General features: G+C 39.2%; 1 protein-coding gene across 3 annotated transcripts; it reads right to left on the bottom strand.

Moving 5' to 3' along the window:
• Positions 1-27,627: 27,627 nt before the first annotated feature.
• Positions 27,628-90,383, bottom strand: LOC137284386 (protein sidekick-1-like). 3 transcript variants are annotated; one of them, XM_067816169.1, is made up of 34 exons: positions 89,744-90,383; positions 64,376-64,645; positions 63,816-64,112; positions 61,003-61,114; positions 58,373-58,596; positions 57,759-57,909; positions 57,346-57,473; positions 56,135-56,251; positions 54,695-54,862; positions 53,902-54,195; positions 53,305-53,445; positions 52,743-52,931; positions 51,800-52,423; positions 51,008-51,106; positions 49,746-49,937; positions 48,615-48,985; positions 48,095-48,335; positions 47,593-47,708; positions 46,871-47,057; positions 46,139-46,426; positions 45,715-45,913; positions 45,298-45,401; positions 44,777-44,847; positions 43,118-43,343; positions 41,557-41,672; positions 40,177-40,357; positions 39,679-39,816; positions 39,345-39,503; positions 38,451-38,576; positions 37,885-38,058; positions 34,741-34,872; positions 34,178-34,322; positions 32,028-32,157; positions 27,628-31,754 (listed from the first exon to the last, which is right to left on the bottom strand). In XM_067816169.1, the coding sequence occupies exons 1-34, from the start codon at positions 89,862-89,864 to the stop codon at positions 31,479-31,481; spliced, it is 6,507 nt and encodes a 2,168-aa protein (XP_067672270.1). In that variant the 5' UTR covers positions 89,865-90,383; the 3' UTR covers positions 27,628-31,478. The 3 variants fall into 3 exon arrangements, with proteins under 3 accessions (XP_067672270.1, XP_067672271.1, XP_067672272.1); XM_067816170.1 differs by lacking the exon at positions 43,118-43,343 and adding an exon at positions 44,216-44,432 and having other exon boundaries at positions 89,744-90,323; XM_067816171.1 differs by lacking the exons at positions 27,628-31,754; positions 32,028-32,157; positions 34,178-34,322; positions 34,741-34,872 and adding an exon at positions 37,023-37,142.
• Between the last annotated feature and the right edge of the window lie 53,796 nt (positions 90,384-144,179).

Here is a 144,179-nt window from a genome sequence, read left to right as displayed (position 1 = left end):
AACATTTTGACGATTGGGCATTCAAGATATACATGGTAAATATGCTCGCTAGCTGAGCCACATGATGTACATAGGTCATTGTCTACCAATTTCATTCTTAGTACCTCTCGCTTAGTGTAACTGGCTCTGTGTAAAAATGTATATTGAAAATCTAAAAGTTTCGTGTCTTTCGTGGATTGTCTATAGTATGAAAATATGCTTTTCCAATTCAGCGACTCACTAAGTTCCCCGTTCCATTTGAGACACACGTTCGGGATGTTATAGTCAGATATGAGATCATCGTAAAATATCCTTGAGCCTTTTCTAGGTTTGATCAAATCGTTCCAAGGAGAACACATAGATAACTTCAATATATTCAAATTGTTTGTTGTTCATATCACGTCTTTCCATTGTTTGGATATACTAAAGATAACACGATTAAAGTCAAGCACAGTACCCTTGATGCCAGAATTTCTTTTAAGTTCTACAAAAGTTAGAAAGCAGTGGTCATTACAAATATCTTTAATATAAACTACTCCACATTTAATCCAGTTATCAATGATCAAGCTTGACTGGTTACACTGGTGATTTAGCCATGGTGGTTGCATGAGTATTTCGTTAAGATCGTTTTTATTACACGCATATCTATGCCAAGCATCAAGAGAGTCTTACCAAAATGGATTTTATACTTTACAGTGTGTAGAAATATTGGCTCCGAGGAGAGAAGGTTTTGCAAAGGGAACACAGTTCTTAGAATTAGAGATGTATCTCTTCAAGCATGAAAGTTTTAACGAATCGACAAAGGTTTTCACATCGACCATTCTAAGACCACCTTCTTCGTACGTTCTCACTAAATTTGTTCGTTTTATTTTGTCAGTTTTGTCATTCCATATAAACTTGAAAAACAATCTGTCCATTTCAGTGATAAATGTTTTGGGGGGATTAGGGAGAGATGAGAAGATGTGGCCCATCGTGGATAAAGCTAAAGTTTTTACGACGGATATTTTTCCAATAAACGTTAAATTACGTCTTCTCCAATTACATAAAATTCATTTTATATGTTCAAGTCTCTTCTTTGTATTGATTACCCATGGGTTTTCTAAATGAGCATTTAATTTGATTCCCAATACGTCAAAGTTCCCGTTATGCCAATCTAGCTTATAATCGTGAGATAAAACTATTTGACTACCTGCCATTGCACCTATCCATACCGCTTTCGTTTTGTCTATATCTATTTTCAAACCTGACATTTTGTAAAAAGAGAGCAAAGTTTTCATAGCTTCATTAAGAGAACTTTCGGATCCGTCCAAAAACAATTCAGTGTCGCCTGCGTATTGACCAATAGTATGTTCGATGTCGTTTAACACAATTCGTTTTATTTTGTTGTTGTCTCTGATCATTATTCCTTTCTGCTACCAATAAGAATAAATATGGAAATATGGGATCACCCTGTCTACATCCTCTTTCGTTATCGAAAAACTCTGATAAATGACCATTTTGTATCATACACGAGGATGCATTAGAAATCAGTATGTTAACCCATTTTTTGAATGTTGCGTCCAAACCCGAACTTATCCAGGACCATCTTAATGAATGTTTTTGACACGGTGTCGAACGCTTTTTCAAAATCAATTAAAATGAGTAAACCTTTTATGTTTTGCCTTTTAGTTTCAAACAAAATGTCATAGAGAAGTCTGATATTTTCCGAAATACATCTTCCAGGAATGAATCCAGTTTGATTTTCGTCTATGAGAACACTCAATGTTTTTTTTAATCCTGTTTGTTATACAAGTACTTATAACTTTATACAATGCATTTAGGAGAGAAATGGGTCGCCAATTCTTCAGAAACCTTCTATCTTTGCCTGGTTTAGGGATACATGTAATTACACCTCTATTCATTGTGATAGTCATAGAATTATGATTGAAAGTATCGGTGGATCCAAATTTTGAGATGTTTCCAGAAAAAATTAAAGCATTCGATAGGGAATCCATCTAAACCTGGACTTTTGTTATTTTTCATTGATTTAATAGCATGCGAAAGTTCATCAAGACTAATGTCACACTCTAACTCGTTTGACTGTTCTTTAGTTAGAGATGGAGTGGTAATAGTTTCGAATACAGCTTTAATGTCGTCGTCTATATCACAATTTGATTCATACAGATTTTCATAAAATCGTTTTTGTTCCGCTATTATTTCTCGTCCATCTGCTATTTCTTCACCATTATCAAATAATGAGAGAGTTAATAAGTTTGTTTGTATAGTTCCTATTTTCTAAATGACAAAAATAGCTTGTAGGTTCATCCCCTTCTTCATACCACTGGATTCTATTTCTAATTTGATTCTTCTTCTTTTAGTTTTTCCAATTCATTTTTACTTTTGGATAAATTAGCAAGAACCGTTTCGTTAACGTTTTGGAAGTTTCGTTTTCTATTTGACTTATGTTTTCCTCTAGTTCTTTTTGTCTTGTAGTTCCACTTTTCTTAAGATATGAAGAATATGAAATGGATTTTCCTCTAACTTTCATGAAAAATGTCTCCAGAAATAGAGTGTCAGTTATAGTTAAACATAAGTGTTCATCTTTAATTTCGTTTAATTCATCGTTTGAATACGTAGGGTCTGAGTATTCACGTTTGGTTTCATTAAGTAAGTCGGTTACTAGAGTTATATACTCCTCTCGTCTCAACAATGATGTGTTAAACTTCCAATAACTGCGATCCTTTTGCTTACTTTTTTGTGTAGATAAAGATAGAGTTACGGCAGAATGGTCACTTTTATAATGTATAATGTGTATATTACAATTTATGTTAAAGAGGTCTTCGGATACTTTGAAGAAATCTAATCTAGCTTGTTGGCGAGGATACTTTTTCCACCATGTATACTTTTTTTATTTTGGGATTTTGTACTCTCGTAGCATCTATTAAGGTTAAGTTTTCAATTTGGTTCAAGACAGTCTTATGAGCCTGTGGGTTATTGATGTGTTTATAGGTTTCAAGGTCTCTCTAGGGGTCCAGGACTAGATTCCAATATGCGCATACTACAATTGGATCATTTCCCATGTTTACAGTCTTGTCAAATAAAGATATATAAAAGGAAGGACTATCAGAGTTAGGTCCATACAGATTTGTAAGTGTTAATCTTAGGTCATCGACAGTTACATCTAAAATTATGTAATTTCCATTTTCGTCTACAGCTACATTGTGTATTTTATATTCGAAGTTATTGTTTAGAAGAATGGCTACACCTCTTGAATTTGACTTATATGGAGCAATGACACAATCTAATCCCCATTCATTTCTCATTGTGTTCTCACGCTCTACGGAAATGTGTATCTCTTGTAAACATATAATAGAGAATTTCTTTTTTCTGTATAAACTCATGATTTCTTTATGTTTACCTTTTTCGGCTAGGCCCCTGCAGTTGGCTGAAACTATGCTAATATTGCTACTTGTATCCATTGTTGACTAATCTTAAGTAGTCATTGCTTGACTGAACCGAAATGGTGTTTCTGCATCCATGTGAAAGTGTTTTTGATTTTTTAATAACGAAGGGTAAATAAAATAAGAACAAAGAAAATTCCGTGGTTGCCATGAGCGTTAGATAGTTAGAGGGCTCTGCCTCCCCTACGGTTAAAATAAGAACTAAGCAGTGAAAGAGTTTTAGTTCCACGCCGCAACCTCATGGCGGGGAGATTCCAGGAATGGGCGCTACACGCAAAACCCACGCTGCGGACTGAACCCAGGCCTTTGGCCTACGTAAACCTAAATCGGGTTATTGCCTTGGAAAATCAGTGTAATGTTACCTTCGTTTAAAAGTTACCAACAGTTTCTTAGTGTATCGCATAAGTATTTTCTCACATTTGAGAAGTCAAAATAAACACAACCACGAGCGTCAATGACATACACAACAGACATGATTCTCGAGCTCTCGTTAGTGCCGCGCACTGAGTGAACCCGACAAAATGCCAGAGGCCCGTAAATTCTAAAAATAGCTCATAGGGCATGGCGTACAACTAAAGTAATCCATGTCATATAAACCTAAATGAAGTTCAAACGTTATCTTTATGCTAGAGTTAAAATACAAAAAATGGTATCTATTTTATAAAAAATAAAGTACAGAAATTATTCTTCAGGAACGTATTCTCGTTGCATAGCATGACTTATGAGTATTGCAACAGAAACGTGTTTACACTCTTTTGCTCTGGGTAAATCAGTGTTATAATGCATAAGAACTAAAGTAAGTTTTTAAAAGTTACTTACAGTTTGCGAATCCTTGATATGTCCCATAAATATATTCCAGTATCTAATGATCAAAACGAACACCATCACGCGCTTCAAAGTCGCACGCAAAGGACACGATTCTCGTGCTCTCGTTAGTGCCGCGCACTCAGTGAACCCGACACAGCCAGAGGCGCGTTGATTCTAAAAATAGCCCATAGGGCTTGGAGTACAGCTGGTTAAAGATATTTTTGGAAAGTAAATCATATATTGCAAAAATGCAGTTTGTGAATAGAGATGTTAGCTTTAAATTTATAGAGAAATACGAAATTGTCCTTGTTACCGATAAGGATAGTTCATTTTGGAAGAAAGTATGCTTCCAGTTTGTATTAACAAACTAACAGTAAAAGGCAAATAGTATCCTCCAGAATGTCAACAAAAACATGGGCTAATTGACACTGATGATCTATGAATTGTCATATCTGGTCCATGAAGATCCAGCTTCTCGGGGTCACGGGTCTCCAGAACAACTTCGGTGGACACAACTCTGACTCGTGTCCAGACACCAGTGTCTTGGCGAAGAGAGGCAGCTTGACAACTCAGAATCGCACGTTCTTTTACGAGAAGGGTGGCAGATCAGTCTGAATACTTATGTCGAACTTTCTAAAGACTAATCTGGCGTCATAGACTGCGTCACGGTCAGGTATATATGTAAAAGCAGCAATAATACTCCTGGTAGGGTTTATGTTGTGCTTCCTCTGGTGCTCAGACACTGGGAGTCGATGCACAGTTTTGAAAAACACATCAAATGCTCGTTGCTCAGTAAAGTTCAGTTTTTCAACCATGAACTCTCGCAGTACTCTCTCAGTGTTCTCTTGAGGGGATTCCGGTATGCCATAAAACAGGAGGTTTTGTTTTCTGTCATGAATATATCTCTAAGGATGTGCTGACGCTCAAGTTGCACTCGCTCCTCTACACTTCACGTAACTCGGTACGAAGATTTTGCAACTCCGTGTCATGTTTCGCTAGATAAAATTCGATTGTACTTACTTCATTTTTCATGTCCTGAAGTTCGCTTTTGACGGAGTCGATTGAATCTTGCAGCTCTTGTTTCGTCGCTTTTATGAGGTCAGCTATTCTCTTTTCAGATGCAAGTATAATACCCTCCGCTCCGGAGATGGTGCGTGTGACACGTTGTGTGTCGGCCAAGTCGGTTTAAAATAACCAAAATGAACGATCCAGTTGTTGATAAATGTTTCTGTCATCTTGATTTAGCACTGTATTTGCCACTTACATAGGTTTGGAGCCGTGAAGAAGTGTCCTCATTTGGCGATTAGATGGATTTTCCCCATGGAGTGGCGAGAGCCGGTGAGGCACGTCAAGCTCGTACCATGAGCAACCGGAAGTTTGTCCAACATTGCTATCTTTGTACATGTTTCTTTGTATATCTTTGCTATCTTTCTCCCAGCTATGCTCTGATTCAGCATTCACCTGACGCAGGACCAAAAATTAGCACTGAAATGTCGTATACAGAATAAAAAGATTAATGTTCGCCCAACTTCTAAATGCCCTTCTCGAACTTCATGTCACACTAATTTGCAGTCACTGATGATTAGCACAAATGGATTTGCAACAATAATGAAGCATGAATAAATAGATCGAAATAGATACGCGTAAACACGTAAGACACCAACCCAAAACAATGATAACCAAACTGTTTCAGTACCATAACCATATTATTTAAATCGGGAAGGTACATCGGATTGTGCAGGCCTTCACGGAACCAAATACTGTTTATTCCAAATACATGTCATGTTTACGATGCCGAATCTTGTTATGGCACAATGTCAATAAAACATTCAAATGCTAAACTATTTTCAATTCACTGAAGTTATACACACAGCATATTTTGACCGAAGACAGCCAATCTTTTGCACTGATATTTTCGGTTAATAACGACTTCTGTTTACTGATTCACATTCACACCAGGAACATATATAAAGCATGCTTCCCAACTATATTTGCATGTATATATATATCTCGGGAATTGATATCCGGTTTCATCATTAATGGCACTGACATGATGGAGGAAGTGCGCATGCTCACTACCAATTATGTAGCTTCAGAACACAAACGTTGACTAAATGCGGACCCAATATTATTGGGTTTAAAAGGCAAAATAGATTTAGTAATAGAACAGATTGCAGACATGAAATGACGACACTGGGTCCTACTTATAAGAAAGCGCCAGCAACAAGCTGGACTACCTCTACGCCAGTTACAGGGGCGGTCGGGTAGCCTAGTGAATAAAGCGTTGATTCGTCACGGAGAAGACCTAACTTCGGTTCCCCGAATGGATCCACTTTGTCGCACGTACAAATACAAGTAGAACGTGTCAAAAACAAAGAAAGAAAGAGAAACAGGGCAGTGTTTTGGATCATAATATGCCTCATCGCCGCTCTGTTGCTATCGGTTGTCCCTTTCTTGTCTCGTGTTATCGCTCTCTCGCTCTCGCTCGATAGTTTCTATGTCATTCATCGATCGCTGAACTGTCAGAATGGACACTTAATCTCTACATTTTTAAACAGATTAAGCATGCATTATATATGAATGTGATATAATGATACAACCAGTGTGATGAGTGATTGAACTAGTGCTGCTGATAAAGCATGACAAATCCTTTAAAAAGTCCCCTGTAAAGGCAGGTATGGGGGATCATCAATTTTCTACACATGTGGCATTCACATTATACATGCATCTCAATAAAAAAAAAACATCATCGGGAGATCATCAGCCCCCTAGTCATAAATTCTGAACAGCTCCTAAATTTTAAACATTCTTTGACTTCATGAGGTGTACTAATGCTTTGGGGTGAAAACAATTAGATTGCTGTATGTATAGTATTGTATATATGAAGATTTGGCACGTACATACCAAATGTTTAGAAGCCACACAATTGTAGGGGCGTTTCTTTTCAGTTTCTTGCTGTGTCATCCACATGGTATTGACATTTAGGCATGTAGAACATGGCCTTTGAGACCGATGTAAACAATTTGGTTCAGATGCGTGAAAAACAACAACCACGTCTAACGAATCAATTGACCTCCCCAGAGGTCGCTGGGGCTTTAGAACGCAAGCACACAAACATTGCTGGACAGGAAAACGCATCAACATTACAAGTTGAATCAAAAGGCGAGTATGCCGGCACTCAATGTAGCAACACGAGCATGCCACGGATAAGCTTAATACTGGACGATCTGTTGCTGTAGTTTCATTAGCCTTGGGCTATGGTTGTCATATTGGGTTTCTTTGTTCTGACAAAACCTGCAAGCTTTTATTTCAGAAACTGAAACAAGCTTTATACCGTAATCGGTAATTATGTGTTTGATGTTATATATGTATAAGTATATTTTATTGTATAGAATATTTTACTAACATTGGGTGTTTACGTGTGTATTTAGTCAATAATCTTTAGTAAATATATTCTAGTTAATAGTTTCTCATAACCCTTAATGGGTAGCTCACCTTATCTTGTATTTGCTGATTGTTTTGTTATCATCTACCTGTGAGGTCAGACTGTCTGTGTGTCTGTCAAATAACACCCATACCGGGGTCCCCGAGATTTGTCACCGCTACCTATCAGAGGTGGGTCTGTGTTCGGGGATAGGTTCGACCAGAGACGATGAAAGAGTGTGGTCAACAGTTATTGACTTCATATGTTTATCAATGTGAGTTCGTGTCGTGGGTCATGGAACATCATACATCATTTTCCAATGACTATAAAAAAGAAATCCGAAATCCACCCTTCATGTGTAATGTTACCTCGGTGATGGCAGGAAATTAGGCCTACGCATAGTCTACTTTCATTGCAAAACTCATTATAAACTAGTGCCTTTAAGTTCTTTAATTAGGTAGTGTATATTGCTACCATGCCATGAAAGAATAAGGCACTTCTCTGCAAACTACCTAGTTGACTTCCTTTCAAAGAATCAACACAAGAACATGTACAAAACGTTTAAGCCTAAAGCTGCACCAAGAAAGACTATTTTCTACCACGATCGAATTAAAGCCCGTTACTTACAATGAACATTTCCACATTCCTTTGGCAGTTTAAATGCTAATTTTATTATGCGATCAAACACATGCATATGGTCTTATCAACAGAAGTGAAACCAAATACCATGTTTTAATACTTAAGTGGAAATGTTCTCCATGTGCCACGAAAATTGATGACTCAGTTGACGAAAGCTATGTTTGTAAATGATCTCATTTCAGAACACGGAAACAGTTCACAAACACATTTACCTTTTAACTAGTGATCAAACGTAACAAATGTACTTAGGATTGCAGTTTTAGTAATGGAGCAGATCATTTTTGCGGGTTGAAACCAATCCTGCATTCGAACCCACACTCTCAGTGTTGAGCTCGTAATCGCCAGCACACAGAGCCCTTGTGTACTACTCTGAAATGTGTAAATTGGTACAATGCCCGTGATGAAAGCTATCATGAATACCCAATGTCTTCTTAAAAGTTGTCAAATGAACTGATTCTATACTGGGCTGCAAATTGTAATCCTAGGAATAACAGTCGCTGAATTCGCAAACATTCGGTAACAGTGCATCAAGTTGTGAAAAGCTTCAATAATTGTTAAAGCAAAAAAACTAATTTTAAGGTCGCTTTGAACAGAATGTTAGCAGTTCACGGCGAGTCAGATTGCAGCAAGAGGAATCCTTCAAGATCCGGGAAACATGGTCAAGATCTGGGAAACATGGCCGAATCCGCGTGGCCTTGTGGGTCAGTTCCGCCAGTTCCGCCATGCAAAGACGGAAGGCAGCAAAATACGTCGGCATTGAATAATGATTCCCTCTCTTCAGATCTGCTGACCTATATATGTCAGGGCTATTCAAGGGATGGTTCGTCAAATACTAGCTAAATGCTACTCGTTCGGTCAAGTTCTTTGTCACGCTGGTTTCGTAATCTTACCCATTTTCTTATCTTACAAATGTAAACCCTAATTTTGAAGTTGTTCTTGCTTCATCAATTTACAAGATTGCATCATCCGCAGGAGGAAAATAAGAAATATATGAAATTATTGATAGATGCGGTAATGCCATTGTCCTTGACATCGCTGAAGGACAAAGACAAAATTTTAAACGATCAATACTTCGAAATGACAAAATCAAGCAATAAGGATCATCGTTATTTATTAAACATTGTGCTAACCATGGCAACGTCAATGGAATTCTATCATATCAGGAACTTGTTTGCACCAAGTGTATACATAACAAACTGATGTAAATTCTGCGCTAGGGGAAGAGGCGGGAGCAGTTTGTAGATGGTATAGAGGTGGCCATTGTAAACAACAACCGTTATGGTTTGATGCAGAGTGCTGTCAACTTATACAAGATTATTTTATCTGCGAAATCTGGAGTTAGAAAGATATGCAAAACTAAACAATACATATGAACCAAAAATTAGATGAAGCTGCAAATATGAGTGACTGTAAAGGGTTCTGTGTGATTATTAAGAATTATCTAACAAGTAACGAGATATATTTCAGCGATATCCTGAATCCATCATCTGTCGTAAATGCATTTGATAAATCTGTTCATGACGTTTTGGATTCACATTTCTGTCAACATGGTAAGGATATGACGTTTACTGACCAGCTTTTATCAGGCGAAATCACTGAATATGAAAACAAACAAGCATTAAATTATTTAAAAAGGAGTAAAGTAGCAGGTTAGTATCTCAAAGATATCACTATTTTTATCTTAATCCTTTTCTTAAGAAACATTTTAGTAGAAGTTTAGATATTGGTGTTTTCCTTGACTCCTGGAAAACAGGAACATTTATTTCTCTACATAAATCGGGAAACATATCTGATCCACGTAACTGTCGAGGTTTTTCTCTCTTGATCGTGGCTGACGAAGTGCTTCTTACTGTGATCGAAAAACATATCACTACACAATTTTAATGTTAAGTATCTTAGAAACAAAAATGTGCATGATAAAAATAATAGTTTATGTAATTTTAGTACTGAAGGCTGTGTTGAGGATGAATTTCGTGTACCTGCTAAGATCTCAACTGTGTACAAGGATGAACAACAAATGAAAAACGTGTTAAACTCAAGAAATATCTAGATAATATTATCTGTTCACTATTCCTAATATGATTTTTGAAATTATACCTTTATATATAAATTGTTAGGAGAGTTTTTTCTGTAATTTGTATTGTCATTGATTACGTGATAGTTAGCTTTGGGTTATAATGTTTAGAGTTTTGAGTGTGGATTGTTGGTCACATTTCATATCATGTATGTTCAATGGCAATAGGTTTTTTTAAGCGGCAGGCCTTCTTGATAGCGCTCCAGTTACCTCTCCTTGGCAATCAATGATTACTTCCTGAAGATTCTGAGTGGGTGACGATATGGAGAAGGTTTTACTGGAATTTTTTCGACTGTGTGTTGTATATTTAAATACTGGTTGTGGTCGCAATTGCTGGAGCTGGGTGCCTCTGCCTATCAACGACTCTCTGCCAGCAGCATCATCTGCAGTCAAGATTCAAGACTGACACCCTGAGCCTGACTGGAAACAAAGTCCATTTAGTATATCAGGTCTAAATGTAATACCAAGATTCTTGTGAGTTAATATTTGATATTTGTTACCCATTACCTCAGTCTTGTTACTCAAACGCAAATGTGTATTGTGTTTCATTGTAACTTGGTCATTGTTTGCTCGATATATTATTGAATATTTTAGACTTGTCTGTGTCATATTTTGCTGGTTCAGATGGGATTTCTTATATGTCACGGCATTTTATTAACTTTAACACTGTGTATATTTGCATTTCCGTTTGACTGTGCAATGTAAAAATGTAACAACACAACTGTACTATAGGTCATATAGCCTGAAATATTGAATAAACGCCTCTCTGTCGTAACATCAATGGACATTCGACATTATTGTTAGCATGGACAACAGGGACACACTGGGCCACTGATCCAAAAGTAGTAACTAACGATCATATGAAGTCTAAATTACAATTAGCATCGTGTAATGAGGATCTTATTATAAATCACTGTGGTACAGTGGTGAAAACATAAGCACTTCCTGCCCCGTCAGAAACACATAAAATGCAAGGCAACTGTTCACTTTCAAATGAAAAGAAACAAATGTGATACACGTTAATTAGGAAAGGACTAATTCGGAAAGATCCTCCCCATATATGTCTTAAGAATAATAAACTTTGATCGCATGTTTGTAAAGACCATGGGCGAGTGTACCTCTCTAGCAGTGAAATGAAGACATTGAAGGCTTGAGCTGTCTGGGTACTGCTCACCATTTATTGGAGCACAAGTACTTTTCATACAGTCTTACACTCAGGCTTTAGTCATTCACATTCTTTGTGCATTAATTTGAAACAGAAGTATCGGTTTCACTCTGTTTTGGGAAAATAGGGGAAGGGAACTGGCAAACCAGTCCTGAAAACAGTACAAGACTATTGATATACCCGAATATTCAATTAAACATCTTAACAAATTTCCCCTTTTTATATTTATTACTCGCCCGTGGAAGATACCTCATTGTAAACCAAAAACCAGTGTTGTGTAATCTGATTGGTTGAAAAACGTGATCAAATAGGATTTGATTCCCGGTAATTGCAAGACTATTCGTATTGACATGTAGAAACATCGCAAACAATTGTTTTGTTGCGTCATACACAGTGGTGACGTCATTCAAATCATATTGTGACGTAAAGTCAGAATGACGTCAGAAATGAGCAGCTCCAGATGCTACCATGGGAACCAGTTGAAACCGCTAGTTGATGACACTTCACCGCTGTACACGTACTCGACGTAAAGGAGTACAGACAATAAAACCCTTTGGTTTACTTTTTTGTTTACATTGTCGATACACATCATGATGTGTTGGCCAATTTCCGGATGTTATTGTGTATTTGAAGCCCGGAAATACATTTGGAATATGGAACACATGATGTTTGTCTCCTGAGTGTAATATTTTTGCGGCAATATTACACTAGTGTAATACCGCTAGATGTATGACGTCATAAGGATTCAGAGTTATGACGTCACGATGCTAATGACGCTGCCACAGTGGTACTGGACCTTGTTTGACGCGAGGAAAACTGGGAGTCCTCACACTGTAGCCGCAGTTTCTATCAATTTGTGTTGGAAGTAATAAACAGAATACTAAACTCGCTTCCGTGAAATACCATTTTCATTAAACCCGTGACAGATTTTGAATCAAACTTGCTTTCGCTCGTTTGATACCAAATCATTCACTCGTTTAACAAAAATGGTATTACACGGACGGTCGTTTAGTATCCTCTATTTATCAGCCCTGACAGAAATTCTGCATATCGAGAGTTCACATAGCGACATGAAGAAGAAATGTTTTGTTTCTGTGACATATATTCCAACACAATTGGTTACTTGCTAAATCTGGAACTTATTTTCATTTAAACAGTCCATGTCTTCACTGGTCTGGTCGACTGCTTTTCCAGTCATTTCTTGAATTGTCAACGGATGTTTACTGTATGGATAGCTCGTCAGATTTAGTTCTTAAGCAGACTATCATCTCTGTGGCGGACAATTTCACCTCATGCCATAAACCTGTTTAATTGATGCCTTGATATCTAAGTTGTGTTAGGGTCAGCTTTCAGTTATGAACCCAACTGTAGGATTTATGAACTTCAGGTTCAAAGCTAATTATACTATTCAAAAAAGAAACGCATAGCTGAAAATTGTTATCAATTTACACACGTAAGGTTCAGTAATACGGGGCAGTCATGAAAAACAACTGAATGAACATTAACTGCCCAATGCTACAAGAAACTGTACGACAAGTGTTCCAAGGTCAAGGTCGCAGAGAGAGTATCTTGTGTGGCCACCATCAGCATCAATGGTTGCTTGGCATCGGCGTCCCATAGACTGGACCAGATTCAGGATGAAGTACCTGAGAATGAGTTGGTACCCTTCCCTCAAGGCCACAGACAGAGCAGGTAACGTCTGTGGCTGAGGGTCATGCAGTCGCACACGACGATCCAATTCGTCCGACAAATGTTCAGCAGGGTTCAGATCCGGTGATCGTGAGGTCCAGTCAAGAACCTGAACGTTGTTCTGGGCAAGTATGTTCTGGTTATTCTTGCTGTATGCGTCCGAGTGTTATCATACTGAAAAATGACGTTCTGGTGGTTCATGAAAGGAAGGACATGAGGCCTGATGATTTCATCACGGTAACGCCGAGCTGTCAAATTGCCCTGGACCTGAATGAGATGTGTCCCGCCACTGTATGACACATCCACCATCAAATCTCTCCACTTCCTGTACACAATTTGCAGCGTAGCGTTCGTTACGACGTCGCTCTTCCGTCGGTACCTCGCAGCATATAAAGTGACTCATTACTGAAGATAACAGTTCGCCACCTTTGCAATGGCCATGGGAGATGTTGACGACACCACTGTCTGCGTTGTGTGTAAGGAGAGGTCCTCGCAAAGGTCTTCTGGAACGAATACAAGCTTCACGTAAGCGGTTCCCCACAGTCTGATCAGAAGAGTCGATGTTGTGGAGAATGCTGTGGTGAACCTGTTCCGCCAATGTTGAACCGAATAAACCTGTCCTGAGCGGGCGCGGTCACACGGGGTCGACCTGACGGGTCGATAACGTGTTGATCCTTGCTGCTGGTATCGATGCCAAAGTCTTGCTATGGTACTCTGTAACACATTCAGTTGCCTTGCAATCGTAGACTGAGACTCCCCAGCCTCCAAATGACCGATCGTATTGTTGCGCTGAGCCTCAGTAAATCTAAGCATGACTTTAACACCAAATTCAATATTGTCAACTGGCTGAACCAGGTTTTTTTTTATCAGAACCACTGGGTTACAAGACCAACAAATTGGAGACGAGCTATATATAACTACAGGTGTTAAGGTAAGTGGATAGGCAATTCTTAATTGTCGACACTGTTGAAACCTGCATGTCCAAGTGTTAGCCCACGATCGACGTTAGTGCAAGACGTCGTTGGTGTCAAGAAAACCAGCGTTGATACAATTGTCCTCTGTTTTCGAATGAACCACCGTTCAGTCGGATCTTCTTCACAGGCGCCACAGAGTGTTGCGTGGACGTAATGAACGTTGACATGCCATTGACGTTAAACAGAAGGAGAGTTTTGAGGGTGGTGTAGGATGGGATCACTGTAACTGGCAAAATACTTAACATGCTATATACGGACGTGTCACAGCCGTGATAACATCCCGGTGGTCATTAATGCCACATGAACGTTATATATGATATCAAGTCTTTATAGAACATCCCTTACGTCTTTTAATAGCTTATGAAAAGGATTGTGTGAATAACCTACACGACACATGCGTCTCATGTAATCACGTAAAAATGTTGTGGAATAGACGTTACTTCTTCACGTAATTATATCTTAGCTTTGTAATTCCCGCTCTTACTTTATCTAGATGTATTTCTATAAAATATTCACGATATGTAAATGTGTGTCCATAGTAACGTGTAAGTACGATGATTACAAACAGATAATGTCTGTGAATTACCTGTGCCTGTAGATCAGGGAAATTCAACAAGGTGTTACGGTTAAACATTTGCCGTGACGAAAGGTGTGGCAAAATCCCCTCAGAACTAAGAAATTATAACACTGAAAAGTTTTATGTTTTCAGTGATACTTTATAATGAGCAAAAAAAGTAAAACATATACAGATTCACAAGAGAGGTTTCATATACAATACAACTGAGTCTGTTCTAAAGTAACGGGTCACAAGTATAATGTCAACTCACCGAAAACTTGGTGGGAGAGTGAGAAACAGTTATGCAGACACAGCGAGCGGTCATAACCCTAAAGAACTTCCTTAAAGACCTGCAGCCAAGCTGCTAAAATTACTGAACATTTACTGACCCATAATAAGTATCATTCAAAACACGAAACGTTGTGACCCAATTATAAATTATTACTTAATTAATAATACAATGTACAGAAAATACATTCTCGTAACAAAAGTAAACTCAACGACGTCAACATCTACTGATACCTACCAAAAGGTGACACAAAAAGTATACCCTCACCACAGGATGTATTTTGATTCCATCCTCATGTATTCAGAGAATACTGATCGCCTCCAACGTCTTGTTCCAGTGAACTCCTAATTACCTTGAAAAATGAAGTTTCGCAGAAATCTGTGAATGTTTCCTTTTTGTTAAATAACCTCCGTTGATACATCACGGCTATCATGTTTCAGTGAAAAGTAGGAAACTGCAAGGGGTTTTAGAATACTTTGTCTTTTCAATCTCCCAAAGCGGCTTTCTTGTCATTTTCTGTTCATAAATAGTTTCTGCGACGACATCTAAGGAGCACTTTGTCACAATATGGAGTTTTGTTTTCTTATTAAAAAGTCATGACAAAACATGGAGAAAGGGTTGAGGAGAACAAATTCTTAGTGTTAAAATCTTAAAATAATAGTTTACGCAAGATCACAGGGAAATGGCCAAGCGTCTGTCTGGATTAACAGCTACTAGCATAAGAAATATCTACATATTGCCAGCGGGGATTAGGTAAAACGTAAAAAAAGTACTCAAAGTATGTTATGACATCCAAATAATACGTATGAAGTCTTAGGTCAGTCATTCACGGGCATATGTAACTCTGTGATCCATTTTCTTCAGTGTCTTTGTTATGTGAGTTCAAAGCCGTTTCGCATTTGTTATGCCGATGCCTGGTAATGCTTGTCAGCAAGCGTAATGACGCATTGTTGCTTTATCAGCAACTCTGTACTTTGAGTTTCTCTCTATAACCACCGTCTATGACGAAAACAATGGCATTATTGTTTGGTCACACGAACCAAACAAAAGAACCCGTGATATCAACAGACATCAAAGAATTCTTATTAATTCAACTTGTTTTACGTGTTGTGATATATGTGCTGTCAATACATAAATAGCATCCCTACACTGCAAACAGAAAATTGGTAACCACGTACTAAATCAGACACATTGCGTGATCGAATGTTTTGACTCTCTCATATCACCAACTAAGTCTGGGCATCGTGGATACTGGCATCCAGTGCATCTAAATGGAAGGTGTAGCTGTCAATTTGTCCTTGCTGTATAGGGAATAATTGGAAGGTTTATCACATGCTTCTTACGTGGAATCCGTTTTTGTCCAAATCTCTCTTTCATCTTGCCCAATGGCGTTGTGCAACTCTTCAAGGTCTCTTCAAGGTCTCCTTCATAACTGCCCTGGCATATGGATAAATAACAATGATTTGTGACTATGCAACACTCAGGCATGATTAATTGTGATATTTTACCAGAAACGGGTTCACTTACAATGTTATTGTTTGCATGCTGGCATCAAACAGATATAACCTGACGGGATAAAGGAAAGAAGGGTCTTAGAACATCTATATAATGAATCCCTTCATCAGCTTAAAAGAAACTGGGTGTGATTGTCTAACTGTTGTAATAGGATTGTAACGGAGATGTTCCCTGAAATACCTTTATGAGGCTTCTTGAGACCTTGGCATCGTTCATTTGAATTAAGATATATGTTATTGACTGTCAAAGCGTAATGTCAGCTTCCGCATGAATAACTTTCGTTTTGTCCTTTTCTGACCTTTTCTTTGACGTTAATTGGAGTAAATATGCAGGACATCAGGAGTTTCGAAGTCTCCTTCTCACTTCTTCTCACTTTTTGTGTGATCACCACTAACGGAACCAGATGGAAAAACGTATATAGATGTAGAGAGAATGGACAGCATGGGTAATTTGCTACTGTGTGTGTGGTGGCGGGTCATATTGGAACAGCTGGTAAAGAAATATCAAGGACAGTAGGTGCAGTTCTTTTGGCAGCCACTGTGTATCGTGTTGTGATGAATGTAATACATGGACTTACACTAGGTAACATTGTATGACACGGTCTGTAACACGAATATTTTCCCCGAGGCCAGGCACAAAGACTCAAAAGACATCACTGAAAAGAGAGTTCTTAGTATGGAATCCTAGGTCAATACTTATTGAGTTTCTGACATACAAAGTCAAAGCTTGTTGAGTTTCTGATATACTCAGGTCAATACTTGTTGAGTTTCTGACAAAGGTCAATACATATTGGGCTTCAGACACACAAAGGTCAATACCTGTTGATCTTCTGACATACAAAGGTCAGGTTAATTTATGAGTTATTTGCTATATCTTTATTCCTTCCTTTAAAACAAATCTTTCAATCTCCAAGTACGAATAAAAGTGAACAATAAGATTCGTACAGCTGATGTACATGTATAAGTTCCATATCCACAGAAGCACATTCAAAGTTTTTAGGAGTGTTGTCATTGTGTATTTCCGTAGCTTGGAGGCCGCAAGTTTTATACAACGTCAAAGTATGTTTATACATTCTTTGCTATTAAAAGGTTGCCTATCCCTAAAACTTGGTTTTCTTTCATCCAGAACATAATTATCACTCAGATAATAACCAATAACGGTTGCCTTTTTCTGGTGTTTTAAACCGAATGGTTCACATGGTCGGTGTGTCTATAGCTGTGATGCACAGAATGTATATAAACTACTAAAATAACACACGGACGGATATAACGAACTGATTTGTGCCTCGGCCCCTCTCTGTATCATGTAGTCGAAATGCGCACGGCGGGGAAAACAAGAAATGGGTTTCACATATTTCACTCGAATCGAACCCTGGCCTTCGGCGTGAGGAGCGAACGTTGTAACCACGACTCTACCCCATCGCCCCATTTATACAAGCAACATTACCATTACCTTTGTAAAACATGATGTGTTGACTGATATCAACATCAAAACAACGTCATCAACTCCACCAGCACTCATTTGACCTGACTGCGAGGATCACAACTGTGCCGCCACTGTAACTGGTCCTATCGTGCGTTACACTGCCTGACAGAGATGTATGTGATAGTTCTACAACTTGACAAAGCCTGGCCTTCGCTCCACAATCATCAATACATGAGTTCGTAACAATCGAGAGTATTACTAATCTGTTCAAGCCACAGTAATCAATCCTAGCGAGAAGCACTGCATATTCGTAATTTTTTTTTAAACTAAGGATCTATTTCTGGAGGGTGAGAAGAGAATCTGATTCTCAAAGCAGCATGATGTGTAGACTGAGTCAGTCAGTTGCAGCCGTTGACGAATTATCCCTTGAACTGACCTGACACATTCCCTGAAATTGGCTTAAACCAGACGCTGAGCCTAAAGGTCAGCTTTGGAGAATGAAGACTCATTACACGACAGTGGGCATGATACTGACTTGAGCCAGCAATCCAGATTACTTCAGTTTGACACTGCAGAGCGTAATGGTGAACATGATACCACAACAAATTGACTATTTGTTTTTCGGTTCATTTACATAAAGTAAAGAAGATGAGGAAGAAAATATTTTTCGGTGACATTGTTAGCCATACTGATTACGCTGTGCAGTATACGTGAAAGTGTGTCGGTGTATGGAGGCGAGTGTAGATAGGAATACGCCTAGGAATGGGTGTATAAAATGGTGCACGGTCTAAACATGACGTGTTGTGTCTTCGTTTTGAAAGCGAGTGAATTGTCAGTCTCCCGTGGATGTTAACATGGTGACAGAAGTTTGAACTTTCGTTCACAGGGATCAGCAAAAATAACTGTGGGTTATTTTTGGTACATGCTAGAGAGAAAGACGTTATTAACAAAGAATTTTCCTGTGCCGACTATGGTGGAGGTGGCGGACGAGAGGGAAGCTCTCATGACTTTTGTGACTGATTACATAGGCTATTGCACTGTGCAACAGTGGTACTGGCCTAAACGTAACTATACACATGGCGGTGAATCTCAAGATGCCAAAGCACAAAGGGTAAACACTCCCACGTGTATCGCCACACGTCGTGGAATGCAGAAACTAATTAACAACATGTTAAACTTGAGTGACGAGGATCTGGAAAAACCATGTCCAGTCATCAAAGCATTAAGTACTTTTGTGCGAGTGTCAATGTTCAGACAGAAAGAATAAAACGTGGCAGGATGTATCAATTTGAGGGGGAAAGCATAAGTTCATAGGAATCTGGAGTGAGAGAGAGTATGGTGAGTTTGAGGATCAGGCAATTAGAGACAGGTTCATTGCGAGACTGAATGATGAATCACTGCAAGCAAAGTGTTACAAACGGCCATAGAGACACAGATGATGACAGTGTGTTAATGAGAACGGTATCTTAGATAGCAAAGAACTATGAATCATCAATGGACACTAAGAAATTAATGAGGTTCGCGCATAGAGATTAGTAACATGTAAACTGGACAAATTCAAAATCTGAGAAATCTGGTGGCGGCTTTCCAGGGCACTCGAACAGGGAAAGTTCCAAAAGCCTCTACATTCCTGTAGAGTGCGTATACTGCGGTTGTCCCCCTCACTCAAGAGATAAATGCAGGGCTCATATTCATCAGTACATCAGTATGACAAAGGTCATATTGCAATGAAATGTCTCTCACGATCAAGGGTGGTACATGCAGTCAATGAAGATAACCAAAGTGAGTCTTATGTATGACACTGACTTGTCTACTTGTTGTAGAACATTCCATAAGCACCGTCACTGGTCAGAAGGTAGAAAAGTTATTTGCAGAAGTAAAACTGTCTTCACAGGGAGGCCCTTATAGCTGAAAAAAACTTCAACTGGACTTGTAGTGGAATAGTGATGAGATTTATGTCATCTTCCGAATATGTGTGCAAATGGGTGCAGATGTTCAATTGACTTACATGTTAAAAGTTACATTTTCAGTGTTTCAAGGAATAGTGAATTTAAATCTTCAGAGTTGTTTCGTGAAATCGAGGAGTTACAAGGACTTTAACGGCACTCGTGTATATTTTCGGCAGTTAGAATATTTATTATTTTTCTTTGAAAAAGGAGCATGTTAACCATACCAATTAATCTTTGCACTATAGGTGAAAGTGTGTTGGCGTATGGAGCCGGATGTAGCTAGGAATGCCGGGGTGTATTAAATGGCGCACGGTCCAAACATGACGTGTTGTGTCTTCGTTGTGAAAGCGAGTAAATAGTTCACCTCCCGTGGGTGTTAACAGTATCTGTGGTTTGTTTTCGGTTTTGAATTTCTTCATGTGTTTGTTTGTTTTTCGTGGCACATGGTTCAAGAACTTAGTGTTCAGATTGCAAGAGCTTCTCTTTCTTGCACATACCTGCTACTACGGGTGTCTATTGAAAGGGAACAAATATTGCAATAGTGACACTCTACTAATGCGATAGTGACAGTCTATTGCGACCAACTATAGGGACACAATGATAGTAGTTTTCGTCTCCCTGAACTGTCTCATTTTAAGTCATTTCCCTAAGGAATGCATACTATAAATACTGAAACACACGATAAAGTATTTTCAGTCTTACTAACTGACAGGAACATGAATCCCAGGTCAAGTTAACACTCATGATCGTCTAAGGGTCAGGGGCGGATAAATCTAAATCAAAGTGAACAAATCTAGTACTTCCCGTAGACCCGTGAAGGTTCCGGAGTAGAACAGGCCTTCAGCAACCCATGCTTGCCATAAAAGGCGGCTATGCTTGTCGTAAGAGGCGACTAACGGGATCGGGTAGTCAGGCGCGCTGACTTGGTTGACACGTCATCAGTTCCCAATTCCGCAGATCGATGCTCATGTTGTTGATCATTGGATTGTCAGGTCCTGACTCTATTATTTACAGACCGCCGTCATATAGCTGGAATACTGCTGAGTGCGGTGTAAAACTAAACTCAATCATTTACTCACTTCCCGCATTTTGCACTGCGCATTTTATCATCGGACGTCAGTTACACACATGGCCTCAGACCACAATCATTTTATTTCTTTGCCATCTACAGTGACATGTCATTTCACCATAATTAATATAGTTCATAGGCTGTTCTCCTGCTACATGCTGACCAACCTGCCTCTTGCCACTTAACCAGCAAAATATCACCCTTGGTTGACCAGCTTCATTTTGTTGTATCCACTGTCAACAATGGTCACCGAAGGTTTCGAACCGATACACGCTAAACACCCTTGAACCTGGGGTCACATCATGGTAGGCTACTGTCAGTACCATATGCAGACTGGGGGCCAAACAATTGTCAATAAAGTACAACGTCTGATCTTTCATTTAAGTTATATCACTAGTCATTCAGGAAACATTAGCGCAGGCAGAACAGTCCTTTAAACAGGGCACCATTTTCCTTCCGGATCATGGTAAAGGTTGGTCCAAGGCCACATACTGTCAATGCATCGATAGTATTTCGTCTCTGCATCGATTAATTGCTAACAAGTTCATTCAATCGATAGTTTGAAGCATCGTTACAGCCTTACAAAATACGTATACAGTCTCACAATCGACTAAGTGTACATGCAAAATATGAACAGGTGTTAGACACGGGTACCTGCCTCCTTGTCCACTCTCTCTTGCACACTCAGTCGTCTGATACAAAATAAGACCTACCTGGAATATCGGTTAGATAGCATGCTTGATTATGCCTTCTTGTGATCCGTTTTGCTTGCGATAAATCTTTGATGATGGATAAATTATATAGCTTCCCATCATTTGTGCATGAAAGGGCGTCAGTGATCTGTGATGCTGGTCTTTTTTGTTTTCAGTATTCTTTGGTAGCCATCGTATATGTTTCAAAATATGTAATATGTATTAGTTATATACGATATGTCTGTATCAAGAGCATTCTATTGTCGAACAAATTGTGGTTCAATGTAGGATTGTACTAGAACTGAACTGTCATTCTTTAAGAGTTAAATCGTTTGAAATGTAAAGGTAATAGAAGCGGTATTTACTCGTGCTTGTAATTAACAACTAAACAACAAAAACAATACAGACTTATACAGAACGCTTTCTGAGATAGGTCTTACAAATCCTAACAGACTATAAGCGTGTCTTCAGTGGTCTGGAAGGTGGATGTCATTGGCACGTCAGTGATAAAGAACATCCGGACTTGACTGTTGAAAGGAACTGACGTGAAACCTATGTGAATATCACTGAGAATTAGTGATGAAAACACAAGAGATCATTCTTATCATTTAAAGCGTATAAGATACTTAACACATACATGTTATATTTGAGCACATTTTCTCAAGTACAAATTCTAGTACTATGTTGTTTGCTAGTGACTCTGAGAGTGTGTGTTCGAATCACGGATGGTGCTCAACCCTGCAAAAGAGAAAGTGTAATCCTCCCTAAAATATGTGTTACATCTTACCACTTACTAAATGACATTGTGTATTCAATTAAGAAAAAAGTGTCTGATTTTGTTGTTTGATGTTTTCGTTGTACACATCTCAGTAACAACTGAACCGTTCAAGTGTACCAACTCTGGTATGGTCTTGGCAACTAATGACATCCGCCTTCTGTCTTCGGGCGTCTTGGTCGTGCTTACACCACGTGGATAAATAAGTCGTAGCATCCCTCTTAAACCCAGGAACCACGTAGGAGGACTAGAGCATCATCGCGTAAATGACTTGTCAGTGATATTCATAAAAGATCAACAGCATCGTGAAAGCTGGAGAATCCAGGTTTTAGTTCTTCTTAAGCTGTATGTCAAGTTTCATCAGCAAAGTGATCACTCTTAGTTATCAGAATCATGTCTTCATAAACTTCACAAAAGAACACAAAATGTAATTCATCTTAAAGGATAATGGACATTTAATAACTTTCCTTAGGGAAATCTTCCTCTTCCTCTTCCTCTATCAAGAGCATGGTAACAAAGCCCACTTGTTAACACCAGGAACCACATGTGAGAAGTTCAGAAGCATCTCAGAGAGGTTGTTAACTAGGCTAGTAATATTGATCTCAGAGTAGATTGATAACAGTTTGCCGTGATTAGAAAGATTACAGTATTCCGAGATTAATAAGAAGATGGGGTTGGTATGCCGAGGGATTAGTCTGTTGGGATATTTCATTGATCCGATCACGATACTTTAAGGAGTCGGGGCTGATATCAAATGGTTTCAGTCGCTTTGAACCAGATAGAACACAAACATTTGTTCTCAGAGATAGTTTCCACAAGTAAGAGTGTATGTGTCCTGATGGCATAGCTTCTGGCTTATAGTCATACTCAGGTGTTCCTATGTCACCTGATGGTCAACCACAGGATTGTTTCTCCTCCATACCTGAACAATTGTACAATACACACAGACTATCTCTGCATGATTGCATCAATTGTAATAACTTCTTTTAGGTCTGAAAAGAGTCTTCAGATATTGCTTTAGCCAAGTAAATTTTGTATCAGAAACTGAATTTGAATTGTCCTGATTAATAAGGGCAGTTCCTCTGAGTAAGATATTATCCTGGTTGAAAATATCACACACGAATTTCACTCCAGAAAATAAGGCATAAATGCTTGCGCAGTGCTAAGGTTTAACCATATATCACAACTGGAAATGTTCGGACAAATCGGTGATATGGAGAGCCAATACATAACCAACAAAGAGAAACAAGAGTACGCTCGCACATTCAACCCAATAGAGACGGCATGATACCTGCCCATGGTAGTTTTAGTTTGTTGCTTGGGAATAATTGGATGGTTTGTCAGACCGGTTCTTCAAAGGAATCATGTGTTGTCAAGTGCTACTTTCGACCCCACCTACCTGCTTTCAGTAACTGATCCTTAACTCTCAAATCTATCCATTCCGTGATGCCAGAACTGACATGGTGACCGTGGATCGTGGTTATGAAAAAAAGATGTATACTCGTCAGTGCTTTGGAGTAAGTGAGTGAGTGAGTATAGTTTCACGCTGCATTGGGGGTAATATTCCAGCAATATCAGGGCGAGTAAATGAATGCAAACATTTCCGTTCATTCTGTTTGTGCTTGTCAGAAAAATATATTTGTATGCCGGAACAGTTTGGGCACATATCTTATCTTTAAGATCACAGTTGCTCCTGAGTAATTGCAAACCATTCTGTAATCGATTTCCATTGTGAGAACGTTTACGTAGGTGTGTAGGGTACTGTTATTAGGATTTTGCTCTTTGACTTGACATTTTAACATTTTAATGCAGATCCACAGGAAGTCCACTGCTCACAGATAATATATTGTGATTCTTGACCCACGAGAAGATGTTACTCGGTCTTATCTGTTATTCATACTGATGATGAAAGATGATCAGTGAGATTCCGTATAAATATTTAGGAGGAGCAACTTCTCTGTAATGTTTGACCCAAATCACAGATTCAGTATAAATATTCAATAGAGGTGCCTTATATATTTAGTCCTAGGCCAGATGCTAGAAAAGTCCCTATCTTTTAGGATCTTTAAGCAGCAGTAGATGCCTTATTCAGTAATTGGTATGACACCTCCCACCCTCCAAAAATTCTTGTTGATGTGGAACTAGCTACAGGAGGTAGCAGGTTACTAAAAACTAACTGGGTTCAGTCCACTGTTGAAACAGTGTCCACATGTTCATAAACAAACTGCTTGGGAATTGATCACATTGTCTAATGTGTGGTGACAAGCACTGGTGTTCAACATGGTCAAGATATGCAGTATGGTTGATAAGGCTGGGTGTGTCATATTGCCTGATTTTCATGATATCTCTACATTTGGCCCAGGAGTATATTGGACTGAGTCTGTAATTTTGGACAAACATTACAGGAAAGGTACTCCTCCTAAATATACTCTTTTAAAAAATATCCGTTCTGTTTTTGGTGTTTACCTACTGAGTGCATATAGCCGATTCAAACATGACATCGCTCATTACTTTACAAATTTACAAAACATAATTATCCAGAGAGTGTTTGGTAAAACACAGACGGCGCAGTCCAGGGATTAGGATTGTTGTAGATGGTACGGTTGTGATGTTTGAACGAAGATGTCTCAACAGAATGCAGCGATCTTGGGCGGCGGTGGTAACTCTAGGTCGACCTGACCTGTCATTAACACTCTCAGTATTGTTGCATCGAGTCCACAGGTGAGAGATGGTCTGTCGGACACGTTGAAGTGCCTTGCCACCTCATACTGCGTTCTTGTAAACGTGCCTTCTGCCAGTCTTTTCATTCCCTTGTCGTCTATAGTGGCTTAAAGCAATACATGTGGAGTCCCATTGATGTGGCTTTGTAAAGCCTATAGTAATAGGCTCCAGCTCAAGGTGACCCACAATTTCACAATTTCCCGATGCACGTGCATTTCATGTAGGGTACGTTTTAGCGATTCACTACAAACGTGAATGTAACGTTGCGTTTTTGCTTTACATTTCCTTGTACAAACGTTTTTGTCCACGGCAACCATTCCACCACATGGATTGATTTGAGTCACACATTTTATTCTATGATTAAATTGGTTTCCCATTTACAGTTCTTTTTTGGAAGAGTTTATTTATACTGAATCCGTGATTTGGGTCAAAGAAGGTACACCTAAATATTTATACTGAATCTCTTTTTCCATCAATATGAATAACAGATAAGAGTAAGCAGCATTTTCTTGCAGATCAAAGGGGACACAGTACACTCACCGAGGGCAGGGGAAACTCGGAATGTCAACTATACATATTCAGTCATTATGGTATAAAGATGTATAAATGCAGAGAAAATGGAAAATAAACATATCACCGGTTATATTACCCCCAGCGTTACATTCTTAAACAAAACACCATTCCTCCTTTCATTCCCCAGTGCTCAGAAGAAATCTATATCGAGACTGGCACGAAAGGGTGGACAGTGTTGACTCGGTTTCTGGTGAGAGAGATAAAACGAAACGATGTCCCCAATTCAATCCACTTCGTTTTACACCTATATTGACTTAGGTTTGTACAACTGTCGATAGTTAATAAACATGGCTTGTCTGCACTTTTCCACAATCTCACTGATATCAAAATAATTTCGCAGAACATTTTCACTCTTAGCACTAACGGCGGAGGGTAGACTGGCGGTTAAAGCGTTCGCTCGTCACACCGAAGACCTTGATCTGATCCGCCACATAGGCACAATGTGTGAAGCCCACTTCTTGTTTTCCCCGTCGAGATATTGATGGAACATAACTAAAAGCGGCGGAAAACTAAATTCACTCATTCTTGGCACTTTTATAATGTATATAACGTAGAATCCAGGATACAGTAAAATATTACAGATGCTACGAGTTCTTTTTCCACTGCGGGTCTTTACATTGGCACTAGTTTCCAACGTGGAAACGAGACTGTTTCAGAGTAATTATCTCTCTTACTATATCTAGCTCAAGACATTCTACTTCAGTCGAGCTGAGCTGACTATGAATGACTGTGCGTCGAGTCAATCGTGCCCGTTCTGACATGTTCCCCCAATCCGAGCTCCCATCAGCATGATTTCATTCGTTCAACTGGCATGTCATTGTCTGTTTGTTGTTTAAAGCGGCACCAAGTAATATTCAAACGGCTGTAAATAATCGAATCTGGACCAGATAATTAATAGAAAACCTTCAAGATGTTCAGAGTAGAGACGTTTTAACAGCATACTTGACAGGCCTCAATTGAAAAATGTAATTGGATTACGCCCTTCATCCGGACGGACCTATTTCAGTGAGTGACTTTGATTTACCCCTGCTGTGAATAGCATTTCAAGACTGCTTGATGCAAGGGGAAAGCGAGAACTGATGCCGATATTTACGACTTCGGCTGAACCCAAGAGTATGACAAGGCTAAATATCAGACGGAACCGGAATTGAAAGCTACGACCCCACATTTCTGGTCCATCAAGTGTTGAAATTGGCGCTGGGGATTGTGATGCCTTTGACGAATGGGTTACACAGTCGATCTGTTTAATTGGCAATAAGGTTTGACCTTATGCCACCATATGGTGAGCACCGCTGTAACGTTAATCAGGAACGTTAACGTTTGACAATGTGATATCTGCTTTCATGGCAGGCTGAACCTTGTGCCTTCGTCAGGAATGTTTGAGGTTGTGATACCATAAGCAGATTAGTTCAATGACGGACACGTGAAGATCCGCTTTAGGATTGATCTTCAGTAAGCATGCTTGTCGTAAGAAGCGACTGACGGAATCAGATGGTCCGACTCTGTCATCCTATGCTAACTGCGTACATCCAGGATCATGATGATGATCGTTGGATTGTCAATCAATTATTTACAGACCGCCGTCATATGGTTGAAATAGTGCTGAGAGCAGCATAAAACTCATTCCTAACTCACTCACATGCTCCTTTAATGGTAAACATGGACATAGTGTACCACAGCCAGTCGTCAATAGTAACATTTGAGGCTGTGATATCATATGTTGATTCCTTCCATAGTATACATGGACACAGTGTACCACAGCAAATCGTCAATAGTAACATTTGAGGCTGTGATACCAAATGTTGATTCCTTCCATAGTATACATGGACACAGTGTACCACAGACAATTACGTAATAAGAAGGAACATGACAGTGTATTGATCTTTTATTTATTTATATGAAAAACAGCTCATGCATTGTTCCATTCTCTCAAGCACATTTTTCACAACCACCAGTTTTCAATATTACATACAAAAGGTAATGCAAACAAAACACTACTATGGGTTATTCTAGACAAAAAAAAATGATATTCTCAATGAAAACATATCTGCCTCCAATCCCTACAATGTTCTGACTACTCTATATTAATACTCCTAGGCTGTTGTATTTCAAAGGAAGCTTTGCCCTGGGAATGGAATGCTGATTTGTTTTGTGGAATCATATTTGAAACTTTTCTTGAAACAGACTCGAATGGACAGTTGTACAGTGATCATCATATTGCACTAATTAGGAACATGTAATTACTTGCTAATGACATATTTATGAAGACATTTTCACTATTACAATACATAAATGGCTATGGGTATTTGGCATTACCAAATTTCATTTTACTGCATTGCTTTTTATATGAGAAAGTAGCATTTAACAATACACCATCTCATAGAAGTATATCACACATCATGGATTATTGTTTAAGTATGGTGTGCACGTTTACAAAATATCATACAATTAAAATCTGTTTAAGAAATATACTGGATAAGAAAAATGCCATGTAGCCATGCTGATACAAACATAAGTATGTCCTAGAATAGGCATAAAGAACCAGTCAAAAGGTCTTTATTAATTACATATTACTAAAAGTTAATAAGATAAAACATATTCACTAACTTTTTTTAAGGTATGGCCCAAATATAAAAAGTGTTTCCAAAACATAAAAGTGTACAGTATCAATGCTATATGAAGAGTTCCTTGTGCACAACCATATCTTGGAAATGCTGAGTGAGTTAAAGGTAATGCTGCATCAAAACTGTTTCAGGTAAACAGAAACATGAAAAGATGAGTTGGGAACATTTTACACATATACAATATATCTGCCATTTTAGTTCTGTAACACATCGGAACCATACCAGACTGTTAACAAGCATCTTCATTTGAAGGAGAAAAAGACAATATAATGATAAGGATCATTAAAGGTACATTTACATTTGAGAAAGACATCAATTACGAAATTCTAATAGAAAGAAGAGAAATAGAAAAACACCAGATAAATATATCTAAAACATGCTCAGTTGAGCATGTCATTCACTCAAGTTCATATTTCATGACTGACTTCAACTGATACAAGTCTATTCATTTCATCTAATTTGTCAAGTACGCATCTGACACCAGGAATGAAACCTGATCGTTCTGTTTGACAAGCACCCTAACCACTGTGCAACCACACAGCAACTCATGATAACTGTTATCATGTCAATCACATCACACTATCTGACCATCCACACCTACTGTCTTATGTACAGGGTTTATTTATTGTAAAAATATTGCTTCGCATGGAGCATAAAAATATTACAGTTTCTATCATGTCTCTGCAACTGTCAATAAATCAATGACACAACATACATTATCACAAATAAAACAAAGTCATGAGAAAATTAAATAATTGTAATAACTTGCTGTTCAAGCAAGATGGATGGATATGAACAGTGAGAAGGAAAAACATACTCACTATAACTATTCCTTAGCAATGTGAATTAAAATGTATCCATAATAGTCTTGGTAGGCAATTGTTAAAAATTGTTCACTTCTCTTTTCTGAATAAACTGCATCTTAAAAATGATAACATTTAGCAATCTTTCAATACTGAACATCATTCTTGCGTGTCAAAAACATTTGGCATCACAGAGAACTAAGGCCTGTATTTATTGCTTGGTGTACACATTAACTGAAGATGATCACTTAAAAGAATTGTTGACTGATTACTGGTTAAATCATTACTATTTAACTTATTGGATCATTTTGTAGAGGTTTTAATGACGGAAATAACATGATACGTCTTTCAAACTAACTTTAAACAACTGTTAACAATAATCCTATACACAATTCTCCATATCATAACTTAAAAGTTTCCTAATTAAATGGGTTTAATGCCACCTACTTGTTTGTATCACGGTGTGTCCAATTAATTGTGGAGGAACACCTTAAGTGATGAATGTCTCAGACACTTAGCATTAAGTTTCTGACAAACTGAGTAACAATCAGAGACCTATGATTCAAACCCCCAATCACAGGTTTCTGGCAACAGGTCACACTAAACGTGTTCAGGGAAACATTTTCCAATGAATGTTTAATCTCAGTGAGGTAACAACGACCATTTCACATTGGGAAATGAACCAACAACCCCTGTGAACTGCAAATCAAGAACAATCAAGGAACGCATGAGTTAATGCAATACCATAACTATTCTCACTGTATGTACCACTATAGGTGTATCTGTGGTTATATTTGAGCAAAACACCATATCAGTCTTATCTAACTAGAATTGGACCCTGATAGCATGTAGGTCAAAGGGAGACTACTCAGAGAAATATTGCTACTGCAGGGTCATTTCTGGGTATCCCTAACTAATCATAGATAAGTTCCATTAGAATTAAATCTCATAATGATTACAGATTAATTTCATCTTGCAGACATGTAAAACTACATTATACATCACTTAATACAAATATCTGGCTTACATGAGGATCATCTTTGAGGGTAATATTCTGATATTCAAATTCACACAATGGGATACCCAAGAATAACCTCTCCTCCACCTGCACTGAGACACTTGCTTCATTCTCTCATAGTATCACAGGCTGACTTGATACAAATCTTATGAATGTTGTGAGATCTAAAATGTTTAACATTGGTATTCTAAAATTAGCAATCTTAATCAAACTGCCATTGCCTTAAACCTATGGCAACCGCTGTTCTATGTGCAATATGCATAAGTAAAAGCAACAATGGTATGAAAAAAGTAAAATCACAACCTTGATGAGTGACTCAATGGTTATTTACAAATGAATGAATTAGATGTCATGTAGTCATAGTCCTGGGAACATGCATGTATGACTGTTCAGGACACACACATCATATGCTGTATCCTAGCAACACATCGCCCAGAAACTGTTTCCTGGCAACTTCCATGGTCCTACACTTGCGCCATGAATTGGTCTGAATGATGATATCCACTGAATGGGTATACACAATGGCTAGATATTTACAGGAGGCACAGATGGTTCCTTTATCTTGAATGGATTTGCATACATTTGTGAGAGTAAGTATCCACATGGCACACAACATATACTCAAACAAATGCAGTAGGATTGTGATGTCTACAGTGTCAGATTTTGTCCCTACACAAAGATCTGAGGTCATATTCACACATACTTGTTTACTACGTTGCAGTTTGGTCTGCTATCTAAAACATGGTCTATTCTTCACCTTCTTCATTGTGTCCATGTTTTTTCTTAGCTATCTTACATCTTCCTCAAAACAGTGTCCATGTATCTTCTGAGATCTTCTTGCATTTTTTTAAAGAGTCATTTGTGATGTCTCAGAATCTCTTGACAATGTTTACAAGTGTTCAGTCCTCTTCTATTCTGTCTTCATCAAGAGCACCATGGTCTCATATATAAATAAAAACTCATTCACTTTTGATCATTTTTTGCCATTTGCTAGAAGGATTCAATTCCTAGAGAATCAATTCTAATGACTTCTTGTTCACTATGTTCTCCTAAACAACTGTCATATCTTGTGACACAACCACACATGACTGAAAACTTCATCAATCCACTGAAGTGTGTACTTGACAGCCATAGCACAAACACAGACTGATGAACATTAACAACACCTTCTCAGTAGCATGGCTCCTCAGCACATTATTTAGGACTGGCTTTCATCATTTGGCTTTGTGAAGCACACATCTACATATGTACACAAGTGTTTGATTAGATATGTTTTCGTCATACGAATGAGGAGAATCCTGTGACAGGAGCACGAGACCCAGCACGATTGCTGAGTAGGTCTCTGTCTCTGAGAACATGTCCACCTTGTAAACTGATGCCATAATGGCTGCTCTCTGCTTCACTGTCAGTATATGCATATGCATTGGAATTGGTAGGGTATTTCCAGGACTGCCGCACATCATTGTTGATGTAATGGGCACCAGCAAAGGGCGGAGGAGGGGGAGAAGATGGACTCTTCTCACTGTCATCAAATTCACTGTCATCATCCGATGGCTTGAAAGGGAACACAGATTTTATCATTTCAAAACTACAGAATAATGTCTACAATTGACTCCTTTTTACCCACCAAAAGAATAAACCCAACAGACAGCCTGCAAATTCACATTTTCCAAAACTTCAAAACTGCAGTCACCAGGAAAATAGTAATGAGTTCTAAATTATAAAAAGTACTTACTGTAATTTATTTGTGTCAGTGCTACTTTCAAGTAATGTGTCATGTCTTCAGAAACAGAATCCCTATCTAAATCTAGGTAACAAAATACTCACTTCATCAGAATCGTCAAAGTCAGATGGCTTTTCTGTGATGCTGCTGCAATCATCATCTGGAAGAGGAGCCTTGGCAACTGCATCATCATCAGAGTATGTCACACTGGCAGGGCTAGGCCGTGGAGGAGATCTGGAACAGTTGGACCTCAGTGCAATATCATCCAGAGTGGTTCTTGGATTGACTTTAGTTTATAACAGCTGAGAATTGACCATAGGTTATATCAGCTGAGAACTGACCATGGTTTATACCAGCTGAGAACTGACCGTAATTTATACCAGTTGAGAATTGACCATAGTTTATACCAGCTGAGAATTGACCATGGTTTATACCAGCTGAGAATTAACCATAAGTTATAGCAGTTGAGGAATGACTATAGTCTGAGAACTGATCATAAATTATACCAGCTAAGAACAGACTATGGTTGACTCATTTTTCGGGCACATGCCAACACACACATTGCAGCATAAAAAGTTCCAAAAGACAGGAACATTTCTAGTAACGCATGTGACCATCTCCGGCATTAAGACATGTATTATGATCACAATTATAATATTTTTTATTTTGGGGACGTTTCTTTTGTATGCGAGTGTATTTCAGGAATATCCCAGTGTGTCAGCTTAAAGGTCACATGCAACCAAAAAATCAAACATAATTAAAACACATTTATCACTTATTCATGACATATAATATACATTGCTGCTTTTAAAAAAACAAACACAATTATAAGCGTACAATCGCGGTTCAAAAGTGCAATATTTTGTACTTGGGCTTACTTCTCCCGAAACGAAGCCCTCGGGAGACCGAACCCAGTCATAGCTGGTGGATATGCATTCAAGTGTAACGACGGCTTCCGATTGGCTGGTTCATTTGCTGATATGCTGAGGGTTCATTGTGTGTACAGAAAGATGATCTGTTTGATGGGCATTTTAGAAGTATAGCCAGTCACAAGAAAGTAAGATTCTTTATGGATAATAACTTCTTTTTGTGTACTTGATGCGTCGTTTCAGTATGGATTCATATACTGTTGTCAAACAAAATCATATACACGAAAAGAAGTCGTTATCTATGAAGAAAGTATACAGAGATGTTGGGTTTGGAAAATACATGTTCTCTGAATTAGCGCTCGATCCAATCAAAAATCATGTCAGTAGAGATGGTAACCTACTGCGTTGCTGGAATCTGTCATTCGTTCAAGTACAAAACAGGACTTGAAACTGACAAAGTTTGCACCAGTTTCCGTCAGATCCAGTCATCCGAAAAAAATGAATGTAGTTTGTTTGCAACCCACAGACAAAAACATGTCATGTGTATCACACGTGCCTAATTACATAATGTGGCAGACACGGGACCCGGGTGCACGAGTCTTAAATCAACTTATTTTCTTTATGTCGTATAATCTGATAGGTGTTAAGTTTAAATTGCACGTGGTCAATGATTGAAGCTGTGTATTGCATGTTGTCTTTAGCAGACAGGCAGACAGACATATAGATGTGAATAAACCAGACACTGAGCTTTCTCAGTGACAGAGACTGCTTACCACAATCAACAAGTTGTTTTACGTAACGAGTAGATTAATTACTTGTTTGTGTACACTACCAAGATTTGACTACTGCTCACAACCTCAGACGCTGGGCATGAATACTGTTTCAAGCTCCGCGAACCTATTCACTGCGCATGCGTTATGGACGCAGCGCAGCACAGCAGCTGAAACCAGTTTTTCCCCCAGCGCTGGGGGGAATTTAGTGAAACGTTTGAACTCAGATTTCGCGGGCTTTTTTTTCATCGCGTTTTTTTTCATTTTTATAGGTTGAATTGGCATTTTTTATGATTTGTTTCGGTAAGTGCATACCGAAAGGTACCAGAATCTGCAAAGTTGTTTTTTACGTTGCATGTGACCTTTAATAATTGGGAAAAAAGTTAGATAATTCCAACCTTGGTTAAAAACCAAAGCTCAGGGACAAACCTAGGAACATTTCCAGGGCGAACATGATTCGATGCCTGCACAGATTATGGCACAGCTAAGAAGGGGCACAACTCTGTCACATGTGAATGCAAATTATCTTCCAAGGAGGTATACCTGTTTAAATGTCAATATTTCACCGTCAAAATTATCAAGTGGCAGCTATGGACATCAGGTCTTCACTCTCACCTTGCATAGATATTCTTTGCAGAGCCATTTCTGAGGTGCATGCTGCGCCGTGACTGAGCTAGTTCCATGGAGGGGAAGCCTCCATCTTCAGGCTCTGCTGGCTCGGACATCACAGTGGTTGAGGTAGCAGAGCGCTTCATCTTGTCTGGAGACAGGTCAGACATGTTGTAACATTACCATCAAAAGTCTGATGGATATGTGACTAAAGTATTTCTGGTATATTTCTAATCAGATATACATTATACACATAAGAAAACTAGGATTAGAATCTATCACGCAAAGAAAATATATACCACTATACTCATCCGACCATTTTAGAGGCTTGCTGAAGGCCTATTCTAACCCAGACCTTCACAGGTCTATAAACGAAAGAGGATGTCAATGTAATAGAAGTAAACTAATTGTCTACACCAGAAAATAACAATGTACAGACCGAAACAGAATGTCAACGACATAAACTAGCAGTAAAATTATGTGAACGGATCACTTAAAAACAGCCCTGAAAAAAGACAGAATCATGTCAAGATCTAAACAGATTTGTATCCCTATGCAATCTTCTATACCTTTGGTGTTCTTCCTCCGTCCGATGAGGCAAAGCAGGGAGATGATGATGAGGATGACAATGACCCCAGTGAGGGCAATGATGACCAGGAACCACCACTCGGAGTGGAAGGGTTTGCCTACTGCTGCTACAGCTGGGAACAAACAGCATCAAGTCATGGTCATTAGACAACGTTAGTCCATGTACAGCCTGTTTTATGGCATGGATTAGGTACAATAGTTAATTACAGCTGTCACACAAACACAGCAAAGGTGTGCATACATATATCATGGTTTACTGTGGAACAAGACATGTTTTCTTATAGCATTTGTGTTGGTGTCCTGTCATTCAAAAGAGAAAATAATGTAGTGATAGTTTATCTGATTAAAAAGGGCTTCAAATAACTATCACAAAATTTTATTTCCAACTTTGTTTAAATATTTCAAAGTGAACCAAATCACTTAAGTGTCTCATCACATCAGACTTCTACAGCTATGACAGAGGGTGTGCAAGAGCTACCTAACCAACAAATGTGCATGAAAAGAAAGAGATCGTGCAAACTATATTAGACGCACACATAATAATACTGCATACATCTTGTGCAACATTATGTCAAGCAAATCATATCATTATGACCGCAGCTCCAGATACATGTTTTGTCATTAATGACTTGTATTTTCTATATGAAGAGGAGCCAATGATATAGTGGTTTACATTACAGAAGTGCAGTGAAAATGATGGTAAGGAATCTACTCTCAAATGAACTCTTCAAAATTTTTGAACATAGAGACTACAATTCTACCTTGAAGTTACAACTTCAAGCCATGCATTCTTCATTGCTTAAAACAATGATACCAAAACAAAAGATTCATTTACCAGTGCCAGTCTAAGTTAAGTTTCAATTAAACAAACTTATATGACAGACAATCGTATACAAATTTTATGTAACTGCCTGTCACATGTAATCCTAACTAGTTGTCATTCAGTCAGATTATCTGGTTCTGGCCTTGAATGTCAAGCCCCATCCCACCCAGAAACAGCCCATAATGACTGGTAATCTAATGTCAGTGGACTATGATGCTTCCATGCAAATCTTTAGTCGTGTTACAGCAGCTTTTCTTTATGCATTTAGGAATGTTATGAGCGTATATAAGTCAGCAGGCATACATATATTATCAACTGGTTTGCAAATTCATTCATTCATTCATTCATTCATTCATTTGCCTTTCACTTTGTGAACCTCCATTAAGGGGGGGCATTTCTGTATGAATTTGTGAAATTGATGTCCCTCACACTATGAAGGTACACACCTCAACGGATATTTAGTGCCATTGAGTACATGTGTTTGTTTACATTGACACTTATACAACAACTATCTGTAATGCAGACTTAAATGATCAAAAAGGACATGTACATGAGCATATGTAGAATCATCTTTCTCTACCAGAAAATAATTTGTTCTTAGATATAAATTAATACAGTACCATAAACACAGGCGATAGTGCATTGGGAACTAAATCAGAAGGTCCAGAGTGCACTGTAATACATTTACATCAAAGGCAAGACTTCAAAATGTCTGACACGATAGGTCAAATGCCTGACCTCTCATCCAATGAAAAAGCTGTGTATCATGTAATCTTTACATTAAATATTAAAAGACTACATACATGCAGGTTTTTAAAAATACACTATACAACTGAATTCAGTGTGCCTGGAAGAAGTGAGTATAAAATTATCAATTTTCAATTTTTTTCCAAAAGAGATATTCATAGCAGTTATTCAATTAAACAGACTGTTAACCTTACTTTTTTTCTAGAATACTGATAGACACTGAAACGTTTTACATCCAAACTCAATTATGACAGAACCATGCAGAAACTAAGGTATTCTCACACTGTGCAGGAGGGATGGAAGGTTTTCTCAGTGCAAGGTCACCTCTTGAACATTACATAACACATGTAAACTTATCTCAAAATATCACCTCCTATGATAACCTATAAGTAATTTTAATGCCCAAACAGCTATATTAGAGCTATACATGTGCACCAAGCAGTGATCTATTCTGTTCAGAATGGCCACAGGAAGACAAGCAAGGTGTACTGGGAAGGTGTCCTGGATGGTCCCAGGGAACCATGTATAAAATACCTTACTTAGAGTTTTAGCTGTATTACTTTCACAAGGATCTGCATCACAACAACATGCAAGCCAAACATCTAAAGCACTGAAGACATTTTAACAAGGTCTTGGAGCCAACCTACTGTTTCTACCTTGAAGTAATGCATGAGTTACAGTTCCACAGTGAAGAAATCCTTCTTTCATCACTAATATGCATACACACACATCAATACCAAACAGAATCACAGAAAAAGGATGGAAAAAGAAAGAAGAGTTGCTAATACTGGTAGAAAAACTCACAACTCTGAGCTGGAAATGAAACAAATTCTCAAAATCAGTTGCTGAATGGGTATGTGGAATGTGAGTGTGGGATAAACTGATGAATGACACAAATTGGGAACAAAGGTTTCTGTCAGCTGTATACTGTAACAAAACTGAGTGAGTTAAGTAATATTTCATTAACATAAACAGATATCAGTATAATGCGATGCTTCCAAAGATGTTAAACCAAAATGGTACCGACAGACATCAGGTACAAAATCTGCATCAATGTACGCTTTCTTACTTTGGTGTTTAGCTTTACCTTGAATGTTGATATGAAATCTGAATCAATGTCAGTTAAATAACAACTGAAACTCCACAAATGATGTGTGGTTTTATGCCACTTTTAGCAATATTCCAGCAATATCACCAGAAATGGATTTCACACATTGTACCGATGTGGGGAATCAAACCTGGGTCTCTGGCATGATGAAGCGAGCGTTTTAACCACTAGCAAACCCCACCGCCCCCTCTACAAATGAATATTGACAGAAATATTAAATGTTGTTTAAACATATGGCAGTTATCTGACCCTGGACAATCACAACAGCAGTTCACAGCAATACTCATCAGACAGGACGCATAAAGAATACACGAAACTATCCTGTCCTTTAATTACCCAAATGGGACATATATACTGAAATGGGGAACTATTTAACCTTGGAATTCCCACAGGGAGAACAGCAAAGTGTACTCATCTCAGCAAAATCAAACAGGTCCTTTGACTTACCTGGGCCAGGGGTACGCCTTAGGGCAGAAGGTGCACTTGGGGGGCTTATTCCATTGGAGTTGATTGCGATGACACGGAATGTGTATTCGGTGTTGGGGGTGAGGTTCTGGAAGCTCACTAAGGCGGTAGGTTCTCTGGAGTTCTTCTGCATGATTGTACGGTACTTCTCATTACCTTCAAACAAGATCATAAATATATATACTGCTATAAACAAGCTTGGGGTTTTCTTATTAAGCCATAGGTCAGATATTGAGTAATGTCAGATATTACAAGGGCACAGACATTCATGTATCTGTGTCTGTGTGTGGACAGAAAAAAGGATCATAGACAACCCTATATATACCTTACCTTCTTGTCCACACTATCAGTTAGAGCAATTAAGTCCTGTCCCACAATTAACCACATTACTTTTCAAAATACTAGCATTTGCATTTGTATCGAACATACTTAATCTAATTTAGTACACTATGCACCATGGTCATGAACATAACTGCTTCAATGTCTTGCAGTTTAAACATGTAGAGGTAATCCATCATAGGTACATCCATCTTGCAATCAGTACCAACCGTCTGCTTTGGCCTGAATCATGTATCCATATATAGGCGTGTTGCCTTCAGCCCCATTAACCCAAGCAAGGATGACAGATTTTTCTCTCTCCTCCAAAGTGGGGGCACTTGGGGATGCAGGGGAGCCTGGAGGAAAGAGGTAAGCATGGTTAATCTGCAAAATATAGTACATCACACAAGCCCATGACTGGTCCTTGTTGTCAGTCTCCACAGTCAATCAACCCTAACACACACTATTTACACTGTGCATTCTAAGGTCCTTTAGCCAAACATGTACATGTGGATTGTTTGTTCACAGACGGATCTGTGTTTCAACACAAGAACCATCTCTCCTTGCACTGGTATTGAACATTAACTGGCTAAGGAGTCTGACATACCTATCCCTACTTTGTCTAAAGGTGATACACTTTAAGGTACAGCTACTCTACACCTTGCAATAATAATAGTAGTCCATTTATCATTAGCACTACTCCATGCACAATGCATGCTCCAATCGCCCAAACAATCTGATCTTTATTACCCCAATTAACCCAAGCTGCCTGTTAGGAGCTAGAAGGTTAGTGGGTACATGACTTATTCCATCGGGTACCCATTTTCTGCTAGGTGAACAGAGGCAATATTGAACAAACTCACTTGCCTAAGGTGAGACCACATGTGTCACGTGCTTCATTGTGGGGGAGGACTGATGTCCTAGAAACTCTCAGGAGTCAACCTGCCAAACATGGTCACCCATCTAAGGACTGTCCGAGCTTGATGGTGCATAGCTTCAACTGACTTGTGACCTGAGCGTGTGTACACGACCACACACCACTGTTTGTCTTGAGCAACAAAACCTCACACCTTCCCCTGAATCAGTTTGTCCAAAGAAAGTGGTCTCACTCATGAGACACTCACCTGGTTGAGGTCCGGTGCTAACAGTGCCATTGGTTTTGCTGCCAAGGCCCTTGGCAGTCCTGGCGCTGACCTGGAAGGTGTAGCTGCTATTCTCCTCCAGGCTGTCTATGGTGATGTGGTGCTGACTACCGTCCAAGGTCAATTTCACCAGCTTTGTCTCTGTTGAAGGAACAAGGTACATGTCAAGTTCAAAGCTATCTTGGTATAACATTGCAAAAGGCAAAAAGGATCATATCAATTCCACTGACTGGGTTGAAATATTTTCTCCAACAGATTCTTTCCAGGTCCAATGGATCCTCCTCAATAATGTGAGTTGAGGCAAACCACTGCTTACCTCCATCTGCTTTCTGTAGGAAGTAAACCAGTTCATAGTTGAGGATGACGCCGTTAGGGCGGGCTGGTGCAGACCACTTCACTGTCATCTTTGTCAGGGTGATGTTGGTAAACCTAAGAGGACCAGGCTCACCTGGGACTGAAAGCAACGAACATGTTCATCAAAACTTAATTTTGAACACATCTGTGCTTCATTAAAGCTTACCTACTCGTTTTAGATGTCAGAGAGACCATCACAGTTTAATATACTTGTTCACAGAACATCTATTATCTACAGTTGGTCACAATGATATACCCAAACATATTCCCTTTATAACTTGATTATTACAAGTCTATCTATAGGGTAAACTAGTCGCAGGCTTTTGATGACAAGTCCAGTGACATTATGATACATGGTGTTTGTCTGCTTATTTTGACATCAGAGCTTAAATCTACCCAATGGAATCACTTAAGCTGAATCAACCAAGCCAGCAAGCCTGACCCCCTAAGTTTAACATACTTCCTTCCAGTGTCCTCCCACTGAATACTGCAGTCTTTGGGCCCTCACCAGCCAGGTTGTAAGCCTGTATTGTCATGTAATAAGTGGAGAATGTTTCCAGATTGGTAAGCGAGGCCCTGCTCTCGACCACAATGATCTGCTGTGCAGCCGACGGTAGAGTCCCATTCAGCCAGTACAATACCTGCAGGTAACACACAGAAATAGTAGGTGAGATACCCACTTTTAACTAAAGGCACATAATAGTCGTATTTTTTTCACTTGTTACTCAGATATTAAATGTGAATATTAGCAGAACATAACTCCAGATTCAAAGACAGGTGAACAGTTAGTATTTTGTCACCATGGGCTTCAATGTGGTGGGACATACTACTGATCAAAGAAGTTAGAAAATTGTGGTCCATGCTGTCCCACTATCGAACCACCTTTTCTTTCATTTCATAAACATTTCTCAGATTTTTCTTATCAACACTTTCCTTCAAAAGTCCCCAAACATTTTCTATTGGATTTAGCACAGAGCTATGGCTTGGCAAATCTAATAACGTTATATTTTGAGTCCAGCTGGAAAATCCAAAAATTTTCATTGAACACCTGAGCAGATAGAAGTAAATGTCCCTTGGGAATATCTGTGTACCACTCACTGTTCATATTCCCTTCAAATACACAGACAGGTGATGCCCCTAAGACAGATATGTCACCTCTCACATTAAATTCTGGACTGTACTTTTGGCACTGAGACAAAGGTTTTTCAGTTTGTTCGGTCCAAAAATCGCATTGTCCCAGTTAAAATTTCTATGCCGTAAGCACCAGTTCAACCTTCACGCCTTTTGTTCAGGTTTCATGATCGGTGATGGAATTCCTCGACTTTTCTGCCAGTCCATTGCATGCAGCTCAGTTCTAATTGTCTCCTTACAGACAGTCACGGTTTCTCTATCACACACATCTAGCCTCACGTTTTCTAAACTCCTTCGTTTGTTTTTAGAAACAATACCAATCCACCTCATGTCACTGACAGTCAATTTTTGGGTTCTCAATGCAATATTATTTAAAAGAGACAGCGGACAAGGGATGCCTGTTCTACTTGAAATCACTTCAGCTGATCTGATGTCCTTGTTATGAAATCAACTTCGTCTTCTCCAAATTATCCATACTGAGGATCACTGAAAATGTCGTCTGCTAGCAAGTAAACGAAGGGGGATAAGTCTTCACAAACTAATGAAAAAGGATTAAAGGTGGTGTCTCTCTTGAAAGAAACCAAGCACTTGATAGCTGGTCAAGGCTGTTTATACTAGAAATCCAATTAAACATATTCCTCAAATTCTCCTAAGTTTTGGTCATACTATAGCGCTATAGATATATAGTGATACTATCTATATATGATACCTTATAACCGGAGAGACCTCCATTTTGTGTGTTGGGAGGTGGAGGGTTCCAAGATACAACAAGCACTGAAGAGCTCTGGGCAGTGACTCGTCCATCAGAGGGTGGCGCTGTAGGTGCTGTAATAGACACATGATGAGAAGCCATGTAAGACAGAGAAGCAGTATCAACCAATCTAGAAAACACTGGAAGCAGCATCCTTGATAAGACACATGGAATATTTGAAACTGAAAAAGATGTAATTTTTTGTTGTTTCTTGTTTTTAACTACAAATTCAGCAATATTCCAGCTATAATGACAGCAGCATGTACATAATCAAGTAAAAAACAGAAAAACCAGAGACTGATATTGTAATGATTTCTGTCAAGAGTTTGATGACACAAATTCAAAGAAGTCACAAAGTCCTATCACACTAAGTCTACAGGGTATATACACCAGCTGAGTGTGCTGGGGTGGCAATTCTAAGCTTGAGTGAGTGTGTTTAGTTTTACAGCAATATTCCAGCTATATGGCGGCGGTCTGTAAATAATCTAGTCTGGACCAGACTATCCAGTGATCAACAACATTAGCATCGATTCGCGCAATTGGGAACCAATGACATGTGTCAAACATGTCAGCAAGCCTGACCACCCGATCCCGTTAGTCGCTTCTTACGACAAACTGAGTCACCTTTTATGGCAAGCATGGGTTGCTGAAGGCCTATTCTACCCCGGGACCTTCACCGGTTCTAAGCTTGAATCATCATGAAAGCACTAATGTTTGTTCCAGTAAATGGAAGTGATAGAGAAATCAGGATGTCAAATATTGTACATACTGACATGTTGAGTCAGTGAGTTAAGGTTTACGCTGCTTTCAACTATATTCCAGGAATACCGCAGCAGGGAACACCAGAAATGAGCTTCACACATAGTGCCCATGTGGGGAATCGAACCCATTTGGATCAAGGAATTGTCAGTATGATGAGCAAACACTTAGCCTACCCCCCGATTCAGTAGTATTTCAGTTGTACCATGTGTGCTGTCATGATGTGGGAGTAAAACTCATAGTTAAGAAGGTCACATATTTTTCCTTCAGTGCTTACAGACCAAGGATCAGAGCTGATTTGGGAATAAAACGTATCACAGCAGATTCTGACAAGCAAGACATATGCTCCTGAAGACAACACAGGAGTGATGCAGGATTCATCACTGAAAAAAGCCTTTAAATAGCACACAATACAGGCATATGCAAAATAAATGTGGAAGCTCTGTCTGGAAAGGAAGGCGGATAACATGGTTGTGATGTGAATAATGATATGCCACAGCTACAGAGTAAATGAAAACAGTGTGCATAGACGTCCCAAAGTAAACGGATCATGCAACGGCCATAGCTTCAACGATTACTTTTTGACTCCTGAAAGATGACATAACATTTAAGTCAGATATTAAAAATTAGTTGTTTTCATTTTCCTTAAACTTAAAATGATTTGATGTATAACTGTATTGTGAAGGACATGACAGTGTTGTCTTCCTGTTACAGTGACTACAGGCAACACAGATTGAAGGAAGCATTACACAGATCTTACCAGCTTCTCCAACGTATATTGTCGCGGGTGTACTAGGTGGGCCCTGACCTATCCCGTTGAAGGCCAGGACTCGCACTTCGTAGTGCATGGACACAATGAGATTCTGGAGAAGTATACTATTTTGTTCAAACGGTACCGACTCCTCCTGATAGTCTGGGAGTTGGAGCTGGCGGTACTGGATATTATAGCCTACAATCTGGCCGTTCCACGTGTTCCGTTCAGGTTGCTGGACAACAAAAAAAGCAGTGTGGGTACACATGACAACACCTAGCAAGGACCGATTACATGATAGACAACAGCAGAGATGGAGTGTGGCTGTCCCAGGTGGCGCAATCCTGCGTGATTCCACATCTTGCCATTTTGTTGTATCTTGTTTTGAATAATTTCTTTTTTGAAATTAAAATTTCATTCTGTCTACAACACGCAACAGAAGGATAATTTCCAAAAATATATTAAAGACATTTATAATCTTCAGTGATAAATTTGAGTAAACTGGTCAACTAGATGCTATCCATGGAGCACGTTATGTTACTGGTTCTGCTCTTAAACTTTTATACTTGTCAGGTGTGACACTAAGACACACATTTCTAGGATGAAAATATTATATGTTTTGACTTAGTGGACAAAGTGGGTTTGAATATCTTGATCTTGACATTATGCTCAGTCATGGCCCCATTAACATCATTTTCATCTGCTTACAGAATAATAAAGGTAAATGTATTGCACTACATGCACCTCATCCAACTGTTACAGTGATGAAACAGACCAAAAATCATTGTTTGTGAAAAACTGGGACACCAGTGTTTCCGGAGGATTTTTGTTCTAAAAGTATGCTAAATCAAACAAAATGAACTTGAAAATCATACTTCAAATTTGTTTCATGAACCATATCCTCACAATCTAATTGTCCAGTTCACAAATGTAAGTATGTATCATACCTATACATAAAATATCACCAAAAGCACAAATGTCACTTAAAATTAAAAACAATGGATTATATAATTCACAAAACATATCAACAACAAGAATGTATACAACAAGCTCATGCGTCAACTACGACGGCCATATCACACTATACTCATGCAGAGTTGGCCATACCAAGTTCAAGGATAATGAACATGCTTTTCCCGAAGGGGCCACTGCCATTCGAGTTCAGGGCCTGGACTCCAAATTCATAGGTATTTCCACGAACCAAGTCTTCGATCGTTACAAATGTTCCAATCACAAAACGGTAACTCCAAAGCCTAGCTGTACGAGCTTTGTACTGGAGCCTATACTCAATTTCCTTACTGTTCCAAGTAAACTTCCTGGGCGGCTTGGAAATGCAACAGGTTAAGTTGAGAAAAATATCTAAGACATTTGGATATCATTAAAATACAGTATTCCTGTAACAGAAACATGATTAGAATTTTTGTAAATTGATGACAAAATAAAGCACATGAAATGAGGGAACTTGTTGACATCAAACTGAAAGACATACTCGAGAGCCTTTCTTCCCATGATATGGGGCACGCAACCATTAACCAGCTAGTGGATAGAAATTGCCTGTACTGATTCTTATGATTATACACGTTTTCATTTTCATCCCACAACTATGATTAAACTCATCCTTAAGTACATGGGTCAGGTAATTCAACATGCAGTCACCATGGCCCTTACCTCCCAAGTTGCATTGATCGATGTTGTGGTGACTGCTACCACCTTCAAGTTCCTTGGTGCTCCCTCAGGTTCTACAACACAATTAGAGTTTCTGTCAAAATCCTTATTTCAAAAACTGACATACTTTTCCTTCCTTTTTATTTGATATGCCTAAGAGAACAAAAAAAAGCTATTGTATATTCAAGATTTTTGAAATCGTGTTCCTCACTGTTGATAAGAATTGTCATCATACTATGTTCAAGATATTTTGACACACGTAAATCAACCAAGCTGCCCCAAAATAGAAAGCTGATTTTGTTGCCTCTCCTACATTCATATGGGTCACAAACCTTTAGACATTTACAGCCTTGAATTACAGTTAATGAATGGATAGGTCTTCCATCACCAGGCCACCAGGAATGAGCTTGACTCAGTCGGGACTTGTACTCACATTAAGAATCAAAGCCATGTCACAAGCATCAGTATTGATTGTACCACATATTAAATGAACTGTTCGGAATGATGAAAACTACAAGACTTACTGGCAGACAGGGTATGGACTTGAGCAGATGCATTGCTGTAGTCACTCGTACCAACGTCATTGGTGGCCGACACACGGAACTTGTAACAGGTGTTGGGGCGTAATCTGCACAGTAAATGTAATTAGAAATAAAAATAGTTTCAATATGAAAGATGCCTCGTAAGTTACATGCAATCTGTAGCTCTATGCATTGCTGCTAAAAGCCTTTTGCTCAGAGTTAGGCACATTTAGTTGCCAGACATGGCATCATTTCGGTAGCAGACCACATAATGGGTGCAATGTATTCAGAGGTGAATGAGGAAATGAGTGTCTACCAAAGAATAAAATCAAAGTAATGACAATGTGATGAAATATGAAAACAATCAAGGACACAAGAGTATTGTGTGAAAAGGACCATATTCATGTGACATCTTCTGACCTGGAAACAACATGGGAGGTGGTATCAGGGTGTACAACTTCAGGAAATGTTGTCCAGTCCCCACCGCAGGGCTGATACTGTATGGTGTAGTTGCGAAGTGGGCCGTAGTTGTCATTGCCAGGACTCCAACTGATAGTCACCTCCCGGGCTGTCACATCAGAGGAAACAATTGTTGGCTTGGAGGGTCTGTCAGGTCGACCTGGAGGGAAGGAGGAGAATCAGTCGTAACAAGAGACACACTTATGGCAAGGAGCAAACTTACCAATTCTAGTGAAACATGACCAACACAAAGTACTAGTAGCCATGAACAATACAGACAATACCTTGCATCTCTCAGAAAGATTAAGTGGCACAGTCCTCCATTACACAACGAGTTCTCCTAAACACAATATCATCACATAACAATAACCCGCAAAAAACCTACTCCTGTCATTCATAGTGTAGACTGTGACATTGGCCGTCTCTCCCCATCCCAGCCTTGTCTTGGCTGTAACACTGAAGACGTAGTATGTTTCTCTGGCAAGGCCATACACAGTATTCTCCAGAACCCCTGATGGCAGTTCGATGGTGGACACGTTACTTGATCCCTGGATGAAGTAGGCTATCTTGTAGCGGGTGATAATGCCGTTAGGCTCAGAGGGTGGGCTCCACACTATTTTAGCTGAGGAGTAGGTGACATCAGGAAAGTAGATGATGATAGGGGGACCAGGAACTGAAATAGTAGTGAACCAATAAGTAAGATGGAAAAACATATTGTAAACACTGGCACAGTGCAGGACAAAGTATTCAAATCCATTTTTGTGAACAATTGTCTGTCATGATTGCATGTCAGCTTTCACATAAAGTGAACCAACACTGTGTTTGTAATGTCATAAGTAACATATGGTCATCTTAGTTTTGGAGGAAGTATTGCCTCAACCTTTACCATTTCATGGATTATAATCAAGGTGAATCTGGGCTTTGAACCCATCAGCAGAGGATTCTGATACAGCAAAGTGATGCATCTCTGCATTGTCAACTGATGTAACTCATACCACAGGGCCACCCCACGTCCTGGGTTTAATGAGGAAACAACAAAATCAAAATGGAGCGTAATCTCCAGCTTGACTAAAAATATTCACATTATTCATTAAATGAACGGACAAAATGTACTCACAATCTTCAAAAGTCTTGTCAGTTTCCACGCTGCTGAGAACACCATCACCCATCCTTGTGTAAGCCAAAACCTGAATTTGGTAGGAAACAAACTTGCGCAGATTTCTGAGAAGAAAGTGTGTGGTTTCATTATGGTCCACCACCTCAAACTTGGCATCTATCCCTTCACTTGGAGCAGAGTACTTGATCTGCAATACATAACACATGATGAACTGGCTGACAACCAAACAATATTCAAGATCAAATTGCATTCTATCAGATATACTCCCTTTCCAGCCTTTTTGGTCATTCTTAACAATGGCTAGGCTAATAAGAATATTCTTGAAAACTACAAATACGTTAATAGCAATGTTATTACCTAGTAAAAGACTTTCCTCAGGGGCAATTTTACTTCAGTTGTTCGGCCTTATATATCTTTTACTGAAGGGTACACAAGTCTTGAATAGTTGACAAAATTAGACCAATGTTTGCTTATCTATTTACCCTATAGGTCAAAAAGGCAAGTCTGGTTTAGAGAAGGAACTAATACAGCAATGTTTCATTGAAAACATAATTCAAAACTATGATTCTTCCATTACTTAGTCTTTAAAAGGCATGTTTTTAGAAAAGCTCCATCTTGAACAATTTACATTTCTGTTTCCACCATCCTAGCACAGTGACCATAAAAAAGGATAAGACATGATTGGCCAGACTTTGCTGTATGAAATGATGTGTAAGATTCACCTTATATCCCAGTATCATGCCGTTTTGCTGCAGCAGGGGCACCGGTCCCCAGGTGATGTTGATGCTGGTGGAAGATTTGGCTACAGCCTTCACCCTACTGGGACTAGCACTCGGAACTACAAGCACACAACCAGCATCAGTTATACACATAGAACTTAGTGGCACCTAAGTAGATTCGCAACTGCTATGCTGCTTTGTGTGTTATTTTGTACAGCCAACAATACTTTTGTTACATATCAAGGCTCAGTGTGTCAATATAAAGTTTGGAAAACTACTAACACACTAGTCAATAATATTGTGGATATTTCGTGTCTTGAAAGCCTCAACCAGTTAACAAGATTTATCCACCTGGGCATGATGACACATTCAATATTAACAAACAGCATAAGCATCATTGAGTCAGTTCTTATATCAGTCAGGAATCAGATAAAACACTGCGTAAGTGTTATATCTTCTTCCTGAGAATTCAAACATAGGACCACGAGGTGCTGCAGTCACTGACCTGACTCTCGCGTCCTCTCTCTGGTCACTGGACTATAGCTGCTGACCCCAACATCATTGTAAGAGGTCATCTTGACCTCGTACTCCACCCACTCCTCCAGGTGACCCAGGATGAAGCTCTCCATGTTCATGCCATTCTCCAGCGGCAGCACCACAAAGTCAGCTGTTGGGTCGATGTCTTTCATCCTATAGTACAACTTGTAGCCCTGGGGCTCTCCATTCCAATCTTTGCTCGGAAGAGGCTGCACAAATACAACACAAAAGTGGTGTATCATCTCTGTTCATAACTTAATATTTGATAACAAATGACTTTCCGTTTCTTAAATGCAAGCGTTAATCAGAAAACTATGGAGGAATGGGTTTCAGAATTTTTCACAAAGCCAGGTCTCTAAAAGTAATGATCCTCCATTGTAAGTCCTGCCATGTCATTAATTGGCCTCCAACATTAAACTAGGGTCTGTATCACAAATTGAACTACCATCTTTCCTTCAAACGCTAATGCATTTGAAATACAAACTTACAATCCAGCTGATCCTGAAGGCTGTAGAATTCAAGGCCCTGACTGTGACATTCCCAGGAGGACCACCAGGGGCATCTTGCATCGTCTCAAACATCCTTGTGGGCAGGCTGGCATTGCTCCTGCCCACTATATTCTCTGCAATCAACCGCAGTCTATACTGTGTGTAAGGGCGCAAGTTCTGCACCAGAATCTCACGAGCATCAGGATCATTACGTGTGTAAATCTCTTTCCATGTCGTGCTGGTTCCTTCAAGAGCTTCCACAATCCACAGAGTTATAGACGTCTTGCCGTTGGAGCCAGGCAGGTACTGCAGCAGCACTGACCGAGCCTGCATGTTGGTGATCCCTAGGTTGTATGGGGCCGTTGGCAGTTCTGGAAATAGTAGGATCATATGTCTCTTCCAAGAAAAAATAATAATAAAAATAATAATTTTGGAGCACTCAGCCTTATTTTGTCCATGACTGAACACAATGCATGAGTACATAAACAAATTGAGCCTCCACAGAAATATTACCATCTTTTGAATCAGCTTGACCAACCATTTCCTCAAGCCCCACCAACCATTATATCATTGTCAACTCTTATCACAAGCACATCTTGGGCTCATTTTGGCTATCTAATTGGTGCACCAGTGGAAACTGTAAATGAAAATGCAACCAGCACTTATGTCTGCATGCCCAGGGTCCATTTGAAACAGGTTCCAACTTGTAAACACAACCATGATCTTTCAGCAAATTCAATATGTCTAAGCCCTTAAACCCTACTGCATCCCTAAGCCTTGTGCTTTAATTTGCTAAAACATAAAGATTATGGACAGTACTGTATGGTCATTATTCACGGAAATTGATCGCTGAAATCATGCTACAACATGTAGATTATCATGATCCAAATAATGATAATCATTAAGCATAATATGATCAAGGCCACTCACAACTAAGAGTGTGAAAATTGTTGATTACCACATCAGCTGTTCGAACCTAACAACTATGATAATCTTCATGAAACATACTGTTGGCATGTTGCTCCCAATATTCTATTAGTAAAGGGGGTCACATAGGATTTAAATCTCTGACAGGCTATCGTGTGTCCTTCAGCTATTAGAAGTTATTGTGAATAGTGTGACAAGGATTACCTGGAGGTACACCAGAATCGATGTCTGCTGAGGAAAATGGTCCTAACCCCTTCCTAGTCAAGGCAGCAACCGAGATGTGGTAGGTAGTTGTTGGCATGAGTCGCTGGATGGTGTAGGATGTCAGGCTGGGGATGAGGTCGATTTCATTTCTTGTGGACGTCTGGTTTTTCTTCTCATACCATAACTTATACCCTGTAATTCATCACAAATCATCATCATCACATGTAAGTCTGTACTGTCAACAATTCATGTGACAGAGGTCATACTGTAAACATTTCTGAGAGCGGTCACATTGTCAACATTGCAAATGAACAGAAATTCTGTCAACCTTTCAAGTGAGAGGTCATATTGTCATCACTTTAAAGGAGAGAGTTCACATTGTCAACATTGCAAATGAGCAATCACACTGTCAACATTTCAAGAGAGAGGTCATATTTTCATCATTTTGTAAGGAGAAAGTACTGTCAACATTTAAGTAAGAGGTCATATTGTCAATATTTCAAGTATGAGTTCATATTGTCATCGTTTCAAGGGACAGGATCACATAGTCAACATTGCAAATGAGTAACCATACTGTCACAATTTCAAGTGAGAGGTCATATTGTAAACATTTCTGAGAGCGGTCACATTGTCAACATTGCAAATGAACAGCCATACTGTCAACCTTTCAAGTGAGAGGTCATACTGTCATCACTTTCAGGGAGAGAGTTCATATTGTCAACATTGCAAATGAGCAACCATACTGTCAGCAGTTCAAGTGAGAGGTCATATTTTCATCATTTTAAGGGAGAGAGTTCATATTGTCAACATTTCAAGTAAGAGGTCATATTGTTGACATTTCAAGTGAGAGGTCATATTTCCACCATTTCAAGTGACAGAGTTCATACTGTCAACATTTCAAGTAACAACAGTTCATTTTATGTCAACATTTCAAGACAGAGTTCATTTTTAGTCAATTGCTCAAACTATTTTTGTTAACATCTTCAGTGAAAGTTCATATTGTCAATATCTCACTTCATAGTGTTCCCATTGCTAACTCCACAGCATGAGTCTGGTAATAAATGTTAACTTGAGCAAGCTGAGCTAATAAACACTGCCAAGTGACAGGTTCAGGCTAGTGGGCTGCTACACTTGGAAAAAGAACATCATTCATTTTAGAGTCATATACTTTGAGATGCCCAATCTTAAAGGGCACTGCAATGAACTAATACAATTCACCTACATTACAACCAGGTAGGCTTACAACTGATACTACATCTCACCTTGAAGGACTCCATTCACCTCATGCGGCACTGTCCACGACACACGTAGGGTGGTGTCTTGAATGTTATCAAATCTCAGGTCACCAACTTCTCCAGGAACTGAAGTAAAACAGAGCTTTTGATTTCCTGAATCATGCTGTAAGATGTTAAGTGAATGCAGCAGAACAGGTATCCCTGGAAGGATGACAAACAGCTGCAACAATGACTTAAAAACATGCAGAACTGTTACACAAACTGGATCTTTAATTCAACAGTCTGATAAAATATGGTCAGAGATAGTGTACCCAGCTAGCAAGACTATGATTCGGACGACCTGTGAAGGTCTGGGATAGAATACTGATCTTCAGTAACCCATGCTTGTCATAAGAGATGACTAACATCAGGTGGTCAGACTTTGTTGACACTCCATCAGTTAAAATTGTGCAGATTGATGCTCATGCTGGTGATCATTGGATTGTCTGGTCCAGACCTGATTATTTACAGACCACTGGTATATAGCTGGAAGTGTGGTGTAAAACTAAACTCACTCTGTCACTCATGTATCAAAATATCTGATGGGTAAAGCAAATGCATATTTGATTGTGTGAGACATGAACTGACACTCTCAGCTGGGTTCCAGAGGAGGAATTTTCCAAGAAAGTTTCCAGGATCTTAAGTGTAATGACAAGGACACTCATAACAGATACCAGATACAATGTTTTGTGAATTTAAAAAGCCTTAGACATCTGAGTCACTCTTGACCATGTATTGCTGACCATGACCCCAGGATGACACCACCTTGGTAGCACTCACCATCCTCCTGTGTTCTTGCAGTTTCTGGAGGACTTGCAGGGCCAGGTCCGGCTGTTGTCCTGCACACAATAGTTGCAACATACTCTGTGTACTTCCTAAGATTCAGGATCAGCTTTTCCTGAGCATCGTACAGGTTATTTGGATCGGATGGAACAAACACTGCCTGCTCTGTCTGTGTGATGGTTTTCCGTCTTAGCTCAATAGTATAGCCTAGATTGACTCCATTTATTTGGGAAGGATCCGGTGGTAGCCAGGTGACTCGGAGTGTGGTTGAGTTGGGGGAAGTAAGAGTTACATTTGTTGGTGGCGCTGTAGGCCGGCCTTCTACTGTCCACACCAGGAATGCATTGCTGTAGTTGCCTATGCCTTTGATGTTGAAAGCAGCTATCTTCACCTCATACTGACTGTAGTATACCAAGTTATCCAAGAGGTACTGTGTGCTGCTTTGTCCGGTCACATTACGGAACTGGAGTGCAGTGTCAGGGTAGTTGGCAATCTTGTAACTGATGGTGTAACCAAGGAGGGCTCCATTCCATGTACTCTCATCTGGAGGCTGCCACTGGACTAGTATGGCTCTGTCTGGACGTGGGGAGCAGTAGAAGTTTTTAGGTGGAGAACTTGGTGCTGAGAAAAACAAAAACATGAGTCAGTAAAACAAACAAGAAATAGTCCAACTACACCAATATAAATATCAGGTTCCCTGCAATTAATGTGATTATGGTAAATGCCACCAGACCCACTTCTTAGATTCCTGGGAGTCTCACTTTGAAGACCCTAACAATGACAGTGCTTGTACCATCTTAGCAAACAACGGTGGAAGAAATTGATCTTCTTTTCAAAATACCATGAATGAACTGTCACACAGCTACTAAGACTGCAATTACAAACATGGGTAGTGGGGAATCCTTCTGAGATCCATCACATTACAAGATGATCATCTTACGTTGTGGGGGCATCTGTAAAGCTTGATCTGGTTTGGGCTGACTGGAGTTGCCCTCTCCAACAGCGTTGACTGCACTGATTCTGAATTTGTAGTATCTGGCAGCCTGAAGACCTGACACATCTTGACTGGTTCTGTCAGGAGGGATGTTGACTGGGTATACCACCCATCTGGAATTCTCATTGTTACCATCTGAACATACAATGAAATCATTCATATCAAAAAGGAACAGAAAATCATACTAATGAGTACCAATGACATTTCAACTAAACACTTATTAGAATGCTAATTCTGCAAAGACAATGAAATCATTATGTGACCAGGAGATCTAACACAGAGACAATGACAGCAAAAACAGTTCCAAAATATAGTATATTGTTAAGCTCAAGCTTACAATATTCCTGAAAGTGGTATCAGACTGGCAAGGCAAATCAGAGGTCAGCAGTGAAACAGTTTATGCACAACACTGTAACTAACAACTGTCTCTCATCCTCAAAAACAGTTTAACATGACTAAACTTTCTACACTAGACAAACATGATGAAATGGCAATGGTTCTAACTCACTTTGGACTTCATCTCTGTAGCTGATGATATACCTCTGAATGGGGCTGTTACCATCATATGCTGGTCGCCATTGGATGGTCACAGTGTTTGGTTTGGTTGCATGCAACACAACAGAGAGCACTACAGGGCGACGGGGAAGTTCTGGGGAGAGGAATTGATGATATGCAAATATTAAAGAGATAATAACAAGTGAAGCATTTCAAACAAGCACTGAGTCAACATGTTTTTTTTGAAAAGCTACGAATCATGAAAAGGTCTTCATACATAATTTGGTTTCATCCAGCACGAAGAAAAACACTGTTACATCCCTCTGTCACATTTTGCATACTCTTTTGACACATCCAATATATTCATCACATGAAGCAGTCATATTTCACATTCATCTATCAAACAATCTCTTGCATTTCACCAACTTTTGGCACAATTCCATTCACACTTTACATCTATCTTCAGGATATTCCAAATTTACATCATTCACATTTACATTACATTCTAACACAATTTCCATCATCAGAATATTCACAATTTACATTCATCTTTCACAATTATATTCACATATTACATGATTCTTTCAAACGGATCAGCTGGATAACTCACCAACGACCATCAGTGTTGCTACCCTGCTGTCATTGCCCCCTGGAGAGATGACCTGACACTTGTAGCGACCAATGTCCTGACCAGCAACTCCACTTATGATGAGACTGCCCTGTGGCGTGATGAGATGTCGACCTCCACTGCTGATTGGCTGTTCCACATAATCCGGCTTCTTGTAGAAGAACCAGTTCCATGTGACCTGGACATTCTCATCTCGGGTGACACCACACTCCAAGGTGGCGCTGGTACTCAAGATGGCAGTGATATTCTGTGGTGGCCGGACTATCTGCGTTTTGACTGGAAACATAAGGTGTACAGTTGACAGAAAGGTGTGTCAATGAGCTTTAATACACGTCAATATTTCAGTTTTCTTTAAAAATGTCAGCTACTGGAAAAAAAAACAATAAAAAATTTTAATATTCTCCACATGTAAATGACAAGTTTTGTCAGTATTTCTAGGCAAACCTCATTCCATGCTGAACAGAAAAAAACATATCTCAAGGGACCATTGATGGATTTGTAAACGAATATTCCAATTTTCCAAACATTGATTTTTGTAATCTTTCCAAGGCAATGGGTTTTCAATATTATTTTAAATGGCGACTAAACTCAGATCAATGAGCATTCAAACTCATTCAGGACCATTTTATGCCCAGTGTCACCTTGCAATGAATGATTACCCTTCTTCAATGGACACGATGTGTCAAATTGCTGCTAATTAAAGTGTCTAGACTTGACAGCTAATTGACTCTAAAGTCATTATGAGGATCAATTACACATAGCAACAAATACGTACTGATGACTTGCAAGGTGGCTTCTTCGGAGGCATTACCACGAATATTGGTGGCAATACATCGGTAGACAGCAGAGTCTGATTTCCTGGTTGTAGCTATAAGGAGCAAGCCATTGTCCAGGATCTGGAAGCGACCACCACTCGAGATAGTTTCTTCACCACCTGATGTCACTGACAAAGTAAAAGGAAAATAGACATATAATAATGTAATGAACCAGATGTAAAACACACGCTGGCATTTAACATGTTTTGTTTGTTCGATGCCATGCTCAGCAATATCCCAGTCACATGACTGACTCTGGACCACACAATTCAGGAGTGCAAAAGCATTGTATCAGTTAAGACAATGAGTCTTACCACCCTATCCACTAATAGTCCATCTCTCATAAGGAGCAGGAGGTCTGTTCCCAACTGAATCGCCACACCACATATTACAAGTGCCAAATAGGTCAGGATGTAGCCTACATTTACATAAGATGCAACGACAGCATTTACCCCTAACCATCGACATTTTCAGACAGGTGACCACTGCATGTGGAACATCATGATTACACACCATCAGGGCATCGATCATCAAAGTAATCATACTGCTGTGACAACTGTAATTCATATACTTCATACTAAGACTCTCGCATGTTCAATGAATCGAACCGTAGCCCTTCATTAATTCAATTCATTATTCATGGTCAACGGAAATGAATATTAAGAAATATCAGCGATTTTTTAAAGGGAGTGTGTTATACTTGAATCCTGTCCATTTCCAAAGAGAGATATGCAAGAATGCAACATGCCTTGCAGCAGCACAAGTCATGTTAGTTTGCCAAGACTGCACATGGTACTGTCAACTATAACTACTACATACCAAAGTTGAGTGATATGAGATCAGAGGTTATTGCTGCGTCTAATTAACACTGTCAACATAGGCATTCCATACTGTTTATCAGTCACTTAACTACATAATTGTATTCATGAATAATTATACACATTTGTCATCCAATATCTGTGATTACATATATTTGCCACATATGTGTATTAATTGCAGCAATACTTCAAACAGATCATCATGAATCTAATATCACTTTATGAAACGAGGCCTCCTAGCAACTGGCAGTAACTACATGGGCACTACTTCCTCATCAAGACCTGGCGACCAGGCCTCATGTTCCTTCCAAAAGGCAGTAACAACCATTCTGTGATAAGAATAGAGATAAAATGTATTAGAATCCAAATATATGCGTGCACTACAAAGGGGGACAACTGTTGTCATTCTGCAACTGTCAAAAGCCACAATATGAAAACTGTATGCATCTGCAGCTTTAGCTTGAGAATAACTGTGGCACACAAATATACACAAAACAATAACACTGAATCATAATACATAATCATGTCCAGCAAACAGTCACAGATTACAATACAATAACATACGTGCACAGAGATCGTTACCTTTTTTCCACGTAATGACGGGCTGGGGAGCTCCAGTTACCTCACACGGGAACCGGGCTTCATTGGTTTCCACCACAGTCAGATCCAGCGGAGAGGTCACAAACCTTGGCGGAGAACCTACACACAAACACACAAGCCATTTGCTCAATGTACTGTACAAGTTAGCCAAAGTCAGTGGATACCTAGACTCAAATATTTAAAACCTGTTGGCCTAAAACCAGGTACTGCCATATATTTTAAATATGATCAAATATTGTCAAATACCATTGCCTGTGGGAAACTAAACAAGGAGTGTATGTTTTGTTTAGTTTCTGCAATGCCATACTCAGCAATATTTCATCAGTCTGATGGCCATAACTTTTTACCTTAACAATTGGCAAAACACAAGCCAGTGAATTCTTAGAGTAGATGCACAATGTTAATTGATTTAAAAGAAAATTTTCAACCATTTTCACAAAAATATTCTTGTCTTTTTCAGAATATTTCATAAATTTCATTAACCAAAACCTAATGAGCAAGCCTTGAGCAAGCAAAGGTTGCATGGATATGTGCTCTATATAAATATCCTATCATAATAATAATGTTAAGCCACCAAGAATTCTAACATATTATCAAAAACTATAAAATATGGAGATGGTGCCCTACCCAACAGTAAACAATCAGTCCTATGGTCTAGCATGCAAGCGTCAGTCAGATACCATTTTTCTTACAATGATGGTATGGTACCACATATGAATTTGTACACTGTTTCTTGTTTTGTAAATCCTTTTGGTTTAACCATGCATTTTTATAAATTTCTCATGAAAAAAAAACAGAAAGTTTAAACTTAAACCTGGTATGAGAATACAACTAGTACCGTTAATGCGAAACAGAATATTACAAATCCTGATATGTACAAACACTCATTATAGAAAAAGACAACAAGTCATCCATACATTATATCATAAACACCTTCTTGTCTCCTAACACACTTCCTTTCCCTTACCCAATTCCCGATTTTTCAATCCAAATAATGTATTTTCAGAGACAAGTCTAGCCTTGCCATCAGTGCTGAGTCCAGCTAAATCACTGTTGGGGTATACAGAAGTACAGAAGGCATTTCATAGTAAAAGCATGCAATACAGTTGGGGACAGCCCCTTCCTCTTGGTTAAATGAAGTGTTTATTTATTTTCTCATTTCATTTAACAACCTTCTGCTGCACAATACATACTGTTTACTTTAAGCCACGTTGATGCGGACACTTCCCCTGCTCCATTCCTTGCTATACATTGAAACACTCCACTGTCTGGTAGGTCAATTCTCTCAATTACTAAAGTGCCATTGCCAAAGTCACTGTATCTGTGGACAAATTAGTTTACAGACATCGTCAAGTCCATATGGAGCAATCACAGGAATTGAAAGGCGTTTCACATTAAAGGCCACTCAGAAATTGTAAAAGCTGGACATTTGCATTCACCTTAGTCATTTTAAGTGGGAAAAATGGAAATATTTTTTAATATTAGTAGAGTAATACTTCTCTATGTATGATATTACTGCAAAATAAAAAGTTCATTGACTGAAGTAATACATAAAACAGTTCTGAAACTGGTTTAGGTTGCTGATTCACTGTGTTTTATTTGGTACCTTGGGTTGCCAAGTAGTTTGATCTGTCTGCCATTGTAGTACCATGTGAAACTGGGAGCTGGCTGTCCCACAGCCTCACAGAACATCTCAACTGTATCACTGAAGTCCTTCTCCATTGTTGTGGGCAGTGGCGGGGTGATGAGGGGACGCTCTGCAACAAACACTAAGCTGTACAACAACTGGAATAATATCCTAAAGGAAGGGAGATAAAACATCAATGATACACACAGAGATGGATTACCGGAACCCTGGTAAGTCTAGTACATATTCAACCAATTTCACAGAGACCTATAAATAATCTTGTTTGTCCTAGAAAAATATTTGAGTGAGTGAATATGTTGATTTCAGCAATATTATTGCAATTCACAGTGGGAGACACCAGAAATGGGATTCACACATAATACACATAGGGGGAATTGAACCCAGGCCTTCAGCATGACAAGCAAATGCTTTAACCACTAGACTAACCCACGTCCCAAGAAACGCCATATCATTACAATTGCTTTAACTTGATTCACTGGACACCTAATCTGTATCAGTAGTTAATAAGCAAACACATATCTGTCTTTGACTGATGGAGGTTTAAACACACTTTCAGCAGGCAGCAGCCTTACCTCTGATGGTGACGTTCACCCTCTTGGTAACACTGGAGTACTGAGGACCACCAGGAATGGACAGTTTGCCCTCACACTCATACACTCCTGTGTCAGTTTTCATGGGTGACTTTATTGTCAGGACTCGCTTGAATGGACTGAGCAGGTACCTCCCTGAACGCACTATCTCAGTCCTGGAATCATCTGTCACCTTAAACCAGCTGATACTTAGATAATTGATTGGTCTGAAACATGACGCAGAAGGTTAGTTACTTTTGGTGAGAAAGTGACATGTGTTCAAGTACACAAAATATAAATAACTGGATCTTCTTTTCAATATACAGTGATGGCAAGTGGACACTTTTTTAATGTAGCTATATAGGTTGGGTACAATCAAGCCAAGAAAGAGACTCCTGCCATGACCATACAACACTATGGAGCAATCCACTGATATGTGGAAGTAACTGCTTGCTATACTAGATCAATATTCCAGTGTCTTGCTACCAAAACCCCCCTTGCTTTTTGTGACCCTGAACACACTCATGCTTTTTTAAACCCTGAATACACTCTATGTCCCATGTGATCCTGAATACGCTCAATGTCCCTTGTAGACCTTAATACGCTCCATGCCCCTTGTAATCCTGAATACGCTCCATGCCCCTTGTAATCCTGAATACGCTCCATGCCCTTTGTAATCCTGAATACACTCTATGCCCCTTGTGATCCTGAATATGCTCTATGCCCCTTGTAATCCTGAATATGCTCTATGTCCCATGTAACCCTGAATACACTTAATGCCGCTTGTAATCCTGAATACACTCTATACCCCTTGTAATCCTGAATACACTCAATGCCCCTTGTAATCCTGAATATGCTCTATACCCCTTGTGATCCTGAATACACTCTACACCCCTTGTAACCCTTAATAAACATGATGCCCCTTGTAATCCTGAATACGCTCCATGCCCCTTGTAATCCTGAATATGCTCCATGCCCCTTGTAATCCTGAATACGCTCCATGCCCCTTGTAGACCTGAATACGCTCCATGCCCCTTGTAATCCTGAATACACTCTATGCCCCTTGTGATCCTGAATATGCTCTATGCCCCTTGTAATCCTGAATATGCTCTATGCCCCTTGTGATCCTGAATATGCTCTATGCCCCTTGTAATCCTGAATATGCTCTATGTCCCATGTAACCCTGAATACACTTAATGCCGCTTGTAATCCTGAATACACTCTATACCCCTTGTAATCCTGAATACACTCAATGCCCCTTGTAATCCTGAATATGCTCTATGCCCCTTGTGATCCTGAATACACTCTATGTCCCTTGTAACCCTTAATAAACATGATGCCCCTTGTAATCCTGAATACGCTCCATGCCCCTTGTAATCCTGAATATGCTCCATGCCCCTTGTAATCCTGAATACGCTCCATGCCCCTTGTAGACCTGAATACGCTCCATGCCCCTTGTAATCCTGAATACACTCTATGCCCCTTGTGATCCTGAATATGCTCTATGCCCCTTGTAATCCTGAATATGCTCTATGCCCCTTGTGATCCTGAATATGCTCTATGCCCCTTGTAATCCTGAATATGCTCTATGTCCCATGTAACCCTGAATACACTTAATGCCGCTTGTAATCCTGAATACACTCTACACCCCTTGTAATCCTGAATACACTCTATGCCCCTTGTAATCCTGAATATGCTCTATACCCCTTGTGATCCTGAATACACTCTATGTCCCTTGTAACCCTTAATAAACATGATGCCCCTTGTAATCCTGAATACGCTCCATGCCCCTTGTAATCCTGAATACGCTCCATGCCCCTTGTAATCCTGAATACGCTCCATGCCCCTTGTAATCCTGAATACGCTCCATGCCCTTTGTAATCCTGAATACACTCTATGCCCCTTGTGATCCTGAATATGCTCTATGCCCCATGTAACCCTGAATACACTTAATGCCGCTTGTAATCCTGAATACACTTTATACCCCTTGTAATCCTGAATACACTCTATGCCCCTTGTAATCCTGAATATGCTCTATACCCCTTGTGATCCTGAATACACTCTATGTCCCTTGTAACCCTTAATAAACATGGTGCCTCTTGTAACCCTGAATACATCCCATGCCCCTTATATCCTTGAACAAAACCCATGCACCCTTGCAACCCTAATTTTACACACCCCGTGGCCCCTTGCAGACCCAAACACATCCCTTGGTCCCTTGCAGACCCAAACACACTTCATGGCCCCTTGCAGCCCTAAACAAACTTCATGGCCCCTTGCAGCCCTAAACACACCTCATGGCCCCTTGCAGCCCTAAACACACCCCATGGCCCCTTGCAGCCCTAAAACACTCCATGGCCATTACACACCTGTTCCCACTGCTATCCTAAACACATCCCATGGCAACTTGCAACCCTGAACACCCTCCCTGCAACTCAACACACATCCGATGGCTCCTTGCAACATTAAATACACCCTGTGCCTCCTTGCAACCCTAATCACACCCTATGGCCCCATTGCAACCCTGAATACACCCCTTTGCCCCAATGTAACCATGAACACAATGGGCACTTGTTTACAAAGCACCATCAGTTTTGTAACCTAGAGATTATGCAACAACTTAGTTAACACACCGTGCGTTGATGACACACTCCACTTTAACATCCGAGTCTCCTTCATTAGCAACAGCAGCCACTGGTGGAGATATCATCTCTGGGAGAATGTGAGCTGATCGGTTGCCATGTTCTGAAAGCGAAGCAATTCTTTTTACTTTTTCTCATTCATCTTATTCTGAAATTGCATGACAGCTAAGGAATGGATAAAGACCCTATGAATTTTAAATTGGCAGCTTAACAATGTTAATCATTTCTCAGTAGACGAAAATTCTTTACTGTGAAAAGACACAGCAATTTCTTGTTGTAAAATTTCAAGGTCACTTGTAAGAATAAGGACAAATAAATGTTTCATAAAACACTCCTAATCAATGGATCAATATTAGGTGCATGAATATCAAATTTATCAAAACATTCTTTGCTAAATTCTATTTTCACCAAAATATGCATCTTATTTTTTATAACAAATGAAAACGTGTCCACAACAACTGTCTACTCTACTGGCCCCTGACATGGAGTCACATTAAGCAGGAACATTTGATGACACCCTCAGACAAGGAATATTCATTGACAAAAGGAAGAAATTACTGTCTCAACATACTAAGAGACAATGAAATGATGTAATATTGGTAAAGTATGAACTGAATGAATAATAGATGATGGCCTCACATGCAAAATCTGAATCATCCATGTGACATTACTAAAAGTTTAATATACCATATTCAGCTTGCATCTGATCTTGTAAACCTCCACTTGTCCTTCACCTTATTAGTAACAACCACAAAACCATGCTTTTGAGCCTGATAAAAGTTTCACTTATCTAACTACAAAACCTAGATTATTCATTTATAACAACCTACGGAAGCGTATTAGGGCCACAGTGAAAAATATTTTTAGTCTCGTTAATATCTCCTATGTAGGAGATACTAAGTCCTACGTAGGAGATACTAACTCCTACGTAGTGGATACTATCTCCTACCTGCGTAGGAGTTAGTATCTCCTACGTAGGACTTGCCTACCTTATCTCCTACCTACGTAGGAGTTAGTATCTCCTATGTAGGACTTACTACTCAGTTCAACAAATGATTCAACTCAAATGAAAAATGGCAAATTCTTATCAAAACTTTACACCAAAACGCAGCAGTTCACATGAACGATATTTGTAGATGCTTTTCAGCAATTTGATGAATCCTCCTCGTGCAATTAATTTGCAGTTGTTTCCCCCAAGTTGGTGGAGAAATTCATCTTCGTTGTAACCATGTATACATATATAACATATAGTGGGTGTTTTAAGTGGGTCTAGACTTTTGATGGGTAGTATACTTGTTGCATATTACTTTCATGTGTTGGACCAACTGTTGTACTTTACTGCCTCGCATTCAGTTTGCCCTATTGTTACGCGTTGCAGTTACATTTTTCTATTATGCACTGGATATTTCAGAGGTTGTGCATTAGTCTGCGTGCACAGACATGTCTATCGGTGGCAATCCATGCGTACTTATATCCTTATATTTATACAAGCAAATATAATGACAATCTTTTGCCTTCTTTTAATTCCGTATTGCTTTAAGCCGCCGCACTCAACACTTTTCCACTCGCCTCAAGTCACCTTGTAAACAATTACGGAAAAACAAACCGCAAACGAGCGTTATATCTGATCCAACGTAGCCTCATTTGAAGACAATAAAAACTTTCGGAGGACGTGTCAAAACGAGAATTTCATATTGGAAACTGTTCCCCCCTCCTCTGTGTGTGTGCGTGCGTGAGTGGGTGTGTGTATATCCATAACTGCAATTAGATGAAGGTCCACATCAGCCAAACGTAACGCACACACACACGCACGCACAGTTAGTGTCATAAATATGCATTGACGTGCATTTCTACTAACACCCTGCATAAGAAACATTTTTCAGTAACCACACTTCTTATAATCCGAACCTAATTAAATGGCTATATACTCTTCAAAATAAGTAGGGGAACCTGAACTTCCAATTTGGATAGGAACTGTAAATGTTAACAAACGTTTCAAGGAGGGACATCTTATGAACGCACCACCATTTCCTTCTATTACCACCCTAAACATAACACATGATATGCACATGCACAACGCAGTAGCCTCATACACGTGCACAGGGTCCCATTCTTGATTTTGACGTTTTTGCAAGAAGGAGGAGAAATCAATTAGAACATTAAATTTGACACTCATCTTGCATCACACATTTGCTAGTGTTTGTTTCTAGTGTTTCTTGCGGATTTTTTAAATGAAAATCGTATGCATGCAAATTACATGCCTTCCACCAATCATCTTTCAAAATACATTCCAAATAACTATGGTTGTTAGGAAGTGCAAATGGTGATGCACTCTCAAAACATTGAATAATATCATATCAACATTGATTGACTTCGATGAATCTCCTAAATATGTTTAATCGTAAATAAAAAAAAGGAAGATCCCTTACTTTTTTTAAAATTATATTAAGTACTATATGGCAGATCAGATAGTATATCCTACGTAGGAGATAGTGACACCAAAAACATTTTTCATGGCCCTAATACCCTTCCGTAACATCCATATGGTTATCTTTCAAAAAACCTTTCAAAAGGTCTAAGAATAAATGTTGATCACAATGACCTGACAGTTTTATGATGAGTCATCATTATTTGCTATCAATGGCACATATCCACAACATACAACAGGGCTTGTCAAACTGCAGGTGAACATGTAGCCAATGGACAAATTCAATTTCAGTACACACCACAGAATGGATCACAACTTTGTCATATTTCGTAAATGTTATGACTGTTTGCTCTGAAGCCACTTGTTCAACACTCACCAATAACAGTGATCACAAAAATATGGCTCTGGCTTTGACTGCCTGCACCACTGAAGCCATTGACAGCACGTGCATGGAACTGTCTTCCTGATTCAGATATGGAGTTGGACAACAAAACCAGGTTCTTCTGTAGAGTCACATGATGGTAGATGGATTCAGCAGACAGGGTGGAGTTGTTCTGCTTCCAGTCGATGTCTGGGTCGGGCACGCTGTCAAGTGGGGGAAGGTTCAGGATAACAGCCCGACCTTCTTGGACTTCTATTGTCTGGGTGTCTCCAGATTGGAACATTTCCATGTCTGAAAGAAACAGTCAAGAAACTTCCAAATATTGTCATAGCACCAAACAATGTATTACCCATTCCTTCATCAAATAATTCAATACACTGTATATAAAAGCACAAGAGAGGTAATGGGTTTTTAGTTTACAGTGCCAGACACATCATGATAGGGACACAGAGAAAGGCTTAATACAATGTACACACATGAATCAAACCAACAAATCAAACGAATCAAGCGAACACCTTACCACCATACCACTTTCATAAGAAACTAATACATACATGCTACTACAACGTGGGCTGGTTGACTAAGGAAGGCTCCAAGCTTGTTTCCAGCCAGACATCTGTATTCTCCAGCATCACTGCGCTGTAGGTTGGGTATCTCATAGACATTCTGTGAGGTGTTTCGGAGCAAGAAGGTGCCATCCTTCAGCCAGCTGTAGACTGGGGTCGGGTAGCTTGAGGCTTGGCAGGTCAGCCGTTTGATCACATTCTCCGGCTTTGGGTCACCGGAGGCTGGCTGTTCTGTGATCTGCTGGGGAGGGTATTCCTCTGTAAAACAAAACACTGACATTAAGAAGCAGGCCACAACATGCTGGATACACAACATTGACACTCAGGACAAACAGTAACAATATTTACAAGTTGCCATATTTGTTATCTCTTTTTCCTGAAGCATTAACCATATTTACCATGGTTTTCTTTCTATACCAGCCTATCAAATTCGCAAACATATTTACACTCAGTGTGATTCACTTAAAACTAATAAGCTTGAGACCTGACAATCAGAAGTGTGGAAAAGAATTTTTTGGTAAGTGGTTTTCGCTATCATAATAATAATAACACAAGAGAAAATAAGTTGAGAAAGTATCTATAATGACTAACTGCTTTAAGAAATATGCTGCCCTGTGGTTAAAGCTATGTCAACATAACTTGATGTTATCAGATATATACCATCTGTAATATCAGCAGATCTACAACAGTACAAACACCAGTAACATATAACAATAGGGTCATTTTAGCGCTGGGATAGGTACCTCATATCCTAGCATCAATGGTATATGAATTATCACCAAAATGATTTCAAAATAACACACTTGATTTTTGCTGTATTTCATTGTAAAAACCTGGAAAACTTCATGTGGTATCTTTGTTTCAGAATATGGATGATAAATATCATGACTGTCATGTGGCATCGCAATGAAGAAAGTTTTGAAACTTATTTCCATATTCTAATGGTATCGTAATCATTAGATTCATAAATATTTTCAAGAAACAAACTTCATAACCAACCTATCCAAAGAACTTCAACATGCTAAAAAAAGTGAAACAGCGGTTTACATTTAAGTCAATATATATTTCCTTGCCTAGTCCCATATATTTCTCAGTCCATTCACAAGCATGTTTTATTCCTTCAGATGAAATTCAAATCTCACACAATGGACTGTTGGGACTCTCCAATTGATCAATCAAGCATGACTATTATGATCACTCTTACAAAAATATTTTCTATAATTTGAACAAAGTGCGCATGTTGCCACCATGGCCTGTGTAAACGGTGTGTAGTCCAGCTGTGCGGGTGTCAACCCGTCACATTGAGATGTAATTATTGGCTCCAGCTGGTGTCTGACTCTACAGTATGGTAATTTCATTAACTCCCCACCAGACACCTATTCCTTACACCAACTTGGAAGACAAGCCGGGACAATTGTACACTTATTTAATCAACACTATTAGAAAATTGCACGCTTTGGTAGACTTCTAACAATGGCGTCTTCTATCATGTCATTTTAATCTTTAGAGACTGAATATCCCCAAACGTCTGTAGAGTGTCAAGAAAGGTATTTGAGTACAGTAAGTGGGGTTGCACATGGTGGACTGATCAGAATCCAACACACTCGCATTATCACAGCGGGTCATGAAACAGCATTCTTATCAAGCTGTCTAACATTCTGTGTTTCAATGTTTTACATTTAACAGTTACATCCAAACAAAATACTCAAAATATATTCTTTGAGATTGATAACTCAACTAATCAAAGAAGGACTTTACAACTTAAGCCATAAGCTTAAACCCAGCTAGTGCACTAAACATGGACTATTAACAATGCTAATCAGTCAACTTATAGACCATTCAAACAACATTACAAACATGCTTTAACATAGAATTTCTTCAACAGGATAATGAGCATGCAATAATAGCATGCACTGTCAAAAATATGTCTACTCAATATGACGGTCTAAACAGAATTGGAAAGTTATTTTGAACACAAGATAAATATTCTCACTCCATGACGGCAAGGAATATCTTTAAAACATGAACAAATTATAATTCCATTTATACACCACTGTTAACAGAAACTGAAAAACTTGCAGAAGCCCCCAAAATGGTCAATAACTAAACCATTTGTCAGAACACTCTAAATGCTCTACATGTAGTTGTTCATGACTAGAACTGATATCATTGCCACCTGGCCCATCACATATGAAGGGTTAATTTGGGGGCCACTTCATTTCCACTACACAGCCCCCCATCTCCATCACATGCAAATCTATTCAATCCATATTTCAGGATGGCCAGGAGCAGTACTTCTGTGATTTCCTATCAATACAAACGATTTCTTGTGATGCCAAAGCTATTTGGGAATTCAGATTACGCTTAAACCCCCCAAACATGTTGAAGTTATTGATCTGGCAAGTTTGACAGTGTCACATGGAAAATCAGAGTAACAATGAATCTGTCAGATATTTCTAAATATTTGACAAATGACTAAGAAATGGTAATCTTTTCCCTAATTTCTTAAAACACACTTTTAGTGGCAAGGGCTTAGGCAGCTGAAAGCTCTTTATAATTACCTATTTAAAAAATGCAAAAATGATAAAAGGATATTTGGCTATGTTTAATTTGCTACATTGATTTTTTTCTCGTTTTTCATTAACCCAGAATGTGATGCATGGTCTAACATTCTGATTAACCATGTGAACAAAGAACATCAATGCTATGCATGCTATATAAGGCCTAAATATGTTGTCTCTGACATTTGTCTCTGACACTTAAACAAGCAAGGACAAAGTCATTTTTTAAACAAAAGTGGACTTGGGTGTTTCACACATAAACATTTGACAAAATTGGTTTGTGTCATCACAATCATTCAAACTGAAATGTATTTACTGACAAGCACAGACAAAAGGAATAATTTGGACCAGAAAAATATGACGAAAACATTTTGATTCTTGTAGAAAATATCTTGTTCCATAGACACAATTGTTGTCACTGAAAAAACAACTGCATAAATTGTATCTATAAGCACTGGTCTGACTAACTGAAACAATCAGAGAATAGTCGCAATGACAAAACAACCAAGCTATCCATGAGGTTTTCTCATAATCGAACACAAACAATTTCTGAACACTTGTTTGCAATAACAGTATTTTTCACAAGGCTGGTTTTGTCCATTACATTTTATAGGCAATACAACTCAGCATGATTGAATTTATCTTAAAGACTCCTGGAAATTTATGTTCCTTAACATACTAATCATCCTTTAAAGATGTGAAATTTGCAAATGCAGTTTGTGCTGATTATGAAAAAAAACAAAACAGAAGAGCAACATGTTTCTTCTTCATCTATTGTGCATTAGTAAACATAACCAGGAAAATCTGATAAATGATGCTAACCAATTAATGACTCATTGGTTGTAATGAACTAGTCATCAGTTATGATATTTAAACCAATCCCCAACACTAGAATCTATTGTGACACCACCGGCCATATTAGTGAAGACTATAAAGTACCTGCCCTCATTCTGACAGGTTAACTCTCATGTTGCCAGAAATGCCTTTTCATTATAAACACGCAACAAGCTCTAACAACCTCTATAACATCTGTACATAGTATGTACTCATAACATCTGTACATAGTATGTACTCATAACATCTGTACATAGTATGTACTCATAACATCTGTACATAGTATGTACTTATAACATCTGTACATAGTATGTACTCATAACATCTGTACATAGTATGTACTCATAACATCTGCACATAGTATGTACTCATAATATCTCTACATAGTATGTACTTATAACATCTCTACATAGTATGTACTTATAACATCCCTACATAGTATGTACTACAGTGTTAAACAATATGAAATGTTATAGTTATTTTCCAAAAACATGCATACACTCCTTTAACTGATCGGGGATGAGCTTCAAATATATATCATCACGCTAACTGAAACAAATTTCTTCCTTTTCCAAAGAACACTTCACAGATGTAATGATGAAGAATACAGCAAACAAATAACATCCTGTAATATATCGAACAACTTCTGACATGTTACTTTACTTACCAAAGCATGTTGTGTAATGGAATTGTTTTTTTTACATGTTTTAAATTCATGACGTACAGAAAAAAATGGCATGTTCTATGATGTCATAATGCAGTGTAACAGACTGTGTAGAGCATAGGAAGGAGAGACGAGATGGGAGGCATTCTAACGAAACGCAGATTAGATCTCTTCAGTGAAGACTTAGTGGGGGTTTTACACTTTTTAAGTGTCAATAGTAGATATGAATAACATGTTTTACACAATATACCAATATAACTTGAATGGTGATCAGCATTCATACCAAACACTTTAGCTACTTGCCTTCCTTAACACATCTCTATGAGGCACAAAGTAGCACAGTTTGGAATGGTTCAAACTCATGATGATGCAGTCCTGGAACAGCTAAAGGAAGCAACTGTGCAAAGCAAAAGGGCAGTTTTGACTGCTATGCTAATCGGGAATTATTTTCCATAGAAATATTATAATTTGTTGTTGATCACAAATGAAGCAGATGACTGAAGAGGTATCATGTCAACATAACCAGCCATGATACCTCAGTAATATGCTTTTGTCCTGGACCATTCAATATGACGGTCTAAACAGAATTGGAAAGTTATTTTGAACACAAGATAAATATTCTCACTCCATGACGGCAAGGAATATCTTTAAAACATGAACAAATTATAATTCCATTTATACACCACTGTTAACAGAAACTGAAAAACTTGCAGAAGCCCCCAAAATGGTCAATAACTAAACCATTTGTCAGAACACTCTAAATGCTCTACATGTAGTTGTTCATGACTAGAACTGATATCATTGCCACCTGGCCCATCACATATGAAGGGTTAATTTGGGGGCCACTTCATTTCCACTACACAGCCCCCCATCTCCATCACATGCAAATCTATTCAATCCATATTTCAGGATGGCCAGGAGCAGTACTTCTGTGATTTCCTATCAATACAAACGATTTCTTGTGATGCCAAAGCTATTTGGGAATTCAGATTACGCTTAAACCCCCCAAACATGTTGAAGTTATTGATCTGGCAAGTTTGACAGTGTCACATGGAAAATCAGAGTAACAATGAATCTGTCAGATATTTCTAAATATTTGACAAATGACTAAGAAATGGTAATCTTTTCCCTAATTTCTTAAAACACACTTTTAGTGGCAAGGGCTTAGGCAGCTGAAAGCTCTTTATAATTACCTATTTAAAAAATGCAAAAATGATAAAAGGATATTTGGCTATGTTTAATTTGCTACATTGATTTTTTTCTCGTTTTTCATTAACCCAGAATGTGATGCATGGTCTAACATTCTGATTAACCATGTGAACAAAGAACATCAATGCTATGCATGCTATATAAGGCCTAAATATGTTGTCTCTGACATTTGTCTCTGACACTTAAACAAGCAAGGACAAAGTCATTTTTTAAACAAAAGTGGACTTGGGTGTTTCACACATAAACATTTGACAAAATTGGTTTGTGTCATCACAATCATTCAAACTGAAATGTATTTACTGACAAGCACAGACAAAAGGAATAATTTGGACCAGAAAAATATGACGAAAACATTTTGATTCTTGTAGAAAATATCTTGTTCCATAGACACAATTGTTGTCACTGAAAAAACAACTGCATAAATTGTATCTATAAGCACTGGTCTGACTAACTGAAACAATCAGAGAATAGTCGCAATGACAAAACAACCAAGCTATCCATGAGGTTTTCTCATAATCGAACACAAACAATTTCTGAACACTTGTTTGCAATAACAGTATTTTTCACAAGGCTGGTTTTGTCCATTACATTTTATAGGCAATACAACTCAGCATGATTGAATTTATCTTAAAGACTCCTGGAAATTTATGTTCCTTAACATACTAATCATCCTTTAAAGATGTGAAATTTGCAAATGCAGTTTGTGCTGATTATGAAAAAAAACAAAACAGAAGAGCAACATGTTTCTTCTTCATCTATTGTGCATTAGTAAACATAACCAGGAAAATCTGATAAATGATGCTAACCAATTAATGACTCATTGGTTGTAATGAACTAGTCATCAGTTATGATATTTAAACCAATCCCCAACACTAGAATCTATTGTGACACCACCGGCCATATTAGTGAAGACTATAAAGTACCTGCCCTCATTCTGACAGGTTAACTCTCATGTTGCCAGAAATGCCTTTTCATTATAAACACGCAACAAGCTCTAACAACCTCTATAACATCTGTACATAGTATGTACTCATAACATCTGTACATAGTATGTACTCATAACATCTGTACATAGTATGTACTCATAACATCTGTACATAGTATGTACTTATAACATCTGTACATAGTATGTACTCATAACATCTGTACATAGTATGTACTCATAACATCTGCACATAGTATGTACTCATAATATCTCTACATAGTATGTACTTATAACATCTCTACATAGTATGTACTTATAACATCCCTACATAGTATGTACTACAGTGTTAAACAATATGAAATGTTATAGTTATTTTCCAAAAACATGCATACACTCCTTTAACTGATCGGGGATGAGCTTCAAATATATATCATCACGCTAACTGAAACAAATTTCTTCCTTTTCCAAAGAACACTTCACAGATGTAATGATGAAGAATACAGCAAACAAATAACATCCTGTAATATATCGAACAACTTCTGACATGTTACTTTACTTACCAAAGCATGTTGTGTAATGGAATTGTTTTTTTTACATGTTTTAAATTCATGACGTACAGAAAAAAATGGCATGTTCTATGATGTCATAATGCAGTGTAACAGACTGTGTAGAGCATAGGAAGGAGAGACGAGATGGGAGGCATTCTAACGAAACGCAGATTAGATCTCTTCAGTGAAGACTTAGTGGGGGTTTTACACTTTTTAAGTGTCAATAGTAGATATGAATAACATGTTTTACACAATATACCAATATAACTTGAATGGTGATCAGCATTCATACCAAACACTTTAGCTACTTGCCTTCCTTAACACATCTCTATGAGGCACAAAGTAGCACAGTTTGGAATGGTTCAAACTCATGATGATGCAGTCCTGGAACAGCTAAAGGAAGCAACTGTGCAAAGCAAAAGGGCAGTTTTGACTGCTATGCTAATCGGGAATTATTTTCCATAGAAATATTATAATTTGTTGTTGATCACAAATGAAGCAGATGACTGAAGAGGTATCATGTCAACATAACCAGCCATGATACCTCAGTAATATGCTTTTGTCCTGGACCATTCAGCTCCTACAGGAAACCTGTTGCAATCAATAAAACTTAGTAACCACTGCAACATCAGTTTGAAAGAGGACCTGTATTCACCAACATGACCCAGTGTGTAATACTAAACGTCACACAGACTGGACACTGAATTACTGAACCCTGAATTACTCCATGGTGATATTTCGGCAGGAATTGACAGAATACTCATCACTACACATTAGGAATGCCTGTCACACTGAAATTCTGGAAATTTATGATGGAACCTTGCATATTTTTATGAAGGTGCACTGCAAAGCTATTTTAATTTTGGCTTATAACCAGGTCAAGTGGTAATTAAACTTATTTTTTATGATGTAAGCTTTTCATCAGAAACTTCAACAACTTGTTCTAATTTGGACTGAAGCCAATGTATATTGTGACAACACAGAATTGGCAAAATAAACACAATACAGGAGGTATTCTAAACATGCTGAATGCTGTGTCTGCACAGACACAGAATGACACGTAAAAATGCATTTACTTTCCTTTCTGAAAAATATACAAGTCCATTCATTATTAGAAGCCAAAAATGTCATAATCAGCCATTTTCTCAGATTCACAAAAGCACATGTCAAAACTTCAGACATAGAATAACATAATACAGTACTTTCTAGCATGTAGTGAATAATCTATGTGGCCGGTATAGGGTTTCTGTGCAGACTGACACTGACCTAGATCCTTCCTCCGACTGCAAGCTGTGTTGAATCTATTAATGCCTGACTGTAAACATAAGTGCAGGTATAACTGCAACTAATCGCGCAGATAACCCGGGGTCAGCTGCCTTGAAGCAGTGGCCATTTTATCATCGATTTGTTATTGATTGAGAAACACTGTTGATGAAGGTGCCCAAACAATGTGGATGAATTGTATTCATTAGGATTTGCGCCTAAAGACAGACAAGAATCTCTCCTTTCAGCCATCCACTAAATCTGTCACCTTGCCTTGCTTAACTACAAGCTGATGACGAATCTACAGTCCCTTACTTTCATTATATCAATATTTCATAAGACACTTAAGAGTTGGGAAATCATTATTTTGGGTAAGAGCCACTGAGCGGGACAATGTCCATTGAAAATGATTGATTTGTATACAAAGGGATAGACATTACTGATAATTTTATTGGCAAGGAGATAATGATGTTTAAGGTCTTTCAATAGGATTGTGGCAAATTAAAACAGTCATTCACATCATCCAAACAGCTAAAGTAAACATTCAGGTGAGTAGCATGTCTCAACTCGTGTGGAAGAAAAGCACCACAGGAACATAGCGCTGATTTGAAACTATTAGAGCAAATTACTCCTGTCAGATTCTTCACTTTTCAAGTTTGCATTTATGAGGTCAAAAAGTAATACATTGTCACAAAGTTGTCTGATAAGATACAAATAAAGTTGTTGACTTTATTAATTCATTGTCAATGGACTTTCAACATTGGACTTTTGATGACCCAACATAATCAATCATAAAAAGGGCAACAAATCAGATTTTAAGATAATCTAAAATGATTATTGGGCTGTTTGTGTGATGTGGTAATGAAATGGTGTGAACTCAACTGCGCACTTACAGTATTGAGTATACTCAACTGTGAACTTACAGTAATAAAGTATACTCAACTGTGCACTAACAGTAATGGTGTGAACTCAACTGCGCACTTACAGTATTGAGTATACTCAACTGTGAACTTACAGTAATAAAGTATACTCAACTGTGAACTTACAGTAATAAAGTATACTCAACTGTGCACTTACAGTAATATAGTATACTCAAATGTGCACTAACAGTAATGGTGTGAACTCAACTGCGCACTTACAGTATTGAGTATACTCAACTGTGAACTTACAGTAATAAAGTATACTCAACTGTGAACTTACAGTAATAAAGTATACTCAAATGTGCACTAACAGTAATGGTGTGAACTCAACTGCGCACTTACAGTATTGAGTATACTCAACTGTGAACTTACAGTAATAAAGTATACTCAACTGTGAACTTACAGTAATAAAGTATACTCAACTGTGCACTTACAGTAATAAATATACTCAACTGTGCACTTACAGTAATGGTGTAGACTCAACTGTGCACTTACAGTAATAAAGTATACTCAACTGTGCACTTACAGTAATAAAGTATACTCAACTGTGCACTTACAGTAATGGTGTAGACTCAACTGTGCACTTACAGTAATAAAGTATACTCAACTGTGCACTTACAGTAATAAAGTATACTCAACTGTGAACTTACAGTAATAAAGTATACTCAACTGTGCACTTACAGTAATAAATATACTCAACTGTCCACTTACAGTAATGGTGTAGACTCAACTGTGAACTTACAGTAATAAAGTATACTCAACTGTGAACTTACAGTAATAAAGTATACTCAACTGTGCACTTACAGTAATAAATATACTCAACTGTGCACTTACAGTAATGGTGTAGACTCAACTGTGCACTTACAGTAATAAAGTATACTCAACTGTGCACTTACAGTAATAAAGTATACTCAACTGTGCACTTACAGTAATGGTGTAGACTCAACTGTGCACTTACAGTAATAAAGTATACTCAACTGTGCACTTACAGTAATAAAGTATATGCAACTGTGCACTTACAGTAATAAAGTATACTCAACTGTCCACTTACAGTAATGGTGTAGATTCAACTGTGTACCTACAGTAATGATGTGTACTCAACCTACAATGTTATAGAATATCAACAGAATGGAGATTTACCATTAGTATGGTTAAGGGTGGCAATATAAGTAGAGCTACATGACACAAATAAAGTAAATTTAGCCTGGATTTAAACCTCTCTCTGCCACAAATCTTATGTATGAACTCCACATAAGGATTAGTTTTTGCATTTATTTTTTGTTTGTTTTTTTCTTGCTTTTTTCAGGTTAGGGGAGTTATTTTTCAATTTGGGTTTTGACATTCCCCTTGGACATTTATCAGTATGTCAGTATGTGGTCATCCAAAATCAATACTTCCTCCTCAGTTTCTGTGTTTTCCTGAGTAAGACACTCCCACACAATCCATACAGCGGATGTTGCAGTCATTTCACTGAAATATTACAACAACAACATACCACACATAACATAAACTATGACTTTACATACCTATAGTTCTAAGGTCATTTCCTGCCATTATGGGCAAGCCAAATTCACTCTGATACACTTTCCGCTAGGTCTGTCACATTCTGGGTTTGAGGTAATGTCCCTATAATCATTTATCATCATCGCACTGACTTTAGACATGTAAAACCATATATCATGAACATATTTATAGGGGTTTTATATACCAAAAAACTGCAAACTTATATCAGATATCTTATTCCATACAGCTGCTAAATCCAAAGGACTAGTTCATTAGGTAGAAATTACACAGGTACTGAATATAACTATACCAGTAATTGGTCAAACATACACAGACTTACAATGGAAAGAGATCATATTTAATCACGTTTGGCACCATCCTGGCATGACATTTCATCATTAGCCATGATATCCAAAATACTCGGTAACAAAGAAAAAAAACATATAATTTCAAAGTAAAATTAGTCGTAGCTTTCAACATCCTTCCAAAGATAAAGACTACCTGACATATCCCCTGTTGCTATGCACAACTTACCAGTCAAATGTCTGAAGTGGAAAAACGACTCCATCACGAACATGATGGTTTATAACTAATATATCATCCCAGCGGACCTATATGAATGGCACAAATGAGCCTCATTATACTGGCATAGACATGGACTTCGAAAGTAGTCAGCTTGAGAAGACTAAATAAGATTACTGATTAGCTCTAATTAGATTTGCTGGGTCCACATACAGTCAGTTATTGGGATTCCTTATCTCTATAACCATGATGAAACATTTGGTTTTAGCTGACATTTAAGAAACACAGCGATAACTTCTGTGACTGAAATTTTAGGCATCCTCAAGTACATGAAACAGAGCTAATGATTTCAAAAGTTCTTCCAGAATGTTGTAATGGTTGGCCAAACATCACAATGTCTGATAAAACCTTTCTAAAGTTTACAAGTACATGTCAAGATGAACAGTTAACAAATATTATAATGGTATAAGGGTGACAGGGCTGCAACCTGAACATCTATTAGTCTTAGTAGCGATAACATATGATGACAGTTCCTTAAATCATAAAACATCCTAACAACAGACATACCAAACAAGGCCATAAGTTACACACCAAAGTGATTTGGAAGGGATTGGTCCACAGATCTGATCCAGACAACAGGCAGCAGGGTCTTGTGACCTGGTCTGATCCACACAACAAGGAGCAGGTTCTGAAGACCTGGTCTGATCCAGACAAGTAGCAGGATCTGAAGACCTGATCTGATCCAGACAACAAGCAGCAGGATCTGAAGACCTTGTCTGATCCAGACAAAAAGCAGCAACAGGTACAGAGGAAATAGTCTGATCCAGACAACAAGCAGCAGCTTCTGAGGATCTAGTCTGATCAAGACAACAAGCAGCAGGTTCTGTGACCTGGTCTGATTCACACAACAAGCAGCAGCTTCTGAGGACCTAGTCTGATCCACACAACAAGCAGCTTCTGAGGACCTAGTCTGATCCACACAACAAGCAGCAGGTTCTGTGACCTGGTCTGATCCAGACAACAAGCAGCAGCTTCTGAGGACCTAGTCTGATCCAGACAACAAGCAGCAGGATCTGTGACCTGGTCTGATCCAGACAACAAGCAGCAGGATCTGTGACCTGGTCTGATCCAGACAACAAGCAGCAGCTTCTGAGGACCTAGTCTGATCTAGACAACAAGCAGCAGCTTCTGAGGACCTAGTCTGATCCAGACAACAAGCAGCAGCTTCTGAGGACCTAGTCTGATCCAGACAACAAGCAGCAGCTTCTGAGGACCTGGTCTCATCCAGGTCACCTTGCAGCAGGCTCTGATGAACCAGTCCGTTCTGTTATCCCCATGAAGTGAAATGAAACAAAGTTTGCATCATAACCAGAAAATACATGTAAAAATGAATAAAGTTCACAACAAAATCCTCACAGGACATAAAACATCTATGAATGCCTGCTTCCCTTCCACATCCATGCAGCAATAAAAAATTTTGGTAAAACACTGTGAAACACTTTTCTACTTGTGTGATGTGGATTGGTCTGTATAAAAGTAGTCAACTTATACTTTTTGTGACTTTTAACTAAATTCACTTGACCCTAGACCAATAAGATATACATTTTGATATGTACAGTGTCCTACTGATGTCATAATGACTTAAAAGACCACTTTTTTTATAACTTCTGTTTGAAAATCACCAAAACATTCCCTGGTCCTCCTATTATTTTCATTTTCCATGTAACATTCATGACAGGGAGTGAGATTAGGAGATTATCACCTGGTGATAAAAAGCCAAATAATCTGAACTATGTCTCAAGTGCATCAATTCTAGTTGGATCTCCATCCTAGTGAAACCTTAAGCTTTATCCTTCAGAGGTAATCAAGGCCACTGTGATCCAAGATGTATCATTACTTGTCAAAGGAAAGGGAAAGGCGTGCTATTGAATTTAAAGGAAACACAATGTTTTGCGGTATCTCTGGCAAGGCTGGAAGCATTCACTTTTTGAACAGTTCAACTGACTCAAGAGTTTGCTGCAGAACTGAAAAACCCTGTTAGGTGATGGACTAACAGACAGATCAATATAAAAACAATTCCATTTTATCTAACCTTACATAATATCTGGCATATGAATTTTTCTAAAACTTTAATCAAAATGCCCCTACAAGTTAGAGTCTACTGAACATGCATCCATCATTGTTGGACTCTATATGAACCAGGCATTCTGAAATATCTGATCAGACAGAGGCTAGAAAAGTCAAAGAATTTATTTCACTATTGCCGTATTGAGATACCATTAATTGATTACAGCAATAGCAGGTTGTTTTTGTAATTCTCAGATTAAGAAAATTAAAACCTGGCAGATATTCATGACTGATTTAATTCTTTGGCCTGTTCAGAGACAATTAGTTTTCCCTGAATCAGGGATCGTAATTATAATCAATATGCCTGGAAGATTTCAAATAAATCTTTATAGTCTATCCTAAATATTTTCTTGGTAATGAATGTGCCTCACAACTGAAAGGCAAAACCATCTTCAAACAGCATGTGATATAATCAAGGTAATTTTAACATTGCCGACAGCACATCAACAGCCATGGTATTAATGAGGGTTGGCTGATAAAATATTGGAGGATGAAAATGAGCTGTTTTTCCCTTCCTTTCCCAAGGCACTAGAGAATGATTTAACACCCCTTGGCTTATCAAAATATGAAAATATTTTGATTTGTCTACAATAAGTCTTCATCAGGGAGACACATAAGTCTAATGACAAAACTTTTGACAAGTTTGACAAGGTTTGATAACACTCATGATCCTAGTCTGTCATACAGACCCTGAAATAAATATATCTTAGAAAGCATAGAATATATGGCAAGTCTAGATTTCCACTAGTTCAGAAAATGAAGAAAGTCTCTCAGCTCCTTTTCACTAATGTTTGCTATTTTTTCTGTAAAATATGTTCATTTCAGTCACTAGAGGTTAGTATACCATGATCCCTCCATTTATAGAACTAGCCCAGAGATTAGTACTGAATACTAGGAATGACTATGGAGGGAAAAACAAGCATTGTTATGGTGATCATCTACTTCAATCTACTGTTGCAATACTTTTGCAATAGTTTTTCTCCTTGAATTGCCTAACTGGAAGTCATTTCCCAAATAAAAATATAGTTTATATGAAACAAATACAAGTGGAAGTAGTTGCAGCCCCTTTTAATAGCTGACAAGAAACTTACAATAAACTCAGTAAAGATGCAAATCAGCACAAAAATTAACAAATCTGGTACATCCTGTAATTTGGACTGCACGTTGCTCCACGCAAGTCAAATAACAAAACTACTGAGAACCGAATCATCAATTTTTTTCCGTTTCTAACACGGGGAGTGCTAGGGCTGGGACAGGTCCAAATTTCTTACCCATAGTACCAAACCTCCTATTACCCGACCCAACCAGGGTACCCATTATAACACTAATTGCAAGTTATTCCCCTTTAATAAATCAGTCATGGCTGAGATTAAGAGCGGCATCTGGATATATTTTGAATCCGTCACACCAGGCACAAAGCCAGAATGCTTTAGTGCTCATTGCAGCTAAGTCACAATGGTGTGGGAATGTCATCAATGTAGAAACATCAACAACAAACATCTTTCCAAGAGAAACAAGGAGCTACAAACAACTGCCTTTCCAACAACCTACTGGCAATATACAATTGACAGCATAAATAAATTACTGAGTGTACACCATTAAATATAAATGTAACAAAATAATTATAAAGATGTACTGAACATCATGCAAACCAATGACACCATGTGACATCTTATTCTTCTAAATGTATACTGGATGAAAGACAGAAAACAATGTTGATAAAGATTCACACTCCCCATTATCAAATAATAAAATTTTATTTATATTAACATTGCTTTATTCAGATATAGATAGATAGCCGGGATTTACCTCGAGTCCTGTTTTTGAGGGTCCTCAGGGACTCATACTGTTAATTTTCAGGGGCCTTGGATTGCAAAATCCGGGTCACAGGCACATAAATATTATTATTAATACTATGTCATAATATTGTTGCAAATCAGTCACTGTTATTGAATTGTGTATCATGATCATCACAGTAATAATTAAACTGCAAATGATATCATAACCTGACTCAGTGATACTTATTGTTACGTCTTCATACTACAAAAAAGTATTTGGACTTTTTCTGCATCCCTATGGACACACTAGTCTATTTCATAAGGTCCATTGTTAATTTTTGTGCATACAGGATGCAAGAATTGGCATCCTGTAAATCCTGGAGATATGCTGTCAGGAACTGACCCTGACATTGTTATTATCAAAATCACTCACAAATATTTAATGAAAAATAGCTTCTAAGCAGTTTTTGACTGTATTATACGTAAAACGTTCAGTAAGTCACCTACTATTGTTATCCAATGCAATGCGTTTCATGAGGAATATTATCAGTACATCTAAGACAGGTGAATTTTGTGGCGGACAGGTTAAAAATAGTCTCGTCCGTCCTCATGTCGAGTCAGTTTTAGCAAACCAATGACACATATAATGACTATAACTGTTTTGAATAATTGCCACAGGATACTAGAATACTCAAACAGATAAAATTATCACATACAAAATTGATGAGTTATGTTTGCTATAAGAATATATCTGACTTTTGCAGATCCTGATGGAGATGATGATGACTTGTCTGAAGACTAGTTCTCTAAAGCTGTAACCATATGACTCCACTAGGAGAGATTTTACACTCAAGGTGCTGTGTGTGCATATCAAATGACAGCTTAAAAGGGAAACCAGTTTTAAGTCTTGAAATGGTGTTTCATTTATATCTGAAGGGCAGGCTAGATTCTGGCAGGACTGGTAAACAATTTGACCAGCCGGTCCTGTGGGCAAGCTAGATTCTGGCAGGACTGGTAAACAATTTGACCAGCCGGTCCTGTGGGCAAGCTAGATTCTGGCAGGACTGGTAAACAATTTGACCAGCCGGTCCTATGGGCAGGCTAGATTCTGGCAGGACTGGTAAACAATTTGACCAGCCGGTCCTGTGGGCAAGCTAGATTCTGGCAGGACTGGTAAACAATTTGACCAGCCGGTCCTGTGGGCAAGCTAGATTCTGGCAGGACTGGTAAACAATTTGACCAGCCGGTCCTATGGGCAGGCTAGATTCTGGCAGGACTGGTAAACAATTTGACCAGCCGGTCCTATGGGCAGGCTAGATTCTGGCAGGACTGGTAAACAATTTGACCAGCCGGTCCTGTGGGCAAGCTAGATTCTGGCAGGACTGGTAAACAATTTGACCAGCCGGTCCTGTGGGCAAGCTAGATTCTGGCAGGACTGGTAAACAATTTGACCAGCCGGTCCTGTGGGCAGGCTAGATTCTGACAGGACTGGTAAACAATTTGACCAGCCGGTCCTGTGGGCAGGCTAGATTCTGGCAGGACTGGTAAACAATTTGACCAGCCGGTCCTGTGGGCAAGCTAGATTCTGGCAGGACTGGTAAACAATTTGACCAGCCGGTCCTGTGGGCAAGCTAGATTTGCTACATCTTTCCTACACTGATACTATTTTGAATACCATCTATGCTTGTAAATGATTTTTTTCCCAAGGCAGAACTTTAAAACAGTTCAATGTTTCTTCTTCATTTCTTAGTCACATGATAAAAGCAGGTCCGGGTATTGAATTTGCAACAGGTACCTGGGTCCAAGTCATTACCCACCTGTCCTGAGTACCCACGTTACCCATCTTTGAGGATCGATGATAGAAACTAACTACAGCATTGCTACAATCTTCACACTGAAGCCACACAACAAAGCATCAAGTTCAGTTGGTAGCATTCCATGGAAGACCAGCTTATTGCTTATCTCAGAAAATATGCACTTTTGATAGGCACAAAGAACCACTGCTACTGAAATAGAGCTCTAGAGAGCTTCAGTTAGGACTTTTGTGCTACAGACAAGACTGGGTAGAAGGAAAATGCTTTGGTCTGTGGGATAGACTTACAGAGAGAATAAAGCAATCCTACAAGCCCATAAATTACTGATTAAATATAAGACATAAGGCAGACCACTTTATTTTACATATCTAAGAATACTTTATTGTCATGAGAGGAACTGAACTTTATGCTTTACAGCAAACAGACGGACGTACAAGTTTCACGAGCACAATGAAATGTCAAGAATAGTCTAAATTAATCATGATCACTGAAGTTCCCCAGTTTACTGTTTTAGCATTCCTCATCAAAAATTCATCTGTGAGCCATAATGTTGAGACAGCATGACATTCAGGTCAGCAGACAGATCAATCATCAGAATGCTGGCTGATTACAAGGTTTGGTAACTGTATGCTCATTGCCAAACTTCAAAGACAATTTTTGTTTGAAATCTTGTATATTAAATGACTGCATGGAAAACATACACTGAGCAGTTCAATCTGTGCTACACATTTGATAAGCAAATTACATGTATATATCACATAACAAATATGGAGGAAATCAAATACAGTGGTACTAATGGACATGTAGGTAGAGATAGATAGACCACTGTAGTGGCTCCAGTCCAGTTATAGCAGAACAAAGTCTCCATCACTGTCAGCCTCTTCCATTAGATGCTGGCAAAATCGAACTTCCAGCAGCACCTGTGGAATCTCTCAAGCGAGCGAGTGAGTGAGTGAGTTGCACATTCCAGCAATAGCCTCTACATATTTCTTTGCATTTGATGGGGCAACAAGTAAGAATAAACCCTGTTTCCAGAAACCTGACTGAACTGTCATTTTCCTTTTGACTCTAAACTAATTTTATCAGATGTTATTCTATACAGCAACAAAATAACATGGATCATCCTTTGGGACAAAATGTCCAGCAGCTTTCCAACACACCCAAGGACTGTATCTGCTAATCCAATGAATCAAACTGAATCCCAGGGCAGCTGCCATGTTGACAGCTTCACATACTAAATACTGCCACAAGTGACTTCAATTAAAACAACTTCTCAACATGGGCCTGTTACTCATCCCCTGGGATGTCCATTTACATTGTCAGTTGATCTATTTCAACCCAGCATATAACAGTTGTCATATGTGTGAAGCTAAACAAACAGCTGGATGAACAAATTTAATGAATTACTTCAAACCAGGAAGACATCACCAAAACTACTCAATATTAATCAAAACAGATGTGATGACTGTGTACCCTCTTCCCATGGGCACACATCAAAGAGTCTTAACATTCTTACATCATATATAAATTAAACAAAATAACTATACCCCGAAACACAGAACAATGCCACCTTGCGGACATTGGGAAGATAAAGATATTTTTAACACAATGAGTGTCCTTCAGGACCACTTGTGAGAAGAAACACTGCTGAACTTTATTGACCTCCAACCCTGCCTATCTGCAACCTCTGGCAGCAACCTGGGGCATGCACACTAAGTGCTCCACAAGCAGATCCTACAGTCATAGCTGACAGGTACCACAAAACTCTCAGCTTCTTGTACTAATGTCCAGTAATTTGGTATGCTTCATGAAATCTCTCCAATGAGGGAGAGCTGAATCATATGGTTCCTTGTTTGATCCTGATGAAGTCCATCTAAAGAAGAAACCTGTCAATTGGTGTTGGCTTCACTGGTAATCTGGATCTAATCTGTCTTCATTAGACCTGTTTTCAACAGGGAATATTTGTAGCAGAAATAGGCAAATCAATGTATCCAAGCAAATAAGAACCGTCAGTAAAGATTAGATTGAAAGGAAAAGATTGTATGACACTGTATTGCTAGGTCATGTGAAGTAATATTTACTTCTGCCTGGGGATAAATAATCTATAGTGCATGAAAAAATATATTTCATTTCCAAACGAAATGAGTGTCTTGATGACAGGACACATGAGCCCATGGAATCAATTGATGACTGAAAGACGTAGCACAGATCAGCGTGACTACAGCTTCAGTAGTAAGGGAATCTAAGCACTGCTTAGTGGTGCACTGAACATATTTACATTGATACCTCTAAATCAAGGGTGTATGCAAAATATAAAACACAATGGTTTCAATAAGTTTTTATGTGACCTCTAAACTAAACTAATAATTCAACCACATAAAAATGATAAAACAGCAAATATCCTAAGCTTAACTTATTCATCTAACAATGCTACTGCCATTTCCTTATTGTAGGTGATAATGTTCTGTTACTTAAGTAAATGATACAGTATTACCAGTGCTAAACAGTTTACCATCCCCATCCAGTGTATCTTCCCCTCATGGACATATATCCATATTTGAAAACAAAACTTGAAGTGTTCTATGTTCAGGAATTTCTAGCCTGACTGGTATTTTTCCTCATCATTTGGTGAAATAATCAGAATCTTTACCTACTTAAAACATAATGCTGAATGGTTTGGAGCCTCAGATGGCTCTGGGCACTTAATATATCGAATGTGGTATTTGGTTAAGAAAAGTGATAATCATGTTGAAAAAAACATTCTGTAATGGATTTGGCACTTCCTCAGGCTGCTTTCAAAATGTTATGAAACAGGCAGTATGCCAATCCAACTTTTCATGACCAACTCGAACATGTTTCGATTCGTACTGGGATGAAAGCACACTACTTGGCAATATTTACCCTATGGAAGCTTGCCATGCTCAAACATCAATTCTGCAAATATTTCTGCCCCAAAAACGTACAATATCTGGATAACATAGCCACTTGAAGACCTTGAAAAAGTTAATGGTCTACCTATTCATAATTTTTTAACTTCTGAAACATTTCTTCAGTATATCATCTCTCATGGGCATGGTATGGAAAAGTGCATATATCTGTTGCTGTCAGTACATCAGTGTACATTAAGTATGTACAGAGTGCAAACCATGTACACAGACTGTTATTAGTTATTACAAAAACATAGTAATAACTTGACTATGTCAAGATATTACAACCTGACCCATATTTAGTAAGTAGACAAAATACTCCAGACAGTTCATATATCAATATTAAATATGAATATCATTATGCCTCTTAGGACAACATGTCATACTAATCTAAACAGTATAAAAGCACAAAAGAACATTAAATTAATGTTTACTACTGTGTTCAGGAAAAATATTGGTACGTTACCCACACAAAATTGGATATTGAGTGCAGTATGTTTTTATTTCTTAGGAGTATATATCCATTTACACACATTTTTCAATCTGGTTTTTTTTAAGAGTACATACAATTTTTCATACTTAACAGTTTTAAAAAACATAGATTAGTTCTCTCCATCAGTAAAAAACAAAATCTCTCATTCCTTGTACCGGTTTCTCCACACATACAAGCATATAATTACATACATACAATCCATCATTTTGCAATGTAAATAAATAAAGAGGAATCCTTTATAATGTCTTTTAGCGTCATTTAGAAGTTGCTCTAAATGACCAAATCTTTTATGGATAAATCTTCATTTAATTCTTTGACACAATGTTTCGAGGTCATGTCAGACCCCTTTATCAGGTGAACTGACCTGGTGTAGGGGTCTTGCATGACCTCAAAACATTGTGTGTCAAAGAACTAAAGGAAGATTTATCCCTCAAAGACCTTGGTCAAATCCTTTATAGTTCAGATGAACATCATCCACTATCCTTGGTCTTATAACAATAATGCTGTTTAACAGACACACAGGCATTTAAGTATTCGTATGTGACATGTGGTGATTATGACATGCTTGTCACTGATGTTCATAACTTGTGACAATAACATTACTGAACAGTAGCTTCAACTTGAGCCAGACAAGTTGATTGTACATTTCACTTGACTGAAGACCTGTTTTCAGCTTTCCCAACAAATACTAATCTATGCATCTGTTACATGATAACATATGATTGTAGGTTTGACACAATATTCAAGTAAACAGGGTAATTACACTGTCGAAACATGAACAGAAAAAGTAGAAAGCTTAGTCAATGAAAGACAGGGTGATGATTAAATGAATAGCTAGGCCCCTCCACACTGGACATACATTTGACAAGAGGAGAAACAGTAACCATTATCTCTGATCGACTGCATATAATCACTGTCTTTTACAAGTATTATACAACAGTGTAACATTGGATACAGTAGAGCCAAACTTTCATATCGAACTACAGGCACTGTTTTGTGTATGAAAATGATTGCAATCTATAGCAACGACAGTAATTTGAAAAATCAGCAGATTGTGTCAAAACAAATAATGTGAAATAGTGATCTCAGTCACTACCACAATGAATCAAGCACTATATTTTATACTATAGTATCCTGTATACAAAATCAGCAAGGTGTTATAACATTTGTGCCCCAAATCAAATACCAGTAGTGATGCCCTGAACAAAATAAGACCCATTGATATTTCACAGCACCAGTGGCTGAATACTGATCCCTGCTTCACAGGAAGACATGATCATCAGGGCTCATGAGTCTGAGGAAAGTCTCAGAGAATTAGTGTCACTGATTCGTCAAAGATCTTCATCAGCAATTCCATGGTAGGTGGATCCGGGTTGTTAGTCTACAAAGGTGGAGATACATCAACCAGAGTGCTTGATAGAAACCGCCCTCAGACACATCCTCAACTCACACCACACGAAAGGATCAGGAATGAAAAGTAAAAGAATTTGAAATGGTTCAACCAGACATAATTACTGAAGACAAGAAAAACATCAGATATTTGCTAACAGTCTAAATGTAAAACTATGAAACAAATAAAATCATTATTTCCTTTCAGATGGTTGGTGTTATACTGATGTGGAGAGGCACTTAACTCCATCTTCACTTCAGTTAAGTAATGTTCCATGTTGTACTCAACACAAAGAAACAAACACGCATCAAAGCTCATTTTGACAATCCTTGTTTAACATGTTTATGGTCACATATCCAACAATGCATTTCAAGCTATAATGCTTTCTTTCATCACATTGCCAAAAGTATGTTCACCTTCTTGCCTGAACTTGTCCAAAAGAAAGATGAATTGTAAAAAGAAATGCAATAGTGTATCAACAGGACTAAGTTAGCGGGTCGATGGTAGACGGAACAAAGTCAACTTCTCACCAGTCCCCTGATAGGCAGTTGAAGAGAGGCTGACTGCTTGAACTGACTGATAAAAAAGGGACAGAGGCCATATATGGTCTATGAATGAGACAGTGTGTTTTACAATGGCAGCCATCACGGCTATGGTAGCACAGAAATCGGTAATGCAAAAAACAAGCGTCAACGTATATATCATAGAGCTCTGATAATGTGCTAAGACCTTGTCAGTGACAGTCTATCCTTTGATGCTAGTTTTTGTGTTGCAAGCCTCTGTGTATGGAAGAGACTAATACAGTCACCTTATCCTTTGCAACAGCTGTCATACATGGCAAACCATCCTTTGTGTTTATTGTTTTCCAATTTTTATTTATTGATTCAAGAAAAAATGTTATTTTGTGCATTGTTATAGTGATGTAAAGTACTGATACTCAAATGCAGAATTTATTTCTCGCAATATATTACACATTCTTCATGTAATTGGTTCAGCTGGAAATAAACATGTTCAGAAATGATAACAATTTCTTTAGACATCTGTTTATAACCTCTATTAACATGATTAATGCATGATACTGACACACCTCCTCACCTAAAGCTTTAACATTATTAAATGCAATGTTCTTCTATTAAGAGATGGAACAAGTGGAACACACTTATATTCCATGATACAATCCCTCACATGCCTTAATGAAAGAGGATTTCAGTGATAATAGGGCATGACTGACTGTCCATACTCTCTGCTTGTTAGTCAATTATCATGGCCAGCCTTTATGCCGGCCTCCTGACAACATAAATCTGTTTAATGATAAACACAACGAAGGACACCAATCAATGTGTTAGGTTTCTTTGAACTTTTCCCTAGTTCACCCTAAATGTAAAGAGTAAATGATGAAAGGCATAACAACCTTCTGAAAATGGTGTGAACTATTCCAGTACGCTTTTCACAGTACTCTCTTCACCATGCTCATGAACTTGTTAATGTTTCAACATTACATTCACACAAGATGAAAGAAGAAATCATCATTGTTTTCTCCACCATGAACACAAACCAAATTTTGTGACAATATTTAGAATATTTACAACTGACATATTGGCATGCTACTTCAGTGCAGGATGCATCTAGTTATGTATGGAGCTGAATGCATAATTTAAAGACTCTATAAAGCTGAACAATCCATTACCATGATTATGAACCTGCTGGTTAAGCTACTGGTGAACATTATGCCCCCCATATGAAAAGTTTTTAAGAGGTTACCGGTCTCTTATAACTCAAATTATGGGAAGTTACTGTGACGACTGTATTTCAGTGATTGAATTTCCACAGCTTACAGATTCTCATCAAAACTAGCATGACATCCTTAGGCTAACAGTTTCTCCTGTGCTTCTCTGCCCAATGCCAAAGCATTCTTGCAGAAGTTGGTATCAACCTGTCTCGATAGGTTAACAACGAATGAAGGAAATTTGGTAAACAGAATTAGGTTCATTATCGTTGGCAGTGATGCTATTTTCATTAGTTTTAACTCCAAACATACAAGGATATCTATAACTAGCTACGACAGTATATTTGCAGTGAAAACATAAAAGAAAAAATTCACTTTAAACAAAAAAGTAAGGCGAATAAAGTGAAATTAAGACAATCTTCATAATTGTACCTTGCCACTTGAACAATTAAATCTCAGAATTTTGCTCAACCTCAGTAAGAGTTGTTTAACAAACGATCATAGTTTCAAATTGCCATTTTTGGTTTGTATGACAAGGGGGTATGCACATTACATGAAACGCTGAAAACAATAAGGGTTGGCCTAAGTACATAATGTTCATCATGTACCGCACATGCATTTGTTTCACTGTTCCAGATACTGCACTTACCCCCTTGTAACACAAACCAATAACAGCAATTTTAAACTATGATCATTTCTTAAACAGTTTTTAATCCAAGTTGAATAAAATTCTGAGTTGTAAATGTTCAGTTGGCAAGGTAGAATTCTGAGGATTCGCAATGTTAATTTCACTTTATTTGATTGCCTTTTTTCTTCAAACTAAATCAAAGTGAAATTCACTGGTTCATTTTCCTTGAAAACAGACCATAAGAACTTTCGAGTCCAAATATCATGAAAATCCCAAACATGCTGAAGGAACATCTTCACACTTAAGCCAGTGGATACTGTGGCCTGCTTTATGTGGTGTTTTCAGACAAGGGAAGTCGTCAATGCTTGTGGGCTTCTACGGAAGTTAGTTAGTCTTTGACAACAGTTACTTAGTCATACAAATATCTCGGTTTGACCATAGACACAGCATAGCCACACACAAGGTATAACCCCTGTGTTTGCATGATGGATCTTATTGGGGCTTTGTCCTGATGTACAGACTCTCAGTCACAGGAGTTAATACTTGCTGTGGTACACTTTGGAAAAAGCCTAAGTTACAGGCTGTAAATGTTCCTTGTTATCAACAACAAGGAAGGTATAGTTTATCTAAACCCAAGAATAAATATTACAGGTGATCATATTTATTTTAATATGTGACATCTGCATAGATGGGTCACTGATTTACCACAAGAATCAAATTTAAAACAATGGGCATAAATAAATCTGTTTAAGGATACTTGAGGGACTGAACCATAACACTTAAATAAGAGACAAGGAAGTGCTCTAACCACTGACCCAACCATTACAGCTGGTTTGTGTACATTCTCTACGTTGGTCAGCACAGAGCTAGGCCTGTCTGCATGATACTAACTCGGTAGACAGATATGTTATCATGTAGGTTCTATTTCCATGAATGCAAACTGGTGTTGTACAGTCAGTTGTTCTTTTCTGCCAGCTGTTGCCTTTTCAACCTGATCTGCAGACACTTCCCTTTGTTACTTGAAATAACAAAGTAACACTGTTATACATACACTTGAAAGTATAACTTAGTTAGAACAGGTACATGCCCGTAAACACTTACACTTCAGCTATTCTATAAGCAATAATACTGAACTTTTTCAACATTAATTATGACCAAATATCAAATAAGGAGATCAGGCCATATCATTCATATACAGCAATGACTTAAGTTCTTACAGCATATTGGTGAATCACGTGTTGCATGCAATATTGTCTGCGAAAAGTCTTGAACTATAGCATGATGGAAACCACTGATAATGTACTATAGTTGTAGTCTAGGTCAATATGCATATATTTCCGAACTAATCAAATAACACATTTATTTATATAATTTCCTGCGTGAAACACAATGAAGATGAAACACATTTGTGTATTGGTGTTTACACCTGTTTGTACGTGTGATCATCCGATCAAACACTGAACATATCGGGACATACACAAAATAAAGGACAATTATCACACACTGCCATGGGCCTTCTCTTACCTTGTGAAAGTGTTGTTGGCGTGAAAATGGCCAAGACACAAACAGCCAGTTTCACCAGTATGTGTGACTTTTTCCATGTGTATCCGTTGTTCGGTGTATAACTCCATCTTTCTGTCTTCATCTTCCCAATTTACATCATCCCCCGTTTGTTTAGGATTTCAACGACACAAGCTCGATTCACCACTGTTGATTTGATTAGCCGAGGACGAGATATGCAACGCGATCCTGTCCAATATGCAACGGGGCTCTCTTGGCTTCAAGACACTCGATAGAAAGCAGCCAATATATGAGCAACAGACAGTTGGCTCTGCCAGTGCTTACTGGACTACTTCATAGAGAATCGCATAAACTAATCCGAATATACAACAGTTGTAATCGGGTTCAACAAGTTTGATCGGAAGTTTACACCGACGCCATGATGTGATCGTCACTGAATGGTGTCACCAGACGACCTATTACCTGTCACGGGTGATCATTCCTGCCTGCTTAATAGGTTTCGTTACCTGATGAAGAATTACACATATAATCCAATAATTCCGTCCAAAATGAAATGTTGATCTTGTGTTTCAAAGCCAATGTTCACAGGTTAATTACACACGGCAGGTACTCGTGCTTTGTGTTCGAATACAATAAGTCACGTGACACCTACACCACTTCTGATTGGCTAACGCCTCAGGTAAAAGGGGAGTGGTTAAAGTGGAGGTACACACAGTGAAATACCAGTGCAGTGACGTGTAGAGCAACACTCATTTCACTTACTGCTTATGTCAAAGGCGTTTAAAGAATCTGGAGTCTCGGTGGATGACAGATACGTTCTGTCAAGCAAATCTATAGCTTCCAGGTACTCTAAACGTTTAGGTATTCTTTGGTGACAAAGATTGACCCCTTCAAGTGAGATTTTTTGTTGATTCGTTTGTGTACTGCAACATCATTACGTAATATATCAAACATGCTTAAGTAGTAATGATTTACAGACATCGATATGAGCTCCATTTGATCATTTATATAGTAGTATTTGTGTGTGAATGAAATATATTTAATACACATTGATGTATACATGTAAAATCATTCACAGTCAGTTTTGACGTATATTTCGTTTGAAATTCCACGTACACATGTGGACATTTTGGTTATCTGTTATGTACTGACCATGCTATGGTTTGTAGCGATGTGTGTACATGCTGTATTTGTGTAACGTCACTGACATTTGCTCCCTTCAGAAGATATCCCACAACAAATGTCACGGTTGATTATGCCTCCCACGTGTAAAATCAAGGAGTCTATCTCGTGAAGACTTCCCGGTTAAATATCTCACCTGTGTATCACCTATGAGCAATTGTCCACGGTACGGTATCGTGATACCCACTCACACACCTAAAGCCTCTACACGTACCACATATGTATACACGACGAAAGCCTATATACACACATAAAACACTGGCCTTGCCCTAAGGCTCTACTGAGTGCTGAACCCTCGATGTATCGCGATTCTATCCTTTAAAGAGACAAGTCTAGACATGGGGCAGTACTTCCAGGGACGCATGTCTGTAAACGGTATATTAATATGTTTTTAGAAATTATCATTTGAAATACTGATTATTACCTCAGAGACATGTGCAAGTCTACATGACTCCTACATGGCTGCAAATCTCCGAGTTTCGCATCGGACATTTACAGGTGGCAATAAAAGCAAACTACAATGGTAATCGGAACCATAAAGAGAGACTCATTTAGACTTAAGCAGTTATACAGCACACCACGAAGATTAGGTATCCGATTACCATATTTTACCAGGCGCCATAATACACAGCGTATTTACATATGTGGCACATTCATAACCAGGCCATTACTGTTTAACTTTACTATCTATTCAAGCGATCATTGATATCATTATGCCTTATTTACCTGTCCATATTCTTTTCTCAAGGGAGCTGATATCGCGTTCTTTTATTTAATTTAAGAATTTCCCATAAAATGTCAAAGTGTCAAATTTACATTATAAGTCTGGGAGATCCTGCATTGTCAGAATAATTTGCACGCTTATATCGAGAAGTATCCCCAAAGTGGCACACGCATATATCTGTAGGCGTAATTGCCTGTCGGGTAATGGAATCTTGGTATCTAACGCTGCTCTAATCCCTAAGGTCCATATGACATCGTCGGTACGCATTTGGCTTTGATTTGAACTTCGAATTGCCACTTGAATAAAGCTACGTCCATATTTTCTTGTTGCTTGGGTGCAGTGGAAGCCCCGAGTGTTAGTACAGTCGATAGTATGGACACCAGGCTCTATTGTTTAGGCCCACACACAATAGCTCCCCGGCAACCGTTTCTTCTTATCATTTACGGTGTCTGTTTTCTGCCGGGAATTCTTGCTATGGGGAAATGTCAATGGTGGGACAGTGACGGGGGTGCAGGGGGCAGGGGAGAGGTAAAGAGACACATGGTTCGGCAGATAACATAGTCTCGCTATGTCCTCGTGTACCGCTGTAGTGGCAAAGCGAGGCAACATGTGATTTACTGTTATTAACACCGAGTATCTGTCTGTACTGTTGTCTATATCACTTGTTCATATCAGCTGATGAAATGTGCAGGTGTGCTGGTCAATATTGATACATTCAGGGTGAAGATAAGTTCAGGGTATCTCGCAAACTGTAGACTAACGTACATATATTCTATTTTGGCATTTCTTATGGATGTTTCAAGTCCAAATTATAAATATTGATTGTTATAACATCAATAACTGTCGCAACATTAACAGTGTTGTAATACCACTGCGAGTGGGTAAATGAGTTTCAGTCCGTACATTACAGATGTGCGCCGACTGTAAATGAAGTTGGACATCATGTTTATTGACATGTCCATCTGATCAAGGAACAGCTTGCTTACAGGCCTTACCCAGGGATACATCATGTATGACCCAAGGTTTCAAAGTCTGATGACTCGCACTCACCTAAATCGCATGTTAGTATTGTACCCGACGCTTAGTCTGTCGGGAAAAGTTCTGGGACTTACTGTCAGTGAGAGAGGTATAGTGTACTGGGAACCAATACTGCCAGGAAACCAACAGGGAAACATGCTTCTGGTGTACTGGGGACCAACCTTGTCCAGGATTCCAAAAGGGAGACGTGCATATGGTGTACTGGGGACCAACCTTGTCCAGGATCCCAATAGGGAGACATACTTCTGGTGTACTGGGGACCAACTCTGTCCAGGGTTCCAACAGGGAGACATGCTTCTGGTGTACTGGGGACCAACCCTATCCAGGATTCCAACAGGGAGACGTGCATATGGTGTACTGTGGACCAACCCTGTCCAGGATTCCAACAGGGAGGCGTGCATATGGTGTCCTGGAGACCAACCCTGTCCAGGATTCCAAAAGGGAGACTTGCATATGGTGTACTGGGGATCAACACTGTCCAAGATTCAAACAGGGAGACGTGCATATGGTGTACTGGGGACCAACCCTATCCAGGATTCCAACGGGGAGACATACATAGGGTGTACTGGGGACCAATACTGACAGGATTCCATATGGTGTACTGGGGACCAGCAGTGTCCAGGATTCCAACAGGTTCAAGGTTCTACCATGGAGCCATGCTCATGGTGTACTGGGAATCAATACTGTTCAAGATTCTACCACGGAGCCATGCACTTGGAGTACTGGGAATCAAGACTGTTCAAGGTTCTACCACGGAGCCATGCACATGGAGTACTGGGAATCAATACTGTTCAAGGCTCTACCATGGAGACATGCACATGGTGTACTAGGAATCAGTCATACCCCTTCATCTCCAGGGACAGACATACGGACGGGATACCGGGGCCCCAGGTTCCTGCTCCTCAAATTCAACAGAATTTCTACAGGAGACAGGTATAAGGTACTCGGAACCTTCCTATCCCTCAATTCCCGTGGGGAGACAGACGTATTGGATAAGTGGTTACCTGTTCTGCTCCGGACTCCCCTCAGAGATACAGGTGTGGATCTTGGTGCACCTAATCCACCCACAATGCTCTAGGGAAGGCGCACACTGGCTAGTGTGGACCCATGTTGACCCGGAGTCCCATAAGACATTGATACCGTCACATCAGCTTCCATGTTTGTGCACAGAGAGGGATAATGAAATGTAATATGTCTGGTCCATAAAATATGTACATGTCGCTAGTGGGATACAGTTATTTACTGAAATCGTCTCCGTTGCTTATCAGTTACTTTTGACATTTGCTGGGAAAACAAAATCTACGGATAATGCAACCAGATTTTTTAAAATCAATTCCATCATTCATCCGTTTCGATCAGTGGTTCCAGTTGTTAATCAAGTTAAAGGTTATCCAGGTTGTACATGACACTAAAGTAGAGCAAATATGAATAATTAAAATTCTGCCTTTTCCTTTTTCTACTTTGGAATCATTTGAACAAATAACTGTTGCACCGAAGCAATTTTACGTATTTTTAAAGCAAAATATAAACTGCGATATCTAGAACACTACATGAGGTGTGCATCCATGGTGAATATCACATAAACAGATAGGTATTCATTCACTACTTTGATCCTACGAAAGAAAATTCTTGAATAGTATAAGAAATAATGAATAAATAATTCATGACGACAGTAATGAACACGCACGCTCGCACACGCGCGCGAACGTGAGCACTCATACATACATTACTAGGGCCATACCCAAACAACTCTGTTTCTCACACAAAAAGCTAGCTTAGTTGAAGTTTAATTTGAATTAGATTTTGATTTCCTAACCACTCAACTTAGATTTGCAATTACACAAAAACGTCCCTCAAAGTCTTCGCCACCTCGCATCCCTTTCTGACTTGCAGAATCACGAACGACAAAAACTGTGACAGTGAAATGGCAAACAAGCAGCGAAATAACTGTAGACCGGAACCAAATTAAGTATATGATAAAAAACATATTGGAAAAGAAGATGTTTCGTGTCGACTTTTAAGTTCAGTCGATGATTAAAACCGAGACACTTTTCATATGGTCCTATCACGCTGCACTCCACCCATCCCGAAATGATAAATGTGTTGCTCTGTCTTGGGCGCGGTTTGGGCAATAGGTCACATCGCTAAAAAAAATCTCTAAAAAATCTTCAGTGTCTGTTTAGCTTGCGTAATTACAAACAACGCAATGCCAATGCGTGATTTCGATCCTGGGTTTCATCAAACGGGGATCTAAATCTCTTCCCCGGAAACAAGGTCGTTGTTTGAGACGCAGTGAACATCTGTCTATGTATACATATCATGTGGTGCACTATTTTCAACCACAAATAAACGCTTAAACATGATGTAAACAGTGGGCATGTCTCCTCCACCGGCTACATTCGCTGTCCAGCTACTCAACGTAAATACAATCCTTCTATAAAGCTCCTTATCGGTCAGCCCGACGCTAAGGTAAATACAGATCTATTTCTATCAAGATTACTGCAAATGTAACTGGAAAAAAATAAACAAAAGTTAGCTTGTCCCATCACTGTCATGACTAGGCGGTAATCGATATTTCGATATCTGTATGTGCTGATTACGGATAGGCCTATCGGTCAGTGTTAGCCGGAATCTAACTGTACAACCAGACATGCATTCTTATATAGAAAAGCTCGTTTACTAGGTAGACTCCAATCTCCCAAATGGATGTCTTATCCTTTTGATTTGACCCAAGTGTCATTTGCGCTGCTATCGCTACAGAAGTTTTTGCATTAATTGAAATTATCAGAGTATAAGATTCTGAAAGCGAGAACTGGAGCCTGTTTACAGAATACCTGTGTCGTTATCCACCATTCATGGTGGAAGGGTTCGATGGAACGCTGTAATCTGATTCTATCAGTTTCTTAGATTATAAGTCATTGAAAGTTTGAGTTGGATCAGATGTTTGATTGTTCGTCTCATCTTTACGTCAGTCGCATCCCACACGAAAATCGTTCGTGATGATACGAGTGGTCACGAACGCAGCCGAAAAGTTGAAAAATGTAGCCAGGAGACATTATTGCATTTTAAAGAAAAAAGTTTGTGGATTGTCTGTCATATTACGTTTCATGAACATTCGGTGTGACACGAAACGGCGTCTGTCATCACAAACAAAATCAAGGGTGCCTGTTTGTTATTTCAAGACGCACTTAGCAATATTCCAGCCATATGGTCGTTACATGATCGAGTCTGAACGAGACAATCCAGTGTTTCACATCATGAACATGGGAACACGTTGTTTGGATACGATGACATGTATCCACGCAAATCACATGAGTCTGGCCACATAATCCCAATTGTTGACTCTAAGACAAGCATGCACATAACCCCAATTGTTGACTCTAAGACAAGCATGCACATAATCCCAATTGTTGACTCTAAGACAAGCATGCACATAATCCCAATTGTTGACTCTAAGACAAGCATGCACATAATCCCAATTGTTGACTCTAAGACAAGCATGCACATAATCCCAATTGTTGACTCTAAGACAAGCATGCACATAACCCCAATTGTTGACTCTAAGACAAGCATGCACATAATCCCAATTGTTGACTCTAAGACAAGCATGCACATAATCCCAATTGTTGACTCTAAGACAAGCATGCACATAACCCCAATTGTTGACTCTAAGACAAGCATGCACATAATCCCAATTGTTGACTCTAAGACAAGCATGCACATAATCCCAATTGTTGACTCTAAGACAAGCATGCACATAACCCCAATTGTTGACTCTAAGACAAGCATGCACATAATCCCAATTGTTGACTCTAAGACAAGCATGCACATAATCCTAATTGTTGACTCTAAGACAAGCATGCACATAACCCCAATTGTTGACTCTAAGACAAGCATGCACATAATCCCAATTGTTGACTCTAAGACAAGCATGCACATAACCCCAATTGTTGACTCTAAGACAAGCATGCCCATAACCCCAATTGTTGACTCTAAGACAAGCATGCACATAATCCCAATTGTTGACTCTAAGACAAGCATGCACATAACCCCAATTGTTGACTCTAAGACAAGCATGCCCATAACCCCAATTGTTGACTCTAAGACAAGCATGCACATAACCCCAATTGTTGACTCTAAGACAAGCATGCAGCTTGCTGATGGCCACTATTCTTACCCCGAATAGGTCCACATTTTGAAAATAAGACATAATCACGAAAGGCGATCTCGTGGTCAGGGTAATGCCATTATATATTTCATTATTCCCTGCTTTCTTTTTCCTTTCTCTTCAAGAAAGCTGGGGAACTCCATTTTTTATATTTACGATAAAAAATATTTCGGAGATTCATCGGAGTCACTCAATGTTGATGTGATTTTATTTGCACATCCTTACAACCATAGCTATCTGGAATGTAGTCGCTTTTGAAAGATGATTGGTGTATGACATGTAATTTGCATCCATACGATTTTCATTTTAAAACAAACGACTAGAAACAAACACCATTAAATGTGTGATGCAAGTTGAGTGTCAAAATTAATGTTCTAAGTGATATCTCGACCTTCTTGAAAAAACGTCAAAATCAAGAATGGGACCCCATGCACGTGTATGGGGCTACTGCCTTGTGCACGTGCGTATCATGCGTTATGTTTAGGGGTGGTAATAGAGGGAAATGGTGGTGAGTTCATAAGATGTCTGTCCTTGAAACGTTTGTAACGTTTACACTTCCTATCCAAACTGAAAGGTCGTTATCCCCTACTTTTTTTAACAGTATATATTGCTGAATCTCAATTCTGTCATGTGTTTGTTTCCAGGTTTGTCAGCACCAGACCAGTGCTCAGTGGTTCTACCACAAGTGTTGGAAGTGCTTTGACCTAACTGTAAAGTTTTATAAACGTGACGTTAAAAGTAAGAATGTAATAATCGAACCCAGGTTACAGTCGGGGTAACTGAACACTTTACCCACTGGGCCTCCACTGCTCAAACAACTCAATATTTGCAAACCGTTACCTAAACTCGATGAGCTATTTTGATTCTCCAGTTCTGAACCTTCAGCTAGGCGCATGGCACACACACTTACTCGTGGGGCCATCGGAAGGACTGCTGAATCTGACAACTGCCAGAACAGATTGGATAAGCACGGCATCGTTGCACAGAACTTCTGAAGATGAAATAAATGCAATCTAAGCGAACACAACGTAACAGATTCAAAAACAGTTAAAACGTGGTGGATAAATATCACACAAAAGGATGGACCTTTATGTTTTGTGCCATTATTTATTCTGTAATGCTTCACGATTACCCGGATGTGTGACGACGGGATGGACAGTAATGCTTTGTGTCGTTATTTCAAGAGCAAAATATGTTGACACTGTGGTATGTGTCTGAAGATTTAGTGTAGCATATATAGAACTCATTCTCGTTCGCGAACAACAGTCCCTAACGTTTCACGATGGTCCGGATGTGCAACGACGTATTTTACATTCGGTACCTCAACCATCAAGCAGTCGTATGTGATCAGCCCCTCACAATGTGTATCACATTACGTTGACTCGCTACGATACATATCCGTCATCAGTAGTTTCCGATGGGCACAAGAACACATGATTTTTGGCCTTATAACCTTTTCACATGAAACACACGGTATAAAACACAGCCCACTATATCCCTAGCGCAAAACTCACTTTCAAATTGATTCAATTTGTTATACATTCAGATACAGAAGTACTTTCATGGGCGCCATGCTATATTATCCAATGCTTCAATTAAACACACGCTGGTTTAACGGTCCGTCACGACAGTGGTTGATGGCAAGGCTTCAATATCCAAATGACCACGTATATCAAAGAGATATTGATTCCACACAAATATCCCAGGATAGGATGCGTTGCGTGTGAGAACTTGCCAGGTTAGGAGTTGCATGTTTGCTTTGTTGGGATTCGTTAATTACAATTACTTAATTATCAGTTAATGGTTTTTGTCCAACAAAGACGCGAGCTGATCGATTGTCTAACAGAGCCGAAAGATACGGCACCGGTCTAATCACAATGTTGAAGTCCTACCGTAACATTTTTTCTTGTTTCAATCGTAAATCGTTGACTTAAAACGCACGTTTCTGTGATGAAATAAGCGGCATATTGATTCACGGTTAACAAGCTAGCAAAAGGCTAATCGTTCAATTCGCTTGGCAAGAGATGAGTCGAGGACTTAGACAGCAACTTTCCAGGCGACAAATTGATCTCTATGTAGTGCTCAGCTTTTTCAAATAATACTAGCAAAAGGTAGTGGGGATGGTTGGTCTTTTTATCAAGGCTGACTTTCCCAAAAGCAAAAGACAAGAAGTACTGGGTTGCGTTCACAAATCAGTGCTTTTAATGAGCACCTTTAGTGCGTTTACGATAGTTTTTGTCTTTCCCACACCACTTGTGGACCATCTTATGCTAGGGGTAATCTCAATCGAATTCGTTACTTTAGAGGAGTTTAAGAAAAGATTAAAGAACATAAGAGACTGTCTTCTGTTGAGCCAATAAGAAACCAAGTCAAGCAATTGACTATTGATGGTGTAGTTGAGCCACCAAAGCCAAAGACGTAGGCAGAAGAAGCCATCTGATAAATTTTAGTTGCCTTTTTATTGCAATGTAATGTCACTGTTCCCATAAAATGGAAATCTCATTTTACAAAGGAGCGCTCATGTTTAAGTGACCGACCTAGGCATTAATAAATAGTAACATAAAACTAAGACGTTATATTTATTCAATGTCTTACTTGTTTCAGAAGAAGCCAATGATACATGTGGAAATATATACCTACGTATATAAGAAAGGGTAACAGTGGAATACACAACACCTCTAGGCGCCAACCTTTGTTTTAGAATCGTTTAAGAATCCATTAAATGCTTCTGCTTGAAAAGAGTGGGCTCTGTTGGATCCATAAGGACCCAGGCTATTGGCAGCTGATGGATGCATTCGGACAGTTTACAGCACAAGCCGAAGAAACTGTGTTGCAGAATTTAGTTGGTATTTTAATGCAATCGAGTGTAACGGCTCTGATATCGTAGAAATCTCCTTTTATCTATGACATTAAAAAACAAGGTCTATTGTAAAACCATCCACGGATGTGAATCGGTAGTGAACCGCTAGTTAACATTGTGCGTCGCCTGGTTTGAAACGACGCATGCGCATTTCTTGTTTTATACACACAGTTATATAACTATGCATTGTTAATGGACATAATTCAATAGATATGCAAGGATATATTCATATCGAAACATAGTTTCAATCAACTGAAAGAAATCTGTTCCAGAAAATAGAACCAGAGTGAGTGACCTGATACATTAGAATGAATGAGTGAGTGTATGAGCATTCTTGTCGCCGCTTTTAGCAATTTTATTATATTCCAGCAACATCAAGGCGAGAAACACCAGAAATCGAATTTACACAGTGCCCAAGACGGGACTCAAACCCGGTTCTTCAGCATGACGCGTTAACCATGATGCTACCCCTACCACTGACATATTTGGACAGGATTAGCAAATTGATGCAGAACCAGAGGGAAGCTGATTAGATATATGTATATATTGGCGCTCATTGCAATCGGATATGGAAGGTAAGATGTATCAATGGATACATACTTCTTGTTCATGTTACCAGATACATTGACACGCTATTTACATTGAGTAATAATGTACAGGTGTAGCTAAATGAACACATAATTAATGATAAATGCAATTACTTAGGGACTTGTTCAGGGCATATTACTGCTGTTAACACAAATGATTCACATTTTCAGCGTAAGTCTAAATGTATATGCCTTGAAAATATGTCTGGCTGTCCAGTGAATGGCCCGCAGCTAACTAATGCCGGTTAGTTTGGGGAATCAGAGATGTTTCTTGCCTCGCTGACTAATGAATATCAATAGTGATTTGTTCCTTGCTATATACAGAGAGTAACTTGTCTCATCCTCTGCTCCCATGTTTTCTCAAGTTACTCTACAATTTAGCCACGGCTGTTGACACTGACCCTGATCATTTTGCTTGCAGTTTACTCTGTCTCTCCTACTGCAGATCTCAGTGAGTGAGTGAGTTTAGTTTTACTCCGTTTTTAGCACTATTCCAGCAATATCACGGCGGGGGACACTAGAAATGGTCTCGACACATTGTACCTATATGGGGGATCGAACCTGGGTCTTTGACGTGATGATGGAACGCTTTAACCACTAGGCTACCCAACCGCCTACCGCAGAACTGATTCAGATTTGTTATCATCATCTGATTCCTGTATAGATAAACCGTAGGAAAGAAAAGTCTTTATGGATGATCAGCGTCTTTATTGTCCAAGGACGAGGATTTGGTATGGATACTCGTACCGTTTTCAAGCAAGCATCTAAACCGAAACGTCGCCATTGAACAAAAAAGAAGCTGACTGGCCATGAAGACTTGCCATTACTATTACTTACAACTTCTAGAATGCCCCTCACACAGTTTATTTGGCACATCATCAGCAGTTTGTACTTATTTCATTGTAACTGCAATGCTAACATACTTATATAACAAACTTTTGTCCCTAGCGAAAGTTGATGTTGGAAAGTTAATGTCAAAGCCCGCTATTATCCCTGGGAATAAGGGTTTTCAAATTATTTTTCACACACTGTATGTCTGTATATCTTCAAAGCCATAAAGCCGTTACAAGTCCCCGAGGCTGCTGGAGATGTAAGACCAGGGGTGGTGTATGAGGCGCTGAGATCGTCGATATGTATAAATCATGATCAGTCTGCTACCAGCCAACTGGTCCCAGGTGGACAAAGCAATATACCACTGTAGTCATTGTGACTGCTGGATGGCACACACCTTCACCGGTCATATACAAAATTGTCTGTATGTTTGGCCGTCGTGACCTCATTAGGCATGCACGACGTTGGCAAAAGTGTGTTTCTACAGCCAACATGAATTGGACATATGCTTAAGTTTAGGATCCGTTTAGCATCACAGTTATGTGAAATCGACACTAACCTTATTGGAGTAACATATCTGAAAACATTTCATTTGATGCTATAATTTCCGATTAGTTTAACTAATAATAACTAACTCAATAAATGGTTCGGGCATCGCTCGCACTTTCAAACGTTCCATTTCATTTCCCAAGTGAGTGAGTTTAGTTATACTTAGCAGTGTTCCAGCTACATGGCGGTGGACAGTGGAAATAATAGGAAATAAAGTGATCAATAGCATGAGCATCGAATTGCGCAAGTGGGATACGACGACATTTGTTGACCAAGTCTGCGAGTCTGACCACCCAATTCCCATATTCGCCTCTTTCAACAAGCATGAATTACTGAAGATTAATTATAATCCGGATCTTAAATTCCTTGGAATGTATGCTGCATATCAAGCCAATAAATTCCTACACTGAACGTGTTTCTATTCCAAGGAAAGAAATTAGAGTGCAGAGAACTCACAGTTCTAAGTGAGTTTAGTGAAACCTTTTTCTTACGGTTGTCTAGACAAGCATTTGTCTATCACTAATGTTTGTGTCTAGTGCATTTCATACTCGGATGTTCTCGTCCTTTGTAATTAAATTTTGTCGTTTCGCTGTGCTGTGTTTACAGTTATCAACCAGCGGTAATCCACTTGTGTTAAGGCAGCAGTAAATGTAAATCTGTGATTGATACCATGATCACCAAAACGACGCGCTAACCAGTTTCATTAACATTCAACCAGCCATGCAGGCCAGATTTTACAACTAAATTATATAGATCATGTTAAACCTACCCTACCTATCTCTACAGAGATCGTCAGTCGTCTAAGAGACGACTAACGAGATCGGGTGGTCAGGTTCACTAAGTAAGTTGACACATGTTATCGGATGATGACCTATTGCGTATGACGATGCTCATGGTGTTAATCACTTGAATATCTGGTCCAAGCATGATTATTTTCAAATCGCCGCCTTGTAGCTGGAATATTTTTGAGTGCGGCGAAAAGAAATAAAATCTCCTAACAGATTTGACGTTAATTTGGTTAACCGTCCTTCCTCGACTTTCACGAGTTTTGAAGCAATACTTGTTGTTGCCAAGGGTTGATCGTAAATACGTCAGAACAAGTAAATCAGCATAACCCGTCCCAAATCACTGTCAACAACAATCACACTTGTAAATCCCAGTAAGCATTCGTGATTTTAAAAGACGCCTGTATTGCTCGCAGACGATACATCAAATATAATCGATATAAATGATCAGAACAGTGCCTCGGAGCAATTCCGCTCCCAATAAATCGTTGCAGGCCTACGTAACTGTGTTGTTAAATTGTTATTCAAGTATACGTTTACCTGCGGGATATTGTCTCGACCACCAGGAACCAGTCCCCGATGACGTTACAGCCTCAAAGGTCATTTGCTATCTTGCAGGGGGAAGTATAACTTGTACACAGAGATAGATCGTTTCTGTTAATCTGACAAGGGAACAATTCATCTCACACGCGATATAGTCACACACGCCTTAATCAGATGAACTCTGATAAAATACTCTTTCGAGGAAGAGGGACGAGCGTATCTGTCCTGTATACCCCACTGAAGATTGAATAGACCTGTCAATTATAGCAGAAACATATCCTCTGATAATATGAGAACCAGGATTGCCTATTACTTGCTGTATGGAATTGGGGGATAAGATATTTAGACAAGAAGTATGCGTCTCCGTGGGCACCGGCTGTCCTCCCCCATGATCTGAATGTCTTTTGGGATAATCCAGATCAAAACAAGAGCATCGGGACAAAAAGTTCAAAAACAGCCAAACAGCCAGTTTACAACTAGAAATAAATGTGCAACTTGTTCGCCTCTTATGTGTCATATTAGATCTCCAGATTACAATTGATTTGCACTAAGTCGTGCCTGTCGTAAGAGGCGAATAAGGGGATCGGGTGGTCAGACTCGTTGACTTGGTTTGTGTCATCCTATCCCAATTGCGTAGATCGATGCTCATGCTGTTAATCACAGGAATGTTTGGTCCAGACTAAATTATTTACACAGAACGCGCTACATGGCTGGAATATAGTCGCGAATAGGATGCCAGTTTTATCAGAATATGGCGTGAGAGCCTTGCTGGAGATAAGAGGGTAGGAGATAGGAGGGTAGGAGATAGGAGGGTAGGAGATAGAGGGCTGTGAGAGTAGGACGTCAAAGCTGGGAAGGGATGTTACTATAATAGGAGATATTTTTTCTATAGGACGCTATAGCTGGGATGGAATCCAAATTGGATGCTGAAAATGAGAATTTGGTGTTAAAAGCTGAGAAGATGATGAGGAACTGCGTGATGGGGTGTTTCGTGAAATATATACTCTTGAGAATGTAAAACAAACGTGGACTTTAGGTGCCAGATAGCACATGCTTTGATGCTGGGTTGTCGTGCGACAAAGGACCTGATTTACAATGCATTGAATGTCAATGTTGGACATTTTACAATTAATTCCCCCATTCTACTCACAGTAAAACATGTTCGTCCCAATAGATGTCAAGTTACTTCTCCGTTAAAAAAGTTCGGTGACATTGCTCGAGCCGTAATATTTGGATCTCAGAGCTTAAACACCTCAATACCCCACGAGGCCCTTACACACCAGAGGTTCTACTTGCGTTTGAAGGGGCCTATTGTTTTGTATGAAAACTTGCATTATTGACACCTTTCAGTTGTACCGTCTCTATGGGAAACAACAAAGACCGACTTAAGGAGAGAGGTACACGTATCCAATGACTCAAACAATAAAGTATTTATATTCGATAATTGGCAAAACGCTTCTGGAAGGGACAGTGCAAGGGACCGGTGTTCAATTCACCAAGGAGACGTTCGCGTGATCGTTTGCCATTACGACCCCTGGCAGCTTAGAAGGTGGAGCCAGCCGGTCCGCAATTAGTACGAAAAACTATGTCTGTGAACAAATGGTCGGTCGGTAGCTGTGTCGTGAATGAGAGGACGTCAAAGTTTTGTCTTAGTTTGGTATAGAGCAATTCAATTTACTGCAGGAATACCGGGATCGTCACTGGTTAAGGTTATTTTGCCAATCATAGATGTTGCTTACAATGTCTGTCAATCAAATATGCACGCTGAACCACAATAATTGAAACTGAAGATGAGCACGGTTACCATGACGAATCATATAGTTGATGGGTTTGGGATGATTTATGTCACACGGTTGAAAAGTGTAATCAATTATTGATCTTTTAATTTAGTTTGTTTAGCTTTTTTAGTTTTGGATAAGTTTGATTATTTATGAGAATTATTTATTGTGCATAACGTTTTATCGTTATTTTGACTTTAATTTGAAGGATTTTTAAATGCGAAAGTTTACAATGAACGGCCTAAGCGTGTTCCTAAATCCTTAAGCGGACCTACAAGATAGGTATCATTGGGTAGCATTCCACGATAATTTTCTTTACGGGATCCAATGACTGGCTTCATCCCAACACTGCCTGTAGCCGTATTCATATATCTCTACGGGATAGCTTTTTAAAGTCTACGAATAGTCTCCATTAGTGTAATGGGTAGGTATTTTAGGCTTCCCAAATACATCTATACATCACGTCGAATGTGTAAATCACAGGAGATTCTGGCAACGTCTTCTAAGAGTAGCAATAACAAAACAAACATAATCCTTGTTTCTAGTGAAAAAGCAAAGATCAAAATTGTACTCATTTTTCGTCGATTCTGAACATATTTTCCAGTTTTACCATTTTTAAACGGGTTTGCATGATATCCAACCACATGCTATTTTTATCAATCAAGTGAGTTGTCGCACTGAATCACCCGCATCGCTGTGGAGGGGAAGAAGTCACATGATGTCATTGCTTCGTCTGTTATTGGTTACTGGTAAGATACCATCTGTGAAATCATCTAATATAGCTGTAAAAGCCATTAGCCTGAAATAGTTTTCCATTGATTTGACCACGACGTGTGCTGGACGACACGTGGTCTATTTTGTCCCATGTTATCGGCTGCGATGACGTTGATTGTCGTTGTCATCTTCACCTTGACCTTGAGGGGTCATGTAAGTGATATCTTATCAATAGCGTTTTCAGGAGTTTTTATGGCCCCGTCATCAGGATACGATTGTGTAAGAATATGCTCTGACATCATGACAAGGAGGGTTGTATTTCTACTGATTTGATACTTCTTGGCATTTCAATCAATCAGTCGTGGCCACTCGTGCCATTTTGAGACTTGCCAAGCATCTTCGGTATAGCAAGATTCGGATCGTGATGAATGCCAAATATTTCTCCTGGAAAGACAAATGGCTTTTAAACATCTCTCTGGTCCTTTCAAACTCGCATACACCTGTATATTTTGTGATACGTTTATAGTTCGGATACCCGATCATCAGTTGGATGTTTTTATATGTCTATACTGAAGCGGGCTTAAAACCATACACATTATCACATTCTTTGATATCTTCTCAACATCCTTAAAATCCTTATAGAAAGTAACAGATTTGAAATTTAATGCCATTCAAAACAAATATTATGTCCATTATAAGAATTCAGTGAATCACTAAACATATGGAGTATGAACTTTATAAGAGAAGTGACATGTAACTTACTAAATTAATTTAAACCTAACTTGAACATACATATTGTTCGGTCCAAATGCAGTAGTTGCACTACTCGGATAATCTGCGGGTTTCCATATTCAAAGATATATTACCACATCTACATTTACATAAAACAGCGGCTGAAAAATCTAAACATAACTGTCTCCCCTTTCACAGAGAATTGTGCTAATATTCAACTACAACATTAAATATACAACGTTAAGTTCCCTATCGTATTGAACGCATGCACATACATCTTTAATACAATGTCTATTTCTAGTGGTGCGTCCAAATTAAAGTTTTCAATACGTTGATTCTCATCTTATTAAAACTGTTACAACTAAACCCAAAAAGCAAAACTGATCGAAAACATTTTATGTAAGACTGGTTATTGATTCAAAGAAAATTTGAAGACAATATGAATTATCCATTTCCAGACATGTCAAATATATATGATGAAACATCACTGGATAAGCTGCCGAAATGAGCATCGCAATTTTAAGGTTGTTAAACAATTATGTGCTTGGAAACTGTCGAGAGAAATTACACAGTTTACATTCCACATGGACGATATCGAAAGAAATCAATACTGGAAATAACAAATGTAACTACTGAATAGTTTATGTGTACCCTCATCCCCTACACCCTTGGCTCTCTATCTCATCCTCCCCTTTCTCTTCCTTCTCTACCTCTTCGCCCTCCTCTTCCTCACCCCTCCCTTCCCTTTCCTCCTTCCCCATCTTCTTCCTCCTCAGAAGACAGTCAGTGGACTAGGAAGGCAATGACATTCATACAACAAATCAAGTTCTTCACTCTTCTACACCAATGGACATCGTAATGCAGGCGTTGTGGAACACATAAACTCAGTGCTGGACCGGCCAGAAACAATATGTCTGCAATATTCACTTGTATAGTTTCATTAATATTACATTAGGTTAAGCCCAATAACAACAGAACTGATGAAAACATAGCATGTAATACTTCTTGATGATAGACATTGAGTCCGTAGTTGGAAAAGCCAGCCACAGTGTTAACGACGTGTATTGATTGCCCTAAACGTTGTTATAGAAAACACTCTTACTTCGATTGGTATGTGCACATCATAACAAGTAAAATCAAACGAGGGAGACTCTATCGAGTATAACGATTTTTTGACGAACGAATATACGCTATGTTTGCTTCGTCGCCAGCATTAAATTAAAATTGTTCCAGCGTTTATTTCATTCTTGTTCAAAACTTTATGTTCTTCTTGTAATTCAGTGGCTCGTTTATCCCCACTGAGAAGAAGAGTTACATTGTCACTTATAGAGTATGTGTTTTGTGAGAATGAAGGTCAAAGTAACTGAGGCTAGTCAGCGATAATGATACATATTCACCGCGTGAAGTACGTCAAGTATGTCAATATTTCTTCCACAAGGAAGGTTGTGATTGTTGAACTACCAACTGTTCTTTGATCGCGTTGTTTGATCTTAGCAGTGGAAGTTCAGTATTACCTGCTATTGTTTTCGGTAATATCATATGCCCTTGTAATTGTTCACCTTTTGTTGTCATTGTTCCTCCTGTAGACTCCGTACTAGGAGGGACCTTGACATATTGACCCGAACGCATAAAGAGGGACCCGTGAAGGTCCCGGGGTAGAATAGGCCTTCAGCAACCCATGCTTGCCATAAAAGGTGACTATGCTTGTCGTAAGAGGCGACAAACGGGATCGTTTGACCTGGTTGACAGATGCCATCGGTTTCCAATTGCGCAGATTGATGCTCATGTTGTTGGTCACTGGATTGTCTGATCCAGACTCGATTACTTGCAGATCGCCGCCATATGGCTGAAATAGTGCTGAGTGCGACGTAACACTAAACTCACTCACTCACTCGTAAAGAGGAACCCCGCTTGTCCGGAATTGCCTGTTTCCGGGCAACAAACGAAACATGTCCTCCATGCATTATCAAAGGGAGTGGCCTTGTACTTCTGAATCATTAATTCCGAGAGGGATTATAACAATTAAATTGTTTATGTCAGCGTCCTGATCAACGAGGTTGGTGTAGACTAAGACGTAAGGGTGGTGCCTTGTGCTTAAACGGTGTCAACTGACGTCAGGTAATGGATTGGTACATTTTTGTGAGTTGGTGAGTGGGCTTTCGGACCACCAACCATGCCATGTAACGCACTCACAGAGGTTGAGTAAATTTGCTAACATTTTGACAAGTTGGAGTGAGTGAGTGTGGTTTAACGCCGCCTTTATCGATATCCCAGCGATACAATGACAGGGGGTACCAGAAATGGACTTTACACATTGTGTCTGTGTGGGGAATCGAGCCCGGGTCTTCGGCGTCACGAGCAAACTCTTAACCACAAGGCTACCCCACCCACATACCACGCTGGAAAGTTAAGTAACGTGTTGTGGCATGTGTTTACGGCAAAAAGATTTATGGTATTGCCAAAACATTCTTGTGTAGCCTAACTACCATTCCCAAATGAGAGTTCGATTAATACCGGAGCTACATACACATTTCAAGAATATGAACTAGTCATATATAGGTTATTCGGGGTCGTAGCTCCTATCAATGTTAATTCGAAGCCTTAACGCACCTGCCACGCCTTCGACAGTGAATGTAAAGTCGACCTTGTACTTCAAACACACCGGTTGTTCACCAGACCCGAGTACCGATCTGTCCGTCTGGTGACCTTTGGTGCAGAATACCTGACCCCGACAACAGTGGAAGGGCTATAATTTTACCTGTAACCTACAACCCCACACAATACACCCCGGAGCAGGTGTCTTCTGTCCACGGAAATGTCGAGTCATTACTAGCGTGCAGGATGTGACTCGTGAAGCATGACCGGCGGGTCACGTGACATGTTAAGTGACGCGAAACCGATACACTCACCTTGACGTGTCTTTAGTCACTAATTCAAGCGAAAGTTCGATTATGATTTTTTAGATTCCCATTTCTTGCGCCATTACAGCTTTCAAAATACAAAAGGAATTTTGACGTCAAGTGCCTGCCTGATAGAACCCCTCTTTCATACAGACAAATACAAGGTCAGTTTAAGTACAGTCTTAATAAGGTTCGATTCCCCACTTGGATACAACGTGTGAAGCCCACTTCTGGTGTCCCCGGCGTGATATTGCTAGAATATTGCTAAAAAATATTGTATAATTGAACTCACTCACTACTCGCTCACACGCTGTTTCAAAACAACTCAATTTGTTGATTGTAACCAGTCTATAAACATCAAGCAATATTCTGAGAATATTGAGCATCTCCTCTAAAACTCAGTCGAGAACGTCGCAATGGCTGGCCAGTGTGTCATTCGCATTTCCTTCGGACCTTCTATCTACATTTTGTAATAGCAGTGAGACATTTATCGTAATGAAATAGGACCAGATCCAGTTTTAATACCATCCACGACGTGTTTTATCACTTGAAACACAGCAGCTATTTTTTTATGTCTTTACTCTTTATCTCTTCATCACACTAAACTGTCGCCTTTATGCGAGCTGTCAGCCATGTGCATGGGACAGGCTAGAAGACGACCGGCCGTTGGTGCATTAATAGTGTTTTATTTATAACCGGATTTAGATCGATATGGCAAATGCTTGAAAACACAACTACATTGCAAGAATACCCAGACAGTCCTAGAGGGTCACGCGTTATTTCAGATTCCCCCTGTCATATCCCCCAGGCAGCTTCCGTGAATTCTAGTGACGTAATGGCTGGTCCTTGAACTTATTTTCTTTCAAGGTAATTAAAGCGTTTAAATGCGAGGACACCTATTTTGTACTAACAGAACATGAAATTAATGCCGCCCTGTGGTTTCCCGGAGACGAAAGTGGGGTACGTTCCTCGCATGAGGAGACTGGTTGGTCACCCACGATAACTTGGCTGACGGCGCGTCATAGAAACCGTTGCTCACAATATCGATCTCTGGTTGTTCATTCCATTAAGCAGCCTGACGTCTCTGCAGAAAGTTAAGTTGTAGCACTGACGAGTAATACGTTAAATCACAGATATGAATTACGATGACGTAACTTCGTACATGGTAACCAGGGTTCGGTTTATGGGAAGAAACTTTAGAGGAAAATCGGCAACCAAGGAAGACATTGGGCGTGTATGTTAACAATACAATTATGCTTGCCTTAAGCTAACAGGACGTAAAACTCATGTGCTGTTCATAATCATTCATTGTGAACTAATTACATGTATATCCGTTGAGTTCATTTTGTACAAGCAATGAGTGCATGTACAGGTTTCTTGCAACAGAAGGGACACAATGACAGATGTTTTCGTAAGAATCCTTTAAAATAGAAAAAAAAACAATTAAACAGTACCAAGGCGTTCACATACTTGAAATCCTAATCTACGTAAGCCTCATAACTGGTATTAAAAAGATTAAAAAGGCCTGAGTTCCCTTTAATGAGAATGAGTTCAGATTCTGAAGCGCGATTCCTTGTCTCATGACACTAACGCGATTAGGGTCTGTTTTGAATTGTATTCAACAGTCTTAGTTCTCTAGAGTCGAGATGTTTTGTGGACTTGTATAAAACAGATACTTGAAAATGCCTTGTGTGTGATTCGAGTCTATACAGCTTGTGGACTTTTGCTGGAAACGCAATCTGGCAGTTCAAAAATAAATAAATAAACACGTGTCCTTCTTCATTCAGTCATGTTTAAGGTGACCGTCACACACAGACACACCCACGCACCTATATAGAGTGGCATCCCTTAGCCTTGCCAGGAGCCACTGGGGAGGTTTAATCCCAGATTGTGGCGCAAATATGCCTTGTTTACTCAGCACCATGCCACTGCTAGTGGTTTTCAGCTAAACCTTAACGTCTACAATCTGCACCATTCTGTTTTTCTCTTACAAAATTACCGGTGACCTGAAATATCCGCAACTCGTTGTATTAAGGAAAAAGTAACCTTGATTTTGCAGGAAGTATACTATACTCCCTGAGCCAAGTTGACGGAAATTAAGCTGAGTGAGCAACGGGAGATCTGGTTAGTTATCGGAACCTTTCCCCCGATCAGTATCTTGATGTTGATGCCAATAGCGCCACTTTCAGAACCGGAACATGTAATCTTGAGGGGATCGGGGAAATTTAGATAAGTCATCGTATGCTTCTTTGAACTCCACAGTCTCTTTGATATATCAGTTGATTATTGATAAATTAATTATATCCTCAAGGAGCCCATTATGCAAGTTTTCCCTGTTGATTAGACAAAAATAACTAAATCTGTTCCTGTTTCAAACAAGATAACAAGATTTGAAATTTAACTGCATGTGTCTCGTCACCGCGGTGTGTTTCGCATTGATCACTTCACGTTTTCCTGATCCCACCCAGTTCATTAGGGCCAGGTTGGGTCCAAACGAATCTTCTGTGCGTTCTTCTGGTGGCAGCGGTATCAGTAGAAGTAGTAGTAGTAGTAGTAGTAGTAGTAGTAGCTGTAATAGGAGGAGTTACAGCGGAGTTACAGCACCAGCGGTAGTTGTGGCAGTAATAGTAGGTTGCAGCAGCAGTGGAAACAGTAGTAGTAGTAGGAGGAGGAGGACGAGGAGGAGGACGAGGAGCAGCAGCAGCAGCAGCAGTAGTAGTTGTTGTAGCACTGGTAGTAGTAGGAGTAAAACAGCAGCGGTAGTAGAAAAGTAGTAATACTAGTAGCAGTACGTGTTACTGTAGCAGAGGTAGTAGTAGTAATACTAGTAGTCGCAACGAGTACGTGAGTATATTTTTAGCAATATTCCAGCAATATAACGGCTTGAGGCCTACCAGTAGTGTTCTTCACGCATTGCACCCATGTGGGGAATCGAACCCGGGCGTTCAACCCCTAGGCTACCTTAACGCCCAAGTAGTAGTGATGGTGGTGGTAGTGGTTGTAGGTTATATAAACAACACACGCAGATACACAAACATATGAATGTCAGTGTCCGTTTAAATGACAAAAAGGAACATAATACGGGTAAATAAATCTATTTGTCGAAGACAGCAAATCACGCAACATCTACTTCTTGCCTCAGCTTAATAAGTATAATAATATATAATATACCCTTACTTTCGGCTCTAGTAGGCCTCCCTCAAGTCTTCATTATACCCTCCTCACATGCAGTCTACATACGTAAGACCTACTGCATGTATGTATGCCATAATCACACGTCCTCTAGAATTACGAAGGAAAGCGCATCATAGCCACGGCTAGACCTAAGACGTCCTTGTCTGCTGGTTCCCGTGCTTGTAATGATACGTGGAAATAGAAGTTAGACGCCTGCATGCAAAAAATGTCTTCGCTACATTAGACAGACGTGCCCCCTTTGAGCAATTAAGGAGGTTGTTCGGTTACGTAGCGTAGTTGACGACCGTTGTAATACAGGATAGACTGGTGGACAGGTCCTTTACACCTCCTTACTTTGTCATCAAAGTGTCCAGTGTTTAATGGGGTATATGTGTCGCGACTGAAGTGGGGATTTGATGGTAACAGTGGCTGAAGTGTATGGACAGCACTTGAGTGGTGACTATGAGAACGTCCAGGCTCCCGTGTCTTGCAATATCATTCTGACTTGTTTAAACAGATGTGGATCAGATTGATATTTATCACACACTGATGTGTCTGTTCACACTTTTTTTTACATATTTTGACATAAAATGCAGAAAAGGAGTATTAGGAACATTAAATTCCCTCATTTACTGCTGTTGATCCCTCATGACATGGCAGCAGTCCAGTGCCATCTGTTTTTCCTGTTAAAGGTGTTTCTTTGTTGTTGTTTTTGTGCGTCTTCAAACATGACTCGTGGTCTAATTTCTGGGTTCAAATAGACCCGGCCGAGAAGTCGTAAGAGGCGACTAATGGGATCGGATGGCCATCGTATCTCAAATACGTTGACCGATGCTCATGCTGTTGATCACTGGATTGTCTGGTCCAGACAGCAGACATACGGATGGAATGTCACTGAATGCGACGTTAAACAGCATCTAAACCAAATACCATTGCCCTGCACCATCGTGTTGCTAAACACCCGGTGAACCAAGAACGTGTTCCTATTTCCAACTCCAAGGGAAATGCATGCTTTCCCTTCCATTTGTAACTACTCGCTTCTTTCCGTGGCCTTCAACAAGACCCCCATTCGTATATTGCCAAGAATCGTGGTATACCTATCACTAGTATCAAATCGCACGCAGTTAACACGCATTTCGAAGTATGAAAATGGCGGCACAGTCGAACTGTGAAACTTTGCTGAACTGTGCAAAGCACAGTTCAAACATAAACTTTGATCTAGAGGATCAGAAACGTTTAACACTGGAACATCTTTACGAAGGTAGTGACTCTGTAGCTGTTTTGTCCACGGGGCATGGGGTATTCTTGGAATAGCCATGCTTGGAAATTCAGTGTTATCTTTCCTTGGAAATATTACTTTTGATGTTCGTGACCTTTTGCGCTTGGACAAAGCCCAGTCGTGAGAGGCTTGCCGGAATGACACGCGTAGTCACGAATGATTTCGATTCAACACTTGACTGACAAACTGATGAGCCATGTACTGGTATGTAATGTCCGGGCAATGTGAAGTTATGTGAGTGTCGTGTGCCAGCGTTACTAGGCCTATCCCTGTTCCTTGATGGCATTCCCCGAACTGACCCGAGGAGTGATTGATAAGACACCGGTGGTATCCAGTGGTATGTATTACCTTTCGTTACCGCATTGCAGGGTTACATAAGATCACGATGAAAACGACCGGCAGGTAACAGTGGGTGATACATAGTGGCTAGAATTCAAGATGCCTTAGTTTTACATACTTTATATACGTGTATGGTGCCACTGCCTGTGGCGTTAAACAACAACCAACCATTATCATATGTGACTAGCATGAGTTTGGATGTGGTATAGAGGCATCACGTTAATTTGTGGTCAAAGCGACCTTGTCACTCGAAAATCCCATGAGTAAAATTTCACGCCAGCTGTCAGTGTGCGACCAGGGAACACAAAACGATGAACTGAGAGCGTTGCTGTGAAACTTCAGCTGCCACTCCATACAACATAGTTGTTGACAGCTGCAAACGATGCATATTTAGATACACACAGTGACAAGACTTAAGGACATGATTGTCTGGTGTCTCCACTCGTGATTGTTTCTATTATTAAAAGTGTACAGCCCTACTTGCTTACTGTCGAGAAACGCTGCATGTATATATAATGTGTCGTCAGAACTGTGTAGGTTTAAAAGTATGTCTCCGTAGAACTAACAGTCTTTGTTGGCGAACGGTAGCGAGATACAACGTTGATTTTTCAAGATACCAAGGTTAAATTTCAAGATACCTACTTGAATATTCGACTAAGGTAAGCTGAATTTTCCAGACAGTAGGTTAACCTTTCAAGATACAGTTTGCTGAATAATAGCACAGAGTGGCCCTAATAGGCTTCCGTATATTTCAGTTAATAAAAACAGAACGCGTCAAATGTGTTTGTTGTTTAACGCCGCACTCAGTAATACAATTTATCGCAGTTACATGGTCTGTAAAATCGACCAACACCATGAGCATCGATCTAAACAATGGGATACGATGACATGTATCAACCCTGTCAGCGAGTCTCACCCGACCCCGTTAGTCGACAAGCGAAGGTTACTGAAGATCAGTTCTAAAACGGGTAGATCTTCACGGGTAAAGCAACTCTGAAACTGAACTAACGATCGGAGGTACACTCCGCTCAGCGACTCGAGTCACCTTTAACCACGTGGATCCTTAAGTCCTGTAACTGTGTGTGTCTAAATATGCATCGTTTGCAGCTGTCAACTACTATGTTGTATAGAGTGGCAGCTGAAGTTCCACAGCAACGCTCTCAATTCATCGGTCTGTCTTCCCTGATCGCACACTGACAGCCGGCGTAAAACACTGCCCCGCACCGTCAGTTTCAGATGGTCATGGACACCATCCTAGACCCAACATTGTGACACCCGCTTCCTGTACATGACAGAGCGTGGGGCGGAATATCACTTAGACTTACGATACAATCCCACGACACGCACGTCGTGCCATATATTACGCTCTAAGTTCAAGTACCCACGCCTTGGTGTATTGATTACTTTTCAGGACTTATCACTCACTCCAGAATGAGGCGACGTTGGGTAGTCGAGCAGTTAGTGATGACGTTGATCAAACGATTAGGTTTGATTCCATTCAGTGTCCAACAGACTCCGGGCCTTCCTACTTCCACAACATAACATGGAGGAAAGCGTTGTGTTTAAATCATGGAGGAAAGCGTTTGTTTAAATCATGGAGGAAAGCGTTGTGTTTAAATCATGGAGGAAAGCGTTTGTTTAAATCATGGAGGAAAGCGTTGTGTTTAAATCATGGAGGAAAGCGTTTGTTTAAATCATGGAGGAAAGCGTTGTGTTTAAATCATGGAGGAAAGCATTGTGTTTAAATCATTTACTGTATTTACCTTAGGACTATTACGAACAGATTCAATAGTGGTATAACAATAGGCATTACTATCTCTAAGGCAATAACTGTTCATGTTGGTCACTATTTCTAGATATCATAATATTAACGGCAAGTTGTCGCAATATAAGAATGTGGCCATAACCTGCTCGCCTGTGTAGACTGGTCTAGTACAAGGAAGGAACTACTGTACATCTTGGACACATAATATTCAGTGCAGCCGAATCCTTCTCCCGATCAGTGACTATATACCAGTATATGGTCTCTGTCACGACCTATCTAAAATCTATGCTTTAATATCAACCGTCCCTCAGACCGCTTTAAGTAATTCCTCATATTATCTCCTCCTTCAAGTGATGGCCACCTACATTTATTCATCTATCTATCTTTGATAAATAGCCTAGGTCTGTTTTATTCGTTTTGTATAGAAGCCACCATTTTTTCATCTGCAACCTCACTCAGAATTTCTGTGGCTCACAAGTGCAGTTCGACTGGACGGCGACTTTGAGGATGGAATCAGAACGCTAATAGGTATGTTGGTAAATGGACACGGGATATTTTCTATATTTGATATGTATATTTACCACTGGACACAAGGGTGCGAGATGGACCTGGTCTGATCCTCCACTAACCCATCATTACCAATAGAGCCTGCATGCTCAAATGGCGATGTGGTTCTTTTAGGCTGTTACTGTGCCATCGTACATCGATACCATGGATTATTGCTCACGCTAACAACCACTGGTTTACGTCATTCAGAAACCTGTAATAAGCACAGCACAGCACAGCACAGCACAGCACAGCACAGCACAACACAACACAACACAACACAACTCAGCACAGCACAAGACAACATTGCACAGTTCAGCGCAGCTTTCTCATTCACTTAGGTTAATTTTAAAAAGTTAAATGCTTAACGACATCACTTCTATTGGTGCGCGTGACATTATTTTTCTAATTTTATTTTATTTATTTGTTTCATCATTTCATTATATTTTTTATTTTAGTTATTAATTAGCTTTTCAATTTTTCATTTTTTATTTTTTTATTTTTTTTAAAAAAATGTTTCCATATATAAAAAAAATAATTTTGACTTGGCTGCGTCCCCATCATCCATTTGTCCACTATCAGAATGAATGTCTGTAAGAACGAGTATGACTGAATCTACAGCTCATAAACAAGCTGCTAAACTTACCAAGTTGTATTTCTGAGAAAAAAAATAAAAATGTTTTCCTCCCGCGTCACTTTTTGTCTGTCACACCTTTTTTAAAATACCTAAATATCCTACCGCCCTTCTCACTTTTGACAAAAACTGTGCCCGTAAAACACTGAATTTTTTTAGGCAGCCTTACATATATGCACAATACGCATGGATATCCAAGTCATCAAAATAGAACAATGACACAATGACCAAAGTATTTATCTACGTCATACTCCCCTTAAAACCCTCCTTACTAACCCTCCACCTAGCCCTACCCCGGAGCTAATCCTTACCTTGTGATTACGTCACGTCCCAAGTGACTTCTATACATAGCTACATCACTACACAGTCTTTGAGACTTCTAAATGAGGCCAAGTGCGCTATGATCATGACTTGGGGCTGTATATATGTCAACTGTCAGGCCCAAGGATCTACTCCAGTCCTGTATATAACATCAGTATCCTGGGAACTGTTGATCGAACCGGAAAGGCTCGTAGTAGAAAAAGGAGAGTTAGTATTTTAAAGCTATGCGATGATTTAGGATGTTACGTTGATAAACCCAAACTTGAAACTTTAAGGTGCTTGTGTCATTGTTCGGATTTATGACTGGACTATTTGTGCTCTGGGGAAAGGATACGTAATGGCTGCTTGGGATTAACGTTTCTTTACGTTTCCTCTTTTTTCTGTTTATCAATTGATCTAATGTGATACAGGTATTCTGCCGAACGGATAATTGTTAATCGCTACCAGAATAGGACATAGCTAAAATATAAGTACGCACGCATGCGCACATACACGCACACGCAGCTATGCACGCATAAGTAGACATGTTACTCCTCAGGGTGAATGCTGTTTTACGCCTCAATCAACAGTATTCCAGCAACATGTTAGGGCGGTTCTGTAAAGAATGTAATCGGAATGGAGCCAGGAACAATCTTCAATTTGCAAGAGCTGAGGCAATCTACACTTGTCAAATCATTCTGGCCTCGAGTAGAACTCCTACTGAATTTATTGCCTAAGGTCTGGGGGACAGACTAGTTGTAGACATCTTTGCAGATGAGCAGAGAAGCGATAGAAGAGGATCCGAGTCATCGGGACGGCCTAGTCACTCATTACAGCCATCCAATCCCCATTTGTCTGAATTCTTTCGATCCATTTTGACCTGGAGTGTTTATTTCGGAATTCGTTTAGGAAAGTGTTGTCGTTGTTGCTCATAAGACTGAATAATTGTCACCTTCTGATCTGGAATCAAAGAGTGGTTTACTATTGTACTACGCAGCCTTCAGTACTTCCAGTATTGCAGTACTTAGGCCAAGGTCGAAACAGTGTCAAAATACTGCCTGTTCAAAGGGCCAGTGCTCAAACTCAAGTCAGGGCTTTGTCAGCCCTAAAATATTAAGCTATGTCAACAATGCTATTTTTGTTTTTAACATTGATCGATGTAGTGCATGGCGAAGGTAGTAAATACGCAAGGGGAAACAGGTCAGGGTGTAGCATACACGGACTTGAAGAATACCGTAAATAATATCTGATTTATTTAGTCGATAATGAAGACATGTCTCGTGATAACTCAGTATTTCACCCAATATACTGAATGACGTCATAAAGCTTTAGGCAGTATTGTGTTTAACTTAAACATTGCACATAACAAGTTTCATATGAACAGGGAAATATGCGTAGCTCATAGATTGCATAAATAATTCTGTATACACAAAAAAAATTATATATATATATATATACCCTTACTATTTATATACTATTTGTCCGAGATAGGCCATACATTTCACTTAATGCTCGTTAATGTTATATACATTACCTAAATCTCAATTATAACATAATAGGTGAATCGTTCGTATAGCGTCCGTGAAGTCATGGTCCTTTTGAACTTCAAGGCAACAGCTGTGTGTCGTCAAACAAGGACCCGGACAGTCGTGGGTTGGCAAACATCCCTGGTAGAATAACAGGTGTACAGGCAGTTGCTGACGAGAGACGACATACGTTGGATTGAAGGGGTGAGGGGGAGTAAAGGGAGGGTCTCCGAGATACCGCTGCAAAGTCGATTGACCTCTAGTTTCTTTTGTTGCTCGTACGAGGACTCAAATACTCCATGCATGCATAGTTCTTTAGTTACTGTTGCCAAGGCATGGTAAGCATCTTTTCAGGTTCTAATCATTTAGAATCATCAACTGTTATCGGCCAAGGAGAATCTATATGTGCTTGTCTCAGTTTAGGGGTGCTGAATTAAATCTTTGTGAAGAAATATAGGATTATAAATTACACGAATTATAAACATGGTTCAAATTTACAATAGTCGGTGTACAAATAAAAGGCTGTAGTTTCAGACACTGGTCAAAGCATGGCCATCGGGAGTTAACGACCATTGGGATACGTGAATCTTTTGTCTCACAATTGGATGGCGATGTTCTATAGAGAATGACATCAAGAACTTCAGACTGTAAGCGAATGTCTGGGATAGCGTTCATCGTGATCAAATAGCTTGATGCTCTAATGTTTTGTACAGCAAACACTCTTGATAAAAATGCTATTTGTGAAGACGCTTGTTTGTTTAAAAAAATCTCTTCACGAGAGGGCCTAAAATCGTGATCTAAACTTAATATCTTAATATAAAAACGTCGCTTGTACAATATGGGGTTAGTTTCATGCACCGAACAATATACGGCATACTTTGTGCGATTATTCAATCATACTCTGTTCGAATATATGCTTTGCTTACATGTACACGATGTCGACCAATATTTGGGAAATCATACAGGTGTCAAATTGTGTGTGTGTCTGTGTGCGTGCGTGCCTGTGTTGTGGTGTGTGTGTGCGTGTGTGTGTGTGCGCGCGTGTGTGGTGGTGTGTTGGTATAGTATCTGTTAAAGTAATGTATGACACTTTTAGGTGTAGATATTAAAAACCATGTTAGTATCTGCACCGAAACGTTGCGTTCGTTGCAGTAAAGAAGTTGACCATCCATCGAACTTATTTTTCCTTCCTCTTTACAACTCCTGAAATGACTTAGATGTTAAAGCAATATTTATCATTGATAATGTCACCTTAACGCATCGAACGTGTTATTTTGATACTGCTTTCGGCACGTCACCGGCCCAACAATGCATGCAAGCGATGATGTTTCTTAACTTACTGACCTATCCCATTCTCCTGTAAAAGTTAGAAAACAAATATCACCACGTTATGATATTTTCAGTAGATTACAATTTGTCCATTGCGTGTTAGACTCTTCTATATAGCAGAAGGTGTGGAAACTTTCCATACATCCACATTATAATGTACGTCATTATAAAAAAAACTCAGCACCCTTGCCGCATCCTCTTCTTACAATATTCAAATGATTAGAAGATTGCCCTAGCGATATTTTCTTAATGTTCATTTGAAGCCTGGGGTTGTTGTTGCCCACACAAGGAATCGTGGCCTAGATTTGACGAGCCGGTGTTGACTGTTTAGAGCCTTGTGAAATATTATTATAGGCTGAACGGTGCACCTAGTACTCCGGCTGCATGTTTGTGAGAACAACATACCTATTTGTTCGGCTGCATTGTGCAACAAGTTGTTCGATTGTGAACGAGTCGCCCCGGCAACATGCTTTGAATATGTGTCCTCCGCCTATCTGTTGCCAACGTTCAGCGGCACTTGTCGATGCGTTTCAATTGAAATACTGAAGAGCTGGGAGTGTTATTAATGTAAATAACCAATGTTGTCGATCTTGGGTCAACACAAAGGCGGCATGTGATGACGGAGTGATGTTTCTTTTGTCAGTTGACGGGGATAAGGCTTGTTAGATCAACATCAGCAAGTGGTGGGTGATCCTTGCAACGCTACATAATCTTTGATGTCTCAGCGTCCTACGCCAACAGACGCCATCGTGAGATGTGGGAGCCTGAGGTCAGTCAAGGTCAAGGAGAGCGTGTCGATCCATGAACCCGCTGGCCATTGGTCAAGACACCGCCACGTCTTTGTCAGCTGGAAGGACTTAAGGGCTGGTCTCAAGTGCAGCTGTGGAGCCACAATTAGAAGGGCTGATTGTTTCTTCTGATAACATGGACCACTGAGTGTGTTTAATTGGAACTACTGTTGTTTCATGTTTAAAGAACTAGTTTAAGTGAATCTTCCTCACTTGGCGGTCACGTTAATCAGCGCTGCAGTGGGACCCATGATGACGTTTGTACAATGAGTGCGAGAGAATATCGTTTACAAATCTCGATATTAGAGACACTGAACAAAATGTTACGGATCATGAATATTTTTATGGTGGTGATACAGACAACACATCCAAAGATATGTCATGACCCCTCACTTCATGTATCGCACTTAATCCTTGTACCGATCCGTCGAATTTCTGATTTCAGACTAGTAAAAAACAAAGAAGCTAGGAGTGTTGGATGGTTTGACTCTCTTTATTTTTGTACTTTGTACTTATCTTTGCCTACTCATATGATATAATGAGAAACTGACGTATCAAATATATTTGATACTATTGTACAAAATTGAATTTGGTGCATTAAATACAATGCATTCATAAGGAGAAATATACACAAGGACATTGTATCTATAGCTGCATTCAATAAAATGAAACATTATTTGACTGACGCATTTCCACTTTTTAGGAAATCCATGTTACACACGATCACCATTCTCTGAGCAAGTGTCCATGCGCCTTCCATCCTCTGTGTCTTGGTTCGATTTGGTTTATTTCTTAAATTGGCCAACGGCTAGTATGAAAAATACATTGTACAATTTTCAAAAGCGCATTGCCAGCAAAGACCTTCCGTGACAAAAGATGACACTAATCAAATAAAAATTCGTGGATAATTCAAGTTATTGGGTTTTTTACCTGAAATACATAACCATGAAGGTAATTCTTCAACATTGGTTTGATAAAGATAACTAAACCTGATCAGGGTTTGAGACATGTATACATCCAGAGGTAAATAGCGATGTCTGTATGTCAAATACATAGGACAAACCATGATAACATGCTAATATTGGTCGAGCCCAGCTTCCTTTCTCAATTATTGGTGAATGAGAAGATAATGGTAAGCGTGTAAAGACAACCCTGTAGGTTATAATTTCATTTTGAGATAAATAGTTTACCGTGGTAAGGGATGATTTGCTAAGCAATTAACCTCTTTTTCACAAAGTGGGGATACAGGGGCATTGGAAGCCCTTTCACTGTGTAATATGAAAAATATATGTTACGCGTGTTACACATGCATTACTTCTTGTCCAAAGAAGGTATATCTCTGTCTTCGACCGATGTTAAAAATGGCCCATTCATTGTACTTTTAACGATTCTTGAGATAAAAAGACCTTTTCAGCATAATGCACTGTCTGTCTTAGGGTTTATCTTCTTAACATTTACACCAAAGAGAAGATAAGAAACATTACACAATCATCGGAACGTTTCTAAAAGGTTTCGATCCGCAAGTGATGATTTAATGTGTAAGGTCTGGTAGAGACGTCCGTGTTGTCATTTAACCCAACACTGACGCTAGGACTGTCGAAATTTTCTTTCTTTACCACAACTTACAGTTAATATCTTTCTTAGCCCCGATATACGGTAGTTACATTGATTGCTGTGTCAAATGGTTGGGTGACACTGCCTGAGAGACGTCACATTTATCACGCTATAACTTTGGAGAAATATGGAATCCCGAGAAGGGACATTGTTGCGTTGTCGAGCTCTCAAAAACAAGCAATATTTGGCAAAGCGCGACAATGCGACATTTCGCCCATTTGTAGCATTGTCACGTTTTGAATAACAGTTTCGATATTCCTCTCAAGTGCGACACGCGACACGCGACAATATTCAAGGTCAAAATATGTTACGTTGTCGCATTGTCGCCCAATCTAAGATGTGTAAAGAAAAAACGAAACATTTACTAAAACGCGACCCTCGACAATGCGTAGAAAGTCAATTATAGCACGCATGCGCAGGAAAAGTTAAACTCTATTTCACACTCCCTATGGTTTTTAAAACGAAATGGCACTTGGGATGCTTTTCGTGAACTTAATGCAAATCTTCATTGTTGGTTTGAAAATTATTTTGTATATAAATGTATTTAGCCAGTGAAGTGTGTTTTAGCAGCAAGACAATTATTTGCGCAACTATTCATTGTAATCTCAGCACACGGTTGCCCTGTCATTCAAGGCGGGGCAATTTACTGTGCAGATTAATGTCTCTTAGTCACACCAGATAACTATGATCATGAGTTCGAATTCCAGCACCATACACATTAATCACTTTGTACATTTCGCCAATATCAAGATGACAGGTTGTGAAAAACTGAAATATTGTTAAAATTCGGGTCACATCGGCAGAAACATCAGATGACATCCTCGATTGGGTCACTATGTTCGGTAGTGTGGCTCTTGACAGTTTCATGGTGCACTCATGCCCGACGCTGATGAATGTGTTCGAGATCTGCTTCTGCCTCTGGATGGATACCAAACAGAATGAGATATCTTTTAACCCCCCGACACCTCAAAGACAGTTTAGGTCGACTTTGAACGTGATAATGGGAAAATCGCCTTACAAATGGAGTTATCATTGTGATATACTATCCCATACTATCAATGATGACGACCTAGCACGACCCCGACGTCGGGTTTCCTGGCTCTCAACCTGTTCCGTACAGTTTCACCGGATATCCCCTGAAGCCCAAGTACCCTGGCTGTTGTGCTCTCACCCGTGGGAGTACGATCACGCAACTGTAGTACCAGGATGTACCGATCTTCGGCTGCAGTGGTAACTTGAGGTCTGCCTGTACAGGAACGGTCGTTTGTTATACCTGTTTGGTTGCGACGAGCTGCAAGCCATTATATCTTGCTCAGACTAACATTCAGACGCCTGGCAACAGAAGACTGGTAATCTCCAGCATGCACTCTTTCAGTGGCAATGTTTCGTGTCGAGTCAAAACGTGATTTGACCCTGAAACTCCCTCAAAACGAATGCCAATTTCGGAAAGTAATCTAGATTTTTATTGCCAATCAGTGAATGTTTTATTGCCAGACAGTAAATTGTGTAAAATCATGTCACCAACACTTATGTTACATATTTTGACGATTGTGTGAACACAACAGGAAATTACTAGATTTTTTATAAATACAAATCGCCTTTGCTTTTCTTTTTGGGGATGGTATATTAGAAACGATGAAATTGCTTGATAGGGTTGCGTACCCTTGACGTGCCAGAAACCAACTCTCCCTCCCTCCTCCTACACTCCACTCCACTCCACACCACACCGCTCCTCTCCCTTCCCCTCCCTTCACTCTTCCGGCGCTCCGGTCTGCTCCACTCCACCCTAACCCTCTCCTTTCCGCTTCGCTCCACACCACTCCTCCGCTCGTCTCCGTACCCCATCACTATTCCGTCGCTCCACTCTCTCAAGGTTTAGGAAGCTTGGTAAATTAGCGAGATATTTCATTATAATAAACTGCTGTGATGTCTGTTTGAATCCTATACTATTAACTCTGCACATGCCCCGATTCACAATATATCTCATAATTTTCTCATACGGATACTGTATCCAGCGATACACATGTACTTGTATCGTTTTAAATATGCACCTACTCAATCATGATATTCTTCAGCAAATTGGACAGTTTGAATACATTTTGACGAAATCTTGCATTATCGCGTGTCGAGCTTTGTTAAAATATCGACTACAGTATGTATAATGAGGTATTGACTAAGACGCGACACGTGACATTTCGTCATAATGACGCGTTGTCGCATTGTCGCGTGTCGGACTCGAACTCAGAACAATAATAAATGAACGTACATCTAGTCCAGAGTCGTTGAGTGTCGTTGCTTAACGGAATGGTTGTATTCAGACTGACCATTTTGCTGAAAATTATTATTAGTCCAGGAGGAGGCAGCTGAAAAATCTGATATATATAACTTTTGACATATTTTGGCTTTTGAAAATAATCAAAATGACCGCCATTGAGGTCGCCATTTTGAATTGTCGTGTGTTGCCTTCTCGGCAGTTAAATTTACATAAAAATTAACACCGAATTTTTGTGTCCATTTACATCCAATGTTGATACTTTTGATGTTTTTTGACACTTGTCTCTTCTGGAGTGGTGGCTCGGGCACAAAACAAGTAATTTTGTGCAGTCATGTCGTGGTAATATGTTTTACAGCGTATTCTTTGAGACGGAGAATCGCTAAAATCCCCTGACTTTTCATGGAAATGTGTGGCGGAGATTTATTTATTGAAAGTTTACATTATTCTTGGAACTAGAATCAGTTGTATTTGTTTCCTGTTTACTTCTAGAGTGACAGCATGTTATATGGAATTGTTTCATATTATCCAGAATTCAAAATTTCTGCCAAGATGACCGCCATTGCAGTTTTACTACTTATGCATACCATAGGACTAAATGTGTTCTGATCTATAAAACAAACAATTCATTGGTGTCACCTGTTTAACACAGTATAGAAAAAAATTTCAATGTTATAGTTAACAAAAGCTTCATATTCCTGAAATATTTCATGCTTCACGATCGATAACTGTGTCTAAGCTCTTGTTGTAGATATTCAAATGGTCTGTCAGATAATTGTTAGCTTCTGAATGTATCAAAAGTTAACTCTAATCTACAAGCCAAAGCTGTTCGGGCAACAATCACCTGCCATACAAAAAGACATGTCTCTGTGCGCAATAAATCAGTCTGTCTGCATTGTCATAGATCTATCTACTGGCATACTGACTTTATTGCATTTACTCGACGTCAGAAAAGGGATAAGCTGACCATCACAAATGCTTCAACTAGGGCCAACTGGTGAAGGAATGTGATTGACTACAGATACTGTTTCCAAACATCCACTTGGTAGTTTACTTGCTCAATGTGATATTCTAGAAAGTTGTATGTTGGTGGGAGCTTTTCATTTAATGTCTAGTCTCATCTCCAGACATCACTGGATTGTTTGGTACATACATTGAAGTCAGTGATCTGGTAATAATGATGGGCGTTTGTATTGTAAGTTCTTGTTTGTAGATACTATATTGCGCCCGTGTACGGATGTATTTTTGTTTTAATGTTGGACTTGTTTCTTGATGAGTTTCTGTGTTGGCAGTATTTAGCAGTTTATGGCAGTGTATGGCAAAACCAAGCACTTCTACAATGCACATCCGATTTCCATGGACAAGAACAATTCTTCTCGAGTTCACAACTTTCAAAAACAAAACAAAACAAAACAAACAAGTTCAACTGGACCAGCTGTGCAGATTATGTTTAATAATGTCATCATTCCCAACATGGAACAGTACAAAATACTCGAACACAAACACCAACATTGTTCCCGCAGAGTGTGTGTCTAAATTAACCTTGTTCAAATTTGAGATTTGAACAAGGTCAAAGGTAACTGAAGCCCGACACGTAAAACCAGAGATAAAAAAAACTTTTTTGAGAAAAAAACTCTGGAACCGTGTTCCCTCAACGCATGCAACGCTACCTATTATACTGGAGGGTTTACAGTAGTAGACACGCAGAGTACATTGTCACAAAATGTAGGAACATCCACATCCTGCTCCAGAAGAGTCCGTGATCCACTTCATTCCATGGAATATCTTCTTGTCCATGAGGTACACAACTTTTGATGCCCACATGGGGTGACCAATGTTTGAGGTGTTTAAAATAAAGATACATCACTAATATCAACTTTAAAGCATGATAGCAATCATATATTAGCAGCTGTTGACTTTTATGGCAGTTTTAAAAAGTTGCCCGACGCTGTTTCCCTAAAAATAGATATGTAATTAGTTGTAAGGTAATATTATGCGTAATCCAATATGGCCGCACTTCCTGTTTATACTGTTGCTACAGAGGATGATGTCACTGATGACATCGGAAACCACTACAAGCCGTGAAAGTGGTAAGTATTCATTAAAAACTGTTTAACAGTATTTCTGAAATAATATATGATATGAAAAGCAGCCCAAATCACATCATTTCATTCATTATATTGCTCCAAATGACATAATAAATTTCCCAACATGTCTGGTGGTTCCTAAAAATTTTAAAGCCTGATTTTGTCAATTCAACTTCATCAAGTCTGAAAATGATTATGGTTATATTGTACCATTTTATTGTTTATTTGATTCGATGTATTTTCAATGTTGTAAATATTTACTTTTTTTCCATCAAACATGAAAAATTCAAATATTCATCATTTTTCCCCCTTCTTCAGGACTATTTTTCTGGCACTATCTTCTACTTATTCGTATTAAACTGTAATGCATATGCTGTAAAGAAATCAGAAATATTTACAATTATTTGGGCAGAATGATGGACAATGGAAAGTTTGGAATCTTCTCCAAAACTCCTAAATGAAATTTGGTAAATACAATCATTTCAACTTAAATTTTATCAAATTTTCTGTTTTTTTATTTTTGTGTTTATTTTATTTCATTTTGAGGGGAGGTGGGAGGCTTCTGTGTGTTTTTGGAAGGTGTGTGTAGGGTGAATAGAGGCAGAAATTGTATGGTTGAAACTGCTCTTTAGTTTTCAATGATAGATTTCAGCCTATTGATGTCAGTTAACAACATACATGATCATGTTGACAAGGTTATATTATATTGGGTATTATGTCTCAGGAATAACCCTACAATCATAATGTTTTCCAGATGATACTTCATCATGACAGCCCCAGTGTGCATGATTCATACTGGCACAGAGGATACCTCATCCAATCTGGTATCACCAAGAGATCTCGAATCACGGACTACGCTTTACAGGGCAGCCCAGGACATAAACCAATCCTTGAGTTATGTGAACATTTGCCTGAAGGTAGTATACCTAATGTTTACTATCACAGAAAATGTAGGCAGATATTTACCATGAAGAGGGATTTAGCTAAACATGAAAAAGAAAATGAGTCAATGGCAAAATCCCTTAGAAAATCTGCTCAATCAACCAGCATACTTGACAAGGTTTGTATATTCTGCCCTCCTGGAAGATGCAACAAGTACCTGAAGTCATCAAACACAAAGGAACCTGTTACACAGTGTGTGGAACAACACAATTAGAAAAGCTGTACTTGACAAAGAAGACAAGAGGCTCTTACCCCTTGTAACAATGAAAGACCTTGTTGCTGCAGAGGCCTGGTATCACAAGTCCTGCTACAAGAAATACACAAAATGTACAGGAAAAACAATGCATGAGGGTGTAACACCCGACAAACCTGACGACCAGGAAGATAACAATTACAAAAAAGCTGAAGAAACTGCCCTGAATTATTTTTTCCATTTTGTCAGAACAGATTTGTTTGAATCTCCTAGAGTCATGCCTCTTACAGATATGACAAATTTTCTCTCAAGCAAGATGACAGAATTGTATAGTGGATGGCATGGCAGTAGTCCAAAAGATAAAGGGTGATGGGAAGACTTTTGGTGAGTTGGCATCTGCAATCCTATCTGTGGCAGTATGTGAGGCACGGACAGCAGAAAGAATAGACATTGTCTTCGATGTTTACAACCAGACCTCGATACAAATATGCAGAGAGACAGCTGCGGGGAATGTCAAATTCAATGTCAAATCCAAATGACTCTGTACAAGACAAGGGGATTTCATCAAAGCAGACTATCACTCGGTGGAGAAAACTTTGAAAACAAACAATAAAACAGAACTAATCAAATTTCTGGTGGACGAATGGGAGCGATCTGAACTCAGAGAAATGTTGGGCAACAGTGTACTTTATGTCACCAGAGAAAAGGAGTGCTTCAAGATCAGTAAAGATGGCTCTGTCAGAGATGAAGATCTCCAGTCAAGTCAGGAGGAAGCAGACACAAGGCTACTTCTTCACAGTGCTCATGCTGCAGACCAAGGCTTTCAGAACATTTTGATGATTTCTGATAACACAGATGTATTTGTCATGTGCTTGATGTATACCTGGAAAATTAAAGCAAAGATCTTCTTGAAGGCTGGGTCAAAACTGAGAGTACAGTACATCGACATTCACGCCATTTCAGTTAGCGCATTTGCTGGCCAGGGAAAACTATCAGCTCTGAAACTCTCAAGAAGTGATCTGCTATGGCAAGGCACATTCAAAGAACTCGGGAATGATATGCAGGTATCAAATTCTCTTCAGAGTCAGCTGGAGGAGTTCACTTGCCTCTTGTATTCAGCCAAGACTAACACAAAGAAGGTGAACAAATGTGAAATGTTCGATAGTAGGAAAGGAAAGATTGAGCCCCATCAACTGCCACCATGTGCTGATGCCCTTCAGAAACACATTCAAAGAGCCAAAGCACCATATGGAAGAACAGTCTTGTGCAGATTCCAGTTATACCATTACCAACTGGTCATGGATGGAAACTTGAAAATGGAAATCTTAGTTTTGATTGGATGGATGGAAGTCCCGCACCTGAAGGTGTCCTAGAACTGATTTCATGTCCATGTCGTAGGAACTGTTCTCTGCCTCAATGCATTTGCCTTGCGAACAACCTGAAGTGTTCCGAATTATGTAGACTGGCAGACTGCTCAAATCAACCAGATGATGAAGATGATGAACATGGCCATTGTTTTTCCGGAGAAGACAGCGACAGTGATGAGGAGTTTGCACAGTAACAGAAGTGACTGTATAATTAAGAGTGGATGTACAAGTGATACTGAAGCCCCACCATGATAATAGGGGAGCTGCTATCATGTTGATATTTGTTATCATTCTCTCTGAAAATGGATTTGTTTTAATCAAAAGTATCAAATGGTTACAGGTTATTCTCAGTAATTTGAACTTGTGTCCACTGAAATAAAATGGCAGCAATCTCAGTATTCAATATTCATATGATGTCATTGATTTGGTTTATTACCAGCCCTATGTTGCTTTTATGTATCATATTTTCTCCAATAAGGATTTGGGTTAATGTAGCATTTAGGAAATAATCGTGCGGTCTTTATTAAACATCAGATGCAATTTTTTATTTATAAACGTATTCCCCGTTGATCCCAAAATATATTTATTAAGGAATGTTTTGCCTTTGAGGTAACGCTCACTAACAATTAATTAATTTCTCCCACCGGGCGCTTATTAGAGGAAATACAGGATATTTTAAAAGTCTAAATATCATTACTAACTATGATTACTTAATATCTGTTATATCTTTTTTAGATTATTAGAGATGATTTCTTAATAATAATAATTTCTATTGATTGTAGTACAGTGAAAATCATGCTGCGGATGAGGTTTTCCGTGTAGGGGGTACCCATATTCAAGTAGCCAGGGAAAGTGTAAGCTGTGTCACCCATCTTGCTATCATGTTTCTTATTAAACTAGATATATTGAGCTTCCATAAAAATACAACAAACCTTGGTCACCTCAAATGGTACCGATGACTCAATTTTCAAGCCGTACCTCATGGACTATTGGCAGTCGTCCTGCCTCTGGGGGACTTCAGGGTCCATTTCCACCCCCAGGACGATGGCATCCACGCTCCTGATAATAAAGGTAAACATATTTTACATCATTGTTATAATAATACGTGCATTATATTGCGCCAAACTCCACTCGTGAGGTGAATGCTCATAGCGCTAACAGTCAAAGCAGGCTTATTATTACCCCGGATAATAATGGTACTCTGTGTATTAATGCGAAACATATGCCTCCACGAGAACAAAGCTCAGACATGACTTGGCAGTAGACGTCATTGTGTACAAGGAAGCATTTTATATTTTCTTTAAAAGATCGTTTCAAAACAAGTTGCTTCCGTGGGCGACGGTTCTAATTCTAATAATATAGGTAAATAGTATTCTACATAATTTATATTTCTCACACATATTAAGACTGCACGAGTGTTGTTCTCAAACCGCTTTTAGCAATATTCCAACTATATCACGGGGAGAAACAACAAATATATGCTTCACACATCATTCCCATATGGGAAATTGAATTAGGGTTGTTTGGAGGGTCGTGAGCTAACGCTTTAACCATCCGGTTATTCGACGATCCCCATAGATTTAAATGCAAAACAAATATGCTGGGACGTGAAACCAAATTTAATCTAAATATTAAACTGAAATAGTGAATGCTTTACCAGCAGTCGGCCAGTACACTGACTTTCAAAGTGACCATCCGGGATTTGCTTTGTCTCGAGCTACCTATTGAAGGACGGAATGGTGGGTTACCACTAAGTTATACTATCTATAGATAGCATCGTACAGGGCATGCACGAAGGGGGCCCTATCTACACTACCACCTAAATCTACCAGTCAAGTGCAGTCAGCATTGGGTCTATTGGGGATGCTGAAAAGACTGGGGCCACAGAGTGTACCAACCCTAAACTAGCTGGGTTGCTGTAACAACCATCCTGACTGTACAGTCAGGCCCTAGCACCGAACCTACTCCATGTACGCTCGGCAGGGGGCTACGCGGAGAGCAGACGTACAATGGAGCCACCATGAGATAAAAACTCATCCCATCGGACCCTTGGAAAGCCAGTGTACTAAAGTCCAGGTGGAAGGGTTTAGATTGACACAACACCAAATCCAGAATGTGCCAGGGTTCCTGCGTCTGAAAGAAATGAGTCATGCATACGCATCACTAATCACATTTCTCGCGTGTGTAGATTGGTAAGTGTGGTTTTGTGCCGCTTTGGCAATATTTAAACGACGGGCCTCATAAGTGGGCGCGAGGCATAGTATTTAAGTGGGAACTCGAACACAGGCACTGAACATGACGTGCCAACACTTGAACAACTAGGCTACACTACCACTCCATTCACATGCAGTATCACCAGTATCAACCTTTCCCATCTATACCTAAATGGATGTGACTGAGCTGGTCGTAAAAGGCAACTAAAGGGATCGGGTGGTCAGACTCGTTCACTTGGTTGACATATGTCATGGGTTCCCAGTTGCGCAGATTGATGCTCATGTTGTTGACCACTGGATTGTCTGATTCAGACTCGATTATTTACAGACCGTCACCATATAGCTGGAATATTGCTGAGTGCGGCGTACAACTCAACTCACTCCTAAATGGCTGTATACTATGAGAGAATGAGTGTGCACGGTATATTAAACAAACATTCATGGAGACGCATGTTTTCTTCCAAACAGTTGGAAACACCTGCCTGTCTGGTCCTCTGTCGCCCTTCCCAAGACCCCTTCGTCGACCTCTACCCATGGAATATCTTCTTGGCAGTCGTCCTGCCTCTGGGGGACTTCAGGGTCCAATTCTGCCCCCAGGACGATGGTATCCACGTTCCTAATAGTAAAGATAACGAACAGGTTAACGTTTCATATCATTGATACTTACTACATAGATAATGAATATCAAACGTATATGCTTTTTCGTGAGAAACCCACCTGAAACACAAGTTGTAACTTGTGCATGACATCATTGTCATCAAGAAAATATTGTCTGTTGTCTTCAAAAGATAGTTTGGAGAACTTGCCTTCCTGGTAGTCTGGTGGCGTTGTGGTTGTTGTCCTGTCGCCAGAAGAGTCCTTGATCCAGTTCTATCCACGGAAAATCTTCTTGGTAGTCGTCCTGCCTCTGGGGGACTTCAGGGTCCAATTCTGCCCCCAGGACGATGGTATCCACGTTCCTAATAGTAAAATGAATATATATTACGTCACTGGTACTTACTGTGTATATAAATGCAAGTTATATGACTACGCGTGAAATAATCTCAAACATGTAACTCAAGTTGTAACTTTGCAGTAGACGTCATGGTAAACAACGATGCATTGTATTTTATATTTTCTTCAAAAGATCATTTGAAAGAAACAGTTGCTTGCCTAAGGGTCGGTTCTACTAAAAAAGGCAAAGAACACTTTACATACTTTATGCTTCCCACACAGATTATGACTGCATGAGGGTACCTTTTACACCGCTTTTAGCAATATTCCAGCAATATCACGATGAGAAACAACAAATATATGCTTCACACATCATTCCCATATGGGAAATTGAATTAGGGTTGTTTGGAGGGTCGTGAGGTAACGCTTTAATCATCCGTTTATTTGACGATCCCCATAGATTTAAATGCAAAACAAATATGTCGGGACGTGACAACAAAATGTAATCTAAATATTAAACTGAAATAGTGAAATACTTTACCAGCAGTCGGCCAGTACACTGACTTTCAAAGTGACCATCCGGGATTTGCTTTGTCTCGAGCTACTTACTGAAGGACGGAATGGTGGGTTACCACTAAGTTATACTATCTATAGATAGCATCGTACAGGGCATGCACGAAGGGGGCCCTATCTACACTACCACCTAAATCTACCAGTCAAGTGCAGTCAGCATTGGGTCTATTGGGGATGCTGAAAAGACTGGGGCCACAGAGTGTGCCAACCCTAAACTAGCTGGGTTGCTGTAACAACCATCCTGACTGTACAGTCAGGCCCTAGCACCGAACCTACTCCATGTACGCTCGGCAGGGGGCTACGAGGAGAGCAGACGTACAATGGAGCCACCATGAGACAAAAACTCATCCCATCGGACCCTTGGAAAGCCAGTGTACTAAAGTCCAGGTGGAAGGGTTTAGAGGGACACAACACCAAATCCAGAATGTGCCAGGGTTCCTGCGTCTGAAAGAAATGAGTCATGCATACGCATCACTAATCACATTTCTCGCGTGTGTAGATTGGTTTAACAAAAGCGAGTGGGTGTGGTTTTATGCCGCTTTGGCAATATTTAAATGACGGGCCTCATAAGCGGGCGCGAGGCATAGTGTTTAAGTGGGAACTCGAACACAGGCGCTGAACATGACGTGCCAACACTTGAACAACTAGGCTACACTACCACTCTGTTCTCATGCAGAAACCAGTATCAACCTTCCCCATCTATACCTAAATGGTTAGATAGTATGAGAGAATGAGTTTGCACTGAATATTAAACAAACATTCATAAAGACGCATATTTTCTTCCAAGAAGATTTGGAAACACCTACCTGTATGGTCCTCTGTCGCCCTTCAGAAGATTCCTTCTAGTCGTCCTACCTCTACAGGATTTCAAGACTGTCTGTCCCCGTGACGAATATTTCACATCACTGGGAGTTGGTGCTCAGACTCCAAGCGGGCTTCAGTCGCTCGCTTAAAGTGTGCAGCAGGAAACGACAAAGGGCAAACTAGCCACGTTACGCAACCTAATCCCAGTCGCCGAACCCGAAACAAAGGGTTGAAGCTATTGAAAACACCTCAATCACATGTGTTTGCACAGAGACATGTTTGCTGATTTAGCGTGAGCCAAGTAAAACCTGGTAATATTCTTTATTGAAACAAAACGAAACAAAAATTTCTTTCATTAATTACAGATTTATTTATGTATAACAATATAATTAAAACATAATCAACGGCTAATACAATACAGGTATGGCGCAGTGTAAATTCAAAATTGCAAGTCAAACCCAAAGTGACATAGGTGTATGGGTCATTCAATACAAATGAATTAAAACAAACTGTCATCCGTGGGTGGGAATGTTGCAAATTGTGATGTGCTTATCACTGCTCATCGCATTCGTGACTCACTCGTGTTATTCTGCGATTGCAGTCTGTTTGCCGTGAAAACGTAGTGTTGAATGTATCTTTAAACAAAAACTAGAATAAGGTTAAATTAAGATTGCAAATTCTTGTAATATTACCTTGCCAACTGAACATTTAATTCTCAGAATTGTATTCAACTTACGATGAACGTTGTTTAACAAACGATCGTAATTTTAAATCACTTTCTTGGTTTGTATTACAAGGGGGTATATGTACATTAAATAAAACGCCGAGAAAAGGTTGGGTTGGTCTAAGTTAACGCTCATCACGTAAGGCACGTGCTCTTGTTTCACTGTTCTAACTGCTGCGCTTACCCCCTTGCAATACATACCAGTAATGACGATTTGAATCCATGACCGTTTCTTAAACAACTTTTATCCTAAGTTAAATAAAATTCTAAGACTTAAATTTTCATTTGGCAAGATAAAATTACGTGGATTCGAAATATTAATTTCACTATGTCTGGTTTACTTTTTGTTTAAAGTGAGAAATCATCTCAACATCGTACACCACCAAACATGTACATGAGACACGACCATCACATTCACCAATACATGGCGAACCACCACTGGCATTACATGGGACACCAAAACATCCAACAATACATGGGACACCACCACATGCACCACTACATATAGACACCACAGCCACCGACACAATATGGGATGCAACACAGCCCCAACTAATTACGACACAACTACATCCACCACTACACCACTGGAACACCCAAACAACATCTATCACTGTATGCATGTCATCGTCAAGATATGGTGCTATGGTGGACACTGAAGTGTTTTAGCCCATCATGTTTAGTGGTGGGTTTGTTTGTTCATCCTTTCCTTGTGCAAACAAGTTCTAAAGATGTGTTGTGATGCGACATGCATCCTTGAAAGACAATGTAGGATCATACCTTTTGAATGAATTAAATCTCTCGATATGGGTGAATTTTAAGTTAAAGGCACATTCATTTGAAACCACAATATTGACACCTAGGTGATTTACAAAGTACATATTATATACTCCCAGTTTTGCGATATTCTAAAGAGCAACAACAATATAACTTTGAACACATGACGCTCTCTTTTAGATACAAGTCATTGTGTGGATGCATCTTCCAGTCATCGTGCAACGTAGGTCGGGGATTTAGATCTGGTTTTACGTAATCGTAGATTATACATCGGTTTTATTCAGAATTGCATCTAAATGATCGTAGATTGTACATTTACGGATTAAGTCTTGTTTTGAATAATCGTACATTGCCTATGCGTGTATTAAAGGTCACATATACTCTAATAGGGTACAAATGCAAAATCACTTGCTGACATCGTTATAAATGAAACACCGTCATTAAAACAGCTCATTTCGATCTTTAATTACCTTAAATCGACCTTTTTGTTAACAATGCAAACGAAATTTCAACCACTCAGAGCGGCGCGTCTCCGTGACGTAATAATGGGTATAGAAATGAGGGTCTGTGCAGTATTCATCTACATTTCAGGGTTTAAACTATTTCGTTTAAACCCTTGTTTTCATAGACGATTCTGTCAAAATCACTTGGTGTCGCTAGGTTGTAATCCGTGTTAGGTGGTATAAACCTACACGTTATTTGTCATCATTCACTTGATGCTCAGTTAATGAATTCATAACAGGTATAATTAGTGGTATCTCCACTTAGATTACCCGACAAAGGTCCCCATTAGGCATTTCTTTTGTCTGGTTCGATCAAAGGATTAACCGATAACACGATGATTGATTAATTAGTTTTTTGGGGATTTAAATGGGGAATTTGTCAAAAGGTAGTGTTGATGTATGTACATTTACTAATCTATACTAAATACACTCTGTCGCGTCTGCGTCTATGTAAAACAACACCCCTTTTTAAAGGGATTAACCGCCAATACATTGATTGATTGCCCATTATTGGCTAACTAAATAACTTTTTAAAAAGAATGACGCACGTTATGCAATTAGTTGCCAGGTGTGCTATCTTGGGTAACCAATGAAACTATGCAGCAATGTGAAAAACCTGAAACGATACATCACGTTTTCGTATATTAGACTGTTAAAAGACACATCACTTGGGAAATCTGCAAATGAATTATATATCGCTTGTTTTTGTGGATATTGATGGATACATTCCTCGAAGAAGGTAATAGCCTGGCATTGCTCCTATAACTTTAATTTTAACATTTGCATTTTTTGTTTTTAATAAGTTTTCGTAGCTTTCAACAGAATCATTGTTTTCGTCGTTAAGTGTAATGATGCAGACGACATACACTGGGGCGTGCGTGCGAATTATGATTCATATAGGAAAATTATGAAATGTCTACATATTACATTCCTGTTATACATTCGCAGATCGCCTATTTTTATTACGCTTCAAAATGCATACAAGTATGATTATAAAGTAATTAGGATTATGAGACCAAGTATAAAGACGTATATTGACAAGTGTCTGCATACTGGTGAGTGAACGTTACAAACCAAGTACTAGTAAATTTAGCAAGTGAAGAAATTTATCGCGCAGTATTTTCACTTCGACCCCGACCTTGCTTAGGTTATGTTACATGTTGTGTCATGCAAACTCTTTTTGGTAATGATTCAAATACATATTTATGTAGTTTTGAGTTTCTAACTTGATGAGAACAAACAATACATAATCTCATTAATTCAAATGGATTGACTTCACGATTTTCAGAAATGGCGGCGCCCTGTCTTGGGATGAATGCTATTTAAGTTTGTTTTCACCGACTTACAAAAGGACAATTACTTTCTACTGGTAGTAAAATATGTATTGTACTCATGGACAATAGGATTTTGCATGACATTGCTTATAACATAGCAATTTCACTCTTGGAAGTGAGGTGGAGGTGAATATAACATTGCTTGCAATATAAATGTCACTTCGACTGAAGAAGTTTGAACTGAAGAAAGACGTGATTCAGGATGATGTATCAGGTGAAGAGACGAATCTTTAACTTGATCCGAAAGATAACCTGATTCAGGATGATGTATCAGATGAAGAGACGAATATTTCACTTGAACGGAAGGAAAACCTGATTCATGATGACGTGTCAGGTGAAGGGACGAATGTTTCACTTGAACAGACGGAAAACCTGATTCATGATGACGTGTCAGGTGAAGAGACGAATGTTTCACTTGAACAGAAGGAAAACCTGATTCAGGATGATGTATCAGGTGAAGGGACGAATGTTTCACTTGAACAGAAGGAAAACCTGATTCAGGATGATGTATCAGGTGAAGGGACGAATGTGTCACTTGAACGGAAGGAAAACCTGATTCAGGATGATGTATCAGGCGAAGAGATGAATGTTTCACTTGAACTGAACAAAGACGTGATTCAGGAAGATGTATCAGGTGAACAGACGAATATTTCACTTGAACAGAAGGAAAACCTGATTCAGGATAATGTATCAGGTGATGAGACGAATGTTTCACTTGAGAAAACAAACAAAACAGTGATTCAATGTGATGTACCAAGTGACCACACGAATGTTTCGCTTGAACAGAAGGGAAACCTGATTCAGAATGATGTATCAGGCGAAGAGACGAATGTTTCACTTAAAGTGAAGAAAGACGTGATTCAGGATTATGTATCAGGCGAAGAGACGATGTCATGATATCTCATTTGATGCTCAGATCGATGCTTATGATGATGACCTGTCCAGACTCGATTATGTCTATATGTCTATTTCTATAGCTGGAATATTGCTGAATGCGGCGTAAACATCAACGACCTTCAACAAGAATCAGACGGGTTAAATATGTGACTCGAACCCAAAGGACAAGCGAAGTGTCACAGCTGTTTGACGTGAATTGTGACGTCTTGGGGCTGTGTCTTTCCCGCTGACAACTATCATGTAATTGTGACGTCTTGGGCCCTCGAGCGTGTGTCCAGAAATGGTTGCAGAAGACGGAGAGTGACTTCAGAGCGATGGGCACTAAATGCATTGGCACAGCTGGAAACATCGAACAGGGGCGGTGGGGGTAATGGGTACAATGCGTGAAGCGCATTTATGGAGCCCCCCGATATTGCTGAAGTATTGCTAGAAGCTGTGTAAAACTAAAACTCACTCACTCTCTCGGGATCGATCATGTACAAGGAGTCTCTACATTCCTGTGATATACAATGAACGAGTTCGCCCACGTGGAGTCAATATCCATTCACAGTTAAGTTCATACACTGTATGTGTCCATTTTTATTCAGTGCTAAGTTCTGCAAGCTTAAGCTTGAGAAGTTGACTATTAAACCTTCACCTGCGTCTATACTCAAGTGACCTTGTCGAGTCAGCTGGTAACAATGATATAAGTTCCTTCCCACGAAGTCAAACCTCAAGTACATTGTTTGTATACAGAGCCAGTGAACCGCGACTGGGGATACAGTTTAATGGGGCTCTGAACTTCAATACAACGCTTCTATCTGTTTACAGGATAAAAAATAAAAACTCTCTAGTCATAGTTAGTGTAGGTAACAGGTTAAATGTGCCTCTGCGTTCCCTCATTGTCACGTGAGTGTGGGACTAGAGGTTGAGGCCGCGTTGTACATTATAACTTCATACTGAAGGGCAAAAGGAACTCTTCATATTGTCAACATGGTGTAACGCAGTCAGACATGTGGCTGGAGTGAATACATCACAGATTTTGACTTGAATCACACGAACCAGTGCATCATCATCGACTGAACGGTGTTATTCATACACCGAGAACATTCAATACGAGTCCACCCGATCCCCAGTTTTGTTCACGGAACCGGAAGGAGACATACGGGTGGAATGCATTCTAAACCTATTTGGAATGGTTACATTTAACACAATAAGTTTCCCAAATTATCCAAAGATTTAGTGTGTTGATTTGTTGATTTTATATATTCTAGATTGGCGTCAAGGGCAATTTTCTTGAAACTCGTTGATCTAGGTTTCGTAATGGTGGCAATCATGACCAGCATGGGACTTCCTTGTTTTAGGTTTCAATGCATAGTGGTTTTGATAACGCAGAGTGTGAGGGTGTGGCTGGACAACATCTGTGGCAGAAATCCGCTGTATTGCTGGGGGAATCCCATGACACGTAGTGGGAATCCCACGAGCGGGTTTACACATACGTCGTTACACAGCTGCGTAGGACGATGTTCGTGATGTCAATCACCAGATTGTCTGTTCCAGGCTCATTAATCCAGAATAGCAGGATTGTAGATGATCGTGGGTACAGTCAACAAACAAGGAAAAAACATTTATATTCCGGCATCTGGTTTATCATTTCTGACACAAAATATAACTGCTTAAATCAGAACCGAAAAAAAACCCATCAAATTAACACTTCCTTGATCAGTAGTTACCAGGGAAACGACTCTGTCAGTATAGTGTAAGGGCCGCTTCTACTGTCTAAATAATGATGTAGGCGTTTCTGTCGCCAGATTGACGATTTCTCATCTTTTACGGGCGCCTCAGTGTCGCATGTTTATGATGGCTTAATTGTCGTACCTAGTTAAATATTCACAGAACAATACTGCGCAGATAGCCAAGCAGTGATGGAAGGAAATAACGTGAAGCCACTGACATGTGAATGATATGTAGGAAATGAGAATATGTCAAACTGGTCTTTGCGCGCCTTGGTTCTTTTATAACTAATTATTAAGTATGAATAATATATCGTATTTTACTAATATACAGACCGGCACAAATTGAAAACGCGTTTGTATTAATAAATGTATAGAGATCAAATATCTTGATGATAAAGACATTAAGGTTTACCAAAACATTGTATACAAACGGCAGGATAAGTAGCAGGTTGAATGTCGTTTAACGCCGTACTGCAAAAATGCTGTTATGGTCTCTCACACACTAATGACTGATACGGGGTAGGACATCGTCGCTTGCGACAAACACACAAACAAGCTCTGTCCCGAAATCCCATCAGAGAGTGTTACATTCAAGACAGACAAAACCTTTCAACGTGAATCATTTTAACAGAAAGTCACACTGTGCATTTAACTTTTAACCTAATTAATTCACTACTTGTAAGAAAATACAAAACGTTTCGAAAAACAGATTCACACATATAAATACCGAGCAAATTTTGAAAACTCTAATTTGTCAATTTTTTAACCGACACCTTAATTTAAATTCTTCTGAGAGTCTGAGATTAAGGCCAACTTTGAAAAGAGAGGAATCTAACGAAAGGTTTGTCTGGTTATTCACAGTGTGACGTACAAGAACGTGCCTTGAGTTCTCCATGACTCCTGGTATATAATACAGTGTAGCACAGAATTAGATTTGCCGGGGGGATGTGATTCCCATAGCGCTGAAGTGAGGTAATCAATTAAAAGCACAGCGAGAAATCCTGACTACAAATCCTCTGTGGAGACACGTTTTACCGCTCCTCCAAATGGATGCCATCACTTTAACGCCATCTATACCCGTGGACGCTGGTTCTGCTGTGACTTCCTTCTTGAGAGCATCGTTTATCAGACTCCTTACTACACGGTCAAGCCGGAACAAATACAAGGGACTCCGGTGACTGTTGGGCGAGGGTAACCAGACATTCGATAACCAAAATGTGTTTTATTGAGAGTTTCATTGGTAAAGAAGGCCGTGCAACATTCCGTGAGACACCTTTAGTGCGAAACCCGTTTATCTGAAAAAGATTTAGTCAAGAAGCATCTTATTCCGGAACATTTACTTACCATTTCGTGATTCCTGTTATGAATTCAAAGAGCAATTGTTTCAGAAATGGAAGGATTTCAACGAATGTGATATTGCACATGTGTATCTTCCCTATCTAAGTATAGGATACAGTAATTAAAATAGTCCTCGCTATACAAGATGTCAACAGGAAAAACAGGGACCGTGGACATCGAATAAATTTATGCTGGAGTTGTTTATTTATGATAGGTGCTGGTCCGGTGGATCTTTTGTTGTGTATAATCCCATACAGATTTCCAAATAATTACCTTTCCATCAAAGTGATTCATCATCGTATATATTTTCTCGAAAATGTTATACCAAATACCGCTTTGGCGACAATAAGCCATCTCTGAAGATCCCACCTGATTCATTACTATGATTTCTGCACGGGCTTTATGTATCCTTGGTGTTGTAACCTAAGCATACCACCTGTTAAAAAATCAATAACTCAATAGCTATTTTGTCGTCAGAAATCATGTGCACTGACACGCAAACATGCCGCACATTTATGGATGTTTTTAGAAATACCCGTCATTCAAGTAACTTGATACGCAATATGGTCTTGTATACAGATTCGTGGCCTATGGGAACAACTACTGTCGAAGGTATTCATTTAATGTGAACACTTTGGGACCATTTGTATAACCTTGGAGGAAACGCGAGGCCAGAATCCAGAGAGCGTGCGCGCGGCTAGTCTGTTGAACAGGTGGGAGGCAACCTTCGTTTGATGTGACAAATTGATTAATAAATAATCACTCAAATGATGGTAGTAGCAAATAATCTCTTTGGTTGCCTTAATTTGTAAAATAAACTTATTAAATAATTCATACATCCGTGGAAAGTTTTCTCCGTTATCAAGCTATTAAGTGCAGGAGACGATTTTGGCGTTCATAAAATATTTGTTTGGTAAACCAGCATAACATAATATTTTTCAAACTGAAACAGAACTCTCTCCATTATGGTTACAGATGAACACATGGCATACTGTCCAGAACAACACGTAACTAAGCGGCCAAATGTGTATGGTAATAAAGAGTGAATAAAATATCCAGAAATATCCACCAGTCAGAGCTAGACGACTTGCAATGGAAACGTCCTGGGAATTAGTGAGTCTAGTTTAACGCCACACTCAGCAACATTCCAGGTTTATGGCGGCGGTCTGTGAATAATCCAGTCGGACCAGGCAACCCAGTGATCAACAGCACGAACGTCGACCTATGCAGCTGGGATACAATGACATGTGTCAACAAAGCCTGACCACTCAAACCTGTTTGTCTCCTCCTCCTATAAGCATGGGTTTCGGAAGACCAATTCTAACCCGGATCTTCATGAGTGAAACAGGTCTGGACCAGACAAACCAGATAAGCAGGAATTCAATCAAGATGGTACAACATGCGGATTAGCAACAGGGATTGAATCACTGAATCAATAATAACACTGATTCAAATTGTTTGTTATATACTATAAATGTAATCGTATATGGACATGAAGCAATAGTCATGTATTTGTTATCTGCACTTAGATATGGTAAAGTATAGTTCATATGTCCCAATACGTACTGTAACACATGTGTTTAACATAACTCCTCAGCAAACGGTAAGATACAATACTGTATGGGGTATTATAGTTAGAAGAAAAACAATGTAAATATTTTGAAAAGTGTTTTCATTGTGACTATGTCAAAAACACAGTATGGTTGTTGTGAAAACACCACACATGTCCACTTGCCCTTTACACTCCTGTCAGTGTAATATCAAGGGAGATGCACGTCTATATGGTACGTGTAGTGTCTTCAGTATGTCAGATTAAATGACCATTAAGAAACCAGGGCTACTTTGTTCTATGTTTAGCCTCCATTAACTACATGTCCAACGTTTCCATTACTCTTCAATACTCCAGTATACATATACAGTAAAATATTTTTATAACGAACACGGATATAACGTATGCAGTTGGCCAAGCGTGCACAGAGTAAGATCACTGACTTTGTAGTGAAATGAACGTAATATGAATAAATGAATGAATGAATGAATGAATGTATAAACTGAGTAGGAATGTCTTGTACGGTATAGTGTGTTTTATTGTTCTTTCAATGGAATTTTCGTGAATAGCGAACTACGGATATAACGAACTAATGTCAGTGGTCCCTTATAGTTCGTTATAAAATTATTGTATTGTTTATTTATATGAACATACTATATGGGTCTATTTTCCACCATTCCCTTCCCACAGAGGTTACTCCTGTCATATCTTCCTCCGTAACCTCTGTTATAATACGGCCCTTTCATTGTGCAAGTGTTCAAGACTCGCGATTGGAGGCGTTCAGATTTAGTTGTGCAATCAGAGACGTTGTTTCAAGAGTGATCATTCACAAGATCTGAGTAATTTCTGAATGCATCGGGAAAACTTGCCACGACCAGTTTTGTTTCTACAAACATATCATGCCGATTGATCCCTGCACTCTCTATTGCCAGTTTCTGATTTTCAGTTAAACATGAAATACCGAATCTTTCCATTGCACGTTGATGAACCAACTCTATGGGGGCCTCCATATTGGAGCTAAGTCTATTTAACGCGTGTTCTGATTGGATAGTAACAAGGAAGATAATTCCTGTTGCGACTTTTTGCCGCGAGGGGATTTCTCGATGACCGGTAAATATGACCGTATTAGAACAGAGGTTACGAGGGAAGATATGACAGGAGTAACCTCTGCGGGAAGAGAATGATTCTCCACAGACTTCCACATAAACATTCCTTGTAACACCTAGACGGTTAACTAGAGAGTTTGCCCAACTGTCCGCCATGTTCCCATTGAAGTAGCCTCGTGACCCGAGACACTGCACTTCATTATACTGAATCGCTGTCGATGGCGTTATATCACGTGCTTGAGTTGAGTAGTAATTGTACATCTGTGTGGCTTCTTGTAAAGGATTATGGTATCTACTTGTCTTTGCGGGTTGCCATGAACTGAAGTCCCATGGGAACTTTCAAAGACGACTGTCTTCAAACTATTGACTTTATACATTTTCATGCAACTTTCTCTGTCCTGTCGGACATCGAGACTGAGTATATGCG

This window comes from Haliotis asinina, chromosome 5, assembly GCF_037392515.1.
Source record: "Haliotis asinina isolate JCU_RB_2024 chromosome 5, JCU_Hal_asi_v2, whole genome shotgun sequence".
Lineage (NCBI taxonomy): Eukaryota > Metazoa > Mollusca > Gastropoda > Lepetellida > Haliotidae > Haliotis > Haliotis asinina.
This window is presented reverse-complemented; position numbering and strand designations above follow the sequence as displayed.

Excerpts from the sequence above, each read along its gene's own strand:
- LOC137284386 (XM_067816169.1), bottom strand. The coding sequence starts at position 89,864 with ATGAAGACAGAAAGATGGAGTTATACACCGAACAACGGATACACATGG. Across the intron at positions 54,863-56,134 it reads CGTCATTACGTGGAAAAAAG|TGACATCAGGTGGTGAAGAA; the intron begins GTAACGATCTCT and ends TTACTTTGTCAG. Across the intron at positions 38,577-39,344 it reads TAGCACCGGACCTCAACCAG|GCTCCCCTGCATCCCCAAGT; the intron begins GTGAGTGTCTCA and ends TCTTTCCTCCAG.